Raw genomic sequence first — 110,186 nt, forward strand, 5'->3', positions numbered from 1 at the left:
AATTGCCAGCTGGTCCATGATGGAACCTGGGCTGATTCCCAAACACAGTGAAACAGTGAATGCAGCTTTGCCTCCTTAATGCCTCTAAGCACCATGATGGTAAGCCAGTAGTAATGCTGTGTATATCCACCAGGTGGAGTGGGGATTTTCCCTCAAATAAATCCCACACCACTCTCATGGTCTCCAAATAAACTTCTCGGTCTACTGCAGTACACGCATGGAGAAGACTGCAGACTTTACAGTTGCCCAGATGCTGACCAAAATCCTTTACAAGGAGGGTCATCACTAAAAGGGCTGGCTGTATGCAGTGTATCAAGGTCCACTGAAGGCATCTTCAGGCAAGAGGTTACAACCGTTATGTTCCTAGAATCAAGCCTCTCCTGAACCAGAGACAAGACTAAAATGAGAAGGAGAAAAAAGGAGAAAAAGAATTGGACTTTGCTCATTTGTCTAATTTCTCTTTTCAGACAAAAGTAGTTTTGCATTTCTTTTTGAAAATTAAGGGCCCAGAGTCTAAAGGAATAGTGGAGAGGCACAGAAATAAAAATTGATTAAAGTCGGTTGTGAAATTTCCACAGTCAGTGATGATTTGGTGTGCCGTGTCTTTAGATGGTGTTGGTCCACTGTTTTTCAGTCCAAAGTCAACACAGCCATCTACCATAAGACTTTAGAGCACTTTATGCTTCCATCTCCAGATGATCTTTACGGAGCTGCTGATTTCCTTTTTCAGCAGGATCCGCCCACAGTGCCAAAAATACCACTAAATGCATTGCGGACCAGGAAATTACTGTGCTACGGCGGATACTTTGGGTCATGTGGATTGCAGGGTGGGCCCTCCATAGAATAGGCTTGTTTGTCTGGCAGATCCTATGGATGCTTGCTTCTGTCATGGCCAGTGTTTACTTTTTGTGGCAGTGTAACTTTTCTGTGATTTTGGGTGGGGTGGACTGGTCTTTGCTCCCCAGGGGTGTAGAGAAGTCTTGGGTGCCCATGATTCTGTCACCAGTCAGATATAATTGCTATACAGTGTTATGACTTAACTGTGTACTGTGTATATACATACAGACAGCTCTGGAAAAATGAGACCACAGCAAAATTACTGTTTTCCTAGGTTTTGTGTTTTTTTTTTTTTTTACAAAATAAACGTACAGTAATTAATTTTACATTTATAATCTAAGGACACAATATCTCACTCATCGTCTATACTGCTTTATCCTGTATTGAAGGTTGCGGGGGGCCTGGAGCCTATAAAAGGAGACTTAGGGCATGAGCCGGGGTAAACTCTGGACAGGGTGCCAATCCATCGCTGGGCACATATACACATTCACACACTCACTACGGGCAATAGAGCCTAATTTGCATGTCTTTGGATTCTGGGAGGAAACCCGCCAAGCACGGGGAGAACATGCAAACTGCATGCACACACAGACGGGAATCGAACCTGGACCTTAAAGGTTCAAGGCGACAGTGATAACCACTACATCACCTAACTTGTATTTCTATTTTTTGTATGCAAAGACTTTTACCCAAATTAATTATGCAAAGTCACAATATATATTTTTTCTTTTTCTTCTGGTTACATTTCAGACAAATCATATTTTCTGTGTTTAAGTACAGTACCTTGCTTTGCATTAAAAAGGTTATGAATACTCCATTTTGTTTTCAGAAACTCCTGGAGCCATCGTGGCTCCTGCAAAGACCCATGCAAAAAGTCATATGCCAATTTAAAATACTCTTATTGCTGCATTATAAAAAAAATATATGTTCAAATATATGTCATCACCCACTCTCTCTGCTGTGAGGGCTCTAATACCGGAGTTGGGGGATGGTTATCTCTACCTAAGACATCTAGACATAACACTTACTATGAGCCTAATTTGATACTGTTTGGTGGTTAATAAGTTTTGAAGTCTAGGAACGGAGGAAATGAAACTTAAGTAGAATATAGTGACAAACATTGTAAAGACAGAGACGAACAGATGGATAACAGTGAACCAGGAAACTAGAAAATATTAAAGGTTCCATGTTTTTCTATTTCTGTAACAAATTATCACAGGTCTCAGAGGTTTTCCCCAAGTTAATGCTCTAGCTAAAATAACTATAAGATAATATTGTGTTGTTTCACTCCTCTGAAAATACCATTTCAGTGGCTATGTAAATTGAATACTGCCCTACCACAAATCTACAATTCCCTACTAGAAAACAGCAGAGCTAAGCAACAAGCTGGGACGGTTTCATATAAAAGTCACATTAAGGGGAAATCTAATTGGTTTGTTTAAGCCCTGGGCAATACAAAACTGGTAAAAGCAGGAAATGTATTTTCGCCTGTTTTATTTGTACATGCAAGCTGGAAACCCATCTGTGTGAAAACATGTCAAAAAATGAGTCAAAATGGAAACTATGCATACAACTATATGATCAAGGTGCTTTTAAACTTTTGGGCCATGTGATGCTGCCCACCCAGCTTGTTGGGGCCAGGGGTAGCTCAGTGATTAAGGCATTGGACTACAGGTCGGAAGGATCAAACCCCACAACCACCAAGTTGCCACTGTTGGGCCCTTGAGCAAGGCCCTTAACCCTCAACTGCTCAGATGTATAATGAGATAAAAATGTAAGTCGCTCTGGATAAGAGCGTCTGCCAAATGCCTAAATGTAAATGTGAAAAGCACAAATCAAAATCATATTCTATTCAAGTATAAAAATGTAGTAATGAATCCTCCCGTTGTACAGAGGCTGATATAGTGGATTTTGCAGGTACATCTGTTAGCTCCTTGAGTGACAAATTCAGCCTTTCTTTTCATGCAGTAAAAAACCTGGTAAAATAACAACACAAATGTGCTATGGCCTTAACTGTTAATGTATAAAATGGAAGCTCTGATCTATTATTTTAACTTTTGATCTCAAACTCTTCAGTATATATTAAAAAGCAAAGAAATTGGCCTTGTTATTCCAAGACATTTGATTTACATGATATATACTGTACATATATTGTGTAAAATATATTTTGCATGACAGAAAACAAATTCTCCTTTTTGGAAGGTCCTGCATTAAGCAAAAAAAACCCAACAAAAGATATGATCAAATCACTGAAATTGTCTGACACATTATTAAAACCTGGAAAAGTCTTTGAAGAAATATGGTCATATGACCATGATCTGAGATTACTTAAACCCTTAAGGATGCATTATTCAAAATAGACAAAAGAAAATCACAGTTATTAATAATTAAAGTAAAAGCGTTTTTAAATACACAATGTGTATGGTGGGATTATGAGGATTGTGGGTATGTCAGGGTAAGAAGGAAAGAGCATGAAGAGATGTACCCATCATGCACAGTGCCTACTGTACATGTCTCTGGAGATGTTAGTGTTATGATCTGTGGTTTGCCTCAGTTGGTCACTTGGTGAGGACTGTTATAGGTAAATACAAACATAGACAATTTTAGCCTACCCAATCTCTTGAGGGCAATATACACTGACAGCTTCACAATAATGCAACTGAAAGTTAAATCTGCTACAGGAATCATTTCTGTACACTGCTGAATAAAGAGTAATGCATAGAAATAAAATTTATATTTCACTAGTTACTAACACCTTTCTAAAAGCAGATAGCATAAAAAGAAACTACTCCAAAAGGTTTAGGTCTAGGTGGACAATTGTACTACTTTTAGTCTAAAAGTTCTTTATAGAAAAGCAGCAGCCATTTTTTGCCTAACTAGAGACAGAATTTGTGTAGGAAATTTACACTAAGGAGTGGGAGGTCATAAGTCATCAGCTCTTAAAAGCTGGAGGCCATGCTGATGCTCCAAAAAGGAATAAGATGAGAGCAGGGTGATAAGTCATGATGACAGTAGTGTGGATGATAAGAATAAAGGAGAAGGAGGTCACCTATGTGCCTGAGAATGGGGTGGTGATGATGATGACAAACCCAAATTGATTTTCCAGAGGAGCCTCTACTGTAGCTAAAAACCAACGATGTAGAAAAATTCCATGGGTGGGGAAGTACCATCTCAGTTACAACCTCCTGACTCTGATAGTCATTGTAATCCGAAATACCACTTCCTCAAATCTGAGCCCCGAGACCACAGAGAAAGACAAAAACCCACCAACAAACTTTAAATGGCTCCTATTGATAAACACATTACATTGTCTAATCCAGTGTTTTTGAATCTATTCCTAGCCCCTGGTCCTTATTTAACTAATCAACTAATTAAAAGCATTTTGTTTAAGAGCCACTGCTTTTATCCAACCATAAGTCATTATGGGCATGATGATATCCCAAAACAGAATTTATCAGCTGTTCAAATACTGTATTAAGACTCTATGCTAAAGAAGGCTCACAAATGCTTGTATGAAACATAAGTAAGGGGAAGAGGGATATTATCTTTGCTATGCTGGATGAAGAGGAATGTAAAAACTGCAAGTCAGTGAGAGTGCAACAATCTGCATTCAGAAATGTGACACCACTTTTAACTTCCTCATCTGTCAAAAGTAGAAGGAATAGACAAAGGAAACCAGAGACAGGAAAAAATCATCAAAGTCAGCTCTAACCCATAGTGTTGATTTCTGGAAGGTTATCATGTTGCCTTGTATGCCTGGGGTGATGAGATCAGTGTTCACTAAATCTAACTTTGCTTTTCACAAGACATTTACCACTGTTGGAAAAAAGTCCCAATTTAAGAAGAAGGACATTTTAATAATATGGCCTGAGGGGGTTGCTGGAATGAAGGCAGAGAAGGTGATATCTATATATGTCTATCATCAAGCATTTACTTCTGTAGGTGGACATAAGAATTAGTGTCTCTTCACAACTTCATTGTAGTAAATTACCTAACAACTGCACTTGGGGATGTGACCCAACCCAAATATCTCTCAACAGTATGTTTATTCAAAACCAACCCAACCAACAGAACCAGAGACAACTTGAAAAACTTGAAAACTTGGAAAGACAGATCTGCAATTGGAAACAACAGACTGCAACGCATTCTTATTCATTATGCTGAGACAGTAATTGGCTGCAGTCTGCAAATGCTCAAGGAACTACTTGACTCTAGAACATTAAAGCTTATATTGAACTTCCAGCCCCGTAACAAACAGTATGACAGAAAAAATCCTCTTAATCCTTCTTCTTATTGTTATCTCAGGGAGCTTTTCCTTGCCACTGTCGGCTTGCTCACAAGGGACAATCTGATCATATTATTTTATACATATTTTCCCACACATTTCATACTAATTTTCCTAATTATCTTTTAATTCTTTAAATCTGATTCGTGACGATGCCCATTGTTAAAAAGTACAGTTACAGTACAGTGTTATAAAAAGCATTTAAAACAATTTGGAGTTCAATCTTCTAAAATGAGAGAGATTCAAAAGTGGAAAGCATTCATGACATCTTTCCAGGAGTTGATGTCCCAGCACATTCACCCAAATGTCAGACAATACAGAGTTACATCTCAGACGATACAGGACATTATTGAGCATCCTAAATTCTGTTTAAGTCCATGACAGAACAATTGAAAGACGGCTGAACAAGTACAGTTTGTTTGGTTGGGTGCCAGGAGAAAGCCTTCTTCTGTCTAAAAGGAACATCTAAGCATGATTGACATTAGCAAAACTGTGTCTAAAGCAAAGCACAAGGCTTCTGGAACAATGTCCTGTAGACAGATGAGATCAAAATGTAGTTGTTTGGCCTTAATGCCCAGCACCATGTTTGGGGAAAACCAAACAGCATTTCAGCAGAAACATGTCATACCCACTGGTAAGCATGGCGCTAAGAGGTTGATGATTTTGTTTTGCAGCCATAAGACCTTGGCACATTTGACCAACTTGGGAAAAATTGAGCCATGCAACAGAAATGCCAACTGAAATGCTGTGGTGGAACCTTAAGAAAGCTGTGCATAAGAGAATTTACAAAAGCCTTAATAAACTGAAGCATCCTTGTAAAGAAAAATCTGCCAAAATTTCTCCACAGTGATGTGAGAAACTTGTATATGAATATTAAAATACTTCAAGCTATTGCTGCTAAAGGTTGAGCTACGTGCTATTGAATCATAGGGCAATTAGTATTGCCCACATATTTTTGTTGGCTTCATTTGTTAAATAAATAACAACATGAAAAAAAAAAGTTCTTGGATTACTTCATATTTTTTCTCTTCTTTTAATGAATATTTTCCAACAGTTTGATCTACCTTACCAAAACAAATTTCTTGTATTTGAAAACTTTTGAAGGTATTAATTGTTTCTGATTAATATCTTTCCGGCAGCCCGGTTACTTAGTGGTTAGCACTGTTGCCTTCCACTTCCAGGTCTAATTCCCGCCCTGGGGTCTGTGTGCATGTAGATTGCTGGGTGGGTTTCCACCGGGTGCTCCGGTTTCCTCCAACATTCCAAGGACATGGATATTAGGCTAATTGCTATTCTTGAATTGCCCATAGTATATGAATGAGAATGTGAGCGTGTGCCTTGCAAGGGCTTGGCACCTCGTCCAGGGTGTACCCCCGCTTGTGTCCTAAGTCTCCTGGGATATAGGCTCCAGGCCCCTCACGACCCTGTATACAGGATAAAGTGGTATGGAGATAAGTGTATGAGAGAGTGACTCACATATACCTTTCCACAATGAGATTCCATGCTGAGGCGTGTTCAAAATCTAGAGAAACAGCTCTGAATGACTTAAGGTGCATGTTATTTTATGTTCGATTTCTAGATGCTTATTTGCATCGAGTTTTCACACTCACGCGCGCGCGCACAATGCAGCTGACTGATTACTATATACGTAGTATTTATATGGCAGTGTGACACGGCTTGACATACTGACGTAAAAAAAAATGATTAAATGTGAAATCTGGTCGGTGGAGTCTAAACTCAGGTATTTATTGAAATGAAAACCTGAGAAAGTATTGTAACGTAAAATATTGTTTCCCCCTAACTTCTTACTGTAAAACGCTTTTCAGTACAACATGCATGACACGTGACTGATTTAGATCCCGCCGCTCGGACTGTTCCCTGATCAGCCGCACAGATATCGGAAAGCTTATTTATGACTGTAACCTGCGCTTAAGGCAAAGCAGCATCTGGATATTAAACCACAAGACATAAAAAAGAAATGGCATTCCCATACAAGATATTTTTCATTAGATGTCCATTTTATGTGATTTCAAGTTGGCACTTGGTATGTTTTGAACCGTGACTTAATTTCCGGTAAAATGCGAAGTGACCAGTGGGAGGTGCTTCTGGCCGTGTAGGCGGGGTTCTGAGCGCTGATTGGACGACTGGCAGGAGACGGCGCAGTACATTCCATGATTAGACAACGCGCACTCCGTAGCTGCTTTAGCTGTTTTCGCAATTCGTGTAAAACGCTTAACGAAATAATCGACGATTTCCATAGGGAGTGATTTGCTGCGGGGTCGCGGAGCTGCTGAGAGAGAGATCTGTTCAGGAGAGCTGATTTGTCCTGCCGTGTGGGAGATGGGATCAGTCCCGGCGGTGTCTATCCTGATTTTGGGAATCATTTTCCCGAGCCTGCCTGGATCTATGGAGGTGAGCTTTGACACGCAGTTCTTTAACAGCAAAAATACATGTATTGTGTTTGTAATGTATTGCTGCGCCGTGATTGTAGTCTGTTCATATTTTGTTTGATTTTAACGGAGCACCCAAAGAGTGAAATGTGGAAATGATATATTTATATATACTGTATAGGAAATTATAGGATTTTAGGTCAACCAACTGGCTGGATTTTATTATTTTTTTGTGCTCGTAACGAATGATTTGATATTAACCCTTCACTATCGCAGGAAAACAACATGAATGGTTTAGGAATTGTTAAGGATGTTTGGCCAGAGCAGATTTCTCTTTTCAGCACTGATTTTGCATAAAGATTTAATATAAAAATAGTAGGAAGGAAAAGATTTTTTCTCTCGATACATGATATGGTGTAATTATACAATACGGTATATCCTTTAATGCAATACAGATAAAAGTTCCTTGTGCTCTATTGCTGTTTTCCCCCTTTTCATTCCCGGCAGTGTTGTTTGTATTTTTTTATACAAACAAAACTGCCATATATGCAGAATTTGTTTTTCAAAACATGACATGATATTTTTTATTTAAATAAATAGTTTTATCTTTGTGTTATGTTATGCCCAGTGGTGGCACGGTGGCGCAGTGGTTGGCACTGTCGCCTTGCACCCCACGGGTCATACAACATGGGTTTGTTTCCCGTCTCTGGTCTGTGTGCATGGAGTTTGCGTGTTGTTCACTTGCTTTCCTCTCAGTACTCTGGTTTCCCTCCACAGTCCAAAGACATACAGGTTAGGCTAATTGGTGTTTTCAAATTGCCCGTAGTGTGTGAATGAGTGTGTGTGTGTGTGTGTGTGTGTGCCCTGCGATGGATTGGCACCCTGTCCAGGGTGTACCATGCCTCGTCCTCTAAGTCTCCTGGGATAGGCTTCAGGTCCCCATGACCCTGAATACAGGATAAGGTTGTATAGACAACGATGAGTGAGTGTTATGCCCAGTTGGTGTATCTCTCTCTAGCTTTAAATGTGTTTTCGAATCCCCTATTGTGGAATATGAACATCACAATTTCACTGTGATTTATTTAACCTGGCCAGAATTAGTAAGGATTGGTGGGATTGGTGGGTAAATAGACTTGCCATACCAAGCATCTAAATAGAGATTACCAGTTGTATGACTAGTTCGAGGTGTAGTGTAGGGATTTGCTGGTGGATGCTGACATCTAAATAATTACAGTATAACTTGTGTAAATAACTGGTTAGTAGTAATATTATCAAAATTAAATAGAATAGGCGTCTCACAGCATATTAGATTAGATTCCTAGTCTTCCATAGCAACATTTGGAGAATTAGGTTCTATTTTATCAAGTAAAAACTTTTAAGGTAAATAAATTAGCAATATCACTTGAGAGAGCACAACCTCAATTGTAATATTGCTTTTATACAACAGTTCCACAAACACCATTTATTATCAAGAGATTATTAATCTATTTGTTTATTTAACTAGTTATTTTTCTAGTCAAACACACATTCTTTTGTCACTAGCAGAACTAACTAACAGCGACTGTTGGAGCTGGCGTCTGACAATTAGTCTAATTAACAACAGTGAAAGCAGTTTTAAACTCTTACCGGCTCTATGTAGCCAAAAGATAAGAAGAATAAACCATGTAGGTGGCGGATGGTCCTGTAAATCTAGTAAGTTTTTCATTATGGTTCCACTTATGCCACTTCAGAATTTCAGCTCTGTTAGCTCCTGACTTTAAAGCTTAAAGATTAAATGGAAAGCCAGTGCCATATAGGGTGTACAATCCACTTGTTCAACACACCAATTAGTCCCCTTGATTGAGAATTATTATTAAAGGGATTTGGGATTCAGCCTTGTGTTAAAAGTAGGGTTGGGTATCGTTTTTTTTCTTTTTTTTCGATACCGGTGCCAAATCGATACTTTTAAAACGGTACCTGTGCCAAAACGGTGCCTGAACCGGTACTTTACAAAAACCACAAAATGATGGTGGATGACTCAAGAATACATTTTTATTAAACAAAAAAATGTATGCTTAAAATTTAACAATATATTAAAAGTATATTGGAATATATAAGTGCTGTTGTAGTACCATTAGTACTAGCTGGAAAGTCAGAATTATAAACAGAATCCATGTTACATTAGTATTTTACAAATTGTTTGACTACTTGTTAGCATAAATTCAAGTTTTCATTACATAAGCCTACTACCAACCTGCGGAAAGGCTGCTGTCGTCATCATAATCGGTGGACTCCTTCTTGCTACAGTTGGAATAACTGGGGCTGGGTTCGTCCACACCGATAGTGCCAGCTGTTGTCCTCAAGCTGTCAAACACGGTGCATCCCTCTGCTTTTAAGATTATTCTGTGTGTCCTCAAATACTTTCTTGTGAAATATAGCCACACTTTTGACCGTTTAGTTTTAGGCATATTAACGAAAGTCGTTTCATTTAGCGAGCTAAGATAGCGGTAGACCATCTGCTGCCGTCAGAGCAAGTGTAACGTTAGTTGCTGCATTCACGCGCATCTCGGATGGTCTCTCATTTCCTGATGATTTGTGCTTTAATTTTTTTTTATCTAATAAACTTTTAATCTACAAAAAAAGGGACAGTAACATTACTGCAACAATGTTTTGGATTTGTATCATCGAAGTTCTCAAGATTTTTCTTATTAAGGAAATAATTTATTTTTCCGATCATTTCCATACAACTGTGTCATCATAGCCCCAGAGAACAAATATTTCAGTCGACAGTTCAGGCATTTAAGTGGCACAGAAATTCGCGTTCTGTTTCGGTCCGGTACATACCGGTTATATAGGTACCAGTGCCATATTAGCACTGGTTTTCGGTACCCAACCCTAGTTAGAAGCTAGTTATCTTCGTAGCTTGGTTTAAAATAAATAAATAAATAAATAAAATGACACAAAGGCAATCCTGACAACTTGGAAGCAATTATTATGAAACAAAGTGTTGTTTAAAATAATATACCATTATCAGATTTGTTTTCTTGCTGAAAGTGCTTAAGTCTGGTTTTTAATGTTTTGCCTGGCATTTGCTCCTTCATCAGTTTAATAGAACTGATCTATTTTCACCCATGCTGTAACTTACAGTTAGTGTAATTAACCATTGTAAAATGGCTGTGACATGAACTAACATTCAGATCGGTCAGAACTAACTGTTGTATGATGTAAAATAATTTCCAGTTCTATTTTAGTAAAGAAATACTGAATGTAACATTTGTTCAGTCCATGTCCTCTTTTGGGAAAAAAAAATACTTTCTTCAAAACAAACCCAGACTGTTTTATATAAAACAAGCAATCATCTCAGGAAGAATTCAAGCAAGAATTCCCAGCTGGGTATAATTACAGCTCGGATCTCTGGGTGCACTGAATTGTGCTAGAATAGTAACAACGCTTTTTGTAGCAAACGGTGCAAAACTTGTAAATAAGCAATATTTTAGGGCTATTGTTTTGTCCCTGTTTACAGAGTAGGGCTGGGCGATAAAACGATAACGATATGTATCGCAATAGACACGTGATCGATATCAATAAAAAATGTGTCCAATAATTTTTATTCTTTGTCAGAAGAAAACAGAGATCGCGAAGCTAGTTTGGTTGCTGTCGTGCACACTCGCTCCGCGACCGGCACTAGGATTCTGAAGTAGTACCGTCGCGATTCAGGAAGTATAAAAGGAGACAAGATGGCGCTTCACATTGCTCAGTCATTGATCTTATGTGATTTTGGGTCCAATTCCTGATTAAGTGTGTGTTGCCAGAACGCGGTGTTAGCTTCTTCGCTTTATTTTGTCGTTTCTGGGCGGCAGCGTAACAGCCCGTTAATTCATGCCCATGCAGTGATGGGAAAGACAAACGAGTCGATGCATGTCCATTCTTTTAATTTCTGCGTTGTCAGGCGATATTACAAACTTCCGGGTGGATTCCGTATTTAAATCAAACCAAAAACTACTAAAAGAAAACGGGTTCAGGCTCTATATTCCAGCTCATCTCACATTTCCGCGTTCACGCACATTGGACTGCATTACCCACAAAGCATTGCCTGCACACTCAGCCATAAACCACCCTACCATAAACAGCTGCCGTAAAATCAACCCCTCTCCCGCAAGAGCGGGTGTAATTGTATAAACCCTTGCTCTCGGCGTAAGAGAGTTCTTACAATAACTCACGTGGTTATCCTGCCTGTTCGCGCTATTTCCGCGTTTGGATTTACCATCCACAAGGCTAACTGCTAGTCTTCTGGTCCGCGACTATGATCAGAGGAAGGTTAAGTTTAAAATAAAAATGTTTAAATGTAATATATTTTTCTCCTGGTCCTTATTTTAAATGGGTCATAAAAATATCAATAATTATCGATATCGACCGATATGAAACACTGATATCGTGATACAGTTTTCAGCCATATTGCCCAGCCCTATTACAGAGTGATGCTAAATTAACCTGGCTGTGTGCAACATCAGAAATAAAGAAAGTAAAACTTATTATTGTTACATGAGTTACTGTATACTACTTGTACAAGTATTAGCTCTAGATTTGACACATTACAGATATATTTGTTGATTAAATCGAGAACACTGACTTCGAGTTAGCTGCTTAGCATGTTGCTAATAAAACACACTTTATCTAATGAACTCACTGAAGTTGGAAATGTCATTTCGCCAGGAAATTAGCCCTCAGAGCGTAATGCCGATTTGTACTTTAAATAGATTTGTTCATCTGACTTTTTAAACATGTGCAGCTTCCATATCTCTGAAGTGATCTTTGAATCGTTTGCTAAAAGTCCTCAGTGATGTGCTGCCTGTTTCATTAATTTAAGTAAATGGAAACCAGTAAACCCAATTACATTTCTAATGCGTTTTAGTCTGTTTCTATTCTTTTAGCTGGATGTCTAGACATGGGTATGTGCGTTCGTTAATGTGGTCCGTTTGCCTTTTGCATAGCTGTAGGTTCCAATATACACTATATAAGTATGGTTGACATCATTGTGTTGAATTTTGTGTAACATTGTGAAAAAAATATTTCTATAGAAGGTCAATGCTGCTGCGTCAATGGCTGTCACAGATGTTTACACCATTTTCAATAAGAAAATTGGCTTATTTAAATATATATTTTTTATATAACCAGCATTTTTTCATTATGTAAAGATTTTAGTAAATAGGTTTTATATTTGTCCAAATACTGTTGCTTGTCTTAAGGCATTGATGGCGTCAGTGGTACAGCAGTTTCGCCATGCAGCAAGCCAGGGTTAAATTCCTAGCCAGTTACCCAAGGATATGGGGCATCCTTTAGGCCAGTCCCAAGCCCAGATAGAATAGAAGTGTTGCGTCAGTAAGGGTATCCAGTGTTGCTCTATGGCAACCCCATACTTTAACTGAGTATTAAGAGTATTAGTAACTTTTGATTTCTACTTTGCTACAGTTGTGATGAAAGTGCATACTTGTATTTGAATATGGCAATATTATCAAAATTAAAAACTTTTAATTGAAAAAATTAGTAAAAGCCTTCCATTGGATAATTACTGCAGTAATTAATATGGTTCAACTGGCCATGTTATTCAACCATAACTGATGAAGCTTTTTATTTCCTAAACAAGACATGTCCTATGGTTGTGGCCAAGATTTTTAACCTTTTTTAGGAGGGTCAAATTATTGGCTTACATCAAGCAAAGAAAACAACAAAGAAGATTGCTGAAACTACTAAAATTGTGTTCAGGACTATAAAACACGTTATTAAAACCTGGAAGGATTGTACTGAACCATCATCAAGAAGGAAATTTTGTTGGAAAGAGGGGTTCAGGGAGTTTGCCACCATAGAGTCCAGACCTTAACACCATTGAGAATCTTTGTGATGTCTTAGAAAAGAATTAAAATGTTAGTGTAAAATATTATGCAATATTGTAATATTACAGCAAGATATAAATGTGCTTTTTTTGGGGGCCTAGGGTCTTTTAAAAAATGTACCTAAATATGGTATACTAACAACACAAGGAATTTTCCTTTTGAAAACGAAATCAAAGGCAACAGCATCAACACCCATTGTCTGTGCTATTTGCCTTCCTGCCGACACACCCAGTCATGTACCAGGTGTTTGAAATTAGAAGCAGGGAGAGCTGCAGACAGCGACCAACCTGCAAACCAGCACTGACAACAACTCATTGCCTTGTTAGATCAATGTCAAATTAGGATAATCTAATTTATCAAGATTTATGAGTGGTTTTAGTGTATACGATGGCAAAAAAGATTAAAAGAGATCTCTGAATTTGGGGTGTGTGTGTGTGTGTGTGTGTGTGTGTGTGTGTGTGTGTGTGCGCACACGCATGCGTGTTTTTGTGCGTGTGAGAGAGATTTACATACCTTTAACATGACTTTAAGGCCACAGAGAGCTAAAGGAAACTCACTACCTCTGATACTTAAGTACATTTGAAGGCAGATTTTTTCTTTTCTTATTGTCCATCCTGGGCCTTTTTATACTTGTAATGATTCTGTATCTCTAAAGTAACTTTGTTAATTTTGTATGCTGGAAATCATCTTAATGTGGCCTCTAACAAATGCAAAGTTTTAGGGGGTGTATATTTTGGGTAATATTGCACATCATCCAGTTCTTGCCTATGTACATATAACAGAAAAAAATTATAATAGTTACACTTTATCATATTGGCATATTCTGCCTATTTGGTAAGTATTTAGTTTCAAACTTTCTCTAGTATTTTGCCATCAAGTTTGTGATGTGTGAAATTTGTCATTTTTGTACATTATGGAGATCATTATAAAGTGAAAAATGTGTCGTCATATGGTTTAAGCCAAGAAATCAAAAATTTCAAAGAAGACATTTTTCATTAAATGTTATTTAAGACCTGTGCTTATTTATGCAGAAGCATGAAAGCTTGAGTGAAATGGGTAACAGATATTGCAGTTTTTTCTCAGTACCTTTGGTTAATTTCAAATTATCTAGTCAACTGTGCACATAATAAAAACCATTTCTGATTCTTTTGCACAAATTGGAAATGCTTTGGCACATTAATGCAAATGATCATGCACAACTGTCTGCTGTTTCCAACATTACTAGTTGCTTATGTCATGTTGATTTATATTGCACTGCTTCTCTGTTAAATAGTCTCACCCCCACAACCGTCAAAGCGTTAGTTCATTGTACATGTCATTACATTCAAAATTGGTGAACCAGTCATCATAATCTGTTAAGCATATTTTCTATTCATTTCTCTTGGACATTTTTCTGTAATGGTGCCAACCAATGATCAATGAGTTCTCCAAAATACCTGCCTGCCATGGATGAGGTATGTGGGGACGTCGCAGCAGACGTCTGTAGAGGATGGATTAGACGGTCCAGAAGATCCTTTTAGTGCTGCTAAAAGTGGTGTGGATGAAAACCTGTGGCCTGACAGACAGGAGAGTCAGAAGGTCTAGAATCACAGGACTGTAACTCCTCATACAGTACTGCGCCACATGTACAGTTCTGCCTAAGGAAGGGTCTATGGTTCCGCCTAAGGTCGCTTTTCTGTACAGTGGTGACTGTGTTACAGTTTTCTGTATCTCAGCGAGCTCATTCATCAGCAAATTACAGTACAATCAGTAAAAAACATATAAGAGGATTCTAAAGTCTTTTGCATTCAGTCCTCCACATACAGTAATGTGTAACTTTAGACTGCTGAAACTGATATATGCCGTAGAGACAAAGTGCAGCTCTGTGCATTTTCCATCATTGTCGTCAAATTATAGCCATAATTTAGATCAGAAAATACTTAGAGTGCGCTGTTAGACTTATAAGATGACTAAGCGTTTTGAGTACCTTGTTAATAAACAATGACTAAAGGCCTTTTTATTCTGATGGCACTGACATTTTTATTGACATAAATACTTTTTTTTTTTGAGAGATAAACTAAGGATTTTAAGCAGGTTACAGACTTTTGCAGGTAATCCATTGTGTTGTGCTGTTCATATTAATTGGTTTGAAGAATGCACTTACAGTTTTGCAAATGTTAAGGATAATAAAAGAAATGCTCCAAAGCAGCTGAGGAAAAACCAAAACATGATATTATTTTTATTGTGAAGTTGCCTATATACAGTAGGTCTTGACCAAAATTAGGGCTCAAAGACAAGGAAGCCACACAGGTACTGGACTAGTCCAGTGAAGAAAGAGTTCTGTACGGTTGTTGATTTGATTGGTTAAAAATATTTCGTTTTTTGTGGCTAAAAAACTACAACTAATGAGCTTCAATTAAAATAAATTAAAGCTTAAATAAAGAGTGACATGATGCACACTTATGAGGTGTTATCACAATAGTGCCTCCCAGTGGCAAATTTGGGTGACATTGCATCAGCTAATAATAAGCTTTTTTTCCTGAAACTACCAAATTACCAACTGCATGTCGAGTTTCATCACAATTGCTTTTTGTGACTCTTAGCAAATCCTGTTCAATCCTGATCAGCCAGTGGTGGTCATATGTTAAAGAACCATGGGAGGAATGGTGAATATCATGAACTAGTACCGCACAATTAATTGCATAGAAATGGAAACTGAAGTATGAACCTATAATTGCACAGGATCTAATCTAATCCCAAAATGGTGCAGTTTATTACAGTTAGTAATTCATGTGGTATACTAAACATGACCTATGTACTCGGGGTCTCTAACTAAAACTGTTAAAACTGTCCGATCAAAAGCCTAATTTATCAGCACTTATTTTTATCTAAACTATTGGGGCATGTGGATTAGGTAATCAAAGAAAGCTAATTTTGTGCAGTATGGATAAGTATATACGTATATATATTATTATTTTAGTATTTATACTAAATGCTTAAATAAGTATTTATATTAGTATTTATACTAATATACGGATTATTATAAAACATTTATATAAAGCACTTGCAGACACCATTTCAAATGAGAAAACCTCACAGAGACGAATATCAAATCACAAATTTTGACTCGCATTACTTAGAAAAAGTCTCAGTGGCCATGTTGTGAAAGAGGGATTTCAGAAACCTATAATCCTATAATGCCTTTGTGTAACTACTGTTAGTGCCATTATTTGCTTTTAGTCTATATTAACAAGTTACAAGTAGACTAAACAGAATGTTGAATAGTTAAATAAATGTTAATAGTTAAAATATGTAAATATTGTTTGGGAAAGAATGAGACCGTTAAAATCCGGTTTTAAATTTTTTTTTTTTTTTTTTAAAGTCATTAAACCCACCATGGGCAATAGAAAAGCAGCGAACAAGACCCTATTGTCACTGCTTTTATAGGCGGGAGTACATTTAAATGTTCTCAAGGTGAAATGCATTTTTTTTTTCTTTTTTTCTGTTTTTTAACAACTTTGTAAATCCTTTAAAGCTGCTTTGAGACAATAACCATTGTTTAACGTGCTATATAAATAAAATTGAATTGAATTAAACTATGCCACGGTGCAACTGAACTGATGGAGAGAGACAGAGAGGTTAAATGTGAAGCCCCTCCCACAAAGAACAATGATGGCGTCACTTAAAACGTGTGCACTCATTCTGTCTTTCTCTGTCTCTCACTTGTTTAAAAAAAAAAAATCAGGATATTGTATGATTTACCTGTATCAGGGAGCCTGTATCAGTGTCTGGGGTGACTCTATTAGAAATCAAACACACACGTCTTTGCCGGTAAGGTTCATTACCTGCCTGATAACAATACTTACGTTCTCGTTCATTAGTTGCAAACTGATCCGTTTAGTTCACTGTTCACCAAAAAAATCTGCGCATTCATGCACAGGACTGTTCCTGGATTTATTTATTTTTTTTCAACCAGAGCTGTCGGTAGCGAACGAATCAGATTGAAGCAGGGAGGAGACACTGAGAGAGGCTCTTGATTAACAGAGACGCAAAAAAATGTTTTTGAAATGAGTACGTATTGGACAGTGTAAGATAAAAAGAATGGTCTGTTGAGTAGGCCTGGCGGGGTGCTGCTGGCATGGTGGCTTTCTATGCGTCTACAATTATGGGGAAACGCTGATCTAATTTGATAGATTTTTCAGTTGTTTATATATATACATACACACTACCGTTCAAACGTTTTAGAACACTTTCTAACTCCATGATGGTTTCTGATTTTTATTTCTTTCTACATTGTAAAGGTATGCTAAAGGCCTCCAAAAAATGCATTAATCTCCATGAACAGTTAATAGTGAGATGTGTCTGCTACTTATGCTCTGTAAAGACATATCAGTAATGAAAAGTCCTGTAATGAGGAGAATGAGATTTTATTCAATGTAATATGATTTTATTTCACTTAGTGGAAAGACATTTGAGTAAACATGACATAACTGATCTATAATTCGACAATTAAAAGTTAAAAACACCAAAAGCAATTAATTAAAATTCTGTTTAATCCAAGTTAGGTTGATTTGTCTGGGCAGTGAATGAGGGTGGGGTGAAATCTAAACATCTCTCATGGTCTTTTAGTCCTGGAAGTTCTTGCAGAATTTTCTCTCTTTTTTATGCTTTTGCATCCAGGTCATTGGCAGACTTGATCTTGTCCTTAGATTAGTGCAACCAAAGATGAAATGTCATTGAGTCAAATGTCAATACATACTTTTTTTTTTCTTTTTTCTTTTTGTGATCGTACAGTATATACCACAGTTGAATTTAAGCTAATGTCTTTCACAGCCCTTCTTCTGTGACTTCAGAGTTACATCAGTGATATAAAAGCAGCAATAGTAAATTTATTTCATGTTAATACAAGAAACGCAAATATGGATATAATGCTAGAGGGGGAGAAATACGTGAAGACACATTTCTTCCCTGCAGCTAACAAATACCTCTCGCTTTTCCTTCTCCTGTATTCCTCCAGAGTGTCTCCCTGTGTTTTTTTTAACCCAACTTCAGATGAACAACAACATATAACTTTTATTTTTCTTTTCCACCATTATTTATTTAACAAAAATGAAGCCAAAAACTAAATGTGGGCACTACTTAGTACCCACTTACTGCTTCCACAGGATTTAAGAGGGTAAGTTGCAGCTAAGTGCTGCTAATCATCAGCCCTTGATTAATTGATCATTAGCAGGTGTGCAGACCTCTGTAAATGCTGGAGCTTCAGCAGTTTAATAGTCAGGTGTGTGTTAACACTATCCCAAGAGGGAACGATGTAAGCAATGGCCTTAAAGAAGCAGTTGTTTCTGCACATCAGTCTGGAATGGATTATAAAACCGTTTCCGAAACAATTTGGAGTTCAACGGTCTACCTATCCGTAAGTGGAAAGCCTTTAAGACAGTTCAAATTCTTACCAAGGTCAGACCATACAATGCACAAATGCAAGAGCTGCATTTCAGACCCTACAGGCCTCGCTGAGCACAATTAGAAGAAGACTGAACAAGTACACTTTGTTTGGAAGGGTTGCAAGGAGAACGCCTCTAAAAAAAAAGAAAAGACTTCTGGAACGACCTCCTATAGACAGATGAGACCAAAGTTTTTTAAGCACAAGTCCTGGACACCTTGCAGTCATTGAGTCGACCATGAACTCTTCTGTATACCAGAGGAATCTAGAGGCAAATGTAAGGCCATCTGTCTGACAGCTGAATCTTGGGCAAAATTTGGCCGTGCAACAGGATTAGGGCTGTAGCTATTGAATATTTTAGTAATCGAGTATTCTACCAAAAATGGTAGAATGGTGCCAAAAATTCTATTAAAGGCATTTTTAAATTAGTTTAAGTATCAAAAAAACTTTCTTGCCTCTTTCTTCTTCTCTTGACTCGCTGATGTTTTTATGGCTTCTTTCCATTTTGCAGCCTGCAACAGAACGCTCCCTCGAATCACAGCTAACTGTTTGCATCTCCTTCCGCTTTGTGGGTGACGTCAGCAATTCTTCTTCGTCGGGGTTTACTGGCGGCTTGCATCTGGAAGCGCGCTGTGTCACGCCATACAAATAATTGCATAAAAACATAACACAAGCTTTTAAAATCAATTAAAAGAAGCTTCGAGTCAGACGTTTTTGCCTCGAGCATTTTGTGTAATCGAATTACTCGAGGAATCGTTTCAGCCAATGGACAATGATCTGAAACACACCAGTAAATCTTGGTGTAAAAAGCTTAAAATAAAAGAATCTAGGTTTTGGAATGGCCTAGTCAATGTCCAGACTTCAACCCAATTGAAATACTGTGCATATGTAAATTTCCCAAAACCTTAATGAATTAAAGCAGTGTTGTAAAGAAGAATAGACCCAAATTTCATCACAATGATGTCAGGTACTGGGGAAAAAAAAAGTGGATCTACAGTACAAGCTATTGAATCATGGGGTTCTTAGTAAATTATAATTTTGTAACTTTATTTTTGTTTAATAAATAATGGCACCAGGAAAAAAAGTTTTGCTGTTGTTCATCTTTGGTTGCATTTGCCTATTACTAAGACTTGCTACAATCAGATGATTTTTATTATTATCATTTTTAAACATGGAATTAAAATATTTATAATAATTTGGCATGTGATTTGTGGACTTGTATAAACCCCAATTTCCTGAACATATAGGGAATGCACATAAGAGCACTAACTTTCTTTCTTAAAAAATATCTAGGCACAATTTTGGCAATCCAAAAAATTGGTCTTGTTCTTTTTTTTTTTTTTCAGTAAAAACTGAATGGTTCAATTGTAATTGTATTAATAGGGTTTAGACAGATGCTTTCACAAGGGCAAAATTATCATGTTTTATTATTATCCTAGGGACACTTTGTCTCGGCAAAGTGAAAAAATGTATTCACAGAGAGGCAGCACACACACACACACACACACTGACTGTGCTCTTTGGCTTCTTGTCATTATCGAGCAGTGGAGGTGATTTGGTTTTCATAACAGCATGGAGGAAACCATGTCTCAAGGACAGAATATTATCTAAAGTCATCTGTACATTTTGCACGTCTTGTCTGAATGGCTTAATGTTAGGGGGTGAGCCTTTTTTTTTTCTTTCTTTCTTTTCTTTCTTGGAGTTTGCAATGCAGTCGTGATACAATGAAATGTCTAGTGACAACAATGTGTGACTGCAAAATGTGTGTGCTGTTTTTTTTTCTTTTCTGTCACTGGTTTGTTAAACATTTAAAATACAAATTTATTTGTAGCAAAATGCAAATATTATTTCTTAATAGTAGTTTATATCTATTTTTGTCTTGTCTAATCATTATATATCTCTGGAGCTTTAGATGCATGTTTGAGTCCTGCATCACGAGCTACTGAATATGAAATTCTCCATTAACACCTCAATTTCTTTAGCCAAGATCAATTCAGTGACCTACTTTATGCCTGAATACAGCACGAGTTCATTGCATATACATTTGTGCATAAGTCATGGGAAGCTCTACTAAGACAGAGTAGCACTTGTGTGATGATAAGTTTGTGAAGTTTGGATATTTCTTGCATTATTACATATTTAATGTTTCAGGTCAATGAGACGTATGTTATTTTTTAATTTTAATTTTTGTTGATGTTGATTCATCATAAAAAAAAAATCTATACTCATTGACACTCATTTTTTTTCTACACTAGCACTAATCACACTCTGGAAACCAGTGATGGTTAGGAAGGCTGAGGTTAAACTTAATTATGACTTCACATTGGAATTTTGCTGGAAGTTATAGTCGCGGCAAACACTTAAAAATGTTCTCTGGTCTGATGAAGCCAAAATTGAATGTTTGGCCTTGGTACAAAACACATTTGTCCAAAACTAAACACAGCTTATCAACTAGATTGTGAAATTAATCCAAACAGGGTCACAACAAGGTCAAACGTCTGAAATAGATTTAGATAGAACTGGTTGCATGGTGTTGTTTAGGAGGAAAGAAAAAAAACCTCTTGTTTTCCTCAGAAGAGGTGTATTTATATTGAGGTTTTGCGACAATTTAATTGCACGAAATAGGATATAATTAGAACCACCACAAAAATGCACACTGTTGATGGGCAACCTATTGAGAGAGGGGACTCGGGTGCAGACTGGTGGTTTCTGGACCAGGAAGGGATCAGTGTCTATTTCTGTTCTTAACATCTGGCCTGCTTATGTCAGAAATGTAATCCTCTCACAGCTCTGTGGATTCTCAGAGTGGGTAAAGAGAATGAAGGTTGCCTGTTCAGTCACATGACCTGAACATACAGAAAGAACAAAACAGGGTGAGGTACAGTACAGAAGACAGAACAGGATATTCACTAGTCAAGGCTAGATAACATCAGAGCTGATACATTTACAAATGTTTAAGGTTCTTGTATTTAGGGGATCCACAACTGCTGCAAAGTCAGAGGACATCAATCTGAGCTTTCGCTGTAATTTATACTTTCATTTTCTTTGTCAATGGGTTCAGACTTTTGGCCAAGCCTATATTTTAAGGATATTTAAGGCTTAGGAACTAGAAAGACTAAACTTTTGTGTGGTAGGGGCATCACGTGGGAAGTGCTGGGATTACAGGTCTTATGATTGTTCTAGTAATGTTTTGCGTCAGAAATGTTAAGACCGATTATAATAAACATAGGTCTTTATCCACGGTAATGAAATTTGATTAGAGACATTCCAGTGCCCCTCTAAGAAGCTTGATCACAACATGTACACACAACCACAGAGGGCTTTAGGTGGCCCTAAGAATGTTTGGCCTTATATCAGCTTAGTTCACTGTGTCTCTGAACTATCACAAGTCGGGTACAATTACATTTTCGTTGCTGCAACATTACAATTTCCCTTTGGGATCAATAAAGTATTACATCCAGCCATCCGTCCAACCATCCGAATTCTAAAATGTAAATTAGGTTGATTAATACTAATATTACTGCGTCAAAAACTGTGGCTAATTACTACTACATTAAGGAAGTATTCTATTCATATACACTCATGTTAACATAAGTCTTGGAGATTTATCTTCTAGCTGAAATAGCACTTGGGTCATGCGTTCTGACATTTCTGAGATTCTCTCCTGTTTGAAATACACTGTTTGTATCTGTAGCTTTAAAATGCAAATGATCTATTTGTTTGGCATTTGTATATATTGGTTTGCTTTGGCAAAGAGCAAGAGAAAGTTGGTCTTTGGACGTGAGTACAATAGATTCTTTTTTTAATTAGTGGAAATTTGAACATGAATAGAGTGTAAATGACTGAATAACAGGAATTTTTAGTTAAATTGCCAGTAAACAATGAATCCACAGCGGTGGCTTTATAAATTAAAGGCTATCAGCAGGTAATGATAAAAGAAATGGCAATGCATTTAGTAAGCTGAATTGTATTGTATACACCGTGTATAGGGTAAAAAGGGAAGTGCATGAAGCGATGCACCACTATTTCATAGGCCCATACAAACCTCTTGAGGCATTGTTATGATCTGGGGATACTGGAGTGTGAGACCTGATTTATTATTTTTTTTTAAAGTAGTATAGTTAGGGCGGCATGGTGGCTTAGCACTGTCGCTCTGTACCTCCAGGGTCTCCTGGGATAGGCTTCAGGCCCCCCTCCACCCCGTATACAGGCTGAGTGAATGAGTAATGGAGGTAAATCACATGTATAAAACATTCTGTCATCAGCTTTAAGCTTGCAGCTTGGTGTGTGGCTCGTGATGGATCTTGACATGGGAGCTGGGACAGAGCATGACACAGGACCTAGGAATTAACTTGACATGAGCACTGGGCCGTAACTCGACACAGTGACTGGGTCGGAACTTAACATGGGTGCCGAGTTGCTGTTTGGTGTGCTGGAACTTGCTGTGTTGGGGGTCAAAGATTCTTTAACATCTTACTGCATCTATTCATGCTAGAATAAGCCAGTGCTGTCAAGTGTAAGGTGGAACAAAAACAGCTAAAATATTTGCGCTACTGATCAGTCTCAGTCTCATCTGAGCCCTTAGTTCATTCTTTTGTTATCCATTTTTTTTCAAACTCTTTACTGTTTATTAATCCTAACGTGGTGGCATCGCGTCTCGCAACGTTACACTAGACCTCCAATCTGCAGTTTTACACAGATCTCACTCCATTACTCTCATTGCTCCTGGCGTAATCCTGCAACAGCAACCTTCCTTTCTGCCTCTGTGCTTTTCACACAGCATTCTAAGGCACATTTAAAATAGATTGAGATTCAGTGCTAAGCATGATTTCCTCTATATGGACTGGACCCCAGTCCCAGCTCAGGAGAAGCTGTATTCTTCCCCAGGGGTATGCTGTTCTCTCTTGTTCTCTTGGCAGCCTCTGTGTTTTTTTTTCTTGTCCTTCTGTCAAGTTTTTGAGGGACCTCTTGTTCTTGTGTCATTTTGATGCATCATTTTATCCACTTTGCTGATGATGGTCTTTACGGTATTCCATTGTACATCTAATGGTTTGTGGGTTTTCGTGGTATCTAGGAGAATTAGTTTGTGAGACTGTGTGGGTGCATAAGACTAAAGGTGTGTAACAGAGAGAAAAAAATAGATAGTGAAGGACCTCAGACATCCAAACAATCTTCCTGGCTCTAGTCGAGCATTGTTTGCTTTAGATAGACCGCAGGGAGCTCAGTGTGAATGGTGAGCACTACCGTCTGGAGAGGCCGCTTATACTTCTTGGTGTTGTTCCCAAAAGTCTGAAGGATGTGAACAGCAAGGTTTTAGAAAATGTGCACCCTTAATGTCTGTGCTTGTTGTGTCAGAAATGCAATTCTTGTGTTAAATACTGAACTATTGTCAATAAATAATATTTTGGGGATTGGTATATGAATATTAAGGGGTCCAGGGTATCAGGAAATGAAAAGTTGATGAAGTCTCTATAACCAGCTTTTGAAGTCTCTATAAACAGCCGAGGTCAAGACGATAGGATAGTGATTATTTCATTTCGCACAGCTGAATCATGGTGGGGATATTGTGGGGATAGAGCTCAGCTAACCTATGGATATGTTGTATAACGTTGTACCTGCTGCGCTTCTAGCCATAATGGAATATAACCGTTCCTGTAAGAATCAGCCAAGACTGGGACTGATCCGTGATCCGCAACGTGATCTGTTTTTAATCTTGTCAAAATATTTAAGTGTTTCGAAGCACAATTGACTGCACCAAGCTTTTCCTATCAATAATGGATACAGTACAATGTGAAAAAAAAAAAAAGGTTCCGACAAATCCTGCCTTCTGCACTATGATTGGTTACAATTTATTTTTTTATCTTTGATTTGTTAAAGCTTTACTGGCTGTGAAATGTGATCCAGTCCTTGAGCATGAAGGCAGGACATAAATGCAGCCTGTGTTTGGCACCATATCACCACCAGAGCAAGGTTCAGGAGCTCCTTACCCTCTGAGCAGAGCATTGCATTTAGTGAATGTGCACACCTACAAAGCACTCTGCACACAGTTCACCCACCATTATTGTTTTAAAAGAAAAGGTATGCAGGGTATTTCTGACATATATATCATTTGTCACACTGAACATTGACACAGTGGTGTTACATGGCACGCCTTTTCCTAGTCCAGAGTGAAAAGCACACACTGAGGCGGCTTTATGTGGGGTTAGTGGACCTGAATTGAGCTGCTGTCAGGTCCTGTGCCTTCTTGGTGTTCACTCCATTGAAAGCAATTCTCTGACATGCGGCAAGATCACTCTTACAAACTCAAGTGAAAAAAGTGTTCAGCTTGTCAACCAGAGATGTAAATAAGTCACATCTTGTGAGATTTAGAAAAACCCTCTGTCAATATTCAGTTAAGTTCATAAATATTAGCACAAGACCTTTCGTGTATAAATAAAAAAAATTACAGTTATTAGCATAAGCATATTAGCTATAAGCATCACGATTTTATAAATATCAATTCAATATCCTATTCAATATTAATTTTTCCCCAATTTTGTCACAAATCTGAATCTTTAAAAAAGTTTTAATGATTAATGAAATGTAGCACTTTTTTTTTCTCACAAGGCTGATCGCAGGCTTTTAACACATGCAATTTTTGATAATGTCATAAAAGCAGGCCAATTTTGGTCACTGGCAGATCGATTGATCTCTATTATAAATATAAAAATAGGTTTTAAAAAACGGTTTTAAAGTTAGTGTGGCGATACATGAATAACCACAAACAAGAATTACAATTCAATCACAATTCAACTTAATCATTTTTTACATTATAAATTGGTGTTTCAATATGGTTATGTCAGATGGTTCTTTTGCATTATACTTGTCACAGTTTGATCCAAATATAGTTTTACTTTTTATTCTTTTATTATTTATTAATCTTTTTTTATTATTATTATTATTATTACCTCTGAGGTTTTAGTGCAAACCTAAACTTGTGGTATCTATAAGCTCTTTTTGTTTTTTTAGAATCTCACCAATGCATTATTTTATATTTAGATTTTTTTTTTTATTAAAGTCTTTGTGATTTTATTGTGCAGCTAAATATTGAATGGAAAAAATACAAAAGTATAAAACACTTTTCCTTACTCCTCCTGATTGTACACAACAATGCATTATACCATTCTATCAATTATTCAACTGGTAAACTCCTAAATGATTTCTCGATAATTAAATTTTGTTTTCTTTTGAAACTCCTGGCAGGTGAAACAAAACAGACTCCATCCCTTTCTCATAGTGGACCCGAGAGAACATATCAGACTAGCTCTGTAGGAATTTCCTTCGCCACTGCTGTGGTGTCATGCATCCTAATGAGCCTCTTGGCCATGAGAGGCTGAAACGAACACTGTGTTTTTGCTACTTACCTTTATTGAACTAAACTCAAATTTTGAACTTTGGGGGGTTTTGAAGAAGACACATGACATTGTGTGGAAAATATTGAAGTTTTAATTTTTCCTGTAATCTCATCGGTAAAGGGTATTGATTAACATAAAAACACTGCTGGGTTACCAGAGAATCTTTTCCTGTTTAGAGTTTTAGTTTCTGTTATTTTCTTTGTTCTGCACAGGCGCTAACAGCTAACCCCGCAACTGGCGTTGCCGTGGCTGAGCCTCAGGTAGCCATGTATTGTGGGAAACTCAACATGCATGTCAACGTACAGACGGGCCAGTGGGAGCCAGACCCATCAGGAACCAAGAGCTGCATTAAAACCAAGGAGGCTGTGCTGGAATACTGCCAGGAGGTGAGACAGTTATTCCGTCATTCTTGTCTTAATGTATTGATGGTTATAATAATTCTTTGCTAGGCAGGCAGATTATCTTGAACCGTACACACTTTTATTTTTATTAGTTTTTTACAAGTATGAGGTGAGGATAGAGTCTGTTAGTACTATACACAAGAGGTTTTTATTAATGCACTTTGTAACAGTCATACTTCATTAGAAAGTTGGACTGAGATGTTCTTCAAGAAAGAGGAGTTTGTGCTTTATGGTTTCTCAATGGTTTCAAAGTGTCATAATACTGAAAAGGAGATTCTAATGAGGGAAAGCTTGTTTATCTTTGCTATAACCTGTGCTATAACAAGAACCAGCTAGCCTTGCAGATGTTCTACAAGATTAAATTTAGTTATAAACAGTTAAAAGTGTGAAGCCAAAAACCACATTCCACACTCTACTGTTTTATAAAACCTATACAGTTCAGGGTGAAAATTTAATGTCACAATCCCAGTGTATTTATGTTTGTATAACAGAATAATCTCTTGTGTGTTGTTTTTCTTAGTGCACTCTTCTATACTACGTTTATGCAGAACTTCTTTGCTGTGTTTTAAGAGGCAATAGTGTGTGCCATTTCTTTTCTAACCAGAATGTATCTACAGATTGTTAGGCATACCGCATGGACTGCTGCATATGGTAACATGTTTCCCCTCACTTTTTCTGTAGATGTACCCCAAGTTGGAAATTACAAATGTCCTGGAGGCCAACCAGCCAGTCAAGATTGAGAACTGGTGCAGGAAAGGAAAGAAACAATGCAAGCCTCAAGCCCACACTGTGGTCCCGTACAAATGCTTGGGTGAGCCATAGCTATATAATATACTGGGCAAAAGTCTTGAGCTATGTATAATGTTTTAATATTTTGTCCATATTTGCAGACGGTCTTGTTTTCCTAAAGGACTTGATTGGCTCTCATTTTTGGCCCATTCAGTCCCTGTACTGTACCAGTTTTTTATTTTATTCATTTAAGGTTATATTCAAGCATAAGAACCATTTAACTAAATTGTTGACCCAGTGAGAAACAGACACAGATGATCAGGGTGGTGGTTAGTTTACTGGTGATGCTAAATGCTGAGTGGTTGGAACAGACAAAACGGGAAATGAGGTTGCTGCTGGGTCCATTAACTAAAGATGTAATTTTTAAATTGCATCTACTTTGCAGCCTGCCACAGTAAAACATCTGTTCCAATTTCTTTAATTTAATCTACATAATTTAATTTCATTTGAAGAAATAAGTGGTGACTCAAAACTTTTGCACAATACTGTAATTCCTATCCTAAGGTTCAATGCAGACTCTCTGTGAAGATCTACATTTATATTTAAGCATTTGACAGAGCATATCCAGAGCGACTAACAAAAGTTCTTTGAAGTTTTCCTCATTAGATAGATCCTTACACAGGGTTACTAGGGGGAGAGAGATTAACCCAAATGTTAAAGAAACAGATAGGTCCTTAGTCGTCGTATAAAGATTGCCAGAGACCAAGAAGTTAATTCCACCACCTAGGTGCCAGAACAGAAAACATTTTATCTTCTTCAATCTTTGATAGTCTGAGCGATGCTGGGACCAGCCGTGCAGTGCTGGTGGATAGAGTGAGTAAGGTTGGCAGTATGTGGAGAAAATGTGTGTGAGTTACCCCAAAATTATGGGCAGTGAGTGAAGGAGTGATCCAACTGTTGTACAGGGAGACCTTGACAGGGGGAAATCTAAAAACTGTAAGTGATGCTTTAAACAGGGGAAGCAAAATCAGCTCAATACTGTTCTGAAATTCTTATACAAGAAACTGTTTTTTTTTTTTTTTTTTTTCCCATTTCTCTTGTTTTATGCCATGCTTATACTGAAATCTGCTAAACCATGCAAAACCATGGTTTATAGTTGGTGACTGGTTTGTCTGAGGACCATAATACTAAGAAAGACTAAAAATACACAAAGCACATTATTTTTGAGAAAGGAAATGCAGGGAAGATATTTATCTTTACTTACTAGGACTTTAACTACTTAGGGTCAACGGTCCAGAGCAACGGAGAGTGTGGAAAGAGGTAAAGAGGCGGGTACAGGGAGGATGGAATGGGTGGAGAAAAGTGTCTGGTGTGCTGTGTGACTAAAGACTATCAGCGAGAATGAAAGGAAAGGTGTTCAAAACAGTGGTGAGACCAGCGATGCTCAATGAATAAGTTCATCAGAGGGACAACCCATGTTAGATGTTTTGGAGATAAAGTCAGAGAGGCCAGATTGAGGTGGTTTGGGCATGTTCAGAGGAGAGATTGTGAATATATCGGTGGAAGGTTGCTGAGGTTGAATCTGCCAGGCAGGAGGTCTAGAGGAAAACCAAAGAGGAGATTTATGGATGTAATGAGGGGGGACATGAAGTAAGCTGGTGTTAGTTGGTGAAAGGGAACAGCCGAAAGAAGAAGAATAGTCCAAGCACAGAAGGTTTTGCAAAGGTTGGTATAGTCATGAATAGGGATAAAGTTTAGGTTCAACTAGCTGTTTCTAAAGAACTGCAAGATAGCTCGTGCTGGAATTTGGTGAGGTGGAGCTACAGTATGTGCGAATCTTTAAGTGGATGTTTAATGAATGTAAATAACTAAAAAGTAAACAGGAAATCAGATTTAGCAGACATGTCACAAGCCTCCTATTAAGCTATTTTCTTAATACATTAATGGTAGGTTTAGTGAGGGAACTGCTTGTGGCTGATCCAGTGTTAAGCAAATTGTCCAGTGGACGTGGTGATATTTTAGGTGGAAATGGCTGTTACTCAGGAACCAAAAGGATAAAATTAGGTGTGCTGGATCCATGTGAAAATAAGAATCATAACTGATGATCAAAACATGGTTCCTTTTAGCCAATGCACTTTAAATAGGCAATTTAAACAACTCAACAACATTAACATTTAAACAATAGTAAAAAAAAAACTGTGGTGAGCGTAGACATGTGCATGATTTTGTTGGTACCCTTCCATTAAAGAGGAAAGTATAGCTCGATAGTTAAGGTTTTGGACTCTTGATTTGATTTTTTAGTCCCAGGTTGCAACCCCAGTAACAAACAGCCTCCACTGTTGGTGCCCTGGGGAAGACCCTCATCGCTCAACTGCTCATATGTCTAATGAGATATAAATAAATGTAAGTCACTGTGGATAAGAGTGTCTGCCAAATTCCATAAATGTAATTGTAAAAAAAGACAAACCCACAGTGGTCACTGAAATCAACTGACACTACTAATAATCTTAATACATTTAATAAATCATGGATACGTGTACTTGTTGACTGCTGCCACAGATGAAATCTAATTCTATGCAAAACACAGCACCTAAAAGCACAAATAAATCTTTATTTTAGTTTTTATTTTAAAATGTCATGGGGTGCTCTCTGTGAAATGAATATGCCCCAGGCCCAAAGTTACTTTATTTTAGTACTTTAAGTCGTTCTAAAGCACACTTGCAATTATATTCACATGTTGTAAATTCCTTGTCCTACAACTATTCTTTCTCTTTCTCGTTTTTTTTTTTTTTCCTTTATACCCTGCATGTACCTCACCCTTGTGCTAAATGATTTGTGAGATAAATGATTTGTGGTGCTTGAAGGGCTGAAAAAGCCATTACTGCTACCAATGGACTGTGAAATGGGTTGACAGTTGGGGGCTCAACAAAATTTCTATTTTGTTTTGAGTGTATGACGAGCTGACACTGAATCGGTTGGCTTTTAGAATGTGATTGACAAGAGAGGCTCATGTTTGAAGCACACAGACAGACATATCCATGTACACTTTTAATAATAAACCTTCGGATGCTTTCTGTGGATGGTGTCACATGGACAGCCTAAATATGGCTGTGGGTGTAGTTCCTTGGATAGTGTAAAATATTGCAATTGCTAAGAGCAGTTTATGTTTAAAGTTTATATTTAAGCCTCTGAACAGTCGACATCTCTGCCACTTTTCTTTAGTTTCCTTTAGTACAATTAGCACTTTTAGTATACAGTTATAGAAGATAAATTATTTCTTTTCATACATTTACATTATATTTATATTTAGGCATTTGGCAGACGCCCTTGTCCAGCGCAACTTACATTTTTTTATCTTATTATACATTTAAGCAGTTGAGGGTTAAGGGCCTTGCTCAAGGGCCCAACAGGGACAACTTTTTTTCCCACGGGTGGTCGTGGGATTTGAACCTGGGACTTTCCGAACCGTAGTCCAATGCTGTTGTTTCCTGTTACGGTTGTTTTTTCGTTTTTACTGCTATCAAGCTTGAGTGGACCAGGAGAAACAAAACAAGAAAACTAAATGATGGATGCAACACCCAAAATAATCGCTATAATTACCTAGTAATATGCTGTGCACAACTCTGCCTCCTATGGATTTTTTCAAAGTATTACAAATTAAGTTTCAGCTCTACTCATCCTTTGGCCATCCTTCTCTTTTCTACTTAAATTATGTGCAAAACAATCCAAATGATTTGCCAAGAGGAATTGGCTCAAGTTAAATCATACTGCTGCAAAAGTCCCCCCCCCCTTATAATACACATCTCATTTGTACTTGCCAACATTGACTTTACAACAAACTACTAACATTGTGAATTTGTGGGATCTGAGTGCTTAAAAAGAAAGAAAGAAAAAAAAAACAGGGCTTAATTCATGCATATGAATAAATATTTCTTTGTTTATATTAGTACAGAGGCCAAAGTCATTATGTGTATATATGATATACAGTATGCGCTAAATATAATAATAGCAAAAACATCCAAATACACACAGTTAACATACACCTAGACTAAAGATATTCGGTTGTAGCTGTTCATCTGTACACATTTGATGTCACCATACAGTATTTTGGTCAGTAAATTAGGATGTCTGTCTTGCTCTTGTAGAGAAATGGTTCTTATAAGGTTCTGAATGGATGATTGTCCTAATTATGAGTCAGTGTAATTGTACCTGTGGCTTAGCACCTTGTTGAATCTGTACTCCAGGGCTCCAACAACAGTTTTAAGAATCTTTATATTTAGGTATATATATATATATATATATAATAATAATTTTATTTATATTTTTTTTTTCATTTTTATGTAACCTCACAAATCATTTTTTAGAGATTTTGGTCCAGTTGCTGTAGATTTGTCATTCGTACATCCATGATGAGAATCTTTCGTTCCTCCCCGTCCCAGACATGCTGTATTGAATTGAGATCTGCTGACTGTGACATGACTTGAGTACAGTGACCTCATTGTCATGTTCAAGAAACGATTTGAAATACTTTTGCTGTTATTCTGTGGTTATACAGGGATTGACATGGTCAGCAACAATACTCAGGAAGGTTGTGGTATTTAAACTTACCTCAATTAGTGCTAAGTTTGTCAAAAATACCCCCACCACACCCCTACCCTACCAGCACCAGCCCGAACCATTGATGCAGAGCAGGACAGATTCATGCTTTTATGTTGTTTGGCTCAAATCGAAATTGAAGAATCATCTGACATTAACCTTTTTTTTTAAACTGCTATTTTTCAATTTTTGTGAGCCCATGCTAATTTTACCCTCAGTTTCCTGTTCTTAGCTGACAGGAGTGGTACCTTCTGCTGCTGTAACACATATGCATATGCAAATTCGACAGAGATGATCTTCTCTATACCTTAGTTGTAATGAGATGTTATTTGAGTCACTGCTGCCTTTCTGTTGGCTTGAATCAGTCTGTCTGTCCATTCTGTTCTGACCTTTGGCATCAACAAAGCATTTTTTTTGCCCAGAGAACTGTTGCTCATTAAATCTATGTTTTTCATACCACTCTCTGTAAACTCTAGAGATGGATGTGCGTGAAAATCCCAGTAGATCGACAGTTTCAGAAATACTTGGACCACCCTGCCAGGCACCAACAACCATGCCCTGTTCAAAGTCACTTAAATAACCTTTCTTCCCAATTCTCGTGTTTAAATTTAAATATATTTACCATGTTTACGTGACTTAATTCTTTAAGTTGTTGCCATATGATTAGCTGATTTTTAGATATTAGCTTTATTTTTTTTCATCTCTCCAAGGCTAGGCAAATCAAGGTTTAAAAAGTGCTACGCTTCCTTTACCCCACTTTTTTCTGCGGCACCTGTTGCACACTTTGAGTTGTTGTTTTTTTCTCCAGCTAAATTACAAACATCAGCATTGTGTTTAATGAAACCGATTCAGAGCTAGTCCTGACCGCCCTGTGGCCCTAAAATCAGTGAAGTAGCGCTCCTACCACTGTTTTCTGATCTGTTTGCTGTGTAAACCATTTGCCATTGCCACACAGTCACACCTGACACCCTTGTGCTCCCACTACACTGTAAAGTTACCTTTTATCTTTATATTATAGATAGAAATACTATTATTTATTTTATTGGCTACATAAGGCCCATTAAAACTGACTCCCCCAGATTTCTCTTTATACTTGTCCCCTTAAAATACCATACCGAGTACTTGATGGTGATAATTCATGAAAGATTCTGTATGCATTCATATTGCCTCATAGACCCAGCTGAGCCACATTCTAAATTCAGGATGTAATTATTAGCCAAGGTCATTCTATTTTCCGTCCTGCTTTATTTCAAGATTGTAACTAACCCAGGACGGCGAGACTAGATGATCACTGTCATGTTTCAAAATTATGTGCACCTATGAGGAGTGCTGTCATGCCCATATATCGTCTGGACTCGGAGGTTACTGCTGGAAAGGACGAGTTTTGTGTATGCTCGTGTAAATCGCGTTCACGTGTAATGTGGTAATTATTTCCAAACTGCAAATTATAACACCATTGCCCATTGGTGTTTATCAAATGTAATAAATAGTTGGGTTTCACCCTCATTTTCGTCAGGTACAAAGTCACAGAACACAGCCGTGGAAATGACGGGCAAGCAGGCAACAACAGACAGACCAAGAGATGCACTGCTAAACTAGAATAGCAAGACAGACAGACTAGAGAGAGATGTGCTGCAAGCCAGCACATAAATTTACCCTTATTGTTACTTGCTGATGACAAACTTGGAGAGGAGAGAACACAAGCTGGCTTGATTGCTGTTCCTGCAATCTAATTTATCGTTCCTAAATAAACTTACAGAAAACACAAAAGAAATTAGCAGAGGTTTAACTTAAAATGTAAGTTATAATCCTATGCTTTTTTATTAACACAGAAGTGAAAATATAAAAAATAGAGATATTGTACTGTGATCCGCCATCTTGGGGCCTCAAAATATTTAGCTTTTTTTTTTTTTTTATACTCGTGAAGGCTAACCATGCCAAGTATACAGTAATGGCTTTTAAAGCATTTGCCATTTGTTTAAAAGTAAATTAAAGTATGTTATCAGGATGCATGATGATGAAAAGGAAGTGGAAATCTTTACTCAAATGACCAACTTACATTTGAAATAATTGTGGTTATGAATTCTTTTTCAAACAAGATGAATAACTCTGGCTCAATGGTATAATGGTATCTTGTATGGTATAAACGTTGACAACTCTTTTTTTTTTTTTTTTTTTTTTTTTTTCTTTTCTTTTTTAAGTAGACGAGCTCGGTTTTGTTCATGATGCACTCATATCTTGGGTATACTGCAGTGTTGTGTGCAGTGGGCTCAGTTTCACGTGAATGCAAAAAAAGAATTCCAAGCAAAAAAAAAAAAGAAAAATCTGTAAATGCGCTCTAAATCATAAATGTAAACTTAAACTGAGGAATGAGGAAATGAACATAGATGATTTTAATGGTTTCTGCTTTGTGTTATGGTTCAGTTTTTGTGTTTACAAAGCTGAGCCCTTTTTTTTAACATAGGGGCGGGCTCAATGCTCGCTGGCCACAGAGTAGTTGATTGTCATCTGATATCATCTGACATCTAACACATACTGTACAAGGATAAATGATAAACTAATCAGTTGTGCTGAAACGGGTGAACTGAAAACACTCGTCTGCTGGGACATCATGTTAGACCCCCGTCCAAAGATTTATATAAAAGTCAAAACCTAAAATTAATATTAATGGTTATTTAATTGCTGCATTTAAAATACTCAAAGGTCTTAAACAAGGCTCTGCTTTAGGGGCAACACTTTATCACAAAATGACCCAAGAATTCATGATATCAGAACAGCAACAAACAAAACCAATAAAAACCACTACATGTTGGGGATATGATGTACCTTTATAAATTCACCCCCTGTCCACAGTAGGTTACTGTCGTTGTTATTGTTGCACTTTCGGCTGTTTGGGTCAAGAGGTGCCCCTAGCTGACCATTCGGTCCACACACAGTTTTACAAAGGTTTTCGCAGAATGGCCTTCGCCATGTAACGGCTTGGACCAGTGGCTGAGGTATGGGCATTGGCTGGGAATCGAACCCAAACTGTTCGCAATGTAGGGTACAGTACTCGTCCTTAAAGACTTTCTCTAATATGTGCAAACAAGAATCCACTCCAGAAAACTTACATAACCTTATGTGAACAGAGCAGGGAGACCTACAAAATGTTTTGTCCCTTTGTTTGCATTTAATGAGCCATATGATCATCACCAGAAATCAGGGAACATTTTAAAAAGATGACGTACCATAACTTGTACAAAATATCACTCAGAGTAAATTGAAAATATATAGAGAGTAAATTTTAAAAAATTACATGTAAATGTGATTCTCACTAACAAAGCAACATACAGTAAGTTATTCCTGTGTTCATGCAAGATATGGTAGTGTTTACTCCTAATAACATGCAGTCACACAGAAACTACTTTCAGTGGGTTTGAGGGGGCAGCGGAGGAAAAAACAGCCATGACCTCTGCTATTTTCAGCCTTTTCCTTTTCCTCAACTTTCTGATTTTGCAACATTCTTTCTCTCTCTGTCCAGTGAAGTAGAATATTTTTTATTATACATTTCCTTCATTCGTACCATATCTACCACACTATACAGTACGTTGCCAAAAGCAACAGAAAGCTCGTTAAAAGTAATACAACACAATGATGGTTTACAGTTCAGTTCATGTAGGCCACAATTTTTTATACTTTAACTGAACTAGTCAGTGTAAGTGTTTTGCCTGAATCCTCTCTGTCAGTGGTTATATAATTTTGAGCTTAGTGTTAAACCGGCAGTTGTTCAGGCATTTATCAGTCAGACATGCAGTACATGGAAAGCATCCTGTAAATCCTTGAGAATCTGATCAGAAACAATTGAATAACAGCTCCGTACCATTGTTGAACCAAGTGGCACACATTGTAATTGATGCAATCAATGATGTAATGTCTTCTTTTAATTAATTAATTAATTTTACGTCCATTAGTAATGTGTCAGCAGTGACAAATTCACTACTACTTAGGGGGCTTGTTGGCCAGGCCAGGAGAATTTATCATATCAAATTTCGCCTGAATTTCTTAGCATATTTTTAATTTATTTAAACATGTATACATTATTGATGGTATATGACGGCATGATGGCTTAGTGATGTAACACGCTTAAGTACGGTCTCCTCACAACTCCAGGTTTGGGAGTTTGAATTTCACCTTTGTTGTATGTGTGCGTTTCCTCCATGCTTGGTGGGTTTCCTCCATTCTTGACCTTACTATGGGGTGGCACCTTCATTCACTTTGTTTCCTGCTTTGTGTCCTTTGTGTCACTAGGATAGGCTCAAGACACCCAGCAGTGATACACAGGATTAACGGAATAGATAACGGGTGGATAGATGGCTTTAACAGTGTTTTAATTTTTGCAGTGTACTAAAAACGCCCTGATAATCGACCGGTAGATTGTGATTGGTCGATTTACGACCACTGCTAAAGTATAAACAGTTGCTTTCATCCAACTTCTGTCTTATTTCCTCTCTTGAAGTCAATAAGACAAAAATGCAGGCTGGTTTGTTGGCAAAAGAAACACAAAGTGTAGAGGCAATAACAGTTCATGCTGTTACTTTGCCGACAGGTAAGCATTCCATATTAAAGCCAAGACATTCCATTTTACTGTGGTTTAGTTGCAGGTGCATTATTGTGCAGCAATAGTAATCATTGTAAATGGTTCTTTTAAAGAAAGTAAAATTAATGTGTTTTTATACTGTGTGTGTGTGGTTATACATTTGCAGTTGGAGAGTTTGTGAGCGATGTACTCCTTGTCCCAGCAAAGTGTCATTTCTTCCATAAGGAGCACATGGACACATGTCTCAGTCATCAGCGGTGGCAGGAAGAGGCAAAGGAGGTAAGCTGGGGGGTGTTCTTGGACACTGGTTCTGGACCTCTCATAGAATAACAGACACTAAAATCCTTACATTCCTATGTAGGTTGAATACGAGGCCACTTATACACAACCAAAACACACAAAAATGCAACTTGTATAGCAGTTCTGGATAAGAAATCCACTTTCAACTACTACAGCATTAATTCTAGCTTGTTGTCAATGTTGGGACACACCTTAGTGTCACTGCTGAGGTAAGAAACTGACCAGAATTTAAGAGCTGGAGAAAAGTAATTATCTACAGTCATTAACTCTCTATTTATAAGGGCAGTATCTCGAAGATCTCTCTACCAAATAGTACAAATTGGTCACTGTGCCCTTATTCCATCAATGTTCAGGATAAGATGTGTATGGGCCACATTTACTGTAGTTACTGTTCATCTACAAAAAAGACTTGACTGAGGTGGATAATTCATGTATTTAATATAGACAATGTGAATGTCATTTTTCCTGGAAGCTGATTACTAAGCTAAGGGAAGTAGCTAATGTAAATAATAATAATAAAAGAAGTAGTCATCAAAAGTATTTAAATTCCGTTGTGATGGTATTTAAACTCTCAGATTGGTATTCTCTAATATACAGTTAATTTTGTGCAAGAAATTAATAAATTCCACAAAACAATATTTAATATCAAAATGTAAAAAAAAAAATCAAAGGAATAGAAAAAACTATTTAGAATCTTATTCAAATAAAACTATTTGTTTGTTTAATTATTTATGAGTTTGTTTGCATCTGGAATTATTCTTTTTTCATTTGCTTTTTACTTTTGACACTTTTTTTTTTACTTGTGCAGTGTTGTTCCATCTTAGAATTCTTGGAGCTTGGAAGTAGTTGCTTATGAACTAGAGTCTCATTTATTTATATATATATATATATATATATATATATATATATATATATATATATATATACATTTTTTTTTTTTTTTTTTTTTTTTTCCTCGCCTAATCAAGTTTGGCAACATCTGTGAATGAACATGGTACTTTCTTAGTCATTTTTAAAAGCTTGTTATTCTTATGTATTCCTCTCATAGGCTTGCTTAAAGTCCAACATGGTGCTACACAGCTATGGCATGCTGCTACCATGTGGTGTTGATATGTTCCGTGGCACCGAATATGTCTGTTGCCTGCCTGCCCAGGAGCCTACTTCCGCTGCCATTGCCTCTCAGGAAGAAGTCGCAGATAATGATGACGATGAAATGCAGGACGAGGAGCAGGATGATGGGCAGGATGAGGTTGTAGAGGAAAGGTAATATATTTCTAATGATTTCTTAATGTTACTAGGTTCTCTGGATTATAGCAGTGACAGGATATACTAAGCGGAAGCAATTTTTGCATAAATATAATGTGGGTGTCTTATTTAAGTAGTGTATGATGTTTGGAGTTGGTATTAGACATCACAAACAGTATAGCAGAGAGTGGTGTGTGAGGGGGGTGGGTGTGAGTGAGAGACTAAAAGCTTTATCACAGATGCAGTGCAGTTAGCCGATGCAATTGGGCTGAGTTACAGCAGAGACTTGGCTTGACTAGTAAGCAATCTAGGAGATGATGAATGCAGGGGCCTTGACAGCAGAATTATTATGAATGCTTTAGAAGTTGATTTGTTTTGGCAGTGTGCACAGATGAGGTGAAAGAACTTGGGCAGTGTTTATAGATGAGATGAGAGAACTGTACTACATAAAGGACTAAAGTGCCACTGCATCTCTCTCTATAGGTAGAGCAAGGGCTTAAGATACAGTCGGTAACCGTCATGGTGGGTCATGTAGAAAACTTAACCAAAGTGAGAAGTTTAAAACAGTCGCATGTTAAATGTTAAGATTAATGGTCTCTGTGGTGGATTTTTCCTTCACCTGCTTTATCTCCCATTCACCTAATTGTTTTCACTATCTAATTTTGGCAATCTTTTCCCAAATTGTGTACCACTCTTAGCTGTTTGTCTCCTGCTTTTGAGTATTGTTCTCCCTGTCTCACCATCTCCTTCCCCTCTAGTCTTTATTTGTACTTTTCTGGACATGTATAAATTGCTGATTTCAACAAACCTAAACCATTTTGTCAACCTCGCAGCGAGCCGTTTATAGATGAACAGCCAACCCAAAAGCAAGATGAAGCTGAGAAGATGGACTATGAGGGAGAAGATGATAATATTGATGATGATGATAATGATGATGATGACCAGTACCACTATGTTTATGAAGATGAAGATGAGGACCGAGAGAGTGAAGAGAAAGAGAGAAAGAAAGAGAAGGCCACTGCTGTTGAGAGTAAGGATACTGAAATGTCTCTTCAGGAGGTAAAAGGTTAGTAATGCCTGTTTTGATATTTGTTTTTTTTTTGTAACATTGAATACATTAAAAACTCCTGTTGTATTTTATTTTTTCAAACAAGTTAACAAGGTCATTGAGGTCCCACAAAGTATGTCTGTTAGTATTCCAGCTGAAATACACCTCACGAAATTTTTTTTTTTTTTAACCTCAGTCATTCTTTGACACTCTTTGCCTGTCAGAGACACGTATGCTTCTCTACCACTAAGCCAGGCCCCACTACTAACAAACCTTACTTTTGGTACCATGGTTACAAGGCAGCTCCGAAATGCAGCTAGGCTAGCTGTTAGTGATCAGTTGCTAAAGGTTAACCTACTGTTTTTAGCTCTGTTTTTTGATCTTTAGTGTTTTTATTTCTCTATGAGATGCATTTAACATATTATAATATCACTAAACGGGATGATTAAAATTGAGTATGTCACTACAAATTGATATTTTATATCTACACAAAAAACTGTTTATGGTTAGCCACTAATGGTTGACCGATCCTTCTTTAGCTCCTAAAAACATACAGGCTGTTTAATATACAGTACAACTCCATGTAAGTTGCAATTTAATTATTTATTAATGTACAGTACAAAAAGGGAAACTTATGGGTATCACAGCAAGATAATACTCATATGCACACACAAGAATTTAGGTAGTTGAGGTTAGCTGCTAACGGCTAACCCACCCTTTTTAAGCTCTCAAAAAAAGGAAAATTTGACATTGACTAACAGTTTAAAATAACAATAAGTCTTATCACTAGGGAGTGGGGATTTGTATGGAGCAGCCTAGTAAACATGCTGACTCACCCCACCACTTTTTCAAATCACTGCGGGCCTGCCTTTCCTGTAAAACACGGGTAAATCCTGACTACAGACTGAACATAAGGTAACTTAAAAAATAGTAAAGCTCAACACTTTAGGATGTAGAGCTTCAGTACTGATGCAAACCCAGCTTTAAAACTGTCTAGAATCCAAAAAAGCAGAAATAATGCTTCTTCGTGTTTAAAAAGAGAATTTGGTATTTTTTATTAATAACCAAAACAGAGCACGGCTTTTCCTCAACTCACAACACAAGTTTAACTTGTTGGCAGCGGTAGCTTAGTGGTTAAGGTGCCAGGTTCAATCCCCAGCGCCACCAAGGTGCTATTTTTGGTCTCTTGAAAAGGCCCTTAACTGCTCAGATGTATTATGGAATAAAAATTTAAGTTGCTCTGGATAAGAGCGTCTAAAAAAAAATTCCATAAATGTAAAATATAAATGTAACACTATGAATACCATGGTGACTCCTAGTTAGTGCGGTGCCATAAGCCAGTGGAGGGTTTTTTCATGTTTTCACACAGATGGATAGATGGACAGATAGATAGATGGACAGATGGATAGGTAGGTAGGTAGAGTAGATAGATAGGTAGAGTAGATAGATAGGTAGAGTAGATAGATAGGTAGAGTAGATAGATAGGTAGAGTAGATAGATAGGTAGAGTAGATAGATAGGTAGAGTAGATAGATAGGTAGAGTAGATAGATAGGTAGAGTAGATAGATAGATAGATAGATAGATAGATAGAGTAGATTGATCGATCTATATGCACATATACACATATACATATGTATGTCTATTCTGGATACATACAATCCAGAATAGGAAACCTAAGACACTGTCCTAAATGGTCAAAAAGTAAATTTAGCAAAATAGGTCCTCCTTTAATGATTAAAATGCTGTGGTAGATTGCACTCTAATGTACTAATTATTGTCCCTGTGCTAGCTTTGTGCTCCCTGGAGGCTGAGACGGGCCCCTGTCGTGCATCTATGCCTCGCTGGCACTTTGATATTTACCATAAGAAGTGTGTGCGCTTCATCTACGGAGGCTGTGCTGGCAACCGCAACAACTTTGAGTCTGAGGAGTACTGCATGGCTGTGTGCAAGTCTCTAAGTAAGTTTTGGCAAAGACAGAAACCTTAACTTACCTGTCAGTATTAGCTCATGGACCAACATAAGTGGGCTTTGCAAATAACCGCATAACAATTGATTAATTAATATTTCATTATTCAGCTGACTTCCTTATTTTTTCTCCCACTGCTATGACCTTTAGGAAGACACAAAGTAATATTGCAATTAAATTTCCCTCATGTAAAGGAAAAAAAGCAGTGGGCCTAAAACTGAACCCTGTGGAACACCAAACTTCACCAGAGAACATGCAGAATAATCACCATTTAAGTCTACATACTGATACCAATTGGTCAAATAGGATCTGAGCCAGGAGAGGGCTGTACCCTGAACTACATTTTCTAATCTGTGAAGAAAAATATCATGATCAATGTGGTTAAAAGCTGCACTGAGGTCGAGTAATACAAGCATAGTTACACAACCCTGATCAGAAGCCAATAGGTCATTTACTACTTTAACAAGTGCTGTCTCTGTGCTGTGATGAGGCCTAAATCCTGACTGATACAGTTCATGCTATTTCTATGTAGATATGAGCTGCTTCGCTACTATCTTTTCCAGAATCTTAGACATAAAGGGGAGGTTTGATTTTGGCCTGTAATTGGGCAGCTGACAGGGGTCGAGGTCAGATTTCTTAATTATCGGCTTAATACCTGCCAATTTAAAATATTTTGGAACATACCAAATGCTGAGAGAGGAATTAATTATTTTCAACAGGGGTTCTGTTATTGCTGGTACTATCCGTTTAAGAAAATGTGTCGGTCTAGGATCTACTATACAGGTTAATGAATTTGCAGAACATATGAGTGAAATTAGTTCATTCTCTTCAAGAGGAGTAAAGTATTCTAGGTTCCGATCTGACAGGGTTAGTTTAACATCTGCATCAATTACATTGTTCGGTTTCAAAGCCTGAATTTTATGCCAGATATTTACAATTTTATTATTAAAAAAGTTCATGAAGTCCTCACTATTGCACGATGTTGTTGCGGAGATTTCTGCAGTGGTCTTATTTCCGTTTAATTTGGCTGCGGTATTAAATAAAAATCCAGGCTTATTTTTGTTATTTTCTATAAGAGTGGAGAGATATGTTGATTTAGCTACACTAAGAGCTTTTCTATAGTTCAGGATGCTCTCCTACCATTCTATTTAAAATACTAAGAATTTAGTTAAACGCCATTTATGTTCTAATTACCGAGCGGTCTGTTTTAAATTGCGCGTGTGATTGGTATACCAGGGAGCAAATTTCTTATCTCTAATAATTTTTCTTTTAACTAGAGTGTCATTATCTACGGTAAGGTATAACGAAATGTCGATTCTAAATATTCAGTCGCCTGATCGAGTTTTGTTGGGTCAGACGGTGATCCAATCAAAGTTGGTAACTTTGGAGATTACTGGTGAAGCTTTGTGTGGTAGTTGATGTTAATGTACATTAAATAGGGTAGTTTTATGGTCTTTAAACCGAAGAATATTATTAAATCTAAAGTGTGACCTACTTTATGAGTGGGTCCTACTACACACTGATTTACTCCTACTGAGTAGGAGTAGACGTAGAAGTAGAGTCTTTCACGCCTCTGCTGCAGCTCCCTGTGGCTTTGGAAAATAAATAATGAGCATTTAATTAAAATGCATTTTATTTTAGGACATTAGTTTTTTTTCCAAATTCAAAGATTATGGTGATCTTGTAACATTAAAATAAAACGTGTTTAATTTTTTGTCGCTCAAAATATGTGTCACAACCGCAGATGTGCGACACCCACCTGCACATTTTTTATTGAGCCTTTTGATCCCCGGGTTTTATTCAGGTTGACAGCTAACTGCACACTCCAGGACACGCGATAAAAGAATGACTGCACATAGAAGCAGGCGGCATTTTTGGTTTGCTACAGGTGGATAATTTAAGTTCGGTACGAAGAGGACTCAAATACACATTGAGTATTTTATTTGAAAGTACAGTAACCTTTTACTCAGCGTCTCTTTTTTTTTTTTTTGTAGTTCAAAGTGTTTAGAAATAAAATTTTGTTTTTTCTGTAGCAGTTCATTGATTTCATAAATTGATCTCAGAAATGGTTTTGTGGCTTCTGGTGTTTTCTTTTCTGTGGGAAACAAGTCCAAATGGATCTTTGAGTGTTTAAGGTTGCCAACCCCTGGCCTACATAAATATGTTTGGATACAAATGGTACATTTAAATGTGCAGTTCCACACTGTCAATATAATCACTGTTTTTTATCAATTCATGCAGTCCTACTTATTCAGTATGTTTTTGTACTTTAATTCTACATTCTACATTGTGCCTCTTGATTGTGTTGAACACAACTGGTGGGCTTTGTAAAAAAAAAATGCTTTCTCCCCATGCTGTAGCCTGTGTTATTTGAGGTACCATCAAAGAGCCTGCACCCTTTGATGGACTAGTGCATGGTGGAAAATTTGCTTAGGGACTGTGAAACATCTCTTTGACTGAAATTGTTTTTTTTTACTGGCAGCCAATGCCTTAAGCTACGGTGGGATGATATGGCACATTTTTTAGTTTTAGTAAGGACTTTGGCCTACTTGGAGCTTGTTTTTGCACATAATGGACCGTCCAGGCAACATAGTTGTAACAAAAATATGACCAAGCTTTTTTTTTTTTTTTAACTTAACTTGACAGTCAGTAACCATACCAAGGTTTGTTGCAGCTGAAAGACTATACAAAGGCTGGCTATCTTATCTTCCTATTGTCCTTCTTTAAGTACATGGTGTCAATGAATGTTATTCTAAGTAGTTTAGGTCGAAGCAGGGGAAGGTAAACAGACGGACAATCACAGAGATGTTTTCTTCAGAAGGGTTTGCTTGTTTTTTTGTCATCTGTCTTTTTTTCCCTCCCATGACAGCCTGTCAGCCTATTTCATTATCTCTTCACTTGTTTCTTTACTTACTGATATGTCTCTTCATACTGTTTACATTTGTACAATTTATTATTTTGGTCTATATGGTATAGAATAGGCATGAGAATCCAACAGTTACCACCTTATACAATATGATCACAATACGTATGAGCGGTTTAGTTAATATTGTAATTATGTAAGTATCATGATTTTATAAATATCTCGATGCAATACAATTTTTTTCCGATTTTGTTGCAATTTTAAGATATGAATATAAGGAAATAAATGTTTCCTATTTCTTATAGCGTTAGTTTTATTACTTTTCTCACACAAACCAAGGTCAGAATTTAAACAATACAAAATAACTTCAAATAGAAGAGTTTAACATTTATCTTAAACAAAAAGCTACATTGTTACTAAGCAGACTCCCATAATTATTATGTCTAAACGAATAATTCACTCCTTTCACACTGGATATGTCTGTGCGTATAGTTTAGAGTGTACCACTTGTAGGATTTTTAAGAAGATTATTGATTATAATGATGTTTTACTGCCTCAAATTTAGATCTAATTTCTAATTTTGATTATGGCAATTAGTGCTTGTGGCACAGAATTGTTTATGTCCAATATTGGTTGATCATGCCAGATCAAGCTGATTAAGCTAATCTTCAGTCACTCGCTGATGGACCGGTGCTTCTCTATTATAAATGTAATGAATAATTTAAATAGCGATTTTATTATTATTTTTTTTTAGTGAATGTGGCGATACATGAATCAGCACACAAAGGAATCACCGTTCTGAATTGTCCCCCTCTCTCCTCTGTCTCCCTAGCTCTGCCCCCTACTTCAGAGCCAATGGATGATGTTGATGTTTACTTTGACACTCCAGCTGATGATCAGGAACATAGCCGCTTTCAGAAGGCCAAGGAGCAGCTAGAGATTAGACACCGCAACCGAATGGAAGGGGTGAGGGGAGGGGAGGGGAGGGGGAGGGGATGGGAGGCGGTTGGGGGGTGGGATGGAAGAAAAGTGAAAAAAATAGAAATAGACCATGCAAAAGTATGATCTACAGTCTGGGTTTATGGGTTTTAAGATTTCTCTGTATTTGAGTTTTTTTTCTTTTTTTGCTGGTTTATTTCTCAGGTAAGAAAGGAATGGGAGGAGGCAGAGCGTCAGGCCAAGAACCTGCCTAAAGTAGACAGACAGACCTTGATCCAGGTAAATGCATTCTGTTGGATAACCTTAAGCCTCTGAAAAGTAAGATCTCACATAGCGGTGCTTGCTGTGCGTTCTAGATATTTATGCTCTTACTTTTATATATTCTAAATTTATTACATATAAAATGAAATATTACAAGCCTTTTTTATTTATTATTTATAAACCTTAATGGGGCTATGGAGAAAAAGTACTGGACATTTGCTCAGTGGTCCAATGTACTTTTTTTAGATGAAAGTCCAAAGTCAATGCAGCTATCTGCCAGGAGCACTTCATGCTTCCATTTGCTGACAATCTTTATAGAGATGCTGACTAACTGCTTACTAACTGTTTGACCATAATATTACTGTGCTTGGCTGTCTAGACAATTTACCTGGCTTAAACCCCAATAGAGGATCTATGGAGTATTGTCAATTAAAAAATCTGAAACAACCAACCCAAAAATTCAGATGAGCTTAAGGCTGCTTTTTAAAGCAACCTGGTCTTAGCAGAGCCACAAGCTGATCACCTTCTTAATTCATTAGCTCCGGCCAAGTGTTGAGTGCATAAATGAACATACCTTTCAGAGATGCACTGTAAGTACACTGTAAGTACTTCCTATCACAGTCCAAAGACATGCAGATTAGGTAAATTGGCGTTCCCAGATTGTGTGTGCATGCATGCACGTATGTGCCTTGCGATGGATTGGGCTAGTTCCAGGTGCCCCGCAACCCTGAACCCAGAATAAGTGGTGTAGAAGATGAATGGATGGATGGGTGGAGGATGGATGAAATTTATCTCCGTTATACGGGGTGTGAATAATAAAATCTTTGCAAGGCACGACTTATGCATGGCATGGCTTAATTCTCTCTTTCTGTCTCCTTTCTTTCCCTTTGTCTGCAGCATTTCCAAGCTATGGTGGAGTCTCTAGAGGAGGAGGCAGCCAGTGAAAAACAGCAGTTGGTGGAGACTCACTTGGCTCGGGTGGAGGCCATGCTGAACGACCGCCGTCGTTTTGCCCTAGAGAACTACCTTGCTGCTCTGCAGGCTGACCCACCCAGGGTGGGCATACACACACACACACACACACACATATATATATACACACACACACACACATATATATACACACACACACACACACACATATATATATATATATACACACACACACACACACACACACACATATATATATATATATATATATACACACACACACACACACATATATATATATATACACACACACACACACACATACATATATATACACACACACACACACACACACACTAGTGTTGCGAGGAAAAAAATCATTTTGGAATCAATAAGATGAGACAGAAAGTATGAGTGAAGATAAAATATACAAAATTCATTTAAGGCTTCTGCAGAAGAATCTGTTGAATCAATATATACACAACTTTAACATTGAACAAGGGACCCAGAGTGTGTTTTCCCTTCTTGCTTTATTTTCTCTGTCTGCGTGTAAGCAGCTGGGGTGTTTATCCTGTTGTCCCTTTATGCTACAAGAGTAGAAGGCCCGGACGTTTTGGACTTCAGCCTATTGTTATCTACCTGAATACGCACAAAGAGCTCACATACATTATAGCCGTGATGGGAGGTGTTTTTCACTCTAAGAGTATAATGACCTCATGACTACACTATTACCTATGATCAGCAATTAGATACATGATTGGTATAATCATATGATAACATTTTTCCCTTTAACCAGCTCACTCACGACCACACTGGCTCACACATACAGAGAAATACTGTGTAATTTCAGTTCAATTTTATTTATATAATGCTTTTAAAGATAGTCATTGTTGCAGTACAGTTTTACAGAATCAGAATAAAATAAAGGAAATGAGTTTGAAATGTATGAAAAAATATGTATAAATCGAAATGATCAGGTCTAGGCTCAGCAGCTTTATTTGGCAAATAAAATTAAGTCAGCTGAGTACCTGATTGTACTGAATAACCAGTTATCTCATTAGTGAATCTTTTTTACATCCAGACCCTGCATGTATTCCAGTAATATAAGGCCAAGATTAATTGGGCTCAGACTGTGAAGGAGTGATTGTGGGAATGTGAGAAGTAATATATACTTATTAATTAACTATAAAGTGACCTTAACCCTATTGCAAGTATTTTTAATCTGCCAGAGAAGGTCAAGTCCACCACCTGAAGGCAAGTAAACGTTGTCGCATTGCATAAGGTAGATGAAACAATGTCATGACCAGGGCACACCATAATCAAGGATAAAACTGGTCCAAAGTAATATTGGAAAAGTCTCTCTATGTATCCCTCTCCTTCTTTCTTTCTTTTTATTATCTAGCAAAGAAAATAGCCCTAACCCAGTCCAGCAGGTCACTGACCCTTTTGCACCAAGCAAGCTCCAAAAAGACATGGTTTATTAAGGATGGAGTGGGAGATTTTAATAGCCTACACAGTGCCCTGACCTCAACCTCACTTAACACACATTTTGGATGAACTGCATTGCCAACTGTGCCCTGGAACTTCTCATCCTTAACTCAGTGCCTGACCCCACTAATTTTCTTAGCATGGGTGAATGGGCACAAATTCAAAAATCTAGTGGAAGTCCTTCACTGAAATAGAATAATGATGGAGGTAGAAAGGGGATTTCTGAAGTTGTCCAAAACGCACATATTGTCATGAAATGTCCGCACATTTTTGTCCATATGGTATATTTTAAACATGTAGGATGCTATTAAAGAGAAACTCATTTAGATAGTGCTTTGACCTTGACCCTGTTTGGTACAATGATAATTCAATGAATCTTACCAACAATCTTCTACTTGTTCTTGAGATGGGATGCTAGAGAACATAATGAAATATTCATTAAGTAACATACCATTTTCACCATAGTACAGATTCCAAAAATGTCCACCCCAAATCCCAGTACAGTGGAACCCTGGAGTGCGAGTAACTTGGTCTGCAAGCATTTTGCAAGACGATCAAAATTAATTTATTAAATAAATTTTAACCTAATAACCGAGCAAGGTCTTGAAATAAGAGTAGTACACATGCGCTTTATCTGCCGAGCGTCACGTGATCCCAATTAAGCCAATGGTTCTTCTTTCGCGTGCTGTGGGATTGTGGCTAATCGTCTCCCATGCTTAGTGTCACGCTTAGTGTTTGTGCGTCACTCGTATAGTCAACTTCTGTGTGCACGTGTACTGTTTACTATAACACTGTAACCACATGTTAAAAACCAACCTTTTTAAATTTTTTTTAAATAAAGTGTAGTAACTGTACTGCAACAACAGCCCACGTGTTGCAAAGGTCAGACCCTTCAATTTGTCTCAGGAAGGGCATTTTTTTGTGGAATTTGTTTAGAAGAAACAACAGAAAACATTAAACTGCTATACTGATTTACATTTTTTTTTTTTTTGGAAATGCATTCATTCGTTTAATTACATTTCACTGGATACCAGCTGCTGTGATGAGATGCAAACTCATTTTTGATTATGCATTTAAAGCAGGCCAAAATATGATTAAAGCAGGCCAAATGAAACAAGACTGCAGGCCAAATTTGATCTCTGTGCCTTTTGTTTAACACATGTGGTTTAGGTGTTAAACCCACTGTATTAAATTCATGAAGCCGTCTCTTGAAGTTTTTCCTTACCAAGGAAAGAGTCTTTTTTTCTTCTGCTAAATGGTAGCAAGGCCAAGGACTTGGCAGTTGTATGCCTCAGAATTTAGCATCTATTTGTGGGGATGCTGCTGTAGATATTTGGGAGATGAATTAAACAGTATGTACCTAGATATATAAGGTATAAATAAATAAAAAAACTTTTAAAAAATAATTTAAAGTGTTGTATAACGTTAAGCCTCATTTTACAACGTTAACCAACGCCATTTAGGTTCAGTATTCGGCCCCTAAATGAGACACACCCAATATCGGAAGCACAAGTGACGAAAAAATCATCAATTAAAAAAAAAACATGTTAGCTCGACAGCATGGAAGGTTTTTTGTGCTTTAACTGATATCAGATCACAAATGTGCATAAATTGTTTTGGAGAACAGTTCATACCAAAACCAAGACTACAACAACTAATTTTACAGTTCACTGTAAACATTATACAAACATTATATTTATTCAGTTAAAGGGTTTATATTTCTAATATTTATTGCATATTATTGATGTTGTGTTTACCTGTCACTTAAGATCATTACGTTATCCTTATTCATCTTTTTAAATTAAGTGTTCCTTAATTTAAAAAATGCTGTTTTTTTTATTATATCTAGCTTTCCAATACAGTAGCTCATTAAAATGATCAATATCAACTGATGTGAAAAACTGTCATTAATAAATTTATGTGCCATCTCGCCCAGCTTCAAGGAGAAAAACAATAATAATGTTGTTTATTCTTTAGTTTACTGTGGTGTCTTCTCCTTTTCTAATACAAATAAATGAATCTTATTTTAATAATTCTGTTTTTGCATTCTGCAGCCACACCACGTACTGCAGGCTCTGAGGAGGTATGTTCGTGCAGAGAATAAAGACCGGCAGCACACAATCCGTCACTATCAGCATGTGCTTTCTGTTGACCCTGAGAAGGCAACCCAAATGAAGTCTCAGGTACAGACAGACACGTACACACACACGTACACACACACGTGTACACACACACGTGTACACACACACGTACACACACACACACACGTACACACACACACACGTACACACACACACACGTACACACACACACACGTACACACACACACGTACACACACACACGTACACACACACACGTACACACACACTGACTCGTGTACACACACACACACACACACACACTGACTCGTGTACACACACACACACACTGACTCGTGTACACACACACACACACTGACTCGTGTACACACACACACACACACACACACACACACACACACACACACACTGACTCGTGTACACACACACACACACACTGACTCGTGTACACACACACTGACTCGTGTACACACACACACACACACACACACTGACTCGTGTACACACACACACACACACACACACACTGACTCGTGTACACACACACACACACACACTGACTCGTGTACACACACACACACACACACACACTGACTCGTGTACACACACACACACACACACACACACACTGACTCGTGTACACACACACACACACACACACTGACTCGTGTACACACACACACACACACACACACACACACACACACACTGACTCGTGTACACACACACACACACACACACACACACACACTGACTCGTGTACACACACACACACACACACACACACTCATACACAGACCCGTGTACACACACACACACACACACACACACACACACACACACACACACACACACACTGACTCGTGTACACACACACACACACACACACACACACACACACACACACACACACACTGACTCGTGTACACACACACACACACACTGACTCGTGTACACACACACTGACTCGTGTACACACACACACACACACACACACTGACTCGTGTACACACACACACACACACACACACACACTGACACGTGTACACACACACACACACACACACACACACACACACACACACACACACTGACTTGTACACACACACACACACACACACACTGACTTGTACACACACACGCACACACTGACTCGTGCACACATACACACACACACACACACACACTGACTCGTACACACACACACACACACACTGACTCGTGTACACACACACACACACACACACACACACACACTGACTCGTGTACACACACACACACACACACACACACACACACACACTGACTCGTGTACACACACACACACACACACACACACACTGACTCTTGTACACACACACACACACACACACACACTGACTCGTGTACACACACACACACACACACACACACACTGACTCGTGTACACACACACACACACACACACACACACTGACTCGTGTACACACACACACACACACTGACTCGTGTACACACACACACACACACACTGACTCGTGTACACACACACACACACACACTGACTCGTGTACACACACACACACACACACACACACTGACTCGTGTACACACACACACACACACACACTGACTCGTGTACACACACACACACACACACACACACACACACTGACTCGTGTACACACACACACACACACACACACACACACTGACTCGTGTACACACACACACACACACACACACACACACTGACTCTTGTACACACACACACACACACACACACACACTGACTCGTGTACACACACACACACACACACACACACACACACTGACTCGTGTACACACACACACACACACACACACACACACACTGACTCGTGTACACACACACACACACACACACACACACACTGACTCGTGTACACACACACACACACACACACACACACACTGACTCGTGTACACACACACACACACACACACACACACACTGACTCGTGTACACACACACACACACACACACACACTGACTCGTGTACACACACACACACACACACACACTGACTCGTGTACACACACACAGACTGCAATACTGTTTGTTTTAAAGGTTGTCTACGTAAATAGTTTTGTGTTTCTGCCTTTCATTAGTTGAAAGAAAATACATTTATAGTCCATTCATTAGTACAGACTGACATGATGTGTGTTGGAGAGGACAGACACTTCTCTAAGCCTCTACTAGAGAGAAGCTCTAGTGCATCTTTCATTTACTTTTAGAGATTCGGTTGGGTGAGTGCAATTTATCTCTGTTTTTTTTAATGTCTCTTTATTTCCCAAGTTTGCTTGTTCATCAACTCTAATGGACCGGTTATCTCAGCCAAACTTGACAGAGCGTGTACCTGATTAGTCTTTTGAATTGGCAAGTCAACTTGTGCATTATATAACCCAGTCTGTGTTTCTGTGATACTTAATAAAGATTGATAGCAGATGCAGACTTTGTCACAGTTGTTCATACAGCAGAAGACACAGCAAAAATACCTAACTTGCACTCCAAGTGCTAAAAGAGAGAGGCTGTCCTACTGTAGTTGCGCGTACAGTATGTACATACAGTATACTGTACATACACTGAACAGCTGTCTGTGTGTGTGCAAGCGCATGTGTTTTATACACTACTCAGCCAAAAAAATGTGCACACACTAATATCTTGTTGGATCGCCTTTTTATTTAATTATGACTGTAGCGTCGGTTAGATAAGCTTTAGCAATGTTGTTTTTTGACATTTATTTGATGATGGGAGAGTCAGACTGCTGAGTAAAGTCTTCTCCAGTAGATTCCAAAGATTCTCAATGGGGTTCATTTCTGCACTCTGTGGTGGCCAATCCATGTTTAAAATTGATGTCTCATGCTGAACCTGAACCACTCTTTAAAATCGATGCATCCTGGCACATCCTGGAATATGCCCGTGCCATTAGTGAAGAAAAAATATATTGTTGAAAAAAACTTTGTCATCCCCCCCCCTATAATAAGTTATAGCTTATTCCTTGCTGAAAAGAAAATTGTATTTTTTTTCTTTATTTCTACACTATATTTAGAATGTCCTTCGTCTTACTCTCTCATTCCTTTTTGCTTTGTTGAAATGATTACACTATTATTCCATTTTCCCCCTGAATTTGTGATGTGTTATCAGTTGACATAACTGAACAAGAATATGACATACAGTACCGCTCAAAAGTTAAAATGTTTTTGAGATTTATTTTCGACATTCTGCGACAATACTGGGGATTTTAAAACTATGAAACAACACATACAGAATAAGGTAATTACAGTACATAACATTCAGTTTTTTTATTTTAAGACACGGAGGTCAGCCTTAAAAATCACCAGCAGCACCTTGTTTTAGAGCCATTATGAATGCTTTATAGATCATGAGTAGCAGATACATCTCAACGTTAACTGTTTAAAGGAAATTATTGCATATTTTGGATGCCTTTAGCATTGCTTTACAATGTAGACAGAAATTAAAATCAGAAACAACCATGAAGTTAGAAAGTGATTCCAAACTTTTGAGCGGTAATGTACATCTACAGATTTATCACCAACCCCTGATTCAGTTCTGGTTATAAATCAGTATTACAGGATTTTCAGGAAAACACATTGTCTCAGTCATATTTGTAACCAAATTCCACACACTGGTAAGAATAATATTAGATCAAATAAAATATTTAAATGTAAAGGAACCCTGCCTGGTACAAAGGTGTCACTTCACTGTGCAAACTCTACTCCTTGGTACTAGTTATAAATGAAGTACAGATGTTATGTTTTTGTATCCTAGGTTGTGACCCACCTCCGCGTGATCGAGGAGAGGATGAATCAGAGTCTGTCTCTGCTTTATAAGGTCCCTTATGTGGCAGATGAGATCCAGGACGAGATTGGTAAGTGGTGCATTTGTGTTTGTGTGCTTAGATCCCCTAGACCTGCTATAATTGTTATTTCTTAACAAATTTTGCAAACAAATCACATGGGCAGAGTCTCAAAACTTGACAGCAATCATGGTGTTTTGCGACTGGTGTAAGCATATGTAATGAGTGGGTTTTAAAATTAATTTGCTGACAAATTTTGAAGAAAAGGTTGATGGGAGGCTGATAACACAAAATCTTTGATAACCTAACACCATAAAAATGACACTTGGAAGCTTGTGCACTTAGTACAGAATTTATTATATTAGAGCCCCCCCCCACACACACACAGACCACTCCTACTTTCGCCTTCACAGACACACACACTCTTTCTCTCTGCTCTACTCAGAAACACTGCTCTGTTGCAATTCTTTTCAAAGGTAAAGTGCAGGTTGATTTATTTTATTTTTTACTTTTCATCTGTGATTCCGTTAGTGTGTCGCTCAATCGAGTGTCATTAGAGAGATTTCTTGCTTATTTTTTTAGATAAAACAGTGTTTTCGTTGTGTGTGTGTGAAAAGAGTGGAGGAAGGGTAACTGTGTAAGACGAGAAGGAGGAGAGGGGGAGGAGTTTCTGACTTTAGCTTCACACACACACACACAGAGCCTGCACGCACAAACAGAAACACTTATCTGTTAGGATTTATTTTTACTTGTTTTTAAAGGTAAAGAGCAGGTTAATTTGTTTTATTTTTACTTTATATTTTGTGTTAATTATTTTTATGTATTTATTTTTTGGGGCTGTAGAACGAATAATTAGAGTTTCCATTATTTCTTGTTTTGAAATACTTCTGCACCGAATTCTGCTCATAATTTAAGATTTTACTGTAGAGGATAATGCACTCTGTCAGATGGAAAAAACTGGTCAGGAATGATTTGAAAAACATGACAAAGGGCTCAAGGTGTTGACTTGGGCTTTGATTTTCCCAGATTACAATCTGATCTAGCATGTGCGTAATGTGTTTGGCAAACAAGTCTGATCCATGGAGGCCCTATCTTGCAAGTTAGAGAGATTAAAGGATCTGCTGTTAATGTTTTGGTGGTAGATACCACAGCACACCTGCAGAGGTCTTGTGCATTCCACTCCTCGATGAGTCAGAGCTGTTTTTCCAGCACAACAGGGAACTATAGATTTCTTGTGGTCATTTAATACACAAAACATTTAGCCATTTTGTTTGTTGTAATACCACTATGTCAAAGAATTTTGACTTGCAGGCACAATTCACCTGACATGAGAGACCAGATAACAATGCATGCAAAAAAAAATAATAATAAAACTTTGGTCATTTGATATCACTGAGTTTTATAAAGCTCCAACTGTTCTTCACTGCCCTTTTGAGGACTGTGCTTTGGCAGGTTTATAATATGGTCATATTTACAGCTATCTTGTTGGGTACAATTTTGTTTTACACTATCGGTTAGTAAAGCTAAAACATTTGATAAGTAGAATATCATCATAGCTAACATTGTTATTAAACATGTTTCTGCGGTTTTTCTCTTTACCTTCTAGCAGTCACTCTGCTATCTGTGCTGTCTGACAAGTGACTGAGCTTGCGCTGTGCGTGAACTCTCACTGGTGTATTTAGGGAAACAGCACGTGTGATAAAACTGGTACGATTAAAAAAAAAAAACTACCACATTTAAGCTCTGAGGACAGAGCAGTTTAACATTAAATGCTAAACAAAGCTTAATACAAATGCTAATCACTACACGAGGGCCAATAATCACCAAAAGGGTTCTCTTTTCGATCAAGATTAGTCTCGTCTCCATGTTGCCTTTACCATGCACAACGACTGTTCAGCATTGTAAAACTGCAGACAGACTGCCAGACAAAATGGCAGCTGGTTTAGCTTTACATCAGGTCTAACATCACATGCAGGAGCTTTAGAAAATATTGGGCAGGTGGTTTTAATGTTATGGCTGGTCAGTGGACATATACTCGCCGTCAAGGAACACCTACTGTTACAGGCTCTAGATTTACACAAAATTGTGTGAAAAACAAACAAGAAAAAACACTTTCCTTAGCATAAACCCCTTTTGGATAGGAAAGGTCAGATGAAAATACCCAGATGGATTCAAGCTGCTACACTGTACTGTATGTAACTCAATCACTTCTTACAAACACAGTAAGCAAAAAATTAAGTCAGCAGGCACAAAACATAAAACATTGAGATGAATATCAATAGGAGAAGACCTCATTATATTTCACTTTACTGAACCAAGGGCAGGAATATATAAGTCTATAATGGGCACAGACTCATTGAAATGAAACAAGTAAAAGGAAAAACAATCATTAGAATAGTTTTGTCACATATAAAGAATGATATAAATAAAGCCAACAAAGTTTGCATCTTGGAAAAAAAAATGTTTCTGGATTTACTAAGATATAAATATATAAGACAGGGAAAATATTTTTGTCATCCATTAGCAACCAATGAGCTTTCAACTCAAATTAGGAAATAAAGCTATTAAACTGCAAAGATTAGGAAATGGCTAAAAATAGGCATCCTGTTCAAAATATCGTAAACAAAATCAGGACCAGAGTTAAGAAGTATGTAAGTGTGGATTGGTTTACTCAAAATGATGAATGTTTTGCAAACCTTTTTTTTTTTTTTTGATGAAAGAGCCTTTCTCTTGGCCCCCTTTTAAACAAACCATGCTTGTTCGGTTTTCTTCTAATTGTGCTGTTATGAGCTTTAGCATTGAACATGCTCAGTGACGCCTGTAATTAGGCATAAGTTGTTGTTTTTTTAACCATTGCATGGTCTGATTTTGGGCAGCATAGGCAACTTGAAGGCTTTCCATCTGTGAATAATTTTTTGACTGTAGAACATTAAACTCAAAATTGTTTGGAAATGGTTTAATAACCCTTTCCAGATTAATATGGAGCAACAATTGTTCATCTAAGACCATTCCTTAACACACACCTGAATGCTCCAGACCAGTAAACTGTTAAAACTTTATACATGACAGTACAGTAGATGTATTGTCTGAAATTCCTCCTCTAGTGTCCTCCATCCTTGCTAAACCATCTTGACCATCTAAACAATCTTGCCAGGGAACGCAGGCTGCAACAAAAAATGAAATTTGGGTAACCTTTTTTTCTGTGCATTATTTAAAATTTTTGTGTTACTGAAAAAAAACCTTTGTTACAAAAATCAGTTTAACAATAAAACCACGAGTCTTTACTGATTTGTTAAAGCGTTTTGATGGATCCTAATTTAAGGATTTATTATGAAGTGTGCCAATAACTCTGGTGATGACTGTAGTGTAAAGTAGTGTGAAAAATAAAATGAGTAACAGTTCTGTGGGTGGAACAGAAAATGTAATTGTTGCCTAAGCATCCCTTCTGTCACATCATTCATTACCTGATTGTTTCAATGTTCCACCTTCTGGTTCTCTATTTTGAGTTTGTTTGTTGGGCTTTATTTTTTTCACTTCTTTTTTTCTTATGATCTCTCTCTTTTTTCTCAGATGATCTTCAGGAGCAGAAGGCAGACATAGATCAGTTCCTGTCCTCAGAGTCACAGCCTGATGTCACTGTCTCTTCTGAGGATAGTGTGGAGGTCCCTTCATTTGATGGCAAACCGTCTCGCCCTTTCCGTGTCAGCTCTCTAGGCTCACAGCCTGAACCTGAGGGTAAGTTCCAGCTGGTATATTTGGGTTTTTGAAATGATTGATCACTATATTCACAGCACTTTTGTACTTTAATTCTACATACTGATATTTTCATATTTTTTTCCAAAAGGCATTATTAATGTTAGTTGGCCAAGTTCCCATTTACTGGAAAATCTGAGCCATAATTGCCCATATTCTGATCAAACAATTTTGGTTAAACAACTATTTTGTACCCTTCACCTAGAGACACTGTTAATAATGGGTATTGTGTGCACTGCCATACTCTGGGACCCAAGTAAATGTACTGTACTGAATCTTGAACACTGTTTCCTGGAAACCTCCCTATAGGGGTGATGGCTCTAGGTGAGGAAGAACTCCGGTTGTGGTGGTGATGACCCAACCTAACCACTGCTCTACAGGCTAGCCTGGACTCAATTGAGAAGAGGCACATATTTAAGAAAAAGATAGACAAATGCTTTACTTCAAAGAATGTGAACAAAAAAAGAGCAAACGGACATCCAAAACCGACATTGACCGAAATTACAGTTAAAGGACGAGCAGTGAAATGGTCCTAAAAGAGCAACATTAACATTCACATTAACATGGGATGCTTTAACACCTGTTGACAATGTGATCTATTCGGGATGACACTCTGGCATTTTATACCCTGATTTGCCTAAAACAGACAGAATGTATTTGATTAGTCTAGCTATGCAGCCGCTACAGCACTTGTGCAAATTTAGCTAAGTAGCAGCAGCCTTACACTGTGTCTATCAGTGACCACAAAACAGTTAAGTGTGCTTTTATTTTAACTTATCTGTGTCAAAATGTGAATCCTTCAGGAAATGCTGAAGGGGATGGTGTTCCACCTTGAATTGGCTACTCATATTATATGATGCATCTTTGTTACATAGGCATCCTGAGTTTTGCTTCCAAGCTGTAAAGCAGAAAAATCACACTCCATTTGCATGTTTTTCACATCGTTTATGAGAACTGTTATGGCAGTTGATAATACAGCAACACTTAGACTCTGTCCACACGAAGTCGGTGCGTTCCCTATCCGATCATTTTTTTTCGTGAACACGACGTCGTCTCAAGAAATATCTGCATACACACGAAACCACTGAAAACGGTGTAGTATATATGCCAGACCAGTATGGGGCGCTGTAATTCTGCCATAGAGATACACTATACACGGAGAAGACGACTTTGAGCATGCGCATAAGCTTGCACGCTGTATACGAACCAAGATGGTGTTGTCCATTATCGCTTGTTGCTCATAACAGTTGCATAGGAGCAATAGATTTTGCTGTAATAAAGCTAGTAGGCTTTGTAGCAACACAAACACAATCATGTAGTCCGCCATTATTGTTGCTGTTACGTGTGACGCAGCCGACACGTGATGTGATGACATCATCGTTTCACAAAGTATACGGATTGGCCGTACACACGAAGACGCAAGGGTGTCGTTTTCAGATTTATCCACTTTGGGACCCGGTTTCAAAAAATAGCGGTTTCAGTCTCCTAAAACGCCGGATCTGTGTGGACGAAACGCCTATACGATAAAAAATTTATACGTATACAGCGAAACGCGTCTCCGTGTGGACAGGCCCTTAAGCATGTTTAAGATAGTTAATATAAACACCATCTTAACATCTACCTTAACTTCTACTGTAGGTCAAGATCCTAGGTCAAGTAAAAAGACATTGGTGTCATCAGCCAAGCATGGAGGTGGAGCAATGTCCTCAGCCCAGCAGGGAGGGGGCATAGAGAGTGCTATAGTAAGGTGTCGAGGCAGTTTGGCTAAAAAGAGATGCCTGCTGCTTGGGAGATCCCCTTGTTCCATGTCTCAGCGACCAGTTTGCAGAAAGCAGTGTCAGTCAGTCACATTAAGACTACCTTCATGGAGCTGGTTGTTATTTGGTGGCCTACCATCCACTGACTGAAGGCCTAAACACCCTTTTTTCATCTGTGAAATATTGAAAGGGAACCCTATCTATCCCAAATGAAAGTACAGTATACTGCTTTCCCAGTGAACAGGAAAATGATGTATCCAATCTTAGAACAATGAAAAGTGAATCCAGAAGTGCCACCAGGCCCTTGAGGGTAGTGCAATATTAATATCAGAAAACCTTGGCACCCTCTCAGAATCCCACTAAACATCTGATGGGCAGGGAAGCCTGTCTTAGCCTTCAGGGTTAGGAGTAGAACTGAAAGATCAGGCCAAGGTTCGAGGATACTAATTCTTGCTAGTTGGTACCATAAGACAGACTGCATAAATTCCATAATCTAGTCGGGCAGCTGCTCGTGTCACTGTAACTAACTATAGCCGATCTTTAATTGACCAGTGCTGTTTTGCATCTGCTTCTTGTGGTCCCTGTTGTGGTGGATGGAAAGCTCATGGGAGTTCTACTCTGCTCACACCTACCTTAATGGTTGGTGTTAATGGGTAGGAATTAAGTCAAGGTCATGGTGGTAAAGAACCAACACTTATTTACTGTTGCAGCGTCTGGGCTGGACTCAATTGCAAAGAGACGTGGGACAGAGATTACAATAGTAATTTTTTTTCCTTCAGATTTTGTTTAATAAACGGATTAAAATATAATCGTGTACCATTTGGGGATATGACTAAAGAAGACCAAGTCCAAAATTTAAGCACAGTAGTGAACTAGACAAAAAAGCAGTGGTGTTAAAATGGCAAAATTTATCATTTACAAAATCCCGAAAAGCAATAAATTTCCATTGATGACGAACATCTGAGGCAGCCGGGGAGGTAAAGCATGAGAGTTGCAAAGGCAATGACTAGGTTCTCCATTGTGACATACTGTACAGTATGCACACAGACTTCAGAACAAACAAGCAAGAAGCATAAAAAATAGTCTAGATTATGATGAACATGTACAAACACTCATTAGGGTTAACAAGGTGGGGAAATTAAAGAAGAAAAATCACAAATCCATAGTGTGTCCATTTAGTGTGGTTAGTTTGTCCAGAACCCTAATACTTGCACTTGACAATCTGTTGCTTTTTGTTTAATGTTCTCTTGAAATCTAAATCCTTTCTAGCTGAAAGCTTTCTTTCCCGTATCTTTTTTCCTTCAGTTTTTAGCCGATTGTAGATAATTCTTCTTATTTTGGGGTTTTCTTTCTATTCTTTCCTTACAAATCCTATCTTTGTTTTTCTTTTTTCCCCCCTCTGCTTGCTTACAATAACTAGGCGATCTATCTGAGCCCCCACGTGCCTTCAAGAAAGGTGGGTCTTTGTAGCTTCTTGTTGTTTCACTCCCTTAAGTTATTTCTGCCTCCTTAACACTTTTTTTATTCTTATTTTCACAATTTCCCAATTTTTTTTTCCATTTGCTGATTTTAGTATTGTTTTTTTTTTTCATTTTATATTTTGTCTTAAGTCTGTATGTTTTACTTGATTATTTTTCCATGCATTTTGTCTCTCATTCAATTGCCCCTTCTATGTTGGTTTAGGTAAGCTGCTTGATTTAAAAAAAAAAAAAAAATGAAAAAATGGTTTACTATGATGATACTTTAGATTTAAAACTAAAGATATCGTAAAGCATTAAGTGTTTTTTTTTTTTTTGTCCCCTCATATACAGTATATCCATTTTAACTGCCTCTTTAGGTAATTTTTTTCCAGTTCAATTGCTAAGTTCACTTGGTTATGTTTCACATTGAACATTCAACCAATCTTATTATCTTGATATTAAAAATCACTTACTCCGAGGTTTTAGTGGAGCAATAAAGAGGTTTTGGCACCCATGTATGTGCACAGTGAAGGCATTTTGATGCACATGATTGTATATTAATAGTAATGTCAGAATTTAATATAATTGTATAGAAGTCACTGACACTTGGGCTCCAACCAGAACTACATGTTGTCGAAAAACGTCAGTACCTCAGTCATTACGACTAAAATAATGGTGACTGCAAAAGGAAGGTAAAAGCATTGTTTTTAGTGTTATTTATTATTATTATTTTATTATGAGGTTGTGTTGCAACCTTATTTTAAAATTGTAATTTTATAATTATAAATGGTCCATTCTGCATGTTTCTAAACGTAGCATTTATCTGCTACCTTTAACTGCCACCATTTTTAGAGTAAGTGCTATTTATTAAGATTTACCTGTGTGTTAAATGCCATAACTGTAGTTGTAGTCTAGTGAATAAAGACCAGATAGAACAAATATAGTGCATCCGTAAAGAGTCAGGATCGAGGAAAAGATGAATGCAGCAATGTACAGAGACGTCTTTGATAAAAACTTGCTCCAGAGCATTCTAGAACTCCAACTGGCATCTTTAATTTTGCAGAAATTTCTCTGTACGCTTCCCCAGATCTGTGCCTCGTATAATCCTGTCTTGGAGGCAATTTATTGAATTTCATGGCTTGGTCTGTGCTTTGACATGCACTGTTACCTGTGGCACTTATATAGCTCTGGGAAAAAAAAAAATAAAAGGCCACTGCAAAAATATATATATATATATATAATTTTTTTTTTTTTTTTTTTTTTTTTTTTTTACAAGTGCATGTATTGGTGAGAGATGAACAGTTTTGTTTCTTTTTTTTGTAAACTGCTGAAAATATTTCTAAATAAATTTAAATTATAACTATTATTATTTAAAGTGTATATTTAAAGGAAATGATAACATCACAACACATCAAAATAACCCAAGATCATGCAGTCTTTGCAGAGCTTTAATAACTTAAAACAAGTCTTAAAATTAAATTGTGTTATTTCTTTGGCTAAATAACATTAAGAATTCAGTATTTAGTGGAATAACCCTGATTTGCAATTATAGCTTTCATGCGTTTTAGGCTGTGTATAAGCCTGTAACATAACAAAATGTGGAAAAAGTGACGCGCTCTGAATACTGTCCCGGATGCCCTGTAAAGTAGATCAGTTTAGCAAAGTTCTCTAGCTGTGTGTAGCCTTTTATACAACAGTAAAGCATGTGATTAGGGTGGGGTAATTGATTTTTAAGGGAGTGTTGGCTCAGTGATTAACGCTTTGGTTTACCAATCAAAAGGGCAGCATATTAAGCTCAGCATAGCCAGGTTGCTATTATTAAGCCCTTTAGCACAACCCCTAACTCTCTTTTTCCAGGGAGTGCTGGGTAATGATTCAACATTTCTAACAAAGCAAAAAAAACTCTCTGCACAATATACATGGCAGATAAAGTCTTTCATGTACATAATGTTCAATAAATTCAGCATCTGTAAATTAAATAACTGCTTAAAGTAAAACATAATTAAAATAATTAAAAAAATAGTTTTTTTTCTTTCTTTCTGTTTTTACATTTATTTTTGAAGTTTGTATTGTGTTTACAAATAGAATGTGGTTCCAAACGCTTGGTTATGTGTGTAGACAAGTTAAATCTAATATTGCTGTGTGAATGGCGGTGTTCTTTTTTTTTTTTTTTTTTTTTTGTAGGTTCTGGAATGATGAATAGTCTGGATGGTCTGATTGGAGCAGAGGAGAGAGTTATCAACAGCAAGAACCAGATCAGTGGTAATGAGGTGAGCAACTCGTAGCTTTTCTGTCACTGTACACATTTAAAAAATTAAACCTTCCTTTAAGTCTCAGTATACACAATATAGATGCAGATCCATGATTTGGACCAGTAACAGCTAAGGAGGTGCTAAACTTGAACAGTTCAGAAATACAGAAATAAGTTATAGGCTTTGTTAATTGGATTTTATGAAAGGGAGCAATTAGGGAATATTTCATACATTCTGTGAACTCACCTGTGAAGCAATGAAAAGTTGGTTGGCGGTTGGTTGGTTACTTGACTTATAGGATTATTTGTGCAAATAGGTATAAAGCTAAAAATACTAGAAAGATCTAACATCAAAGCTGTTTACATTTGCATATTTGACATTTGACTAGTTAGGTGTTTTTAAGGGCGCAGACTCTTCCTGGTCATGCATGCTGAGTGCACAGTGATTGTCATAGTAGTGAGAGGTGTTCTCATATTCGTTCTTGCCAGCAAAAACAGTGTTTTTTTTTTAAAATTTTTTTATTTCATGATGTCAGTGTAAATTGCTCAGTAATACTTTTTTTCCCTTTGATTGGCCAATATTGTTTTTTAGTTATGATTACTGTACGTGGCTGCCTTTTGGTAGGCATGCTCTTGATGGTGTATTTTTGTGTTATGTGGACACACATTTTTAAGAATGAAGTAAAAAAACTTGTGTGTAGACTAGGCCTCGGTTTTATTATGCAGAGAGACCATAGAGCAGTTATAGAAATAAGGATAATAAATAATAAATAAAGCTCTGTGTTCCAGCGTCTCCTTAATAATAGAAGGGCTAAAAAAGCAAGTCCCCACACAGCAATCTAGAGAAAAGCCTTTTCAGAAGTATGGAATTGTGTATTCAAAAAGCATATATGTGTATGAAGGACAGGATTCCACAAACTTTTAGCTATATAGTTTATATTCTACACCACACATTTTTTTATTGATTATCTGTGCTTTAAACAAATTAATTTGCTCTTTGTCATAATGAACAGCAAATAATGAAGAATACCTCAATAATAATGTCCATATGTAGTTTGTCATCCATGGATTATTATATATTACTGTATTTTTCTATGTTTACATATTGTATTTATTATATTTTCATGCCCTTACATATTATGCATTTATTAATCCCAATACAATGCTTTGTTTTGTTCTCAAACTAAATGGTGTTTTGAGTCTATTTTTAATACCACTAATCATTGCATGGCATTTTCCCCCCAAATTTCTTTCCCATACTCACATCTTTGTTCTAAGTTTTGACTGCACTGCAGACTAGTGAGTCATGGATGCACTTGACTGATTGTGTTTTTGTATGTATGCATGCTAGCATGCCCTTTTTTTGTTCTAGGGGTTTAAGCAGGAAATCTGAACATCTGTAGGCACATTTAGCAATGTTGTTGACGTGAATGCTGAAGGATATGATGGCATCATAATGTTTGCATCAGTGGAACGCCAAGCGAAGTGTTTTTTTTTTTTTTTTTTTTTTTAAAGCTGCCGGTGCCAAGAGGAATCATTAATTTAGTCATTACATAATTTCCCCTTAAGAACTCGCCTCCTGCAAAGATTAAATTCGTATGCCAAGGTATTGGAACATTTTTAAAGCAAGTTATGTTTTCCTTATGTATTGTATGTTTATTAAGCCTAAAGTTATCTTGATGGAGTTGAGTATGGTGCAGCCAGTCTCATTAATAATGATATTAATGCAAAACATGATGACACAAAAGAGTCATCTCTTTTCAAAAGATCCATATTTTGCTGTTTTACAGCCTGAAATGTAAAAAAAGCACGAAAGCAGATATTTTTTTGGCTTGATACTCAATACATCTTACAATTTTGGTTGAGAACCGATCCATGGGGCCAGGCTAGGCTTAGACTGAAAGAGATGCATAGACTGTTATCCGTGAGTCGACCACCTGCCGAAGGTATAGTGAGGGCTCTGTACATTATGGATTGCATGGCAGTTGAAGGCATAAGTCTTGGTGAACCAATCCTCAGATACCAAAACTGGCTTTACCATTACTTTACTGGTGTGGTAGAAATACAACTTGTGTGGGAAATTGAGAGATCACATCTAGATATAGTCAAGTCTCATCAGCACATAGTAAAGGCTCTGGAATTTGTTGAACATAAGGGCACTCATAAGTATGCTTGGTATCAGAGCACCCTTGGCCGCAGTTTAATGAATGCTAAGGGTAAGAGGGCTAAGGGGGCCGTAAGGCTGAAGTAGGAGGCTTGTCGAACCTGGTTGGGTAAGCAGACAGCAGCAAAGGCAGTAATAGAAGCAAAAACGTGTGTGGGAGAAATTTGATGAGGCTATGGATGACTTAGTTCAGCCATGAAGAGATTCTAGCAAATTGTCAGGTGACTCAGGAGGGCGAAGCAAGGCACTAGACATGTTGTTTCTAGCCGGGATGGGGAACTGTTGACCTCAAAAGGAGATATAGTGTGGGGGAGAAAGGATACTTTGAGAACCTGCTTAAAATCACTATCACGCCTTCCATGAAGGAAGTACAGGGGGACAATGAGGACAAATTGTTGGTGTGTGTCTCACTAATGCATCTGTGACCAAGACAGAAAGTCTTTGTGATGTATCAAGAGCCACGGTATCTAGAGTAATGTCGGCATACCATCAAGAAGGACGAACGACATCCAACAGGAGTAACTGTGGACGCAAAAGGAAGCTGTTTGAAAGGGATGTCCGGGTGCCAAACTAGATTGTAACAAAAAAACATAAAATCACAGCTGCCCAACTCACTGCAGAATTAAATGTGCACTTCAGTTCTCCTGTTAACATCAAAATTGTTCGCTTTGGCCTCCACAGGGTCAATGTACATGGCCGGGCTGCTATAGCCAAACCTTTGGTCACTCGTGCCAATGCCAAACATCGGTTTCAACTGTGCCAGCGGAAAAAGTCTTGGGCTGTGGACAATGTGAAAAATTTATTGTTTTCTGATGAGTCCACCTTCACTGTCTTTCCAGCCCAAAGAAGCGTACCAACCAGACTGTTGCATGCCTAGAGTGAAGCATGGGGTAGATCAGTAATAGTTTGGGCTGCAATATCATGGCATTCCCTAGGACCAATACTTGTGCTAGATGGGCGCGTCACTGCCAAGGACTACTGAACCATTCTGGAGGACCATGTGCACCCAATGGTTCAAACATTGTATCCTGAAGGCGGTGCCATGTATCAGGATGATGATGCACCAATACACACAGCAAGACTGGTGGTGGATTGGTTTGATGAACATAAAAGTGAAGTTGAACATCTCCCATGGCTTGCAAAGTCACCAGGTCTAAATATTATTGAGCCACTTTGGAGTGTTTTGGAGGAGCGAGTCGGGAAAAGCTTTCCTCCACCAGCATCACGTAGTGACCTGGCCACTATTCTGCAAGAAGAATTGCTCAAAATCCCTGTGGCCACTGTGAGGGACTTTTATCTGTCATTCCCAAGACAAATTGATGCTGTATTGGCCCCAAAAGGGGCCCTACACCGAACTAATGAATTATTGTGGTCTAAAATCAGGTGTTTCAGTTTTATTTTCCAACCCCTGTAGAGCTGAAGGACCCTGATAAGGACTTGTTCATCACAGGAGCTCATGTCATTGAGGTAGTTAAACTTCTTAGTGGCTATTGGGGTGGATGAAATTTCCCCTGATTCATTATGTCGGACTTTCTTCTCATCTTCAGCTTCTAATAGAGGGCAGCAGATTTTCCTCAAGTTGATGCTACTTTGCCCATTCTCTGTGAAGTGCCAATCTCTGCAGGATGCTACCACCGCCATGCTTTCCTGTATCTACAGTAGTGTTTGGATGATGACTTTTGTCGCCATTGCTCCAAATGTACTCAAGAAATTAAAAAAAGTGATTAATGGTGCAGTGTTGTTTGGTCCACCTTCAAGTGACGTTTTTGCTGTAGATATGCCTGGAAGAGGAGGAAGTTGCCCTCTTCCGAATGTGAACCAGGCTGGATATTTTCAGCAGCTCTGTCACCTCATGTTGTGGGAATACGTACAGTATCTTAAGTACTTTTTGACCGTCTCATTGCAGACGTTTTTTTAATCTAATTTGCTTTAACATAAATTAACGGCATGACATTTTGGTTAGTTCTATCTATCAGGCATTGGTGCCGATTGATTATTACACCAATATGTGTTTGAGTTCCCCTGACTAGCACTCAAGTGCAAATTCAACACTTGGAATCAATGCAAGATCTTTTTGCTACTTCATTTGACTCTTGTAATGTTTTTGTTTTTAAAAAATGTCTATCTGCTTATTAGACAAAACTTTAGAAAATGGATTTTGTACAAAAAAAACTTTAAATCTCAAATTCAACTCTTGACAAAACTATTGATTGCATTGTTTAAAAACCACACCACACACCTGAACATCGCACTAATATAAACCAATCAGCCATAACATTAAAACCACCTGAATAATATTGTGCATGTCACGCTTGTGCTATCAAAACCGCTTCAACTCATCAAGGCATAGACAAGTGACAATGTGTGCACTTGTATCTGGCACCAAGATGTAAGTCCTGTAAGTTGTAATGTGGGGCCTACATGGATCAGACCTGTTTGTCTAGCACATCTAATGTTTGATTAAACTGAGATCTTGAGGATTTAAAGTCCTGAACTCTTTATGCTCTTCAATCCATCCCTGAACAATGTGACAAAGCACATTATCTTGCTAAAAGAGGCCACTGCCATTAGGGAACCCCATTGCCATGAAAATAGTGTACATAGTGTGCAGTAATGTTTAGGTAGGTGGTCCATGTCAAAGTAACAGCCACATGAATGGCAGGACCCAAGTTTTTTCAGCAGAAAATTAACCAGAGCATAAAATTGTCTCTGTCTGCTTAACTTCTTCACATACTGCATCCTGGTGCCATTTCTTCCCCTGGTGAGTGACACACATGCACCCAGCCATCCACATGATACAATGGAATACATGACTTATGAGACTAGACCGCCTTCTTCCATTGCTCTGTGGTCCATTTCTGATGATCATTTGCCCATTGTAGGCATTTTTGGCAGGGGTCAGCATGGGCATTCTGACTGGCGTCCAGCTACACAACCCCCACACAGCAAGCTGTAATGCTCTGTGTTATGTCTTTTTATCAGAGTCAGCATTCACCTTTTCAACAGTTTCTGCTACTAGCTCTTTACTGAGATTGGACCATGCGTTCTAGCCTTCATTCCTAACATGCATCATTGAGCTTTGATGTCAGTGACTCTGTCACTGGTTTAACACTTGTCCTTCCTTGGACCCCTTCTTGGTGGGCACTAACTAATGCATATCAGTAACACCCCACAGGACCTGCTGTTTGGGAGGTGTTCAGACCTAATTATCTGTGTCCAAGTCACTCAGATGTTTGCAAATGCCCATCTTTTCTGCATTTGGTGTCTCCTATAAACCAAATATAAATAAATCTATTCACTTGCTGCCTAATATAGCCGGCCCCTTGACAGGTGCCAATGTAACAAGAAAATCCATGGTATTCACTTAACCTGTCAGTGTTTTAAAATCATGGCTGATCGATGTATAGATCTTTTCCAAATAGTTGCTGCAAATTTGGAAGCTCACAACAGCGTGATACTACAAACCCGCTGAACCTTTATGGGAAGTAATGGAATGGTGTGTGCACTTCAGGCCTCCTCACTCATCATTAGTTTTCTTGCCTAACATACAACTATGCTGCTCTTGTGGCTAAATTGGCACAAATCCTGATAGCCAAGTTTTAAATTCTACTGGAACTCACCCAAAAGTATGAAAGAAAATTTAAGAGGGGCCAGCCTTTACTGATGCCCATGATTTTAGAAAGGGACATTTAATAGGCAGTGGATAGATGTCCACACATGCTTTCCATATACTGTATGTCTAAATGTGAGGCATTTTGATATTAACTCTTTACTATGCATGCATAACACAGCTCTGATATGGCCCAGTCTGTCTATTTGTCACTTATGATCCCAGAGTGAGTAATTTCAGCTGCCTGTCTGTGTTGACAGGTGATTGATGAGGCAATGGATATAAAAGAAGTGATTTACAGTGCTGAGAAGGTCAGCATTTTGAATGTTGATCCTCTGGTGAGTATGTTTAGTTTGAAATAGCAGGCCTCATTTAGCTTTACTACAGAAATAGTGTGATTGTGGATGGATGGATGGATGGATGGATGGATGGATGGATGGAAGAAAAGTTTTTTTTTTGTATTTGAGGAAAAAAAAACTTGTATATAAGCGATTCATTACACAAAAATGAAAATATTTTAAGTTGTTTTTGTTTTTAGTTTCAATGACTATGGCTTACAGGTCATAAATATCCAGTTTTAGTATATAAATATTAGGATATTTCCTATGATTAATAAAAAATAGATTTACTGTACACAAATGTCTACTTTGGACTTGATAGAACACAGCGGACCAACACCAGTAGATAACATGGCACCCCAAATCTTCACTGACTGAAAATTTCACATTGGACTTCCAGCAACCTTTATTCTCTGTGGTCCATTTCTGTTCATACTCTGGGATTTCAAAATGAAATGCAAAATGTACTTTTATCTGGAAGGATAACATTGAAAAAGGGACCAGATGATCCAAATGTTTTTGCTTTTGCCTAGATCCCTGGTTCAGGAGTGGTTTTCTACTAGGAATACACAGTTGTAGCCCAGTTTGTGTCGTGGCTCTTGGCTCAGTGACTCCAGCCTCACTCCACTCCCTAAGCTCTCCCAACCTCCTAAATCAGCTTTGCTTGAAAATCTTCTTAAAGCTGCAATCAACCCTGTTGCCTGTGCATCTTTTTCCTACCACAATTATCCATTCCTGTCAACTTTCCATTAATGTTCAAGACAGCACTCAGCTAACAATCAGCCCTAGCAGTGACCTTATTAACCTTCTTATGGAGGGTGTCACTGATTATTTTTTAGACAACCTTCAAGTCAGGAGTCTTCCCCATGATTGCGGTTGTGTGTACTGAATTAGACTGAAAACTACAATATTCAGACTATATGAACAGTGATTTACTTTCACTTTAAATTAAATATTCTAATATGTTGAGATACTAGATTTTTTATTTTCATGAGCCGTAAGTATAATCTTTGAAATTAAAACCAAAAAAGGGGTTTTGACCAAACAAAAAGAAATTCACTGTATGCCAAAAAATAAAGTTTTAGTTTTAATGACATTACTATTGATTATGGCATGCAGTGTTGGAAAATTATCCAATTCACTTTTAAAAATGACTCCTGCGCCTAAAATCACTCTTTTACAATTTGAGTCTCGAGAAAATCATAAGATAACCTGGCCATTCAGTGCATCCAGGTTATCAGCTGACTTAATTCTATTGCCACATAATGTTCCTGAGCCTGGACCTGACCAACTGATAAAACCCTAGATGATAACACTGCCTCTGAAGGCTTGTACAGTAGGCACTATACATGACAGGATCCACTTACCTTACAATGTTGTTCCCATCAATCTGAAATAGGGTAAATGACAACTGTGATATGACAACTCTTTAGTCCTAATCCCGTGAGTGTTTGTCATATTATGAATATAGACACACTTTTATTTTGGCTGTTCAACATATCAGTGATGCAACTTCACCAATTGTTTGTGATCTCTATTCATTATTATTATTCTTTTAAACAAATTTTTTTTCATGATGTACTTTTCAGGTTTTTGTGTGTTCCTAACCCTATTCCAGTGAGCCTACTTAGTCTTAGTTTTCTTGTTTGGTGCAGGGCAATCTGTTGTCTAAAATGGTGACCACCTTTTTGGCCAGGCAGGACATTGGATAGGTAGACAGGTAGATGAACAGTGGTTGGATGGATGGGTACAGTAGATAGCTAGGTGGCTAGGTGTTTGTGTGAGTGGGTGTCCATATGTTTTTTCCAATATTTCTGATCACTTGAACACTTAATCAAATCTAAATGTACATATTAGGAAATTAAAGCCCTATGTCTTGTAATGTGTAAAACAAAACAGAAAAATAGACACACACAGACATGCTTTCACACATGAGCGATCAGTGATTATTACTGTATAATGAAAATGTAAGTAAGGGAGCCTTTGCAGATTTATTTATGTCTATCATCTTACTCAGTTATATTATACATTGACAAAAAGCATGATTTGAGTGTATGCATGTCTGTAAATGCATGAAATGTGACCTACATGTGATCAAAGCTCATCTTCTATCAGTTACATAAACTTAATTTTATCCACAGTTCAACAGCTCTAACATAGATAAGCATTTAACAGCTGTGCTCATGGGCCCAGCATTCTCTCTGTGATGTAGGCTTCCTTGGTCACAAGCAAAACCCTTAACCACAGAGAAATCAACATGAATTATTGCTTTAATATTATTAATAGTCCATGACCTAAATTATGTTTTATCAGCTTGGACAATAGCAAAGATATTTGGCAAAGACATTAATTTTGTATTAGCTATACATTTGTATATAATTATACGAAATGTTTGTATATTCTAAACTAAGCAGTCTGCAGACAAGTATGTACAGTATGTTATTGCAATTTGTGTTATATTGTACAGTAAATAGTTGGAATCAAAATGGATTGTATGTGCTTGTGAGGAGCAGAGTTTAGTGTTTAGCATTGTGCAGTATGTTATGGAAACGCCGACGATTAGTTTCACAACCAAAAAATATTGTGTGTGAGAGAAAGTCATCCTACACACACATACAAACATACAAAGATGCTTTAGGCGCACACACGTGGTCACAGCATTATAGTAAACAGTATGTGCGCATGAATATTGACTATACGATTGACGTACGTGCACTGAGGCCGAGCAGGGAAGACGATTACCAGCTTGGACAATAAATTCACAATTCTGCAGTGAGAGACAAGAACTATTGGCATAATTGTGATTACGTGACAATTAGCATCAAAATAAGAAACGCATGCGTGCTACATGATACTCGATTATACTTGGTACTCGTATATCAAGACTCGCTCATTTAAAAAAAAAAAAAATTTTGCTCGTCTTGGGGAACACTGGCAAACCAGGTTACTCGCACTCTGAGGTTCCATATTATACAGTGTTGTCTAGTGTAATCAATTTCAGTTTTAGAACAAAATGTCATTTACATTTAGGCATTTGGCAGATGTCATCCAAATAGCAAGAAGAAGAGTTTGTGACCTAATTTAAAACAATCATCTGTGATTTGTTACTTTTTAAATTTTTAAGTCTGTGTTTTAAGTTACAGTTTTTATAACTGTGTATATTTTAACATTCCTGCTAAATGCATGGCGAATGTCAGATATTAAGCCAACTTTGCAGAGATGAGTTTGCTTCAAGCATCTGCTTAAGAAAAATGTTTGTAGCACTTAAAAAATGCATTCAGAGCCCATAAAGGGACATGGATGAAGGAAACAATACAGATGAAGACAAAAAGAATCATATTTATGGAATAAGATCACTGTCAAAAAAATTTGTGCGTAAAAAAAAGATTGGCGGGGAGCATACGCCGAATCAATTCCTCTTCACTCGGATAGTAATGCCTGTGCATGTGGCCTTGATGACAAATTTTTGACAGTGGTGTAACACACAGCATTCATGTGCGTAATTTCGCAATTCGTCCGTGAAACAGAGGAGTTGTAAAAACGAGTTTTTTATATTTCAGATTTGTATTGTAACAAACACAAAATCTCGTATCTGTAAGCTGTCGTGGCCGTAGATTTTGGAATCCAACTCAGACAAAAGACAGAACTACACACAAATCTTTTTTTATGCACGAATATTTTTGACAGTGATCTTATTCCATAAATATTGGGCTTAGAAGAAATTTGTTTAAGAAAAAAATTTCTGAGGAGAAAAAAAATGGCACATGGGGATGCAAAAAAAATATCTTTTTGGCACATACTTCATGTTAGTTTTCCAGCACCAAAATACGGGAAAAAAACAAGTATGTCAGTCCGTTTTAGCCACTGCTGAGTTGAAGTACTGTGTGAAGCGTCTTGTAGACTAACAATTGTGCTTATGTATTTGTAATAAAATTTATTGCATACCTTTGCAACTTTAGCCCTCCATTGCAGCCAAATGACAAATGGCACTAACGTTACAACATGCACAACAATGGCTAAAGTGCACTGGTGTACTTGACCCAGAAGCATGTGACAGAGTCACATTTATCCGCTCCCTTATTGGATTTAGTTTTTCCCCCATTCATGTCCTTTTAGGGGGCTGTATGAGCAGATATGCAGGCCTTTTCATGCTGATTTTTATAATAACAATAATCAGAAAAACGTTTAAATGTTCAGATTATTAAAAGGGTTACATTGGATAGAAATGTAGTCAGATTTGCCCAAATATAATATAATAGTTTGCTGCATTTTGATTGAGGCGTAACATGAACCTTTGTTTTAATTGTTATCAGTCAGGTTACTAAAAATGAATACTGTGTGTACACATAGCTAATTGTGAACATGTTAATTGTTTGAAAGGGAAACCTTTTTTATGCTTTTTGTTTGTTCTTGTTTTCAACAGTTCAGTCACAGAGGAAATCAGGAGGTATTTAACCCTCTGGGGGAGGAGTTGACCTTTGGGAACGGTACTTTAATTGGCTTACTGGTGATCGCAGTTGCTATAGCAACTGTAATTGTGATCAGTCTGGTCCTGCTAAGGAAGAGGCAGTATGGCACCATCAGCCATGGCATTGTGGAGGTTGGTTTGTTTCACCGGCTCCCTATAATAATAGGCGAATCGAATAAAATTTGAATTTTTTATTTAAACTTCTTTTTTTCTTTTAAGGTTGATCCTATGCTGAGTCCTGAGGAGCGTCACCTGAACAAGATGCAGAACCATGGCTATGAAAACCCCACCTACAAATATCTGGAGCAAATGCATATCTAATCTGGACCATCAGGGGGTTGTATGGGGCCACAGAATGGTGACCACTACTGACCAATAATATAGTTGCTCTTTTAGAAGCAGAAATGCATAACCAGTTCATTAAGAAACAAAATCAAGTTATTTAACACTGCTACTAGTTCTATTACTGCAACTGCTGTATCATGGGGCTCCATTTATGATCTTAAAGTTAATCTTTTGAATGGTAATGTATTGAATTTTAAATGTGATTTATGAATCATCTGATAAAGCTGATTATGAAAACCTTTTGGTTTTTACTTTCAGTAGCTTTCTTGTACATGCAGGTTATTTGTAAATGAGAAAGAATGAAGAGTGAATTATTTCATTTACTTTATGTACTTTATTATTATTACTAAATTCTATATAAGTACAAGCAGGTGTTCCATTTCCTTATCGTTATTTCACAAGCTTTGTTGTGTAGGAACAGATTTGTTTAGATAAAATGTCTCTTGCTGTTGCCTGTATAACTCATCATAAGCCTGTTGAACTGGTGTGTATATTGATCGATTAGAAGATTAATACCCTCAGGCACCCTTATTTTGTTTCAAAGAAAATTGATTTGTTTCAAAAGGCATATTTCTAGTCAAAGCCCATGTTTGGCAAAAAAAAAAAAAAAATGCATAGTTTTAAAATTGGAAAAATTATGGGTGAAAGCCTCCAGACTCCTGTGTCTACTGAACAGCAATTTAATGTCATTTACCATGCATGCACACAAATGACACACAAGCGTTCTAAATGACTAGTTAACTAACTGAGCATAATTTGGCACCAACTAACTGTTTACTGATTGTATCCATTGACCATTTTCTTGTCAAACGATCAGGAAGTTATTTGGAGCTAGTAAAACCCTGGTTACTAAAGTAAATAAGTGTCATGAGACCTGGGAGCTGGAGATGCAGCATTTAAATATTTTGTAAAACTGGTGAAATTCTGCAATGAACAAAATATTTTTTAACATTTGTTTTCCTTTTTATTTATTGCCATTATTTTTTAAGGTTTATAATTGTTTTTATTAGTTTCTTCTTTCTGTGACTGTCTTTATGCACCCTAATGGCTTGATCTTGATCCCTGTAACTACCTGCTTAATTGTGAGAAGGGTTAGGGAACACTAATAAGATGGATGTATTGGTGGTTAAGTAGTTAATTCCTTCGAAAACAACTTTGTGGTTGGCAAGCTGAAAATATCAATAAAGTCACTTCTTCCATAGTACCATAGTCTGCTGTCTATTTCTGATATATTCCTCTGCTTACTTAATTTTATTCATATAGCACTTTTAAAGGTGGTCATTGTCGAAAAGCAGCTTTACAGAATTAAAAATAGAAATATGTATATTATCCATTTGTCCCTGATGACCCCAGTTACCACAAGCAGAACACACGGGGCCATCCTCAGCAGAGACCCGGAGGCCTCCTTACATCAAGAATTCTAAGCAGAAGGAGGGTACCAGGATGTGTCCGATAGAGAGATAGAGGGGATTCCTGGATCACAGACATCTCAGGATTGTCCGACACAGAGAGAGGGGAAAAAACAGTTAGGTATGCTAACAGTCACAATGTATAGGGTAAATGTACTGTATATTTAGTGGAGAGTGCCAGCAGGGACTCTGGCAAGACTAACTATGACCACATGACTAAAATGTAGAGCCAGAAGTGTAAACAGACGTGAGGACATCCTGGTAAGTAACGCAACCAGTCACTCCACCGTGAATAAACCTGAGTGATCAATGACAGTGAGGGAATACAGCATTCGAACGTACTAGTTCAAGTGCCCCAAATCTTCATCAGTCTTTTTCAGTTAAAGACTCATTTATTTTGGCATTATGCAGGAGGTAGAATGACTTTTAATAGTAGAATAAAATATAAAAAGACATTGTCTCTCTCTCTCTGGGTAATTTATTCTTTTTATATGCAAACCATCCTGTTTTGTTACATCAATAATACTACAGAATAAGCAGAAGAGAATGTATAAGTGTATAGAGCATCCAATTATTTGTGCAGCATCCTTATGTAATAAAGAATATATTATTTAATTGCAGAATTGATTCATTGTAATTGAATGAAAAGCTGAAACACTGCCTGGTTGCACTTCACAGCCCTTCAGAGCTAGTTAGAAAAATAGGTGAAAGTCAAATAATGACTTCTTTCTTTGACCACTTATTTCAGACGATACACAGAGCATGCACAATGTTATTTGTGTCTTTCTTTGATATGTTAATCACATATACATCTATACACTATCCATGTATAACAGTGACAAACAACCAAGCCACAGTAAAAGCAGCAAAGATAACATTTCTCCCTATTTTGATGTTTGATGTAAAGATTTACTTGACATCTTCGTCCTGATATTATACATTGTGATGTACACATGACTGTATACATGACTGTTCCTGTTAAAGTGGGCGGAAAGTGTACAGTTATTATATATTATCTAAAAGTAAAAAAGGTTCCCCCAGCAGTCTGACGGTGCCTTGTCCAACACCAGGGCCAGACTGGGACAGAATTTCAGACCGGGAAATCTCACACAAGCCCAGGCCATCCTATGCACCCAAACAAATTTATACTGCCTTATTTTTCCTTTTATACAGCTCTGTAAAAAAATAATATAAAATTAATATAAAAAATATTCTTACAGGTGCATGTGTAGATGAGAACAGTTTTGTTTCATTTTTGTGAACTGCTGAGAATATTTCTCCTAAATTCAAAATATAATTATTGCTATTTAAAGTATATTTGAAGAAAATGACAGGACAACACATCAAAATATGCAGTATTTGCACAGCCTTAATAACTCAAATAAAACAAAATGCTAATAAAATGCCAACAAATTGTGTTAATGCTTTGGCTAAATAACATTAAGAACTCAGTATTTGGTGGAAACCAAATTTATTTGCAGTTACAGCTTTCATGTGTTTGGCTCTCCACCAGTTTTTCACATTGCTGTTGGGTAACTCTATAACACTCTTTTTGCAAAAAAAGCAAACTGCTCAGCTTTGCATGGTTTGTGACCACCATCTTCATCTTGATGACATTCCAGACATTATCTGGAGCAAATTGCAGTGCTTTCTTATTTTTTCCCCAAGCTGTATATATGCAAAGTATTTTTCTTGTATCTGTCACTTCTTCTGCTCTAATGTTACAAACAGAACTGTCTCCACCTTGGAGCAAAACAACCGCCTCATTGTAATTTGATTATTCAGAGTCTAAATAACTATGTATTTTTTTTTTTTTTTTGAATGTCTTAGATACCCAAATTAGCAAAACAATCAATTTTATCCAATGTCTTAACAAAAGATTTCTCCTTCTTAAAATCAACTTAACAAAAACTCTATTGTTGTATCTGATAAAATACTCAATAAATAATATTAATTTCTTTTAGCATAAGGTATTTTAGGTGATGATAGTGTGGCGCAACATTCTTAGATTTGCAGTACAAATGAAAAAATTGCAAAAATAAATATACAGTCATTTACAGATGAAACTGACCTGCACTTGAAGCCCTGAATAAATCTAAAATTGTGCAACATTTCGCTGCTTTTTCTTGAACTGTTTTCTTACTGCGTGCCCTTTTCTTTTCTGCTCCACCTGGCCGGTTTCTCTTCATCCTAGCACACGAGGTGGACACAACATAACGATGCCAGTCAAGACTAACAGACTCAGATTAATGAACATATTAATATCGTTATTAATATTTAATGAAATAATTGAATGACAATTTTGGAAATCATTGCTTTAGTACACAGTAAAAAAGTATAAAAATATATTAATTATATATTTTCCCCCCAAAAAAGCAGGCCAAATCAGTCGCCAGGCCACCGGGAATCTTTCCAGTGCTCCTGATGGCCAGTCCAGGCCTATCCAACACCAAAATTATTTTATTTATTTTATGTGCTCTGTCTACTCTGTCTATATTATGTCTATTTTTTTTATTTTAGCAAAGCTGACAGTCACTTGACTATAATTTAATTTACAAAGATATTCCTTCTTTCTTCTTACTTTTTGATCAATTATAGCTTTTGCAAATTCATATAATCATTTAGGCTTTTACATTTTCCAGTTCAGGAAGTAAGTGATCTTCTCTCCGCACTGTCATTTATATTTACTTCCTTGTCTCGGTCTTGAGAGAGAAATATTCTAATTTACAATGCTGTGAAAATTCTTTATCTATATATATAGCACACTTAAATGATTGAGATCATCAAACTAATTTTGATGTAATATTACACAAAGATAACTCAAGTAAATACAAAATACAGAATCTAAATGATAATTTCTTTTTTAAAACTGTCCAAACCTGGCCTAATGTGATTTTTCCCCCCCTAAGCCTAATAACTAATCTCTAATTGCTCTCTAAGCCTAATAACTGGTTTTGCCACCCTTGGTGGAAACAAGAACAATCAAGCGTTTGCGATAACTGGCAACAGTAATAATTGTGGAATAATTTTGGCCCACTCTTCTTTGCAGAATTGTTTTAATTCAACTACATTGGAAGGTTTTCACGCATTAACATACAGTTTAAGGATTTCAATCAGATTTTAAGACTAGGCCACTACAAAACCATAATTTTGACTTGCTGGTGTGTTTCGGGTTTTGTCCTTCTGCGTAACCCAAGTCTGCTTGAGCTTGAGGTCACAAACTGATGGTCGGATTTTCTCCTTCAGGATTTTCGGTGAGTATGTAATTAATGATCTCATAATTTATGTCGAATTTATGGCAATTGACAAACATGTCCAAACCCTCTTCAACAACCTCCAGCCTCAGTCACAGGAGCTCCTTCAAAGCTGTGCAGGGTCAACATATCCAGACCCTGCTTTATAGTCCAGGGGTTGCTTCAAAGCTTGGTGCCAGCTGGGACTTCCTTATGAAACAGCAGAACCAGCACCACATTCTACAACACCACTGCTGGGTAAGATGACCTGAATTCCTTCTGTGAAATTTATGAGTATAGTATGTGATTTCGGGGATGTCAGCCTATGGACAGCTTCTGTTGCAGATGTCTGCCTAAGTGCCATGTATCAATCAGCATTGCTTGCTGTCCTCATTCCCTTATTCCTTTATTTCCCACTTCCCAAAATAAGGACCACTCTCCCCAAAAGCAGCCCCCCAAACCCATGTTTTGCCTTCCTTTCCCTTTTCCCATTTATCATTATTATTGTCTCCACGTATTTTCCCTACCCCTCATCTTTTCATTATTCCAGCACCGTGGGAATGCCCAGGTAATATGGTGAAAAAGCCATGTATTTTCAGGATTAACGTGGTCCCTTCTCCCAATTTACTCTAACAAAGTGTAGGGTGCAACAAAGCATGCTTCCATAATGTATTTAATCACAAACAATTACAGCAATTTTGAAGGCAAAAAATGGTCTAAGCCAGTACTAGTAAGGTAGACAAAGTGACCAGTGAAAGTATATTTTTTAAATGTGTCACAAACATTAAATAACCATTAAATACTTTCTAATACTTTACAATTTGAAAGTACAGTATGGACAGCATCAAAAGTGAAAAGGAAGTAAACTGCATTAAAAAAATTCCATTCTAATTACTCTGAAAAACACAAACATATTGGACGACATGATGGTTCACCATTAGCACTGTTGCCATGTTTCAGTGTTGGTAAGGGGGTTTGGAAATTTGTATGTCCTCCCCAACTAGTTTACCACCACAGTCCAAAAACATGCCATGGGATGGCTCCCATTCAGGATGTCCTCCAATTTGTGCACTGGTCCACCGGTGGGGGTACACCAAGGGTGTCTCTTGATTTTAAATGGGGCAGTGGGATTTGCCTTTTAAGACAATATGGACCCTTGCAGTGCATTCAGCATTCCAGTTCATCCCCAGGGTATTTATTTGGGTAATTAAAAAAAAAAAAAATTGCAATGAATATATTTATGGATCTCTTTTTGTGCTCAAGGGTATCATCATTGTCATGATAGTTTGGGATAGGTCTCTTATTTTCAGTGAAGGGAAAATGTAATGCTACAGCACACAAAGACATACTATCCATTTGTGTCCTTTCAGCTTTGTTGTATGAAATGGGTGTGATGGTCAGGTCTTCAAAAACATTGGGCAATATTTTGTATATTAAATCAAGAAAAAGACATTTTTTTAAACAAAAAAAAAGAACATCTTGGATCTCCACCCATATTGAGCAAAATAATAATAAATAACACATTAATCGACAATGCAGATCTAAAGCTCTAGTTTACTTAGCCACCATTTAATCCAATTAAAAAGCAGAATCACCTTTACGTACCTGTTCTAAAACCCATTCCAGTAATTCAACTTCTCTTTCATTTCCTTCCTGAAACAATACATTAAACAGAGAGCTATTTATACATTCCAGACATCTTGCAACACTCTTGAGTGTATCCTCTTGCAGTTGCACAGATTATGTTAAAACAAACAAATGTTTTTGAAAGATTGACATCTTCCTTATAGGGGTTATGTTTCCACATCCTTAACAGTGTAATCTCATGTAAAACAAAGCTAAATAAAACTGTTGAAATGTATACCAGACAGATCAAATAGGAAGGTTGCGTCAGAGAGGGCATCCAGCGTAAATCCTGTGCTAAGTTGTGTGATTACAAGATGGTCCACTGTGGTGACTCCTCTAAGGGAGCAGCCGAAAGAATGTCTTATTACTAAGACATTCTTAATAATAATAATAATAATTTAAATCAGGCTGAGAAGCGAACAAAGCAAAGAACCCACTCCATATAACCCAATATGCCAAAGTAGTAACCTGATTGATTTACATCAACATCACTGTATACTGTATATAGTGCATTTTCATCTTTATCTTTTATACGGTAAGGCTAATCTTTTTTTTTTATTATTTAGCTAAATACAAGGCACATGGGATTTTCTTTTCTTTATTTATTTTTGAAAGATGGTAAAGTAATGAAAACTTAAGGTGATGATTTTTGATGTAAAGTCTAGATTCAAGGTAATTAAGGGGCCTTCATCCTAAAACATTTTGCCTAATAATTGGCTCCAGTCTTTCAAAAATGTCTATTACTCCTTTACTAAGAAATACATTTACATTTAGGCAGACGCTCTTATCCAGAGCGACTTACATTTTCTTTTAATTTCTTTTATCTCATTACACATCTGAGCAGTTGAGGGTTAAGGGCCTTGCTCAAGGGCCCAACAGTGGCAACTTGGTGGTTGTGGGGTTTGAACCTGGGATCTTCTGAACCGTAGTCCAATGCCTTAACCACTGAGCTACCCCTAGTACCAAATAGAATGACTACAGGTAAGTAGCTCTATTTCTTTAAAACTTATGAAGCAGTGAAATGTAGATGTAGAAACAGTCAAGTGGACCCCTAGCAATGTGCATGTAGACCAGGGACCATAGGTCATTGGTTAAGAGCTCCTGGAGGACTCCCTGCTCTGCACATTTTAGTGTTTTCTCTGCATCAACCACACCTGATCTGACTGATCTGCTAATTGACCTTCCCTGGACAGCAGTGATAAAAATGTACAGGACGTTGGGTACTTCAGGACCAGGGTTGGAAGGCCAACTGGGTAAGGCCACAACACTGCAGATGCAATTATTATACTTAACGATTTACTCATTTCATAGATAGACGTCAGCACGCATATGCTAATTTTTTGCCTTTATTGTATTTGATTTATTTAGCTAACAGAACACAACTTGGGAAACTAAACAACTGCCAATTTAATTAATTATTAAAAAACAAGGGTGTTTATCTCAAACTGATTATTAACAGGAGAATTCAGACACAATACAGTGATAAGACTCTTAGCTGAAATTAAATGTTAAATGAATTTAAATGAAATGTTTTAAAGAATTCAATTCAATTCAATTTTATTTGTATAGCGCTGTTTTATTTGTAAATGCTGGTATAAGTGGATTAGTGTAGTAGGGGATTCTATAGAGAAATAAAGTCTTGTTGATGTATGTGGAGAGCTATGGCAAAGTAACTTGTCTAGGTCTTATTGTTAACAAAAAGTTAATGCTAACTATGATAGAAAAGTGTCAAAACACCAAGTGCAAAATCAAAGGTATGGAGCAACAGAGCAATGCAGGAAAAGGTTCTTGGTCTAATTTAATAACATTTTTCTTACATCATATGGATGGTCTGTGTGTGTTGGTTACCTGGGAAACAGATAGCACCAAAAAGCACAACTGAAAAAAGACAAGCTGGCTAAGGCAATATGATGGATAATAATAATATGAATAAGGCCAATGATTTGCTGGGAAACTGTGGTTCCAGACCTTCATGTGGTTGTTACTTAGACGCATTTCACAACGTGCAAAACTTACAGGAATTGTCTAAAAAACCTGACAAGGATTATGTGCTGGACAAGTCTAGCAGTTCCCACGCTGACTTAGACTTAAACTTCTTGCAATGATCTATACAGTATATCCTCTCAATTATCTCACAAAACTTTTTTCATCTTATACAGTACATATTTTTCCAATTTCATATCCTAAGCACTGTTTTATCACAGAAGCTTGGTTTGCTCATTATAACAGTGATTGCATCATCATCATCATCATAGCAGAATAGTGGCGTAGTGGTTTGCACTGTGGCTTTGCTGTTTCACGGCCGATAGTTTGTGTCCCAACTTAGAAATTTGTGCATAGAATTTGCATGTTCTTCCTGTACTCCCTGCCCAAAGCATATGAGTGCTTGTGCGCCCTGTGATGGACTGACATCTCATTCAGGGTCGACCCCACCTCATGCGATGGGATAGGCTTCAGGCATTCTGTGATCCTGTACATATTTTTTAAGTTTAAAGTTTAAATAAACACTTCTGACAATAAACAATTTTTAACATTTTATATGAGTCCATTTCTCAAATACTCACTGGGACAGAGTTCCATTTTTGTGCTGCTTTAATAGAAAATGATGACTGACTGAATTTACTTTTTCTGAGTGGAACAATACAGTCACCTCTGTATGTACAGTCACCTTGTATGTCAGGATGACGCATTTCTTATGTTTACAAATCGTCCAAGTGAAGGAGACGACAACCCAAGGATAATTTTAAGCATTAGACACAAATTTACAGAGGTAATCATGTTATCGAATCTTAAAAATGTGACCAGGTTGTTAAACAGTACTTAATATGTCCCAATGTCATAGCCATAGACTTTTGCTGCCTGTACAGATACAGTGGTATGAAAAACTATTTGCCCCCTTCCTGATTTCTTATTCTTTTGCATGTTTGTCACACTTAAATGTTTCTGATCATCAAACACATTTAACTATTAGTCAAGGATAACACAAGTAAACACAAAATGCAGTTTTTAAATGATGGTTTTTATTATTTAGGGAGAAAAAAAATCCAAACCTACATGGCCCTGTGTGAAAAAGTAATTGCCCCCTGAACCTAATAACTGGTTGGGCCACCCTTAGCAGCAATAACTGCAATCAAGCTTTTGCGATAACTTGCAACGAGTCTTTTACAGCGCTCTGGAGGAATTTTGGCCCACTCATTTTTGCAGAATTGTTGTAATTCAGCTTTATTTGAGGGTTTTCTAGCATGAACCGCCTTTTTAAGGTCATGCTACAACATCTCAATAGGATTCAGGTCAGGACTTTGACTAGGCCACTCCAAAGTCTTCATTTTGTTTTTCTTCAGCCATTCAGAGGTGGATTTGCTGGTGTGTTTTGGGTCATTGTCCTGCTGCATCACCCAGGATCGCTTCAGCTTGAGTTGACGAACATATGGCCGGACATTCTCCTTCAGGATTTTTTGGTAGACAGTAGAATTCATGGTTCCATCTATTACAGCAAGCCTTCCAGGTCCTGAAGCAGCAAAACAATCCCAGACCATCACACTACCACCACCATATTTTACTGTTGGTATGGTGTTCTTTTTCTGAAATGCTGTGTTACTTTTATGCCAGATGTAACGGGACACGCACCTTCCAAAAAGTTCCAAGTCTCGTCGGTCCACAAGGTATTTTCCCAAAAGTCTTGGCAATCATTGAGATGTTTTTTAGCAAAATTGAGACGAGCTTAATGTTCTTTTTGCTTAAAAGTGGTTTGCGCCTTGGAAATCTGCCATGCAGGCCGTTTTTGCCCAGTCTCTTTCTTATGGTGGAGTCGTGAACACTGACCTTAATTAAGGCAAGTGAGGCCTGCAGTTCTTTAGATGTTGTCCTGTGGTCTTTTGTGGCCTCTCGGATGAGTTGTCTCTGCGCTCTTGGGGTAATTTTGGTCGGCCGGCCACTCCTGGGAAGGGTTACCACTGTTCCATGTTTTTGCCATTTGTGGATAATGGCTCTCACTGTGGTTCGCTGGAGTCCCAAAGCTTTAGAAATGGCTTTATAACCTTTACCAGACTGATAGATCTCAATTACTTTTGTTCTCATTTGTTCCTGAATTTCTTTGGATCTTGGCATGATGTCTAGCTTTTGAGGTGCTTTTGGTCTACTTCTCTGTGTCAGGTAGCTCCTATTTAAGTGATTTCTTGATTGAAACAGGTGTCGCAGTAATCAGGCCTGGGGGTGACTACAAAAATTTAACTCAGGTGTGATAAACCACAGTTAAGTTATTTTTTAACAAGGGGGGCAATCACTTTTTCACACAGGGCCATGTAGATTTGGAGTTTTTTTTCTCCCTTAATAACGTAAACCTTCATTTAAAAACTGCATTTTGTGTTCAATTATGTTATCTTTGACTAATAGTTAACGGTTTTTGATGAGCAGAAACATTTAAGTGTGACAAACATGCAAAAGAATAAGAAATCAGGAAGGGGGCAAATAGTTTTTCACACCACTGTAATACTGACCTTATAAAACAAAAATTAGAAAGACTAAATTTAACTCAATTACAAAACCTCTTTACCTATGGTTTGAATGATTGCTTGGAGTCTACCCAAACTCCAAGATATTTATATTTAGATATATATTTTGTAGCTTCTCCCCTGCTTTTGAATGAACAGTGAATAATGAAGGATTGAGATGATGTATGATATGTTCAGCTATAAGTTTTTCTGCAACCTTTAACACTGTACGTAGGATACTGATTGACCTATAATTACGAACTAAAGCAGGATCACCACTTTAAGTTAGTTTTAGTTCAAAATTAAGTTAGTACATTTAGCTTAATTGTATGAATAACTAAAATATCCTTGGTTCTAGATGGTTTCATAGATGAAATGACCTGTGAAACTTTTACGACTGTTAGTTACTGTAATGTTCATTATGCTGAAAGCTTGATCTGAATCAACAACTGGGCAGGGATATATACTGTTAGGTAAAAAACACTAAAATATAGAATCTAAGAAATGTATTCATTTATTCTAATGTCTAGTAATTTCTAAATTTCTCTTGAGTTTTTTTTCCTCTTGTAAATTTTTTTTCCTCTTGTCAATTTCTGTAGTTGGTTCCAGATTGATTTAGAGGGTTTTCTATCAAAGTCAGAAAAAAAATCTGCTTTAGCTCTCTTTATACTTGAAACAAATTAATTACTCAGTGTTACAAATATATTTCTTGCAGTTGCTGTCCTTGATTTCATTGCATGTTTAAAAGCAAGATCCATCTCCTTTATTAAGTTCATTATATCTTAATTAATCCATGGTACTATTTTTTTATTGCTTTTGTTAATGATTACTCCCAGTCTTTTTTCAACAGTAAATGATTTTAATCAATCTGCTGTACAGCATTTTTAAAGCTCTCCTGTTTATTCTTAGGGATAAACTCATTCGTTCTGAGTATTCAAGTATCCAGAAAAGGAAAGGCCAGTTAACATATTAGCAGACTTTTTAGTGTATTACTAAAAATTAAATCCATTTGGGTTCTAGTTGAAGTAGTATTTCTTGTGGGCTTTTCAATAATTTGGGTAAGATCAAATTTATGAGCAGCATTTGTGGTGATAGAATAATATTTAAACCTAAACATTCCAATCCATGATTACTTGACTATATTGTATTTTATGGCACTGCATATATTATATATATACTCAGCAAAAAAAGAAACGTCCTCTGACTTTCAACTGTTTTTACTTTCAGTAAACTTAATGTGTAAATATTTGTATGAACACTAAAAGAGTCATCACCATAAGACATAAACTAAAAATGTTTCACAATGTGTCCCTGAATGAAGGGAGGCTCAAAATCAAAAGTACCAGTCAGTATCTGGTGTGGCCACCAGCTGCTTGAAGTACTGCAGTGCATCTCCTCCTCATGGACTGCCTATTGCGGACAGTCTGAGCACTGATGGAGAGATTGTGTGTTCCTGGTGTGACTCAGGCAGTTGTTGTGGCCATCCTGTACCTGTCACGCAGGTGTGATATTCAGATGTACCGATCCTGTGCAGGTGTTGTTACACGTGATCAGCTGTCCTTCCTGTCTCCCTGTAGCGCTGTCTTGGGCGTCTCACAGTACGGACATGGCGATTTATTGCCCTAGCCACATCAGCAGTCCTCATGCCTCCCTGCAGCATGCCTAATGCACATTCACGCAGATGAGCAGGGACCCTGGGCATCTTTCTTTGGGTGTTTTTCACAGTCGGTAGACAAGTCTCTTTAGTGTCCTGCGTTTTTAGAACTGTGACCTTAAATGCCTACTTTCTGTAAGCTGTTAAGGTCTTAACGACCATTCCACAGGTGCATGTTAATTAATTGATTATGGTTAATTGAACATGCATGGAAAACATTGTTTAAACCCTTTACAATGAAGATCCTTAAAGTTATTTGGATTTTTACAACATTATTGTTAAAATACACAGTCCTGAAAAAGGGACGTTTCTTTTTTTGTTGAGTATATATAAATCTTCACACCACCTAATTTTCCATCTTCTCTGTCTTTACTATATATATTAGAACCCGTAATATTCAGTGTTGCTGCAGGTGCTATATTTACTAAGCCTTAGTAATGCATACAGTAAATAATCCCGATTTCAATTCTGTAAAAGATGGAACATTTGCTTCATTTTGGGAATAATACTTGGATATTTTAATGTCCACCTAAAATATCCCTAGGCTTAGTTTAGAGTCCCATATAATTCGGAAGTGATAGATGGTGCTTTTGGACTTTGAGAAATACCCATCACCAAAGTTTTTTGTGTAACTGACATACCATATTCATTCTTCCAGGAGGATGTCGAAACACACACTCCAGTCATTGACACATTGACATTGTTCCTGGAACACCCAAACTTCCTTCACTTCTCATTTACCTGAAAATTCCATTAAACAAACTAAAGTATACTGTGTACAGAGGTGGATAGAGTAGCCCCAAAATTTACTCAAATAAGAGTAGCTGTACTTTAAAATAATATAACTCAACTAGAAGTAAAAAGTAATTATCCAAAATATTACTTAAGTAAGAGTATATATATATATATATATATATATATATATATATATATATATATATACAGTAATGTGCAAAAGTCTTAGGCACTATATTATATGCTGTACTAATTTTGTTATACAGTGAAACCTCGGTTTGCGAGTAACACGGTTTGCGAGTGTTCCGCAAGAAGATTTGTAAATAATAAAATAATTTTAACGAACAAGTCTTGGTTTACGAGTACCGAGTATCATGTATCACACATGCGCTTCTTGTTTTGCCACCGAGCATCACATGATCACAACTGAGCCAACCATTTTTCTCTCTCTTGCACTGCAGAATTGTGAGTAATCATCTCCCCTGCTGGGTCTTAGTGCGCATATCTTACTGGTATAATCAACATCCATGCACGCATGTACTGTTTACTAACACTGTGACCAAGTGTGTGTGTGTAAAACATTTTTTATTTTGTGTCTGTATGCATGTGTGTACAGCGCGCGTGTAAAGCAAAAGCAAGTCTCATTAGAGGCGTTAAAAGTTAAAGAGGTTAATTTTCTCTCTTTGTATCAGCCTGCTCTTTGTGTCTGTGTGCGCACACGTCATTGGACACCGTGCCACACACACACACTCTTTCTCTCTGCTCTACACAGAAACACTGCTCTGTCGCAATTCTTTTTAAAGGTAAAGTGCAGGTTAATTTGTTTTATTTTTACTTTACAGCAGTGATTCCATTAGTGTGTCGCTCAATCGAGTGTCATTAAAGAAATTTCTTGTTCATTTTTCCGCTAAAACAGTGTTTCTGTTGTTTGCGTGCGTGTTTAAAAGGAGTGGAGGAAGGGTAACTTGGTAAGATAAAAAGGGGGAGAGAGAGGGGTTCCTTACTTTAGCGTCACACATACACACACACACACACACACACACACATACACACACACAACACCTACTCGCACAAACGGAAACACTTTCAGGATTTATTTTTCTTTTTTTTTTAAGGTAAAGTGCAGGTTAATTTTTTTTGTTTTTACTTTATATTTTGTGTTAATTATTTATATGTATTTCTTTTTTTGGGCTGTGGAATGAATAATTTAAGTTTCCATTATTACTAAATTTGATTTGGTTTTGGTGTGATTTGAAATACGAGCCCGTTTCCTGAACAAATTACGCTCGTAATCCAGGGTTCCACTTTATATGTTTATCATGTCTGCATAATTATGTACAAACTCAATTAGTATTTCCATATATAACTTAATAAATAAATAACATTACATTATGCATAATTATATGCATAGCTGTAAAGAAAAAAAAAATAGTACAAGACAGACCAGTGTTCAGAATGAAACAAAAACCTAATGTATGCTTCTGGGATTTGCATAAAAATAGAAAGGAGCGATTGTGACAAAGTTACCAGAAGAACTACATTCTATGTATGTATTTATGTACTGTGTACATTCAACTATTTATGCATATATTATCCTGTAATGTTCTTTATTTATTAATTTTTAAGTTATATATGGAATTACTGAATGATTTTGCACATAATTATGCAGACATGATAAATATATATAACAAAATTGGTACAGCATATAATATGGAGCCTAAAACTTTTGTACAGTACTGAACATAACATATTCTATATATAAAGTTTAGCCTTTATTTGTCACACATACATTACTACACAGTGAAATTCTTTATTTTTTGCATATCCCAGCTTTTTGTTAGTAGGCAGGGGTCAGAGCGCAGGGTCAGCCATTTTACTGCGCCCCTAGAGCAGACAGGGTTAGAGCCCTTGCTTAAGGGCCCAACAGCGGCAACCCGACGGAGCTGGGGCTCGAACTGCCGATCTTCCGATTTGTAGCTAAGAGTCTTAACACACTGGGCCACCACTGCCCCCTATACAGAAGTATTTGCTAAAAAATTTGCATCATATGATGCATCATATTTTTGGGATGCATAAAAATGTTTGTTGATGATTAATTCTGTACTGAAATATACTTTTTTATATTCATAGACTGTTAAAGTAACGTTATATGTACAATTAAAGTTAACATATAATCACACAAACATGAAAAAAGCATTCTATAATTACCGCAAGATTGTACACTAACCGCAAGTTCCCACTAGTAGCAGCATGGATTTATGGGCGTTCCGCGTGTGTAGTACGGATTCATTTATAGAACGATGATTTTTTTCCCCACTATGCTGTCTGAACTGATTGGTCAAACGGAGCCATGTGATCATTGTTGCTGCATGTGATTGGCGAAACAGTCATGCGGTAGATCTACTGGCTGCATGTGTAGAATAAATGGTTAGAAAAGTAACGAGTTGAGTGTAGCCGAATGAAGCTGAGTAAGAGTTGCATTTCTTCTTCACAAATCTACTCAAGTTAATGTAAAATGTATGGTGCAGTAAAACTAATTATAGAAGTAATTTTTTTCCAAAAAGTTACTCAAGTAAATGTAACAGAGTAACTCATTACTACCCACCTCTGACTGTGCAGTTCCATATTTTAGACAATAATGCAATTAAATAATTTAATTAATTCAGTAAAACTTTTAAAATTTATTTTCCCTGAACAAAATGGCCACCAACCCAAAAGTGCAAATTATAGAAAAGCACTGAGAATGTGAAGCCAAGTTTCCAGTTCTTAATTCATCCACTCTGTTTGGCCAGAATTTCTGGGTAAAAGCCTGAAGAAAGATTGATGGAAATGCCCAAGAGATGACAAAACTCCTTCCAAAACTGAACAGTGAATTGCGGCCCTCGTTTAGAGATGAGGTTGCATAGGAGACCCTGCAGGCAGTAAATGTGTTGGCTCACAAGCTGAGCTGTTTGCTTATCTGAGGGTAGCTTAGGGAGAAGGACGATGTGCACCAGCTTGGAAAATCTATCGACAATGGCCAAGACCACAGTGTTACCTTTTGACATGGGTAGCCTGGTAACAAAGTCCATAGATATATGGGACCAGGGTTGTGGAAGTATGGATAGTGGTTGAAGAAGCCCTGCAGAGGCCAATGTGGAGGCTTTGTTTTGTTCACAGATGGAACAGGCTGAGACATAGTCATGCACATCCTAGGTGAGCGTTGACGACCAGAATTGTAAATGGACAACGGATAAAAAGAATTGCAGAAAACTTTGAGTTATGACACCAGGAAAGAACTTAGGAGTGCGCAGTTTTAGGTACAAATAAATGGTTTGGTGGATATCGCTTTGTAGCTTCGAAAACCTTTTCTCTATACAGTCTTATGCAAAAGCGTAGGCACCCCTTGATAAATAACAGATTTTGGTGGTTTGGTGACAATCTCTTTTGGATATTATGAGCAAATATTAATGCATAGATACTTCTTATGCCATAAATTAAACAAAAATAAAAAATAAAAACATTTTTATGGCACTGTGCAAAAGTTTAGGCACTTCCAGAGTCCCAGATTCCCAGATTCTTTTTACAAGGATTCAGACCTTAATCAGCTCAATAGGTCTGATGCATGGTAACAGCTGTCATTAGTAAATGCCAATTTCAAAGCTTTACAAATACATTGACTCTTCAAACCTTGTGGACACATCAGAAGTATGCAATAGAACATCTACAGAAGCCTGATGCGTCCTTCATGAGTCCACAAGTGCTGTGGACTCATGAAGTCAAAATGAAACTCATTGGCCACAATCAGCAAAGGCATGTTTGTAGAAAAAAAGAAGCAGCATTTCATGAAAGGCCACCTTGGCAACTGTTAAGCATGTGGGTGGATCTATCATGCTTTGGGGTTGATTTGTTGCATGTATCATGCTTTGTTGCAGCCAGTGGCACAGGAGATATCGCACGGGTAAAGGTAGGAATGGATTCCACTAAATACCAGCAAATTCTGAAAGCAAACATCACTCCATCTGTAAAAAAGCTGAAGCTGAAAAGAGTTCTACAACAGGACAATGATCCTAAACATACCTCGAAATCCACTATGGAATACCACTAGAGACGCAAGCTGAAGGTTATGTCATTGCCATCACAGTCCCCTGATTTAAACATCATTGAAAATTTGTGGGTAGATCTTAAAAGGGCGTACACTCACTCACACACTACGGGCAATTTGGGAACGCCAATTAGCCTAACCTACATGTTTTTGGACTGTGAGAGAAAACCCACCAAGCACGGGGAGAACATGCAAACTCAATGCACACAGAGATGGGAATTGAGCCTGGCCGGGAATCGAACCCGGACTATGGAGGTGCAAGGCGACAGTGCTAAGCACCACACTACCATGCAACTTTTGCACAGTGCCACAATTAGGTTTTTATTTTTTATCTTTGTTCAATTTAGGACATAAAAAGTAACTATGCATTAATGTTTGCTGAAAATATTGTGCATTTTTTCTATTTCCAAGAGAGACTGTGTTAACATATTTTCAATTAAAAAATCACCAAAATCTGTTATTTATCAAGGGGTGCCTAAAATCTTGCATAAGACTGCATCTAGATGGAGGGCGCGGATCAGGACGGATGAGGGTAAGATATGCTTCACTGCAGCATACAGGCAAAATTAGAACAGGTCACAGTTTCAAAGACGAGAGAGGAACCACAGAAGGAATCAGGAAACTAAATTTGATCATCTCACTTGGAATACGCGCTCCACAGCTTCCTTTTACTATGGAGCCCAGACAAGATGAATGTTAATTTCAGGATTTTCTCCAAACACGATGGCCACCGACCTGGAAGTGCAAATCATGACACAATGCAGCACTTTGCTTAGATGAGGTAATAATGTATAGTTGCACATACAACCTTCCGAGTGCTGTTTTGCAGGAAAATCTTAAATGCAACTTAACATGCATAACATTTCAGTAGCTTTTGGTGTAAAATAACCCAAATTGGCAGTGTTTAACAGATCAATTATGGAAACCTTCTGGGTTTCCATAATTGATCCATTAGTTTAAACTAACAGATGAATGTCTTTTTACATGGGAATGATTTTACGTTTGCATTCTGAATTAAATTTGTAAATACCCTATCTTATACGTATCTAAATATACATAATAATAATAATAATAATAATAATAATAATAAAAGAAATTATAGGGGTTTTAATAGGAGATCTCTGTGGTTGACTCTTTGGACGACTGTCATTGCTGCAAGATTTGCAGTAAAGTTCTTTTAATTTAAAAAATTTTAAATATTCATTTAATAGTCAACAAAAAACACAATGAATTGTTTTCATCTTGTTTTGAGAACAGTACATATCCGCATTCCGCATGCATTACTTAGAACAGGTTTTGGACAAAAGTCCCACCTGAAAGCAATTATACCTGCTTTTTGTTTTTGTTTTTTTTTTTTGCAAAAAGAGGTGCTTGGTTTTCTCTGCCAATAAGGGGAAAAGAACATTTCACTTGGCTCTCATCGCTTTACACCTTATGTGCACAATACCTGTGTCTCACATTACCTTGCTGAATGTATCACATACAGTACCCTATTGTAATACTACCGCACCTACAAATCTGCTGCCTAATTACTTTATTTGTACCTACAGCCCAGACAGTTTGGGATTTTGGTATAAGGATTTCACCTTATATAAAATAGAACAAAACATGGCCTTGTAATACATAAATAACATATGTGCTTATTTGGATAATGCAAGTTACAACTGTCTTGCTTTAGGATCCAATCAATGTTGGGATTCGAACAAATGACCTTATGATATGCAACTTCAGCCAGCAAATTTAACTCAAATATAAGTCAATTCAATAAACTTTTATTTGTACAGTACAGTACTTTTAACCAATTAATTATTTAATTAATAAAAAGAAGCTTATAAAACTCGAATGTGCTAAATTGTGGAGATCACATTACCTGGTGGTTCCTTCAGCAGCTGAGGTACAACCATGTGGTCTTCGGACCACCTCAACTTTGTTTAGATGAAATATAACTACAATTACAACTAACTATTGCTACACTGCATTTGTTTTTTTGTTTTTTTTTGTTTTTTCATCTTGGACAGGCTAAAACAACCTATATAGAAGAGTCACAAACTTATGTAACCCAAATGCTGCAAAAACCCAACATTTTTCTCAACATATTGGACTTAATGCCCCGAACTACAGATTGTACTGGATTATGTTTTTACTGTTAAAAGGTCAATTTTTTCCCACAAAGTTCCCATTTTTTTATCCAATGATATCTATAGGTCTTGGGGCTGTACAATAATTTAAATGGGAAAAAAATTGTGGTACACTTTGTATTTCAGTGTAAAATAACAGGGTCTCAATCATTTTATCCCAATTAGACACATCCCTGTGCAAGAACCTATGAATCATGCTTCCTACAGTACAGTCGATAAAACAATTCCATCTATTTCTTTCCAGGTAAAACTAGAGAAAATGTATTTAATCTTAGATTAGATAGTAGATGCCTTATGTAGCTTAGCACAAATATGTTAGCTCATGGTGGCTAAGCTAATGCCTAATGTAGATAACAGATGTTCATGAATATCAGTAAATGTAATTGAATGTAAATGTTCTAATGTATTTTACCCAGTTTTGAATAGCTGTAGCTTACGGTAGCTATTTGGTTTATTTTTGGTTAGCTTATAAAACTGCTACTGTATATATAATATTATTTAGCACAAACACTTGTGCAGGTGGCTAAAATACTGCCTTACTGTATGTAGCTTACAGATTTTCATGATATTAAAGTAAAATAAAAAAGTTGTGGTATGACATTACTAAAGCTTGTGTTGTCTTTCTGCATGGTCATTAGTGACTGATAATGATTATATACATTTGTTTATTTTATTTTATCATGCTCCTGTTGTTGTTTTTTTCCCTTTTCTCTAAACAGTTGTGACAGTGAGCAAATGCAAACAAGCAGGCAAGATACAGACGGTTGCTACTGCAGGTCATAGGGTCTATGTGCATTGAAAAGCAGGTCATGGTAAGCCTCAAAAAACACCAGGGAAATGGCAGGTACGGTACCTGTTGAACAGAAACTGCTTTTGGGTAGAGGCACTTCAAGATGTGTGACTGTGTATAGGGTGTAAGAGTGGGCTTTTACAAACCTAACACCCATTTTATCATGCACTGTTTCTGTCTACACTGTTTTATACAGATTCTGTGTTTTTGCACGACCATATTTATGCCATAAATGTGCCTTTTGTATATAAGATCAACTGTGTCCCTCTCCACTCAGTCTTGGACATTTTCATTGTGAGTGTGTAGGTTATATATAGGGTGTAAAAGTGTGTTATTTTGCCTGTCAGTTAACTATATTTTAAATAAACTGCAAACAAAAAATATATGTTGCTTTAGGCCTCAAACTGTTTTCTTGTAGCACTTCCCTCTCTGTCACATACCTAACTGAAAGACTTATTAAGCAGCTCATTAAGCAGGTCTTTGTCTTCTCTTTGTCTTCTCTTGTGTGAATTACAGCATTATTCATGATCATTCACACCTCCTCACAAACGGCTTTTCTAAATAAAAAGAGTGAATGAAACTTTTTTTTCTTTTTTTAAAGTAAAACCTCCAGGCTACAAAATTCGGTGTACAAATGTTATGAATGGGGTTTTTGACCTTATTTCAGTGACTTCTTTTTTGTTGTTTTTTCAATAATCACGCATAACTGTTATTCTCTCCAAAATACAAACTTGTAAATACATGCTGCTCACATGTTACTGTAACCCAGTTTGTGCTGAATACAGTGTAATCAGACTTTAGACATTTATATGTTTATAAGTAATTAAAAAATACACAAATGTCAGGACATATCAACTCCTTCAGGGCCTCAAAATGCCTACAAACCCCTAGGAGATTTATCAAATTACCTTATTTAGCTTTTCATCCAATGATGTAGACCATTTGCACACATTTTAATGTATTTAAAGCAATTAATGAATATTATATTAAGTATATTGTACATGTAGTGTTTACTATCTACTACCTACGATAACTTTTAGCTGGGCATAGCAACAGCTGTGATTTGCCGAAGTTGCTGCAGTCGTTTAAGAGTTTTCCAGATATGTGTATTCACTGGGTTTTGTACATCTCTTTACAGTATGTTACAGAATATTGGGTAATTGCAATAAGATTTTGTGGGTAAAATTAAATAAATTTTTTAATTGTATTGTAAACAGTTTGTGAAGGGTATATTGTAAATGGAAAATGTATTTTATATACTGTACAATTCTAGTTCTAGAATTCAGTATTCAAACATATTTCATATATGCTCATAATAAATTGATTATATGTCTTATTAAATGAGAAAATTGTCTTAGGGTTTTAAGACACAATTAAGATACAAAAGGGATTGTCACTCGTGTGGTACCTTCAAGGACAAGATTTGTAATTTTGATTAAGGTACAATAATGTACCAGCAAGTTTATTAAACAAAAGGTACATTTTGGTTGCCCATGGTACAAATAATGTCCTTGATGGTACAAACAGAACAGGTACAAATTTGTTTCTCTATAGTAAGGTACAATTCCGTGTCCTTGAAAGGTACTGCCCCAGTGACAATGGTTTGTACCTTCATTCATGCAAAATGGTTCCTTTATTTCCGAGAGTATATATTATTTGGCACAGATAGTGTTTTTATATTGCATATATTAACATTTATGCATGTTTGGAAGATGTGTTATATGTTACAGGTATAAAAAAAAGAAAAAGAAAGATGACTATAAATATAATATGTCCAGTCTTCTTTTACCCTGATGCAAACTACCTCTGTAGATAAATACAAAAACTAATTTTCACCAACAATGTTATGACTTCATAGCACAAGTATGGCAAGAGAAACATGACACTGGCAGGCTTAACTCATGAGGAACATTGAGATAGGAAAAATATCCTATTGTTTCGGATCCAATGCCTTATTTTTTAAATTGTGGTTGTAGTGTAAGATCGCACAATATAAATCCAGCTTTTTGCACGCACATATCTATTATTGCAATAACAAGCATGTTTTGAATAAGTTGGTGATAAAATATTTGGATGAATGGGTTATGGCTGTACTAAACAGAGAGGTGATTTGATGCTGCTAAACACACCTGTAAATTATAAAGTGACCCCTACAGATTTTAGCCTCATTACCTAATATTAATAAACAAATGCTTTTGTATTCAGTGTTAATTAAAACAATTATACACATAAAAAGTCTTCATGAAAGTATGTAATGTAATGAAAGTACAGTATGTAATCAATCCACAAGTTTTTGTAATATTATATAATGCTGAAATATATCCCTAATTATTTTTGTTAACAATAAACAGTAGCTACTCCTCTTATAAGTAGGAGGGTGGACGGACAAGGCAGGGCAGTGCCAGACTTCAACAAGCAAGGTAAGAGCGGCATACTCCTGGAGTGAGTAAAAGAGAAACAAGTGACTACTGAGGGTTACTGTGATTAATCATAATTTATCCACACTTAGGTCTTATCAAGAGAGAGAGAGAAAGAAGTAAGAAAAAAAAGAAAAAAAAATACCTCATTTTAATCTTACTTGGATATCCACTAAAGAGCTTCTTAAACAGGTAAGTGCCATAGTGAATCCTTAAATATGAAACATGTCTTCATCAAGTTAATAAAGAATCAAGCTGAAAGTAAGGGAATGACTGAAACAGACTAGTACAACCCCTGGCAAAAATTATGTTCACCCTGTTTTTTTCTTTTTAGATCTTTTTATACAATCACATTATGAGTTTAAAAAGAAAACATATGATTACATCAAGAAAAATATATTCTTATGTACTTTTTTATCATGTGCCCATTTTTTTACTTCACACACATTAACTTAAAAAAACCTGACTGTTTACTCGCTAAATTATATACAATTAGTTCCATAGTTATTTGGACAAAAACTCAATTTTTATATTAAGTCACTGTACACTACTATATTTGATTTGAACGAAGTAAATACAACGTGTTTAAAATGTTCAATTTCAGCTTTAACCAAAGACCAAAAATATTGCATTAACATTTTAGAAATTTCATGTACAGTATTTAATATTTAGTCCCTTCATTTTAACAGGCTCAAAATTGAACAACTGACCAATAAACATTTAAATAGCCTATTTCTTAGTTAATACATGAAATAAGTTAGTAAATTTTAGTTATTTAAAAAATAAGTAGATTCTAAGTGTTTAATTTCAGGAAATCCCAAATAGGTCCCAAACTCTCAATATGCTGTCCAAATAGGTTAAAATTAAGGAGGGCATTATTATTACAACAAATAAGAACCGTTAACGTGGTAGCAGAAATTTTAGGAGTGTCCAATTCAACAATTTGGTACATTATTACTGAGAAGAAATTCACTGGTGAGCTCAAAAACAGCATGACAAGGAAAGTATATGATCACAGAAACATTTCCTTGGTAAAGAAAAACCTCATCCCAACATCTATTCATGGTTTATTAATCAGGGGTGACTGCTAATATATGGCAAAATACATTCTGAGCTATACTTTCTGCTCATATTCTGTCAAATGCTGCAAAACAGATTCACAATGCAAATGAATAATGACTCAAAGTGTACCATGAAAGCAACTTAATGCATAAAAGGAATGAGCTAAAAGAGCCAAGTTGGTAAACTGACCTTACCCAACTGAGTATATTTTCATTTATTTAACTGAAGGCACGACGCTCTACAAATCAGCAACTTGCATCAGTTGTACTAAAGGCCTGGGAATTCATCTCAAGGGAGAAAACTCAGCATTTGGTGATGTTCATGGTTTTAAGACTTGGTGACCGCAAAGATTTTGCATCCAAATATGAAAAAAATAATCCTAATATTTAGGATTGCATTTGTTTGTTTAATTACTTTGAGGCTGTGAAAATGGAGAGACTGATTTGATAGTAATAAAAAGGATTAAATCCCCAAATGATTAATGCAATATTTAAATGTAACAAATTTTCACTCTAATCACATCTTGATTGCTTCAATTAAATTATATTGTGGTGGTGTACAGATGTAAAAACATGAAAATTGTGTCACTGTCCAAATACTACTGACTCTTATTGTAAACTAAAAATGATGCACAAATAACAAAAAAGACTCTCAGACGTAATAGTAATTACATATTATAAATACTAATATATACTTAAATGTAAGTATTTAAGATATGTAATATTTCATCTGACTTTTAGTGAAATGTGTTAGTGTTAGGGTTACTGTCATAACATTGCAAAATGTTTAACCATTATCTTAATTGTCCTGGCCAAATAAAAACTCTACTTATACAAAATATTTAATATACATACATTTTTCTTTCCTGTTTATCATTTATTTTTCAAAGTTTTTATATTAAATAGAGGTCAAACTGGAAATTATGGTGTAAATAGTTAGAGCTCAGCAAATGCATAAACTTCTATATAGTGGCTATTGTTTTGACAGTATTAAGTAATTTAATTAAAATGTTTGAAAAGTTAGATTTGCCTAATCGTGGCCAAATTACAGTGCGGCAAAAAGAGTATTTATTCAGCCACCAATTGTGAAAGTTCTCCCACAAAATAAGAAAACAATCCAAAAAAATCACATTGTAGGATTTTTAAAGAATGTATTTGTAAATTATGGTGGAAAATAAGTATTTGGTCAATAACAAAATTTCATCTTAATACTTTGTTATATACCCTTTGTTGGCAATGACAGTCTTCACAAGGTTTTTACACACTGTTGCTGGTATTTTGGCCCATTCCTCCATGCAGATCTCCCCTAGAGCAGTGATGTTTCAGGGCTGTCGCTGGCCAACACAGACTTTCAATTCCCTCCAAAGATATTCTATGGGGTTAAGATCTGGAGACTGGCTAGGCCACTCCAGGACCTTGAAATGCCACTTCTTTGTTGCCCGGGCAGTGTGTTAGAGATCATTGTCATGCTGAAAGACCCAGCCACATTTCATCTTCAATGCCCTTGCTGATGAAAGAGGTTTTTACTCAAAATCTCACGATACATGGCTCCATTCATTCTTTTCTTTACACGGATCAGTCGTCCTGGTCCCTTTGCAACCCCAAAGATATGATGTTTCCACCCCCATGCTTCACAGTAGGTATGGTGTTCTTTGGATGCAAAGTCTTTGGACTCAGCATTCTTTCTCCTCCAAACACGACAAGTTGAGTTTTTACCAAAAAGTTCTATTTTGGTTTTATCTGACCATATGACATTCTCCCAGTCCTCTTCTGGATCATCCAAATGCTCCCTAGCAAACTTCAGACGGGCCTGGACATGTACTGGCTTAAGCAGGGGGACACGTCTGGCACTGCAGGATTTGAGTCCCTGGTGGCGCAGTGTGTTATTGATGGTAGCCCTTGTTAATTTGGTCCAATCTCTCTGATCTTTTTGACCCCCACAGGGTGAGATCTTCCATGGATCCTCAGATCGAGGGAGATTATCAGTGGTCTTGTATGTCTTCCATTTTCTAATAATTGCTCCCACCGTTGTTTTCTTCACACCAACCTGCTCACCTATTGCAGATTCAGTCTTCCCAGCCTGGTGCAGGTCTACATTTTTTTTTTCTGGTGTCCTTTGACAGCTCTTTGGTCTTGGCCATTGTGGAGTTTAAAGTGTGACTTTTAGAGGTTGTGGACAGGTGTCTTTTATACTGATAACAAGTTAAAACAGATGCCACTAGTTTGTAGGTGACCAAATACTTATTTTACAGAGGAATTGACCAATTAATTCATTACAAATCCTACAATCCAACACATTTTGTCTCTCATAGTTGAGGTATACCTATGATGAAAATTACAGGCCTCTCTCATATTTTTAGGAGGAAAAACTTACACAATTGGTGGCTGACTAAATACTTTTTTGCCCCACTGCATATTTGATAAAAGTGTAAGGTTAGTGTGTCCATTTTATTTTTACATTTTATGGTACAGCTTTCAAAAAAAGGAAACACAAATTCACAGAGTAATGTATATTAATACACTTATTCTATGCCCCAAACATATAGTATATACAATGCAGATGCTCTGTAGAAAAATATGTTTTTACATGACTATATTTATTTAATCTCTTTCTAGACTGAGATTCCTGAATTTTTAAAATGGTGTACTACCTGAGACAGATCCTCAGAAACTACATGACCAAACGCAGACTTTGCCAAAAACGATTGGTGACCAAGCATGGCCACTGTAACATTGAATATGGCAATGTGAGATACAGCAACTTATTTGCTTTTGTGCTAGACTTCTGGACCACCTTTGTGGAGATCCGTTGGCGCTTTGTTTTTGTCTTTTTTGTGGCCTCATTCACTCTCAGTTGGTTTATTTTTGGACTTTTATGGTATTGGATTGGCCAAAACAATGGAGATCTGGCATGGCAAAATCCCTCAACTAACCACAAAGTTTGTGTACGTAATGTATATGGACTGACCACTGCCTTCCTTTTCTCCCTGGAAACACAAACAACTGTGGGCTTTGGAGGACGAGATATCACTCCAAACTGTCCTAGTGCTATTGCTCTCATCATTATCCAGACTCTTGTTGGGGCTCTCATTAACTGCTTCTGGTGTGGAGTGGTTATGACCAAAATTGCTCTGCCCAAGAACAGGGTTAAGACCATAGCATTTAGTGAGATGGCAGTTATCTGTTTAAACAGAGGAGTCCTCTGTTTGCAGATAAGAGTGGCTAACTTGCGTAAGTCTTTGATGATCGGCAGTCAGATTTATGGAAAACTGCTAAGAACAACATCAGCTCCTGAAGGTGAAACCATCATCCTGGACCAGGTCAATGTTGACTTCATGGTGGATGTTGGAAAGGATAACCTGTTTTTTGTATGCCCCTTAACCTTATATCATGTGATTGACAAGACAAGTCCATTCTTTGAGATGTCAGTGGACACTCTAAATCTACAGGACTTTGAGCTAGTGGTATTTCTGGATGGAATGGCTGAGTCCACCAGCTCTTCCTGCCAGGTCAGGACTTCTTACCTACCTCAGGAAATTATGTGGGGCTACAAGTTCCTGCCCATCATTTCCCGCAGCAAGGAAGGAAGGTATCGCATTGACTTTTCCAATTTTGCCAAAGTTGAGCCGACAATAACTGCCAGCTCAGCCAGATGCATAAATAATGAAAACTATCACTATTCTACAAATTGCTTTGATAATTACAGCTTTGTGGCCATTGACATTGACAATTCTATCAATACAAAAATTTAAATTTTAAACTCAAACTCTGTGTAACTTGGAGATATGAGCTTTTTATAACACCTTATATTTCAAATGCTTAACAACAAATTACATGCTTATTTTTTTTATTGGGAGGTTATAAGTTTTTGTACTGTTATGCTAGAATAAAATTCAGATCCATGCACTATCAATATGAATCAGTCCTACAGTAAGTCTTTATGTTGAAAAATAAACCATGCACTTGTTTTATACATTATACTTGCCCTCAGAAAAAATATGAATATAGTTGCAGAAAAACTAGTTGTAAAATATTTGTTTAAATATCAAATAGCTTTTAAGCACCCACTAAAATGGCTTTTTTTCTCTTGTCCCAACTTCCTGATTACTAACTTGCACTTCAAATATAAAATAAGTTTAAAATTTCCTCTTTTTTGATATGATTTTGTTGATATATGTCTCTTACAATGTTTTAATGATCAACACATTTTCAATAAATGTAATTATGCCCTAAACATGTTTGCAACCCTGTTACCAAAACCATTTAGCCTGGCAGAGTAAGAGAAAAACTGAGCACAGGTGGAAAGATTAATAAACTTTTGGACTTCAGTGACATTTTACTGAAGTACAAGGAAAGTTACTATTATAAAAAATCTTTTCAAGTAAAAGTAGCTCATTAAAAATTTACTCAAAATTACTGACCGAGTTAATTTTTTTTAACAGCAGAGTGGGATGGGGGATTGTAGTCTAGTTTAAAAGGACAAGCGGATATAAATCTTAAACTCGTTTTTAATTGAAGGAACACCTTTGCATGATAAAGCTTTTGCCTTTCTTGTGCTTAAAATGACCCTTTGTGCGGGATAGCCGAGGGAAAAAAGAGCTCAGAGCCAAGAATAACGTTCAGCACAAAACCTTTATCGGCCTCTTTCAGCGTCGCAAAATTATAATAAAAAACATAAAGTAAAAGTAAAGAAAAGGGTAAAAGAAAAGAGCGTTTTGGGGGTGAGCAGCACACACCTGAGCTCCTACTCTGTCCGTTCTCGCCTTCTCACGCACACATCTCTGCAGCGCACACACTGGGGGAGGGGTTCTTAAAACTCTTACAAGGGCAACATACAGTACATGCATAATGTGGTATACAACATAGTAGTGGCCCTTACAATGGCCAGGGGTTTGCTTCATAAAAATTTTGTCTGTCTCATTTGTTCTTGTGAATTTAACGCATTTGCTGTCCCCGCCCATCAATCAATCAATCAATCAATCAATGCAGTGTTTTCCGGGGTGCAATTGTTTTCCTTCCCCAGTTGCATTATTTTTCTAATTATTTTTCATTTTCATTCATTTATTTTTTACTTAGCAGTAGATATGATTTAAAATGTTTCGAAGAACAGTACTTCAAACAAAACATACTTAAGTAAAAGTTAAATTACAGATTTTAAAAACTACTTTAAAAAATAGAAGTACACACAAAAAAATACTCTGTTACACTAACGTGGCTGGAGGAAAACCCATCAAGCACATGAGAACATGCAAATTCCTTGCACACAGAGATGGCAACTGAACCCGGACCCTGGAGATGCAAGAGGACGGTGTTAACCACTATACTACTGTGCTGCCGAGGTAGCATCTATTAAAAAAAGCAGCTAAAATTAGCATTGATTTGCTAAAATTAGCATTGATTTCCTCTTTTACTGTAATTCGAGTAAAAGGGTTGCATCTTACTGAGTTCATTCAGAAAGGTCAATGTATTTTTATAATAAAATCAGACATGTAATTTTATTAAATAATATGTAATTTTATAATCTACATGTTTTAAATGTATTGCAGCATTTTCATAAATATACTGTATTTGCTATTTAATTTCTACTGCTTTCATCAGTTATCGTAAGCATGTTAAGATTGCAACAATTGTCTGAGTTATTAATTAAAAATTAACTCAACTAATTAAATTATGTTCAGATAAACAAAAACAACTGCTTCAGTTTTGATCTGACAGATGACTGTACGGCACACCAGAAGAATGCAGTGGCATAGTCCAGAGGTTGTGGGGGAAATTACCTGGTGTATCACCACACTATCTACCCAGGGATCATCCACGATGTTAATGAGACCCATTGTCAGGTGAAGAGTGGGGGTAAACCGTCTTTTTTTGGCCATTAGGGGGCGATCATCTATAGTATCCCTTTGAGGATGTGCTGACCCTCATTCCCCCCCAGAGAATATTACCTCATATGTTGCCATATGTTTATCGCAAGAGAGATTTGGGATACTCTGGCCAAGGGAAAGATTGATTTCAAAAAGTTGTTTAAATTAATATAAGACATGTTTTATCTGAAATTAAATGAGAATTCAATGTGAATGTGATGTATTTTACTTAAGGGTAAAATATTTATTAAGAAATCATTTAGAATATACAGTGGAACCTTGGATTACAAGCATAATTTGTTCCGGAAGCGGGTTCGTATTCCAAAACACTCGTAAAACAAATTCAATTTTCCCATAAGAAATAATGGAAACTCAAATTATTCGTTCCACAGCCCCAAAAAATAAATACATAAAAATAAAAAATACAAAATATAAAGAAAAAAATAAACAAAGTAAAAATACATCCCGACAGATAAGTGTTTCCATTTATGCGCGCAGGCGCTGTGTGTGTGTGTGTATGTGTTTGGGTCTGTCGTTATGTGATTGCGTGCGTAATTTGACACCGTGCCGGTTTACAAACACACACACACTAAATGTGTGATAGAGAGACAGAGAGAGTGTGTGAACCGGCACGGTGTCAAATTACGTGCATGGATATTGATTATACCACTGAGAGACGTGCACAAAGACTCAGCAGGGGAGACGATTTCCGCAGCACAAGAGAGAGCAAAACCGTTGGCTCACTTGTGATCGCGTGTTGCTCGGCGTCACAACAAGAAGCCCATGTGTGATACATGATACTCGTAAACCAAGACTTGCTTGTTTTTCAAGTCAAAATTTATTTAAAAATCTTGCTTGTCTTGCGGAACACTCGCAAACCATGTTACTCGCAATCCGTGGTTTCACTGCCCTTTTAAAGTTCCTAAGTATTTGTAATTTGGGTACATATAATTTATTTGGGTTGTGCCAAGCAGAGCACACAACATATAAAATATCTCATAAAAAGTGTACCTTTGATGTTTGAGCTGGATAGTTTAATTTATTTTACATTTTATCATTTGTTTTTCTTTAATACACAACAGAAAATTATCAAATAAAGGTTAAATTTTTCAAATGTTCTGGTGCCTAAATTGTCCTCTTCTTCTGGAATGTGTCGAATAAAAAAAAATAAAAAAATTATAATTAGTGGTTAAAATGTACACACAAGAGTAAATCAGTGTAAGAGTCTATATTTTATTTTAAATAATAACAGTCATTCTGTACCCAGATGCATGGTGTCATTTAATCATTAAAACCATAACGCATTCTGTGTTAGAATACATTTTGTGAAGATACTTATGAAACCTGAATAATGTTAACAGCATAATGTTTAATTTTGTATTAGGTTAACAAATATTTTACCAATTACCTTCCACCATTTTGCTAAATCTACAAAAAGTTTAATGGGTAAAAAAAAATATCTGTAAGTAAACTAAATTATCAACAGCAAAACCAATTATTTTATTACAGACATTTTAAATACCACTGCTACAGATACCAGATACATGGTGACAATTATTTTGATTTTGTTTTAATGAAATAATTTATTTAATTTTTTTATGCTTGTTAGGAGCAACTGCTTTCTTATATAATTCAAAACAATTTACAAAACTAAGTCTTGATGTCTTCACGATGACCAGCTTTGATGGCAGGCCCATTAACCAGTTGACCACATTAATTTGTTTTCACAGTGTCCTAACTGGAAAAGTTAAACTGTATAATTGTTCTATTTAAATATGATATGGCAATTATAAGGATTAATTTGAAATATTAAAAAAAAGAATATATATATATATATATATATATATATATATATATATATATATATATATATATTATATATATATATATATATATAATAATTCTCCTATGCTAGCTGCTGTAAATAGTTTAGCAACCTTATACTAAAGCTACCATTATATTGTTAACATCATTGAATCAACGGCACAATCATTTAATTTATTCACTCATCTTCTATACTGCTTGAGTATAGCAGTGAGGGGCTTGAGGGGGTACACCCTGGGTTTCAATCCATCGCAGGACACACACACTATTAACCTAATCTGCATATCTTTGGACTGTGGGAGGAAACAGAAGTACCCAGAGGGAAACCACCAATCCAGTCGAACCATCGAGGTGAGAGGTCACAGTGCTAATCACTATGACACCGTGCTGCCTGCAATAATTTCATCATTACATAATTTTATTTAAACTTTTATGTCTGCTTTGAAGAATTATTCAGGACATTCAAATTTACAGGTGAAATAGAGTCCTTCTCCTGGTCATAGCAGCCTCAAGAAAACTGACTATTCATGACAATGTCAATTGTTAAAAGCGCTATACAAATAAAATTGAGTTGAATTAAATTAAACTATTCTAGTAATAATGCTGGTTTTATTGAATGATTTTTTTGTTTTGTTTTATTGCAAGCTTTACCTCGTTCTAGGTGGTTAAAGGAGCATTTTAAGCCAATAACACTTAGGTTTAAGCTCAAGTACCCATTACTGTCTATTGTTGTTACTGCCATATTTCCAAGGTGCCACTCCATATGGCCACAGGGGACAGAAATGAAAAATTTTGATGTCTGCCCACCTTTAATGTGTAATAGTATTTATTATGACTTTGAAGTGTACTTTTTATTAATTTAATGCTGCTGTATTTAGGGGAAATTGAGTCAAATGTAAATATATACATACACACAGTTCTGACAGAAGGTTTTCCAGACAATTACAAGTTTTTCACATTGCTATGATTCACACTCAAATCCTTTTCCCCTCATCATTCTACAAACGATACTCTACAGTGCAATCATAAAAACAGTTGTTTGGTATGTTTTGTTAGTTTACACAAAAATAAAACTGAAACCTTTCATTTACATAAGAATTCAGATCCTGTGTTATGGTACTTACAAATGAGCTTTGGCACTTCCCAGTTTTATTGATGGGTCTGGTTACACATAGTATTTAGGCAAGTACTGTATGTGAACATTGTAAAGACACAAGGGTTGGACAATGAAATGGAAACACTGGCCAATTTAGGCCATATGCACGCGTAGCCGGATATTTTTAAAAACTGAGTTTTTTCTTCCTTTTTTTTATTATTAGGTCCACACGACCTACGGTTTAAAAATATTGTAGCGTTTTACCGCCGGGAAGGATGTTGGAGAGATGAGTGAGCTTACTTGCTGCCCAATGCAATGGCTGGGAGTAATTTATTTTATACAGACAGTCATACAAAAGCATAAGCAGCACATTCACATGAAGCCTACCTCCAATTCAGCCTAAGCATGAACCGGAGCACATTCCACACGTCATACATACACTACACACAAACAGGGCCGAAACCACTAACCCAAACACCCTTTCCCAACATGGTGAACACACCGACATCACCGCAAGGCATGCTGGTCGTCAGCCGCCGCTCCGCCCACGCCACAATATCTTTGTCCACATAAAAAAACATAATGCTCTGTTAAGTGCTGTTAGGAGCTTCAATAATCAACAAGGGGCCAATCAGCAGCCTAACAAAAGATCCATTACCTGTTGTGCTTTGTAAAGGTCCGACAGGTCTCGTGTTACTGCGCGTTACTTGTGTAACTGGTGTCTCGAGTAACTGCGTGTGTATACACGCATGTAAAAAGTCCAGTACGCAGTCAGTAGTTTACTGTACATAAGTCCACTATTGCACAAAACATCCTCATAAATAAAGTTGCACACAGAAAATGACATCATCGGCACAAGGTGACGTTACAACAAGCCATTCGTTTCCCCTGTCCACATAACACCACTGAGTTTTGGAAAATCTTCACTTTGGATGTAGTTTTCCAAAAGCTCTATTTTCAACGAGCAAAACTGCGTTTGCGTGTCGACGAAAGGCAAAAACCACTGAGAAAAATCTCGGGTATGTGTGGGCATGGCCTTAATGTTTCATTTTTAAATTTGACCAGCCTGGTGGCCAATCTTCATTGATTGCACATTCCACCAGTAAGAGCAGAGTGTAAAGGTTTAATTAGCAGAGTAATAGCACACAACATTATGGGTGACATATCAAAATTCAAAAGAGGATAAATTGTTGGTGCGCGTCTCGCTGGCGCATCTGTGACCAAGACAGCAAGTCTATGTGATGTTTCAAGAGCCACGGTATCCAGGGTAATGTCAGCATACCACCAAGAAGAATAAACCACATCCAACAGGAGTAACTGTGGACGCAAGAGGACGCTGTCTGAAAGGGTTGTCTGGCTGCTAACCCAGATTGTAGCCAAATAACATAAAACCACAGCTGCCCAACTCACTGCAGAATTAAATGTGCACTTCAGTTCTCCTGTTTCTCCAATATTGTTCGTCTGGGGCTCCACAGGGTTAATGTACATGGCCGGGCTGCTACAGCCAAACCTTTAGTCACTCATGCCAATGCCAAACGTTGGTTTCAACGGTGCCAGCAGAAAAAATCTTGGGCTGTGGACAATGTGAAAAATGTATTGTTCTCTGATGAGTCCACCTTCTGTGCCCCAAAGAAGCGTACCACCCAGACTGTTGCATGCCCAGAGTGAAGCATGGGGGTGGATCAATAATGGTTTGGGCTGCAATATCATTACATTCCCTAGGCCCAATACTTGTGCTAGATGGGGGTGTTACTGCCAAGGACTACCGAGCCAGTCTGGAGGACCATGTGCACCCAATGGATCAAACATTACATTGTATCCTGAAGGCGGTGCTGTGTACAGGATGATAATGCACCAATACACACAGCAAGACTGGTGACAGAGTGGTTTGATGAACATGGAAGTAAAGTTGAACATCTCCCATGGCCTGCAGAGTCACCAGTTCTAAATATTATTGAGCTACTTTGGGGTGTTTTGAAGGAGCAAGTCAGGAAATGTTTTCCTCCACCAGCATCACGTAGTGACTTGGACACTATTCTGCAAGAAGAATGGCTTAAAATCCTTCTGACCACTGTGAAGGACTTGTAGCTGTCATTCCCAAGATGAATTGATGCTGTACTACTACTACTCCATACTAATGAATTATTGTGGTCTAAAACCAGGCATTTCAGTTTCATTGTCCAACCCTTGTATTTTTTCACCTACTTGCCTATATAATACATGTGTTACTAGAGGATTCCAGAAGCAGACAATCCAGAGAATTGAATTAGACAGTTTTATGTGTATATTGCAAACAAACATGGTAATGAAATTACATGTCGATATTTAAGATGGTATTTATCTTCCGCCAACTGTTTTGACATGCATATTTGTCACTGTCCGACTGTAAAGATACATCATACAGGTGGTGTATTTGTGTACCTGGTCACATAACATTTTCTCAGAACTTTCTGCCATTTTTAAAAGGCCAGCTTACTACACTGCCCCTAGCTACTTGGGGGTGTGTATAAGTGTGTTGCATCAAATTCTGATGACATGTATAAGCTATAAACCTAGCCATCATGCATGCATGTACACATAGTTAAAAGCAAGTATACTTCTGTCCTGCCAGTGGTCTTTGAGAGGATTCTACAAATTGATTGGAGTCCACATGTGCCTAATTAAACTTACTGGCAGTACCTGATGCAGTGAGTAGCTTTACATTTATTAAACAACCATATCAAAAGGACATATCCTGTGGTTGTGGTCGTAAAAAGATTTCTGAATAATTGTGATCAGAAGTCATTTAAACCCTTGTTAAAATTAAATTGTAAAGGAAAAAAACAAAAAAGGAATCACATCTATGATTAATAGTGAAAGTAAGAGCATTTCCTCATGCATATTTCAAACAGAACTCAAAGGATTGGGACTAAACGGTTGTGTAGCCTCAAGAAAACCACTTATCAGTAAGGCTGATTAAATAAAAGGTTTTAATTCTAGGGAGCAAAAAGAATGGTCTATGAAGCATTGGAAGAACATCATGTGGTCTGATGAGTCCAGATTAACCCTATTCCTGAGTGATGGCCTCATCGGTAGCAGATAAAACGATGCACACTTTATGCCAAGTGCATATATAAAGTGCAGTGAAAAAGCACTTGCTGAATATTCCTGCTTTTTTCATATTTGTCATACTTAAATTATTCAAATAATGATTAATCAAACAAAATTAAATATTTTACAGAGATAACCCAAGTAAATTTAAAAATGCACTTTTTAAATGATGATTTAATTAATTAAGAGAAGGAAGCTGTCCAAACCTACCTTGCCCTATGTGAAAAAGCAATTGCTTAATCATGAATAAACTGTAATTTTTGCATAGCTGAGTTATATTTCACTTGTCACACCCAGGCCTGATTATCACCAGACAGGTAAAATAAATAAAATCCCTTAAATATAACCTGTCTGACAAAATAAAGCATGCCTCAAGAGCAAATCAGAAACAAGTATCAACATGTATCAGTCAGGAACAGTTTACAAAGCCACTTCTAAGGCTATGGGACTCCTGTAAACCACAGTGAGAGCCACATTATCCACTAATGGAGAAAATTTTGAACAGTGGTGAACCTTCTCAGGAGCTGCCTGCCTATCAAAATTACTACATAGAAAAAAACAAAAAACAAAAACAGAACAACATCTAAAGAACCATAGGCCTTACTTGCCTCAGTTAAGGTCAGAGACAATAGGAAAGAGACTGGGCAAAAATGGCATTCATGGGAGAGTTCCAAGGCGAAAGCTACTGCTGGCCAAAAGAAAACAAAGGCCAGTCTCACATGAATGCCAATTTTGAATAAAAACAATTCCACATAGAGTAGTCCAAAATTCCAGTTTTCCCTAACTCTTGATTTTTTGCTGTCAAGGGTGGCACAACCAATTATCAGGTTTAGGGGCAATTACATAGGGCCAGGTAGTTTTGGAAATCTTTTCCCTTAATAAATGAAGTCATCATTTAAAAACTGCATTTTTGTATTTACCTGCGTTACTACAGTTAGCTTTGAGGATAGCTTGGTACACGCCTTCAGACTTAAATTGTGGCAAAGAAACCATGGTAGAACAAGCAGCAGAAAATAATTACTTGGGCAAAGAATCATAAGGAATTGA

General features: G+C 37.1%; 2 protein-coding genes across 6 annotated transcripts; both read left to right on the forward strand.

Annotated features, from left to right (window-relative positions):
- Positions 1-7,277: 7,277 nt before the first annotated feature.
- On the forward strand, positions 7,278-74,832 carry aplp2 (amyloid beta (A4) precursor-like protein 2). Of its 4 annotated transcripts, XM_053500193.1 has the most exons (18): positions 7,278-7,534; positions 26,411-26,584; positions 27,281-27,410; positions 36,667-36,779; positions 37,849-38,063; positions 38,879-39,111; positions 40,883-41,050; positions 44,755-44,888; positions 45,066-45,140; positions 46,020-46,178; positions 49,598-49,726; positions 53,455-53,554; positions 57,053-57,217; positions 60,413-60,448; positions 62,637-62,722; positions 68,738-68,815; positions 73,239-73,415; positions 73,503-74,832. In XM_053500193.1, exons 1-18 carry the CDS (start codon positions 7,463-7,465, stop codon positions 73,602-73,604), a joined length of 2,346 nt encoding a protein of 781 aa, XP_053356168.1. In that variant the 5' UTR covers positions 7,278-7,462; the 3' UTR covers positions 73,605-74,832. The 4 variants fall into 4 exon arrangements, with proteins under 4 accessions (XP_053356168.1, XP_053356171.1, XP_053356169.1 ...); XM_053500196.1 differs by lacking the exon at positions 68,738-68,815; XM_053500194.1 differs by lacking the exon at positions 60,413-60,448.
- Positions 74,833-94,926: 20,094 nt separating this feature from the next.
- On the forward strand, positions 94,927-101,050 carry LOC128528040 (ATP-sensitive inward rectifier potassium channel 1-like). Of its 2 annotated transcripts, none has more exons than XM_053500772.1 (2): positions 94,927-94,943; positions 99,922-101,050. In XM_053500772.1, the coding sequence occupies exons 1-2, from the start codon at positions 94,927-94,929 to the stop codon at positions 101,015-101,017; spliced, it is 1,113 nt and encodes a 370-aa protein (XP_053356747.1). In that variant the 3' UTR covers positions 101,018-101,050. The 2 variants fall into 2 exon arrangements, with proteins under 2 accessions (XP_053356747.1, XP_053356746.1); XM_053500771.1 differs by lacking the exon at positions 94,927-94,943 and adding an exon at positions 96,310-96,396 and having other exon boundaries at positions 99,882-101,050.
- The last annotated feature ends 9,136 nt before the right edge of the window (positions 101,051-110,186 follow it).

The sequence above is a fragment of the Clarias gariepinus genome, chromosome 7 (assembly GCF_024256425.1).
Source record: "Clarias gariepinus isolate MV-2021 ecotype Netherlands chromosome 7, CGAR_prim_01v2, whole genome shotgun sequence".
Lineage (NCBI taxonomy): Eukaryota > Metazoa > Chordata > Actinopteri > Siluriformes > Clariidae > Clarias > Clarias gariepinus.

Bases quoted from the DNA above. Each gene is read 5' to 3' on its own strand.
- aplp2 (XM_053500193.1), top strand. From the start codon at position 7,463: ATGGGATCAGTCCCGGCGGTGTCTATCCTGATTTTGGGAATCATTTTC. The intron at 57,218-60,412 runs GTAAGTTCCAGC...TACAATAACTAG, and splicing joins CTCACAGCCTGAACCTGAGG to GCGATCTATCTGAGCCCCCA. The intron at 62,723-68,737 runs GTGAGCAACTCG...CTGTGTTGACAG, and splicing joins ACCAGATCAGTGGTAATGAG to GTGATTGATGAGGCAATGGA.